General features: G+C 46.2%; 8 protein-coding genes and 2 long non-coding RNA genes across 23 annotated transcripts in view; 5 read left to right on the forward strand and 5 right to left on the reverse strand.

Annotated features, from left to right (window-relative positions):
• Window positions 1–1,334: 1,334 nt before the first annotated feature.
• TRIT1 (tRNA isopentenyltransferase 1) lies at window positions 1,335–23,706 on the reverse strand. The gene is given in 12 exon segments (XM_083511615.1): window positions 1,335–1,746; window positions 3,776–3,902; window positions 6,278–6,387; window positions 7,962–8,039; window positions 8,576–8,688; window positions 9,054–9,165; window positions 9,625–9,767; window positions 12,342–12,496; window positions 14,351–14,447; window positions 16,195–16,337; window positions 23,169–23,313; window positions 23,315–23,706. Coding segments are annotated over 12 exon segments (1,608 nt in total). The 5' UTR covers window positions 23,524–23,706; the 3' UTR covers window positions 1,335–1,570.
• A 5,066-nt stretch (window positions 23,707–28,772) lies between these two features.
• LOC310710696 lies at window positions 28,773–32,344 on the forward strand. The gene is made up of 2 exons (XR_014528188.1): window positions 28,773–31,484; window positions 31,740–32,344. It is a non-coding gene; the product is annotated as an uncharacterized lncRNA (long non-coding RNA).
• MYCL (MYCL proto-oncogene, bHLH transcription factor) lies at window positions 31,807–39,538 on the reverse strand. Its single transcript, XM_083511668.1, has 2 exons — window positions 38,839–39,538; window positions 31,807–32,987 (listed from the first exon to the last, which is right to left on the reverse strand). The coding sequence occupies exons 1-2, from the start codon at window positions 39,311–39,313 to the stop codon at window positions 32,398–32,400; spliced, it is 1,065 nt and encodes a 354-aa protein (XP_083367794.1). The 5' UTR covers window positions 39,314–39,538; the 3' UTR covers window positions 31,807–32,397.
• Window positions 39,539–44,715: 5,177 nt separating this feature from the next.
• THRAP3 (thyroid hormone receptor associated protein 3) lies at window positions 44,716–86,453 on the forward strand. 9 transcript variants are annotated; one of them, XM_083511588.1, is made up of 14 exons: window positions 44,716–44,982; window positions 55,960–56,053; window positions 60,066–60,137; window positions 64,281–64,442; window positions 67,610–68,497; window positions 72,012–72,764; window positions 75,071–75,243; window positions 76,832–76,937; window positions 78,188–78,272; window positions 80,855–81,036; window positions 83,570–83,762; window positions 84,568–84,732; window positions 85,068–85,092; window positions 85,433–86,453. In XM_083511588.1, exons 4-14 carry the CDS (start codon window positions 64,306–64,308, stop codon window positions 85,456–85,458), a joined length of 2,733 nt encoding a protein of 910 aa, XP_083367714.1. In that variant the 5' UTR covers window positions 44,716–44,982; window positions 55,960–56,053; window positions 60,066–60,137; window positions 64,281–64,305; the 3' UTR covers window positions 85,459–86,453. The 9 variants fall into 9 exon arrangements, with proteins under 9 accessions (XP_083367714.1, XP_083367709.1, XP_083367712.1 ...); XM_083511589.1 differs by having other exon boundaries at window positions 44,884–44,941; XM_083511583.1 differs by having other exon boundaries at window positions 85,068–86,453.
• Window positions 86,454–93,484: 7,031 nt separating this feature from the next.
• Window positions 93,485–119,841, forward strand: LOC310710632 (CD2-associated protein-like). 2 transcript variants are annotated; one of them, XM_083511612.1, is made up of 18 exons: window positions 93,485–93,660; window positions 96,544–96,701; window positions 102,535–102,595; window positions 104,821–104,945; window positions 105,853–105,943; window positions 106,262–106,350; window positions 108,660–108,732; window positions 109,441–109,541; window positions 111,257–111,355; window positions 111,907–111,943; window positions 112,478–112,552; window positions 113,834–113,951; window positions 115,507–115,577; window positions 116,147–116,262; window positions 117,084–117,143; window positions 117,742–117,893; window positions 118,346–118,409; window positions 118,762–119,841. In XM_083511612.1, the coding sequence occupies exons 1-18, from the start codon at window positions 93,657–93,659 to the stop codon at window positions 118,915–118,917; spliced, it is 1,650 nt and encodes a 549-aa protein (XP_083367738.1). In that variant the 5' UTR covers window positions 93,485–93,656; the 3' UTR covers window positions 118,918–119,841. The 2 variants fall into 2 exon arrangements, 1 of the variants encoding a protein (XP_083367738.1); XR_014528166.1 differs by having other exon boundaries at window positions 93,547–93,660; window positions 117,742–117,898; window positions 118,762–118,820.
• On the reverse strand, window positions 118,993–120,563 carry LOC310710717. The gene is made up of 2 exons (XR_014528213.1): window positions 120,479–120,563; window positions 118,993–120,206 (listed from the first exon to the last, which is right to left on the reverse strand). It is a non-coding gene; the product is annotated as an uncharacterized lncRNA (long non-coding RNA).
• Window positions 120,564–120,898: 335 nt separating this feature from the next.
• IQCC (IQ motif containing C) lies at window positions 120,899–124,252 on the forward strand. Its single transcript, XM_083511687.1, has 5 exons — window positions 120,899–121,063; window positions 121,860–122,003; window positions 122,181–122,505; window positions 122,762–122,880; window positions 123,290–124,252. The coding sequence occupies exons 1-5, from the start codon at window positions 120,914–120,916 to the stop codon at window positions 123,326–123,328; spliced, it is 777 nt and encodes a 258-aa protein (XP_083367813.1). The 5' UTR covers window positions 120,899–120,913; the 3' UTR covers window positions 123,329–124,252.
• On the reverse strand, window positions 123,852–130,225 carry TMEM234 (transmembrane protein 234; the record flags this gene model as incomplete). Of its 4 annotated transcripts, none has more annotated exons than XR_014528178.1 (6): window positions 123,852–125,308; window positions 125,346–125,804; window positions 126,017–126,109; window positions 126,849–126,915; window positions 128,191–128,342; window positions 129,964–130,225. XR_014528178.1 is itself a non-coding variant. In XM_083511694.1 (6 exons), 6 exons carry the CDS (start codon window positions 129,735–129,737, stop codon window positions 125,728–125,730), a joined length of 591 nt encoding a protein of 196 aa, XP_083367820.1. In that variant the 3' UTR covers window positions 123,852–125,727. The 4 variants fall into 4 exon arrangements, 3 of the variants coding, with proteins under 3 accessions (XP_083367820.1, XP_083367819.1, XP_083367821.1); XM_083511694.1 differs by lacking the exon at window positions 129,964–130,225 and adding exons at window positions 129,386–129,492; window positions 129,643–129,742 and having other exon boundaries at window positions 123,852–125,804; XM_083511693.1 differs by having other exon boundaries at window positions 123,852–125,804.
• On the forward strand, window positions 130,091–136,541 carry EIF3I (eukaryotic translation initiation factor 3 subunit I). The gene is made up of 11 exons (XM_083511674.1): window positions 130,091–130,226; window positions 130,929–131,021; window positions 131,352–131,439; window positions 132,120–132,185; window positions 132,605–132,754; window positions 132,849–132,976; window positions 133,669–133,779; window positions 134,540–134,629; window positions 135,744–135,817; window positions 136,004–136,096; window positions 136,210–136,541. The coding sequence occupies exons 1-11, from the start codon at window positions 130,224–130,226 to the stop codon at window positions 136,289–136,291; spliced, it is 978 nt and encodes a 325-aa protein (XP_083367800.1). The 5' UTR covers window positions 130,091–130,223; the 3' UTR covers window positions 136,292–136,541.
• A 1,094-nt stretch (window positions 136,542–137,635) lies between these two features.
• Window positions 137,636–139,679, reverse strand: part of LOC310710633 (myotubularin-related protein 9-like) — a 16,075-nt gene continuing 14,031 nt past the window's right edge. For both annotated transcript variants that reach the window (XM_083511614.1, XM_083511613.1), the window contains 2 exons: window positions 138,725–138,870; window positions 137,636–138,003 (listed from right to left, as the gene is read on the reverse strand). In XM_083511614.1, coding sequence (XP_083367740.1) covers window positions 137,912–138,003; window positions 138,725–138,870 — 238 coding nt within the window. In that variant the 3' untranslated portion in view covers window positions 137,636–137,911. The remainder of the gene's footprint in view (window positions 138,004–138,724; window positions 138,871–139,679) is intronic.

A 139,679-nucleotide genomic window follows, 5' to 3' on the forward strand; every position in this document is an offset into this window, starting at 1 on the left:
CCTGCTTGTCAGTCACAGTAGAAAACGTGGGCTAGATGGGCCACAGGTGAAAGGAAGCTTCCTCTACTCCAAGACTTTTGGGTGCCTAAGGCAGGGAGCTCAAATGCTCCTGTTAACTCACAACGGGGACATTTGCACAGTTATGGCACTTCTCTCTTAAGGGCACCCCGAATCTACCCCCTCTCTGGGCCAGGCCTGGCCTGGGCACAGAGTCAGCTCTGGTCTTTGGTCTGGGCACAAACAGGCTTCCTATTTCACACAGCTTTGTCCTGCTGCGGCACAGCTGCTTGCCTAAACTACTCTCACCAGGCCACTGTGCCAGCCTTGACACAGCACTGCTCTGCAAAGCAACGGGCTCCCTCCATCCCCACAGACCTACAACTCTCTCCCTCCCTCCCAGTCCCCAGGTGGAAGCCTCTTTGAAACAAAGCCTGCTCCCAAGAGGGCAGTTCTCCATTTTCGACCCCATCAAGCATTTCTCCAGCAGCCACAGGAAGGCCTAAACCTTTCAAAGCAGTGATCTCCAAAGTGGGCAGTACTGCCCCCTGGGTGGGGGATTCCCTGGGGGGGGGCACTAAGAGGCAAAGGGGCGGCAGGGGGGTGCTGGAGGTGGGAATGACTATCAGAATTTGAAAAGCCAGTATCACTGGATCAAGTTCATTGCTTTTGTTGAATTAATTAAACCAAAGAGATTTAATTGGGTTTTGAATAAATGTGCAATTAACTGTTGCTGTTTTGAATTTTATTGTGTGATTATCTTCCTTAGTGGGTTGTGTAAACTGCTGCCCTGAATAATGCTTTTTATAGGGTAGGGGCGTAGGGGACGCGGGTGGCGCTGTGGTCTAAATCACCGAGCCTAGGGCTTGCCCATTGGAAGGTCAGCGGTTCGAATCCCCACGACAGGGTGAGCTCCCATTGCTCGGTCCCTGCTCCTGCCAACCTAGCAGTTCGAAAGCACGTCAAAGTGCAAGTAGATAAATAGGTACCGCTCCGGCAGGAAGGTAAATGGCGTTTCTGTGAAGTGCTCTGGTTCACCAGAAGCAGCTTAGTCATGCTGGCCACATGACCCAGAAAAACTGGGTGCTGGAGTCAAGCTACATCTGGAGGGAGAACAGGTTAGCAGCAACCCCCAGGTTACTGGGGAACCTTGCCTTATGGTGGCATTTCCCTGTTAAAAACAGATGGAACAAAATCTGAGAAGGTGAAGCAGCTTAAAACGCTCAGGGATGTTTTGCAGCAGACCGTTTCCTTGCATGTCTTCTTCCTCTATTCCCCAAGAGAATGCTCAGTGGATCTTTACAGACACGCTGGTCCAATAATAAAAAGTCACTGTATTGGAATGTTTAAAAATATAGCCTTTATCTTTTTAAATTAAAAAAAAATAGTCAGGAGGTAGAGCAGCACGCTGGCATTCATGCCTGAATCAACTCGATTATTTGCATAAAATGGAACCGTCCATCTCTGGAGAAAGGCGACTCAGCATTTTTTAGATGAGAGATCCTTGGTGAGGGTAGAATGCTGCCTCCCGGGCCAGCGTTCCCACCAACAACCTTCCTCCCAAAGATGGAGTCTACATTTCACAGGCTTCCACGCTCCCGTCCTTCTCCTCCTCTCTCTTGTTCCCACCAGTCATGGCACTTTCTTCATGGTGCTTTGTGGAAAGGGGATCTGAGGTCAGGTGTCGCTGCTGCTGCTGCTGTTGCTGCTTCTTCTGGTGAAAACGATGGCCTTTGGATTTCATGTGCTCTGCCAACACAGGTTAACAGGAGATCATTTTGGAAACAAAACCATGAACAGTGCTGCTTTTATATAAGATTGCAAAAATAAGAATACAATACTGTTTATTATAAACACACACTCGTTCTGCACACTGAATGTGTTTTGTACCTTTCAGGGTGGAAACTACAGATAAACCGGTGTGGTCTGAGAGTCTCTTATCCAAATCCTCCAAGCAAAGTGCTAACCAGAAGTTCCACCCTATATTTCAATTCTATTCTAAATCTATGATTGTGTGGATATACTGGGCACTGTACAGTAAAGGTCAATCACGATTTTGGCCTGGTCTACACATCTGCCACAGGTAGGTCTGAGATAACAGAGGAATCCTGAGCTAACAGTCCCACTGCAGGAATCGTATTTTTGAATGCTCTCCAACCTAAAACACACACACACAAACACAAAACTCCTTGCAAGAAGGAAACTGACACAGAACAAAGAGGCCTGGGGTCCTAGTCTGTCTTTACTTGCAGGAAAGTTTTTTGTTTTTGTTTTTGTTTAACATGGGGCAGCATTCAAGAATGGCATTCTCTACCTGAAGAGTTAGGTGATTCTTTAGAGAGTCACTTCAGACTGCAGAGGCCGCCTTTTTTTAAAAAAAAAAAATGTTCCAAGTAATATTCCATCATGTAATAAGCATCTAGTAAAAACAAGGGGCCATTAAGGACAGCATTGCATACTCAATCTGGCAATCTGATACAGTAAATGCCAGGATTCCACCACTTCCACCTACTGCCTCAGGCAGGCATAGGCAAACTCAGCCCTCCAGATGCTTTGAAACTACAATTCCCATCATTCCTGACCACTGGTCCTATTAACTAGGGGTGATGGGAGTTGTAGTCCCAAAACATCTGGAGGGCCGAGTTTGCCTATGCCTGGCCTCAGGGTTTATCAGCTCTAGGCTGGCCTATGAAGAGGCATGGAAATAAGGTACTAGACTCCTAGGCTGGTAGAGGAAATTGTAAAACAGCAGGTGGGGAGGACATTTCCAGATGGTTTTCACTTTTGGAAATGATCCCTGCAAATAAAGGTAGAAATGTTCTAACACAGCCAGTTCTCATCTCATGAGCCAAGTTTTCTTCTTGTAGGGAGGCATGTGTGTATATACATATATTTAAAACTTTCTAAGAGAGTTCTTTAAGAGAACCATGATTTGAAGTGATAGATGCCATCATATCACTACCAAGCCAGTTGGATGCATGTGAAGACCACAACAGACTCCCATTTAAAAATAAATCTTTCAGACGTTACCTGCAAAACAAGCCTTTGGCTTCTTTGTTTCTGCTGCACTAAAAAAAACCTTTCAACTCTTCCCGCTGCATTCATAAAGGACTGAATTACAGACAGCCTTCCAGATGTTTTAGACTACCACTCCCATCAGCCCCATTATCACATAGCCCCGCTGGCTGAGGCTGATGGGAGTCGTAGTCCAAAACGCCTGGAGAAGGCCAAGCTCAGACAAGAAAATCCAAGCGCATCCCTTTCACCTTCAATGGCCAGCTTCCTGCTGTTTTAAGCAAGTGGAAGTAGCTTCTCCCTGAAGAAATGCTAATTTCTCTCCCCACACCCCCATTTAATACAGAAGCAGATCACTCCTGCCTTGCATGTGATTGCTGGGTTCAAGATCCCTTTGCCCAAGGAGGCAACTGCTTTTACAGCTACAGTAGTGGAAAGTTTGGGGGGCGAGGGGGAGATGGGAGAGGAGGATAAAATGACAGATGGCGGCTCCTGGAAGGGTTTATGATTCTCCCCACCCCCTTGTAAATTGGCTCCTTTTATAAGAATGCTGTAAACAGCCCTCCAGGAGCTGATCACTCTGGCAGGCAGGAAGAGGTTGAGGAAATTTTGGGGGCAGGGGGCAGGGGGCGGGGAGCAGGGCTTTGTTCCAGGGAACTGGGAGAGCTTTGTTCCTTTTGCTCCCTCCCCATTCCCACCCCATCCCCCGGCCACGATTTCCACCTCCCCCCACCCAAAACCTCCTGCAAGCGCAATCCTTTACCTTTCCACTCTCTGTCCCCGATGATGACTCTGCTGCACAGCTCACACATGTGCCGCCTCCGCTTGCCCTCCTGGGCTTCCCCTGCCTCGTCTGCCATCGTGATGGGCTCGGCTGGTGGCTGCCGCCCCTTGCGAGGAAATGACATTTTGGACCAGTGGTTGCCAACCGTCCCCTCAGACTCATCCCCAGCTGCCCCCTACCCTGCCCTTTAAAAAGCATTGCTCAGAATAGTGGTTAGTACGACCCACTAAAGGAAGGAAACCACACGGTAAAATACAAAACAGGAACCATTTAATGGTGCATTTCTTCAAAACCGAATCAAAAGCATTTAGTTTAATTAATTTAACAGAATTAATGGACTTGGTCCCGTGATACTAGCTTTTCAAAGCCTAATAGTCATTTACACCCCTTGCCTCTTAGCACCCTGTCTAGGGAATCCCACAACCCCCCAGGAGGTGGTGCCATCTACTTTGGGAACCACTGGCTTAGAAGAATGGTCCAGCAAAAGAAAAGGGTGACAGAGGGGCTGCCCCTCCCTTCCTTAAAAGGCAAGCGGGCCCCTGGCCTCAGAACTTAAGCAAGCCAGGCCTCTTCTCACCCTGTGAAGCTTCCCCACAACTCAGTCCCAGATATGGGAAGAGATGGTCAATGGCACTCATTACATGTGAACTAAACTGGACTCTGCAGGAGCTCAAGAGGCCTCACTCTCTTCTTCAACAAAATACCAGGCTGGATATGTGTGGAGAGAGAGCGAGAGAGGAACCCCTGAAGGAACTCAAGATGCCACAGGTTTCTTTTGCCAACCTGGTGCCTTCCAGATGTTTCAGACTACAACTTCCAGTGCTGTCTGGGGCTGATGAAAGCTGCAGTGGAAAACAACCCGAAGGCACCAGCTTGGTGAAGGCTACATTGCACACATGCCCTGTGCAGTCCCTGTGGGTAACCCAGGACCAAGGGGTGATGCCTGCCCCTGGTAATCCTATCTTTTGCCTGTAGCCTGTTTATTTTCCCCATAGAACAGAATGGAGCCAGAAGCTGGCTGCTCTCTGCACTGCCTCCCTGCAGCCCCAGCCTGAATGGTATTTCTTGGTCACATTAAGGTGTGACAACCCCTGGACAACTGCTTTCAATTTATTTGCAAATGTATGTACCCTCACATAAAATGGGCAAATGCATGTTTCAAGTCACATAATAAACTGCCTTATGCAGAGTCAGACCATTGGTCAACCAGCTCAAAATCGTCTAGACTGGCAGTCACTCTTCAGGATTTCAGACAGGGGTCTCTAGAAGTGCCACTAGGAATTGAACCCAGCACCCGGGACCTTGTGCGAGACATGCTGTTGAACTGAATGGAAACAGTAGCCAGAGTGCTACCAAAGTCAGCATAAAGTGGAAGTGGACGATTGCCACAGTCACAAAAGAGGAAACTTCTTGAAAATGAGAGAACTGGTAAAAAGGAAGTTGAAACGGAAGGCCAAAAAGGTCAAATCTCTGCAGAACACTTGGGGGTGATTAAAAAAAATACAATCAGAGCTCATCTAGGATGCATCTGCGAGCTGCAGGTTCTCAGCCTGGAAAAGTCCATACTGTAGAGGTGAAGGAGGAAGCCAGACAGAATGTCAGCAGCTAGTTATTTTCTTTCTTTGCTTAGCAGAAATAAGGTTTTCAGCAGCAGCAAGGGGACATTTGGAGGGGAGAGCACTTGGGTCTGTCCACATCAGCACATGTAGCCCCCTCCATGGACAGAATGAAAAACACCTCAGCAAAGGCTCCTGAGAAAACTTAGCAGTTTGCATGAGGTAAGAGGACAGCCCCTTTACTAGATCTGTCCATGGTTAAAACATAGGCAGCAGAGAATAAGAATAAATGGGCAGTTCTCAAAGAGGTAGGAGAGGTGAGGTCCCTCCAAGGGGGCTTGGGCTCTTTAATTTCTTCATTAATGATCTATAGAGTTAGGGGTGAGGGGTGAGGTGGCCAACTCTGTGGATGACACCAAATGATTCCGGAGGCAAAAAAACAGGTTGCAAAGAATTCCCAAAGGCTCTCTCCAAACTGGGCATTGAAATGGCAGCTGCAGTTCACTGTAACTCAGAATTGTAGATTTGCAAGGCACCCAACAAGTCATCTAGCCCAACCCCCTGCCATGTAAACTGATCCATAATCATGAGATGAGGCACTTCTGGCTGCCTTGAGGCTTCTGTGGGTTCCTGCAGGTCCTCCTCAGCTGCATGGAGGTTCTCCACAAAGCTCCAAGCCCCACTCTTAAGAGATGGCTTCCCCAGAGTTTGGGTCAGGCAAGGTCCTGCAAAAAGGCATCTCTCTCGTCCTCTGGCCTTAGAGTGCAACTGCCAGTCAGAGCAGACAAGACTAGGCTACAGAAACCAGGGAGCTGACTCAGCATAAAGGTGGCTTCCACTTTCCTAGCATTGAGTCTCTGTTGATTTGAAAATGGGTCCTCCACTTTTTTATATGCTGTTTCTAGCTCCCCTGCCTAGCAGGTACCTGGACAAAGCTCTCCACGATCTGCACGGCAGGTTCCAGCACTTTCTCCTCCCACTGAGAGAGATCCGAGACTTCCAAGCCATAAACAGGGGGCACGTTTGGGCCGGGCCCTAGAGAGACCAAGGTAAGAAATCGGGGGGTGGGTGGGGGGAAGGCAGCAGTGAGGGTCAGCAGCCTGCCCACCCCAATTGCCAGTCTGGCAGAGGTCCATTTGCTCCCACCCCGCCTGGCATAAAAGCAGAAGGCTGAGCAACAGAGAGGACAACTTCACATTATTCCTTTAAGGGACCTTCATAAGTTCAAAGAAAGGAGAGTGGTCAAGCATCTTTTGGAAGGGGGGAAACCACCACATGGGTACCAAGGGCCCCACCCACCACTGAAGTCTGGCCCTTGGAATGTTGCCCAGAAAAGAAAAGGATCCCCCAGCACCCCAATTTAAAGAAAGGTGCAAACCATTGTGCCTTCTTCCATGAGATCTAGAAACGTGTTCTTTTCAAAACAACTTCTGTTGTTGGCATTCCAAATCCTGCATTAAATTTGTACCATGGGGCCTGCAGTCTCAAATCCCCGCCTGAGAAATCCAGGGGTGTGGCAGCCCACCCCGCTCCCCACTTCCTACCTCCACCTCCTACAGGATGCCTCCAGCCAAAAACTCCTCCTGGTTTCCCCCCTCCAGCTCCTGCCCTTCTGAGGTCCAACTGCCAGCTGGCTGGGCAAGCTCAGTGGCACCAGATGAGACAAAAGGCTTCCCTAGTGCCAAAACCTAAGCAGGTGATGCCTCTTAATGCCCTGACCACAAAAACCACCAGCCCAGGGAGCACCTGTCGGCTTTTTGGCTGGAGAGGGAGCGTGGGCAGCGCTGCACCTGTGCCGGGAAAAGACTGGGCCATCGACCCAAAGCCTCTTCTTGTTCCTCCTCCCTTCTTGGGTTTCTTGAGGGCTCCTCCCCACCCCTGCCCCCCTCACCCTGCCTCGCAAAACTCCCAAGAACCTTTCAACAAGTGCTCGGCTCCCAGCTGTCAATCTTGGCTCTCCTCCAAGCCTGGAGCAAAGGGAGGGAAGTCCGGTTGGCTCCCAGCCAGAGGAGGCTGTGCAGCTAGCCAGGAAGGAGCCAATCGGATCAGGAAGGGCAGCTGTCTCACAACCCCCCCCCCCGTATTTCACTCCAGGATGATTCAATGGCAGGGGGACACAGTGTGTGTGTGGGGGGGTGTCTACATAGGATCCCAACACATTTCTCTCTCTCTGCCTGGCCGGTGACTGACAGGGAACAAGTTGCTTCACAATTCATACTCTGCTTACAGTTCACGGGCCTAGGTATGGCCTCAGGCCCAGCCTGCATAGGGAGAGACAGGGAAGTGGATTAGATCAAAGGCGGGGCTGGAATCAGAAAGGAAAGCCATGCCTTCTTGAGTAGGTTGTGGGTGAGGGCTACGTCACTTTAAGAAGAAGGCACTCTGCACATGCTCAAAGGAACAGAAGATTTTCACAAAACTGAGCACTGGCAGTTTTTGAGGTGAGGGCGGAGGAATCCGGGTGAGCAATGGCCCCAATGAAGACCCCAAGAGAAGAGGGGGAAATGCAAAGACTTCAAGGAGGCAGAAATAGGAAATAGAGGGAGGGGAGGACAGCCGGCAGAGAGCAAAACGGCAGGAGAGAATGGAGGTAGGAAAGAAGGACTTACGTCTCAGGAAGCGGTTCCGGACCCATTTGTTCTGCTTCCGGGCGTACCTTTTGGTCACTATCTTCAGGGCCTGGATTCCTAAAATCATAAACAGAGGAGAGGTCACAGAGGACAAGGACCCTGGGCAGGGAGCAAGCCTGAGAAAGGGGACGTGCTCACATACTGCAATAACTGATGCCCCAAGGGGGCAAAGGACAAATCCCTCTCAGCAAGACTGGGGAGGAGAAAACACCAAAAGAACCACCCTCTCGCAAAGAGTCTGAAACTGCAAAGCAGCGTTTACACTGCAAATTCAAACCAGCTTCACACCAGCCCAGCTGCCAGCCACTTCCCTCAAAGAATCTTGCCCATGCCACACAGCTGCTGGGAATGCTTTTCTAGAGGTTCAATTATTCTTCTCTAATTTTTCTCTGTGTTAGCTACACTGACCTAGATGGGCCAAGGGCCTGACCTGGTATAAAACAGTTCCCTACAGATGCAAAGTAGGGTTTTCAAAAGCAGAGGAACGTTTGTTCCATCCGCAATACATAAATCCAAAATGTATGGCCGTGAAACCCAAAACTCGCTGGCCAAATGTTGAAAAACATTGCACATCCCTTTCCTGCCAGCCCCACCTTGGTTCAGGAGCTGCTGGCTCATCTCCTCTGAGCACTTGCCCTCTGCAATCAGGAACTGGTGGAATTCCTTGAAGCCGATGGACTGGAAAATGCCGTGCTGATAATCCTGGCTGAGGCAGAAGAAGGGGGGAAAGCAGGCAGGTCAGCCTGTTCTCCAACTGCAAAACACCACAAGCCCCTCTGTGCACTGGGGGCTGAGATCCAGGCTGGCCAGTCCGTCAGGGGACAGGCACATCCGTTCCAGCCATTATGAGCCACGCACAGGGTGCATTTCAGATCAAGTTGCAGCACTTCAGAAGAAGAAAACCGCTGCATGGGTGCTTGGTGCACTCTGCCATTCCACTCCCCCCCACCCCCCGGCATCCTGCAACCACACAGAGTCCCAGCCTCTGACCTCTATCCCCATCCTGGGTGGATGAATGCCAGGACAGGAAGTGGCAAGACAGGCTGTAGGGGGAGATGGGAAGAAACTCACCTGTTCTCATCTACCCTCTCCTGGTTATATCGCTGGTGGAAGTTCCGGAGCTCTCCCAGCAGCCCAGCCTCCAGCATCGCATCCACCCGCTGGTCCAGCCGTTCTTCTAGAACTGATGAGCACCCAGGAGGTTAAGGATGCAGCCACGCAAAGGCACGCCCACCCCATGGAACAGGTTGGGAAATATCGCTCTGGATGCCACAGGCAAAATCAGGTCACCCATGGCACCAGGCCACATCATCCACCTGATCTCAGAGGGTGAGAGGGAAGCAGCATTGCTATTTCCTCCATTCGTTCTCTGGAATAATCTGGTTGGTTTGGAATTTACTGGGGGCTGGGGAAGTGGCCCACCTCTCCAACCCCTGAAATGGACCAGGTAATTTTTTTAAAAAGCACACTATGCAAAAGCCTGGAATATTCACATTTTGCATGCAGATTAAGTGGGCCTTGTGAAAGGATCAGAAAAGCAACATTTTCACCACTGCCCAGGGGGTGGAGGACAGGTGTAGGCAAAGCAGGAAGAAATACTCAGTCAAAGGGCTGTGGCCTTTAGTCCCTCCCTCTTTTTTACCTGCCTGCTCTGCATGTAGCCAGAGGATGCAAGGGTTGGGGTACTTCAGGGGGCCGCTCAGCGGCCCTCCCCCTTCTTCCTGCTGCTGCTGCTGCAGTAGCTCGCTGTGGGGGATGCCCGTTTTTTCAAACACTTGCAAACTCCTGCAGGCGAGAAAGACAGGCAGGCAGGTTGAGTGGGCAGAAGAGCATTTGGCTTCCCTCCCTCAAGCTTCATGCCCGGTGGGAGACAGGCATGGCTGACTTAGACAGGACCGCCATGAGGCAGAGATCCCCACCCCCATCCCTCTGGCACAAGTGAGATGCTTTGGAACGTGCAAAAATTTATCTTTAGAGCATTCCTTTCCTGATGGCCACAGCCAATCTTGACAATTGCTAGGACAAACCAGGTCTGGAGAAACCTGCAGGCCTTTGCGGGTTGTGGGACTCCAACTCCCATCAGCCCCAGCTAGCATGGCCACTGAACAGGGATGATGGGAACTGCAGGCAGCAACAACTGGGGGACACAAATTCCCCACCTGCTGGCTTAATGTGGGAGCCCAGGGGGGAACTCTGAGGCCCTTGCAGATGTTGCTGGCATGCAGCTTCCATCTGCTCTGACCAGTGACCATGCTAGCCAGGGATGACAGGAGCTGAAGTCCAGCCACACCTGGAGGGCATCAAGTGCTCAACAGCTGGCAAGGAGGAAGCTAGCTGAGCAGGCCACTGCTCCTTTGCTGGAGAAGGGCAGGCAGCACCTTTCAGCTGAGGAGCAGCTCAGCTCCATTCTCCTTCTGGGCTCACACGACTGCCTTCCTCTCAGACAGGCAGCACAGTACACAAGTCAGGGGGTTGCTTTTTGGAGCTGTAGCAATGGAGAGCACTGCTACCCCTGAAGGCAGCTTGGTGGACAAGTGTTCATGCAACAGGACTCACATAAAACAAACAGGTATTACCATGAACAGCAAGACCGCCAAGGAAGGCAGTCCAACGTGACACAAGCCCCAAGGAGCCCACACAAAAACTGCTGCCAGAGGCCAGCAGGCCAGTAACATGATATCTCAATCAGCCGGATGTTGCTGCCTCCCCCCACCCCCAACGTAGGGAGCAGAGCAGCCAGCCAGCTTTTTGTGAAGTCATCAGAGATGCCTTTAATGGCTACGGTGAAATTCCCAGCATTTGTGTCGACGTTGATATTAGCTCCTAGTTCCCAGCTGGGCAAAAAGCTAAGTGCTGTGCCCAGACACGAAGATGAGTGAAGCATCTTGCCTTTAATAATAATAATAATAATAATTAAATTACATACTGTCCTTCATCTGAAGATCTCAGGATGGCTCACAAGACAGGCTGCACAGCCTCCTGATGGTGGGTGTTGTGGGTGTGTGATGTTTGGGGTGAGCAACGTCTTCCCCACGTTCCCTGATCCTAAAGTGTGGCCTATTGCACAAGACAGAGAGAGTGTGTGCTCTGGCATCTCACAGGGGACAGTCTCCAGGGGGTGGCCTAGCCCTAACTTGGGGTAGTTCAAGGCTCATTTGGGATATGCATGTAAACTTCCGTTCCTTACTCAGGCTGTTGTAATAAAAAAGGAACTGGGAACAAAGAAGTGTCACTCCGGCCTCATGCATAAAACAGCCCCAGTCCTTGATTCTGTGCTCAGCTTGTAAGGCAAGAAGAAGGCGGCTCCACCCCGCTCTACAAAACTCTCAGGAGAAAATCATCCCCAGCAACCAGCCAGCCAGCCAAGAAGTCCCGGGGCTATGCAGGACGGCTCTGGCTCAGCCCCATCCCAGACACACCCCTGATCCATGTGAACGGGGTGGGTGTCTCTCTGCCTGGCTCCCAGGCAGGGCACGGCAGGGCAGGTCTGGCTAAGGCAGCAAGCTGAGGCTCGTCGCTGCCCCATTTCCCACAGAGCTGCGGCACGCAGTCCAGCCGGAAAGGTGGCTTTCTCTCTTGCTGAAGTGAAAAGCATCAGCCAACACCAGCAGAAGAGCAGAGCAGCTGGCAGGGGGGCGCGGGAAGGGGTGTGTGTGTGTGCAGCGGCTGCTTTGCAGTGCATGAAACAAGAAGGCAGGAGGGGAGGGGAAGCAGTTCACCTCCAGGGCAGCCTGCTTGAAGCCCTGGAGGGAGGAGGCTCTGCAACCGGGGAAGGAAGAACTGACTGTAAAAAAAGAAAGAGCATTCGCTGTAGGCCAGGCAGGAAGAGTGCAGAACCCCACAGCTGGCTTTGTGGTCACGGCTGTGCAGGCAGGGAGAGCAGAGCTGGGATTCCCACTTAGGCTCAACCCCAGAGCCTGTAAAGGAGAGGAGACATGTAAGGCAGAGTGTGCAACTCTCTGGTTTTTTTGCAGACACCAGACACCAAGGGATTAACACAAAGCATATAATTGCTGCGGGCTTGCATGGCGTAGTGAATAAGATATGGGATTAAAATGGCTATTAATAGCAACAAGGAAACAGAGCCTCCGTGCTCAGAGGCAGTGTACCTGGGAATAAGAGAAGCTGGGGGGAAGCATCAGTGGAGGGCAAGGGCTTCCCAGAGGCCTTTGACTGACCAGTTTGGGGAACAGAATGCTAAACGGACCTTTGGGTATCATCCAGCAGGCCTTTCCTGATGCTACATTCTTACAGAAAGCTGTGCCCGTTAGTCACCCTTTTGCACTGACCACAGGTGACCAAGTGAAGGGGGTAACAAAGTCTACCTGGCAACTGTGGCTACCAGCTGGAGAAACAGACCTGGCCATCTTGCGCTTATCATGGGGGTGCAGTTTGGCTGCCATTCTGGGGTCCACCTGGCTCAGTCGGCGATGGAGCTCTTCGCCATCCAGTTTCTCCAGCTCCATTTTCCGATCCATAGTCCCCTCTGTGGAGCCTGAACTCCTGGCCACCTCCTGCAAGATTATAAACCATGTTCACCAAAGCTTCTGAACGTCACTACAGAACCAGGTAACCTGCAGCTTGCAAGGGGGTGCCCTCCCACTCTTGGCAAGGCGGGCCGGGAGGGGGCAGCTGACCCAAAACGAAAGGGCCCTTCCTTACGCCCACCTCAGGGATTAGCAGGCTGTCCTGCTGAAGGGCCAATGGCTGGGCAAAAGGGGCCCCCAGAGCTAGTTGCAGCGGTGAGAGAATTTCACCAGCATGGGATGGTTTCCAAGGTTGCTCCTTCTGTGCTTTCCCCCCCTAAAAAAATATGTTTAGGGGTATTCTCATTTTACTACTCATACTGAAATACTGCCCCTCAATGAGACCAAACTTAGATTCACAAAATGTTTAGGGATATGCATACCCCTGAGTCCCCCCCAGAAAAAAAGCACTGGTCCTACTCAGGACTGACCCAGTGAAGTTAACGGACACAACTAACTCAAGCTGATTGTTAGCATATAGAGTTAGCTTGTTAACTTGAGTGAAATGAATCCTTACTTGGAGCACATCTTTATAACTGAAAGGCATTCAGGAGGAGACTTGGTATGAAAAAAGAATGCTTAGTTTATTCAAGGAAGTACTATAGAATTCTTTCCTAACTAACTAGGGAGAAACAAATAAGCCCTACTTGCTCCTTTGTTCTCAGAAAATACATCCAAGATGACCTCATGCCTCAAGGTCCAGAGGAAGTGTGAGCAGGAGGAGGAAGTTGTAAACAGGATACAACCTAAGATTATCAGTCTAAACTTTAAAGGACAGAGAGGTCAACACAGAGGTTAAAGGTACAGGGATAGTCTGGGAATCTGGAGGTCTCATGCTCTATCTGTTTAAATACCATGCAAACATCTTTCTGCAAGCTAAGTTGCACCCAACATGAATTTCATTAGGACCATAAGACGCTGCCTTATACTGAGTCAGACCTTTAGTCCATCTAGCTCAGTACCGACTACCCTGACTGGCAGTGGTTCTCCAGGATTTCGGGCAGGAGTCTCTCCCAACCCTACTGGAGGTGCTCAGGATTGAACCTGGGACCTTCTGCTTGCAAGGCAGATTCTCTACCACTGAGCTATGGCCCTTCCCCAATGGGTCTGCTCTGAGTAGGACTTAACTGAATACCACTCATGGCCTTGCAAATCTCTCTAAATACATGGAGCTGTCAAAAATGTCTATGCGACTTGGAAGCTTGCATCCTCTTCTTGTGACAGAAGTTGAGCAACAGGCTCACAAAGGAGCTTAACATCAGCAATCAGAAAGTATTATGAACAGCTGAATGAATAATGAACATTTGATTGGCTCACAAACAAATGAACAAAACACTTCTTTAAGATAGGAGAATCTGGGGTAAAACTTGCATTGGAGGAGAATAAACTGCAGTATCAGTATTTTGATATTCTGCAGTCACAAAATTCTGCAAGAAAATGGAGAGATTTTGCAAATAATTCTGTAACTGCGGATTTTATAGGACCTGGGGGCATGTTACGAAAGTAAAACTGAAAGGGTCAAAACTCCTATCAAGAGGCCACAGCATGCTGCTGACAGAATGCCCTGCAAGAAGGTGCTTGTGGAATAAATAGCTCAAGCAAGTAAGCCAAATATCTGAGAGCAAAAGGACACTTGATGAAAATCCTCTCTAGTCCCAAATGTGCTGCTCAGCGAGGCCCCAAGAGTGGACCAGAAGCCCTTCTATAAAGTGATAATTTTACTGAGCACACTTCCATCCGTACTATCCGACACCCCTCATCTTATTGAAAAAGCCCCTGCTGCTGTTGCTGAGCGTGGCATCAGCCCCTGAACCCAGGGCCAGCAGAAGATGCCACAGATACCTTGGTGTCAATCAGAATCTTCCAGAGCAGGGACTCGATGTAATAGTTGGTCCCTCCAACCACAATGGGGATCTTCTTGCAAGCGAAGATGTCTTCAATGTAGGCCATTGAGGATTACAAGCGAGAATGGCAAGGAACAACCCCAGGAAAAACAAGTGCTGCATTTAACAAGGAAAAAAGGCAGCCCTGAGGACAATTGGGCAATTTGCCTTGCCCTCAAGGGCCGCCCTGGGAGCAGAGGCTATGAGCTACGCTGTATCTCTGAGCTGCAGGCATTGAACATTCCTTGCAACAGAGCATGGCAGATTCCTGACAACTAAAGTCACACTTTGTCTCTTGAGCCCTCTCCTCATCACACAGGCCAGTGAGCCTCTCTATTCTCCCCGCGTTCAGTACAGCTGCCTTCGTCGTCCTCAGCTGCTCATGGTACTTGCTGGCACCCTTGTGCCAGCCTCTGCATCTCTAAAAATGATGGTGCTTTTGCATGAGCCTAAGAATATAAGAAGAGCCCTGTGGGATCAGGTCAATGGCCCACCTAGTCCTGTATCCTGCTCTCATGGTGGCCAATCAGATGCCCCAATGGGAAGTACCCAAAGCAGGACCTGAGCACAAGAGCCCTCTCCCCTCCTGTGTTTTCCCAACAAGTGGTATTCGGAACAGTGCAGGCAGAGCAGAGTCTGTACCATCAGCAAGACTGGGACAAGAACAGCAGGCAGTTGAAGCTGGAAGTGCACAGCACAACTGTGTGCTCTCAGATTTCCATTTATTTTAAAATCACCAATCTGACTGCAGTCTACTGTAAGTTCTAAATCTACTTCCATCCATTATTTCTTTCAAACAGACCACCCTAGCTTACTTTATATACTCTTAATTTCCTCTGTTATCTCCAAGATTTCCTGCCAAAGAGTTCTAACCTTGGAGCAGGTCCAAAATACATGTATAATACCTGCTCCCATATTTCACAATCTTCCACAATTATGGTCTTGTAAACTCTACTTCTTCAGGAAAGCAGGTACAGGATATCACCTGAAGGGCATTTCGTGGCCATTTTCCTTCAATGTGATTGAGATAACTTTTTTTTTTTTTTTTGCATTCTTCTTATATAACCAGGTCCATTCCTTCTTAGTAACTGAATCATTCTTGCCATCCTTCTTCAAATTTAAAGTCAGTCTGGTCTAGATTTAATAATATTTCATGCCATCCGACTGAGATTCCTCTACTACTAAAGGCATGCATTAAATGCTTCTGTCATTTTCCAAACTTCTTTTTTAAGTGCTTAATTAGTGTTTCTTAATTAGTGTTATTTTTTATTTGTATTAGAATATGCAGATTTCATCTCCCAGAACTTCCTGGTCATGTAATTTTGGCATTCTCTCTCCATAATTTCTCAGCTGGTCTAGACCAGAAACAAAGCATGACTCATGATCTCTTGGTATTGCATTATAAAAGATCAAGGTCAGTGGTGACTTAGCGTGACTTAGTTCACTTTTCAATTTGTACCAGACAGTATATACTGATGTTAGATCTTTCTACAACCTCCTTCCTACTAGATCCTGCTTCCGGCCACAAATGGTTCATCAAAGGCATTTCTGCCTCCTCTGCTGACTTCCCTGATTCACAGAATCCTAACAAGAATCCACCAGGAAGGGCACAGACTATTTGCTGCCCATCTCAGCTGGAAATGAGCATTTTCCAGCTTTTTCCTTTTCGTTCTCTTACATCCATTATCAGCCCCTCACCATCTCATCATTCCCCAATTCCGCTTGCCTGCTCAAAGGCAGATGATACTGCCTAGTGGCTGTCCTGTCCTACACCCCAGAAAGACACTCTCCCTGTGAAAGGATATGAGGGCCGTGGCCTTGTTGCGGAAGTCTATCACGGTGTAGTTGGTGACCAAGGGGTCCACAAAGCTGATCATGTGATGCCTGCACAGCCGCTGCTCCTGAGGAGAGGCTTTGTTAGTGATGATGTCCAGGCCTTGATACACCTGAGAGAGGGAGATAAAGAGACAGGCAGACTTTCACACTCACTTTGGGCTTAGTTTTATAGATAAAATAAGATCCCCCCATTTTGTTTTATACTGGTTTCAATGCATATGTCTGCTTGCTTATTGTAAGCTGCTTTTGTTTGGAAAGAAAAGAAAAAAGAAGTGACTAGTAAGTTAAAAAAAGTAATTACCGTACTTTTCGGTGTATAAGACTATGTTATTTTTATTCAAAAATCATGTTCAAAATATACATGGGTAGTGCATTGTGGGGACGTGGGATTGGTTGCTGCCGTGAGTTGGAGATTGTTATTGGTGGCTGTGGCAAGGGCTGGTGTTGATTGGCTGTCGCTACAGCAATTGGATGGGTGATTTGCTCTGCCCCCCCAAAAAAGGCTCTATAAAAAAGCTCAGCAATTCTGGGGAATCTCCCGCCCATTTTCTTAATTTTAAATTCCCCAGAATAGGGGGGGGGTGTTATACATGGGGGCATGTTACACAGTTCTCACAGAAGGGGCAGTCAGCTGCTGTTTGGGCCATCCCACTGCAGAGCTGCAGGTCACCCAGGGCTGAAGGCTCCCCAATACAAAACATCCATTTCACAGGAAACTAGCATGTCAGGAAGAAGGAAGCGAGCCAAGCCAGCACCCTGACTTGCTGTGTCTCTGTGGGCAGGTGCGTGGAGTTGGAGGTCAATGGATGGGGAGGTGTGTGTTGCAGGGGGGGGGGTAACCTGCATGTACCTACAGAGGAGCATTTCTTCATGTGAAATCTGAAGTGGGAAAGCCCAGATGCAGGTTGTGAACCAGACTTCATGTGTGAGTAAGACTTTGGGGTCTTTGGGCTGGTTCCTGATGCTCCTGGACAGGAAGGACTGTGGTCCACTGGAAGGAAGGAAGGAAGGAAGGAAGGAAGGAAGGAAGGAAAGAAGGAAGGAAGGAAGGGCTGGGTTCCTAGGGAAGCACAGCACACACTTACAGAAGGTGGCAGCAGGTCACTTGCCTATACCTCTAAAATAAAATAATAATAAGTGATAGGCAATGGACCTCCCAACAGCTGCAAGCCTTAATAGCAATGTTGCATCTTCACTGTTGGAGGCAGTATCTCTCTGTATACCAGCTGCTGGGAGTCAGAAGTGTGGAAAGCACAGCTGCAGTCATCTAGCTGGCCACCATGCAAACAGGATGCTGGACTAGAGGAGCTCCCTTTGCCTTGATCCAGCAGCCAGGAACTTCTTGTGTTCTTATGCCCAAGACCCTTGAGAGCTACTGGCAGTCAGAGAAGATGACACTGGGCCGTAAAATGGGGAAAACGGTCCGGAGGCACCTGGAGTGGCAAGAAAGGAAGGCAAAGTGGCAGGAAGTGCCAAGAGAAAAATCATCACCTATGGTCTAATCCTGGGGTGAGCAACCCCTGGGTCCCTCCAGATGTTGTTGGACTCCAACTCCCATCATCGCTGGCCATGGGGCACACTGGCTGGGGTCTGAGCTGTTTGCAAGCAGGCAGGGAAGCTCTGCAGGCTGAGAAACCAGAGAGGAAGAAAGAACCAAGCTTGTTTTCTGCTGCTCCAGAGGGTAGGCCCTGAACCCACGGATTCAAATCACAAGAAAGGAGATCCCTTCCTAAGCATTAAGAACTTTCCGACAGTAAGCGCTGTCCAGCAACGGAACTGACTCCCTCAGAAGTTGGTGGACGATCCTTCACTGGAGGGTTGGATGGCCATCTGTCAGGGATGCTTTTGTTGTGAATCCTGTACTGTAGGAGGTTTGACTCACTAGAAACTATGAAATGCTTGAAGCCACATTTCCTCTGTCAAATCTTTGTCTGCGGGGGTCTCTTGACATCACAAGTGGGGGATGCACCAACACTGGAGACAATCATAGCACAAGCTGCAAGACTTGGCACTGCTGCTCACGATGAGTTTACATGTGCCCTAATGACCCAGTGCTTCAACACAGCACAGCTTGCCCGGGTCAGCCTGCTCTGCTTAAGACCCAAAGTTCACCGTTCGGGCAACACGGCTCTCCTTTTCTCCCTCTGACCATGTGAAAACAGCATCTTCTTGGGTGCTTGGTGGGGCAGACCCAGAAAAAGAGGCATGTGGCCCTTGTGTTCGATCTGGAGTTGAGTCTGCAGACAGAGCCACAAGCCACACAGAGAGCAGGCAGGTACCCCAAACCCACAATTGTTTTTACAATCTCTTTCTGGTGCAATTAACTGAGACCTGGTATTCTCCCCTACAATGTCTGAGGGTGTGCCCTAGAAATAGTCGCAAGCCTCAGAACACAGCAAACACAAACATGGCGATCCTGAGCATGTAGAGTCCCTCACCATTAAGGAACCACAACTAAGTTGTGCTTATCTGAGCTTGGGAGTGCCATTGTGGGTCAGGGTCTGTCAGAGAGCTTGGTGTCGTACCTACTCTCACTGTGGTGATCAAACAGGTACAGTGAGCAGGGAGAGGAACGGAGGAAGGCAAAGGCAAGCAGGAAGGCACCTCTGGGCAGCCAGGCACAGCAGAGCAAAGAAAGGGAGAGCCACTTCAGACAGCCCCTTTCGGAAAAGGCTTTACATTCTCGCAGCAGATTAGAGGCCCTTATAATAGAACCTAATAAGGCAGGCTTACTTTTAAGCTGCTATTTGTGCATGTCATCAGGGCAAGCCAGTAGGCATTTCGTGCCCAAGGCAGCCGGGAGTTTGAGCTCCCAAACATCAGCAATAAGAGGACAATGTGGGAGGGGGAGGAATGATGCTGGAGATGTAGGGGGTGGGGGATAAATGCCATTCAGTTTGCATTTGAAGCTGAATCCAGCAAATTTTCACTTTCCGAAACAACACAAGAACCAAAATGCAGCCCTCCATCAAAATTTGCTCTTATCCCAATTTTGCAATGTAGTTCACTACAGAATGTTTACAAAAATGCATGTAGTGCACGCATTTACTAGGGGAAAGTGCATAAAAATGGATATATCCGTGGGAAAAAATGCACTGCATTAGGTTTTGTGTTTATTCCAAGAAATCCACACTAAAATACCCAAGACTTTCACAAATTGCTGCAGCAATGTGGAGAACTGAATTCATGACTGGAATAAGAGAAATTGAGAGGACCAACATTGACAGAACCTTCCATCTCTATTGAAGAGACAGTTTTATTATGCTCGTTCTGGATCCAGACTATGTCCAAGATTGGCACAACTCTGTGTACATTTTGAGCTCCCCCCTTTTATCAGCTAAAACACAGTTGTTAACCAGAATTTAGTCTGAAGAAGAATGAGTTCAGCTACAAGAGACTCCCTAGGACAGAAGGGAGGAAACTGCATGAGATTTAAGTAGCCCCCAGTTATGGAGCACTGGGCACCGCACTGGGGCAGCCCCATCGTGTTCATAGAGCTTGCAATTTATGTTAGGCAAGTAAAACAGGGGAGGGGAAAGGGATTCATTGATAAGTTACAAAAGATTTTGGGGAACAGCTGCTCCTGTTTCATCACTGTTGTTGTGTTCGTGACCCCTTCCCTCCCCATCTACCCTGGCTGAAAGAGAAGTTGGCAAGGACAAGCCAGCCAGCTCTCTGCCACACCCACCAAGGCAGTTCTTCCAAAGAGCGCCATTGTCCCACCGACAGGCCTTTGCCCCAGCATTCATTCTCACCAACACAGATCTCTTTAGTGCTATAGTCCCTGATACCGGCCTTGCACAAAAGGCTCTGGTGCCACTGGCAGGGCACAACGGGCAGCATCTGCCAGGGCTGCTCTGAGAGGTCCCCGGAGAAAAATGCAAGTCAGGAGGAGCCTCCACAGGAAACCCAGCCAAGCACATGATGTGCAAAGGGTGCCTGTCCATTCATAATGTGGGTGTCAAAGATGAGAACAGGATGAGGCCTCCTTTGTGTGGGGCAGGCTTGTGCTCTGCTGCGTAACTTCGAGGCTCCTGGGGCAGATATGGCTAGCGCACAGGATGGTTTCTGCAATTTACAGGACGTGAACACATTTTCAGAGCAAAACAAAGTAAATCAGAGGAAGAAAACTTAAAGCAGATTTAGCTCTCTTCTCTTTGGGTTAAACCACAGAGCCTAGGACTTGCCGATCAGAAGGTCGGCGGTTCGAATCCCCACGACGGGGTGAGCTCCCATTGCTCAGTCCCTGTTCCTGCCAACCTAGCAGTTCGAAAGCACGTCAAAGTGCAAGTAGATAAATAGGTACCGCTCTGGCGGGAAGGTAAACGGCGTTTCTGTGCGCTGCTCTGGTTCGCCAGAAGCGGCTTTGTCATGCTGGCCACATGACTCGGAAGCTGTACGCCGGCTCCCTCGGCCAATAAAGCAAGATGAGCGCTGCAGCCCCAGAGTCGGTCACGACTGGACCTAATGGTTAGGGGCCCCTTTCCCTTTCCTGACCTATCCTGGCTTTGCTTCTCTTCCACTACCACCTGCCTCTCTGCCATTGCATGACCCTCTTCTAACAAACTATGAGCCAATTTTTTTCAAGAGGTGTACATGTGTCATGTTTCCTTTTCCTTGTGCCCAATTTCCATTTTTTGCCATTAAAAACCGCAGCATCATTAAAAATTGACCAATAGTGACTGTGTTTTTGTTATTTGTGTGGAGTGAGTGAGGACTTTCTTTATCATTTTCTGCATCATCTGTAAAGAAAACTCAACAGCAAGTTTGGCGGGCACAGGGGGAGTATAAGGGTCATGGAGGGTTTTTTTTGTGTGTGTGCAGATGAGAGCATAGGGAGTTGGAAGACAATAGAATAGTGATGGGGCAGAGTTAGTGTGCTGAGCCTTACTGCCCCCCACCCATGTTTACTCTGCCCTAAGGTTCATGGTTACAGTCTCTATATCAGTGGACAAAAACTGTCTAACGGAAATTATAAATTAGCAGAGAGATCAACTTTGACATTTTCAAGTTTGCAGATATGCAAATTTCACCTGACCATGTTACCAGATGCTCCAGCTTATAGACGACATCATGTACAAGGTAGGGATGGAGAACCTTCCCCCTGACCCCATTATTGACAGACATACCGTATTTTTCGCCCTATAGGACGCACCGTCCCATAAGACGCACCTAGGTTTTTTGGGGGGAAATAAAGGGGAAAAAATTATTTTCCCCCAGGCGCGGGGCTGGGGCAGCCCGAGCTTCCCCCGACCCCAGCCCCCAAACAGGCAGCTCTCTGCAAGCCGTGGGAGCCCAGCGGTGGCTCCCGCTGCTTGAGAAGAGGTCCACGAAGCCTGGACGCGCTGAGATCAGCGCGCGCAGGCTTCAGGATGCCTGCAACTCTCCCCAAGCAGCGGGAGCGTTCCCGCTGCTTGAGGAGAGATCCGCGAAGCCTGCACGCGCTGAGATCAGCGCTCGCAGGCTTCGGGATGCCGGCAACTCTCCCCAAGCAGCGGGAACGTTCCCGCTGCTTGAGGAGAGATCCGCGAAGCCTGCACGCGCTGAGATCAGCGCTCGCAGGCTTCGGGATGCCGGCAACTCTCCCCAAGCAGCGGGAGCGTTCCCGCTGCTTGAGGAGAGATCCGCGAAGCCTGCACACGCTGAGATCAGCGCGCGCAGGCTTCAGGATGCCTGCAACTCTTCCCAAGCAGCGGGAGCGTTCCCGCTGCTTGCCGAGAGGTCCGCGAAGCCTGGAGAGCGAGAGGGGTCGGTGCGCACCTACCGCTCTCGCTCTCCAGGCTTCAGCGAAAGCCTGCATTTGCCCCATAAGACGCACCCACATTTCCCCTTCATTTTTGGAGGGGAAAAAGTGCGTCTTATAGGGCGAAAAATACGGTAAATGTAAAAGGAGAAGGCAAAACTATGGAAGTGCAAAGAACTGAAGAAGAGTTTACTGTCTTAGTCCACTCTTGCACAAATCCACAGCCCAGCCCTAAGGCTCACCAGCTGGTATGTCAAAAGCCAGAGTAAAGAGGTGTGTCTTCAGCATCCTTTGGAAGCTGTATAATGAAGGTGCCAGACCTCTGGTTGATTGGAAGTGGCTCTTAATCAACACAGTCAGTCTAACTTTTGTAGGAAGGTAGTTTCAAAGTCACTGAGCAGCCACTGAGAAGGATCTTTCCCCACCAAACAAGACTGGGAGAAGGGCCTCCCGCAAAAATCTCAGAGCCCGGGCAAGTTTGTGCCCTGTTGGCATGTGATACTGGGGGCAAAGGTCACCAGTGCCCCAAATTCCCTACTTTGACAACTCTTTACCTCTTCAGCCCAACTTAATCTGCAGGTGATGCTTGGCATTAGGAGCCAGTGCAGGCCTTCATATTCCATGCATGCTCAGAAGCACTCTCTCCATTACTATACAATGGTACCTCGGGTTAAGTACTTAATTCGTTCAGGAGGTCCGTTCTTAACCTGAAACTGTTCTTAACCTGAAGAACCACTTTAGCTAATGGGGCCTCCTGCTGCTGCTGCGCCGCAGGAGCACGATTTCTGTTCTTATCCTGAAGCAAAGTTCTTAACCTGAAGCACTATTTCTGGGTTAGCGGAGTCTGTAACCTGAAGTGTATGTAACCTCAGGTACCGCTGTACATGACTGGCAGATAGATAGATAAATTAGAATTTATCTATCACTCTATCTATCTATCTGTCATAGCATCCCTTCATCCAAGGATCGCAATGCTGCTGACCCAGGGTTGAGTCCTGGCACAGAAAAGAGGTTCCGAGGCTAAGCCCTGCCTCCCCTCTTCCCTTGCCACCAGAGGCGCTTCCTTCTTGTTGGCCCTGGGCTGGCCCGGCTGTCGCGAGCAATGAGCTCTGCACGCGCTTGCTGATCCCCTCGCCTCCCAATTAGTACCAGGCAGGGACGGGGTCTCCTTCCCTCTGTTGCCTCCCTCCCTCCCTACCTGCATGGAGTCGGCGCTGATGATCTCCCCGCCGAGGCGGCGGCCCAGCTGCAGCGCCAGGCGGGATTTGCCGGTGCCCGTCGCGCCCAGGATCACCACCAGGGGCAGCGGCCGCGCGGCAGACGCCATTGTTGCTGGCGGGCGGGCGAGCGAGGCGGGCGGCTAACTCGCCATGCGCTGCAAGGCCTCGGCCGCTTTGCGGTAGCCGGAGGAGGAAGAAGCAGGCCGCGAGGAGGCGGGGCCGCGGCCGAGGGGGCCGGGACGCCCGCCTGCCGGGCTCCAACCAGCTGCTGCCTGTGCCTTCGCCGTGCCCGCCTCCCTCGCGGCAAGCCGGCCCAGCGCGTGCAGAGAGCATCCGTGGCCATCGCCGCTGGTCCTGCCGAGGGGAGCAGGAAGATCTGGAGGGCCGCGCATGTGCGTCGCCCTCCGTAAAGCAGCAAAAACGGGCCCTCCTTTTGTCAAAATAATAATAATACTCTGCACATTCCCAGCGGCCAGGGCGCCGCTTCTCTGATAGCCTGCAGCAGCACAAGCGTCTTCTTGTGTGGTCGAGGCTAACGGGCTGTTTATTTCAAGATTTCCACAACTTGGGTCTCAAGACTACAATTCCCATAATCCCTGACCACAGGCCCTGCTATGTGAGGATGGTAGGACTTGCAGTCCAAAAACAGCTGGAGATACAAGTTTGCAAAACCCTTGTTTATTGCATTTTTAAAATCCCACCTTTTTCTCAGAGGAGGCAGTAAATGAAGCCAAGGGTGCTGGGGGGTGAAGAGAGCTCTTGTACTTGGGTCCTGCCTGCGGGCTTCCCATTGAGCTCTGTGAGAACAGGATGCTGGCCTTTGGCTTGATCCAGCCCGCTGTTCTGATGTACTTAGGCTCAAGGTGATGCACATAGTTCCACTGCCCCAAGGTCACCCAAGGAGCCTCATGGCTGAGTGGGGATTTGAACCCTGATCTCCCAAGTCCTAGCCTGACACGCTAACCATCAATCCACACCGGCTCTCCTCTCAGATGCATTAATGGGGGGGGGGAGAGAGAGAAGCTAACACCCTTTGCAAAGGAAGGATTCACTGTGAACACAGTATCCTGCTCTGAGCAGGGGGTGGGCTGGGTGAGCTTCAGGACACCCTTAAACTCTTTATCATTGTCTACAGATGGTACTGGTTGCCAGTTGGCTATTTGTAACATAGAATGGCACCTCCTGTTGAACAATGGCTTCAGTTGCATGGACTCCATTTGTCTGTTCCGATGAGCAAGCAAATCTGGGCTCAGTGCAACTGTGCCATGGACAGGCATGCAGAGGTGAAGCTGGAACAAATCGCAGGATAGGGAACCTTACCAATATTGTCTAAATAATGTGCCTGTTAAGGCTGTGGCCCTTAAAACCTGTGATTTCCCAGCATTTTGGCACTTGAGTGGATATGAAAAGCTCATAACAATATGCTAAGCCAGGGATGAGGAACCTGTGGCCCTCCGGGGGTCACTGAAGTCCCATCAATCCCAGCCAACATGGCCAATAGCTAGGAATGAGGTGTCATCCAAAAACATCTGGAGGGTCACAGCTTTGATGTGCAGGGTTTCCCAAACTTGGGTCTCCAGCTGTTTTGGGGACTACAACTCCCATCATCCCTAGCTAGCAGGACCAGTGGTCATGGATGATAGGAATTGTAGCCCAAAGAGCTGGAGACTCAAGTTTGGGAAACCTTGATAGTGGTTAAGAGTCTTGAACTGTGATCGGGGGGGGGGGGGCAGAGTTTGGATCCCCACTCAGCCATGCAGCTTGTTGCGTGATATTGGAACAGTCACTCACTTTCAGCCTAACCTACCTCACAGGTTTGTTGTAAGGATAAAATGGGGACTGGGAGAAATCATGTATACCACCTTGAGTTCCTTGGAGGAAAGGTGAGATATCAGTAAATCAAATAAATCAATGATAAAAAAGGCTTCCCATCCCTGCAAAAGGTTCTTTTTAATCACATCTGTCTATGATGAGGGCTGATGGGGATTATAGCCACATGCAAGGTGATGAAAATGAAGGTTGAGGGAGGGAATATTACCATAGCAACCATACTGGAAGGTGGGGGATCTAACATTGGTAACTGGGTGGGAAGCAGCAGCTCTGCAGAAGCATAAAGAGATGAACTTGTGACCAAAGACAGGGAAAAAGGAATTGTTACTGTAGCAACAGAGTCAGGAAGAAAAAAAGGATAGGGAGACAGTTGCCAGGGTGATGGAGGCTATCGTCAGGGTAACAGAAGGGGTTCTGTGATTTTCTGCCATGACAACAGAGGGAGGAGGCGACTGCTCTTCTCCTAGCAACACACATCTCTTGCCATGGCAACAGAGGGAGAGCAAGGATCCCTTTTCAAAAGCAGAAGAGCTCATTGGCAGAGATGGGATTAGAGCAGCCTCAGCCAAACTGACACAATAATTTACTAACCCAGGCACGAACCCACCTCCCCGTCACCCTTTATGCAAGGCGATATGAAAAATGCATGAAGTTTTACTCACCCATGTGTCCAAAATAAATAACACTGCTGTCTGAAAATAAGTAACAATGCTTTCTGAAAAATCATTCAAGATGTTAGAGGAAGACTTTGAACCAGGCTTTCTTTGTTTATGTGTATATGCCTACACATGCAGTATGTTTGGGGTAGTATTATAAGGAAGATCTGTGCTAGATTTTTAAAAATGGGCTTCTGGTCTGGTTACACTTTGAAGTCAAAACAAAAGAGGTTCAAAGAATACCTTGTAGAGCATAGGTTTGGCACACAAAAGTTCCCAGGTTCAATCCTCACTGGTGTGTCCAGTTAAACTTTAGGAAGGCAGGTACCTGGACTGAGAAAATGGACTATATCTCATTGGTAGGCTACCTGTTTTGCATGCAGAAGACCCCAACTTCAGTACCCAACATCTCCAGGTAGGGTTGAGAATGTCCCTTCTGAAACTCTGGAGATTGCTACTAGTCAGTGTTGACCAAGGACAGGAAGCCTGCAGCCTTCCAGAGTTTATCAACCATCCCCAACATCCTTGAAACATCTGGATGGCCACTGTGTAGACAACACTGAACTCAATGGCCCAGCTTGGTATAAGCCAGCTTTCAGTGCCCAGACCTGGCTCCAGGTTTTGGGAGGCCCTTGGGAAGGATCCCTCTACTGCCCCTCGCCATTGTGGCATCTGCCGCATACATGCTTTTAATCTGCTTGCTAGAATCAATGAGCGAACAAGTATTGGCAGCTCCTCTTCCTCACCATCACTCCTGTTTGCTTGTGCATCCCTTCTGGGTTAAAGCAAGCAAGAGGCAGGTGAAAAAGCTGGTTACAATGGCAAAGGGCAGTGTTGGGTGTCTAACCATGTCTGACACTTTTAACACTACCCTGCCTCTTCCCCAGAGCTTAGGAAGCTGACAGTCAGAAGGGTCAACACCTGACTAGATCACCTACCAAGGGCTGATCAATGTAAAGCCATTTTCTCCCTCCCTGCCACAGAGGTGTCTTCTTCTAACATCCAACACTACCACCCTGTCATGTGAAGACTGCTAGGTAGGATCCTAGCAGGGCTACCCATCTATAGTTTCCTCCCTTTGGAATTATGATGCTTTTTTGGTTACGAGTAGAGGTGTGGTTTTATTTCATCAGTTTGGCAGCCTTAAGTGCTCCACTTTGGCATGTAAAGGCAGGAAGAAACCCTGCAAATAAAGCTCCACTTTAAGAGACTTCATTTCATGAGAATCCTGTTGCTCTCTTCTTCCTATAAGGAAGTTGAAAACCGACACAAGCCCATGAAAAAAGAGAGCTGGATGTTTAAGGTTCTTTTGCTCCGTGATACATGTGGTTTACATGCAGAAGGTCTCAGGTTCAGTTCCCAGCATGTTCAGTTTATGAGCTGCTAACCAGAGCCAGCAACATAGTGTTCAGTTGGCCAGCCTAACTTGGTGCAAGGCATCTTTGTACTTCATAGGTCCCAAGGTGCAATTCATGCTACTGAGATAAGTTATAGTTAGCAGTCACTATGCAACATATTAGCATGAACATTTATTGTGCCATTGAAAAATGAATTGTCAGTCTTCATTAATAAGACAATATTTCATTTTGTTTCGGACCTTGATCCAAATTCCAGCTCTGCCACTGGGAGGCTCAGGTAAATCACAACCTCCTACCCAATACACCATCTGTAAAATGGGAATATCAGTAATCTACCTCATACTGAGAGCAAACAGAATTGTAAAGCACTTATTAATAAGTCTGTTTCATCAGCGGTGCCTATTTTTAGAAGCCACAGAGCTACTGAAGTCCTGAGGCACCTGACCTACATACCTGATTTTGCAATGGGACTCAGACATGCCCCAGCCTCTCCTTAATCCCGATAAAAGAGAAACCTTTTCCCATCTGCTTGTGGAGGATTCATGCTTTGATTTTCCTAAAGTGCTTAGTCATCGTCTACTGCAAGGGTAGGCAATGTTTTCATGCCGAGGGCCACCTTCCCTCAGGATTGAGGGCCAAATGCCAGGAGAGGGCAGGGGTGTAGTTTAATGAGCCAGGCATGGAGGGGTGTAGTTAATGCTACTCCTACTCAGAGTAGAGCCACTGAAGATAATGAACATGACTCAGATCCATTTATTTCAATGGATCTACTCTACAGAGGAGGGGCACAGGTGGCGCTGTGGGGTAAACCACAGAGCCTAGGACTTGCCGATCGGAAGGTTGGCGGTTCGAATCCCTGTGACGGGGTGAGCTCCCGTTGCTCGGTCCCTGCTCCTGCCCACCTAGCAGTTCGAAAGCACGTCAAAGTGCAAGTAGATAAATCGGAACCGCTCCGGCGGGAAGGTAAACGGCGTTTCCGTGCGCTACTCTGGTTCGCCAGAAGTGGCGTAGTCATGCTGGCCACATGACCCGGAAGCTGTCTGCGGACAAACGCCGGCTCCCTCAGCCCATAGAGCGAGATGAGCGCCGCAACCACAGAGTCGGTCACGACTGGACCTAATGGTCAGGGGTCCCTTTACCTTTACTCTACAGAGGACTTAGTGGGATACAGCCCAAAGACCCTTTCATCCTGGCACCTCAGATTGGAGTGCTCAATCCTAGACAGGTCCATTCTCAAATTACATATGCAGAGAGGATTTTCCTTTAGTACAACACACTGATATAGCTGCTGTTCTAGAAGTGCGACCCGTTCAGCTTGTTCTAAAACTTCTCAGAATGAGGGGAAGAAAACTTGCTTCTTGATGCATTGTGTTGAGATATGAGTAAAACCCAAATGTTCTTAGGCCCATTTGCCTTGTTTAAAAACACCCCCTCAAGTAAAAGTCCTCTTATATGATTCCGGGTCACCTGGTTAGCCAACCTCTACTGCTTTCTGTCTGGACACAATGGTTTTAGGATATCAGCAACGTTAAATGTGCCCAGAGAATATCAACAAAGATGGTGAGAGGCCTGGAGACAGTCCTGTGAGGAAATGTTGAAGAAAGTGGGTAGGTGAAGTCTGAAGTAAAGATGTGACAGGAGAGCCTTTCAAAACTGTGAAGGTGGCTGTCATATAGGAACAAATTGTCACCATATGTTGGTTCCAATGATAGGACCTGAACTGGTAGAGAAATACTTCCTAATGGTGCAAGTGGATTCTCCGTGAAAGAGCCTGCCTCTGTTAGGGATGGGTTTTTCTTTTTTATTAGAAGTTGTTGAGCTAAGCAGAACCAGGATGGCTCTGACAGAATCAGAGCTGAAAGCATCCCAAAGTTCATCTAGCCCAACCTGCTACAGAGGCAGGAAGTCTGTTTTGCCAGGATTCCTGAGGGGCTCTGCTGATACATTGCCTCCACTTCTGATGGCTCCCAGTGGCAGGCAGACACAGAAAGGAACGCTTGCTGCAGAGAACTGAATCCAACTCTAAGGGGGCCAAAAGATTTAGGGTGCATTAATTCCTACAAAAATATCTTTCAGCTACACTGCTGAATATGGAAATGTGCAGCCAATAAGAGGGAAATGAAAGCAGGGGCAGGACTTTCAGACAGGTGAGAAGGTGGGCTCAGTGCTTCAGAGAGGGTCTGGTCCATCTCCCAGCAGAGGAAAGATGATGTGCAAATACAGTTAATCACCTCAAATACACAGCTTTTTACATTTTCTACTACTGCTGCTGAAATATTGTCTTCCATTTATGTCTTTTTCTTATCCCAGGATCATCATAAGCCTACAGAATACTGTAAAATCCCCCCAGGTCCTATATAAACATAAAAGAATCTCCACACATCAAGAGCAGCAGAGAAAGAATTCCTGCCTACACTCTCTTATTAGCTGCATGTGGATGGGTTGATTCAGCTGCAGGCTATGACAGCTCTCCTACTACTTCTTCATTTCCCATGCTCTTCCTTCGGAGCACATGCCAGAACCATGCTCCCCTGGTTCTCTTTTTCCAGGATATTGTCCAAACTTTCTCCTCTTCCCCTCCTCTACATAACTAAACGAACATGCATTCAACTAAATTACAAACACGAAGACTGATTTATCTTTGCAGATAAGGGTCTCACATATATCCCTTGGCTCAAAAAGGGAGGGGGAAAAAGCAGACCCAGCCTGTCCTTTTTGAGATTCCATTTATTTAAGAAGTGCGAGGTAACAAAGAAAGTGCTAAGTCTGACCACCCAGCATTGAGGCTCCAGCGGGCCAGTCAAAGAACGCCTGAAGGAGTCCCCAATGCATTGTGGGAGACCAGTCTGCGCCCACCAAACTGTGTGCAAGCCAAGATAAAGGGTCATCCATCACCTCCAGCTCTGGCCTCTCCCTACCCAAGAGACAAAGGAGGATGGGTGGGAGGGATCTGCATAAAAGGGAAGGAGGGAGAGGGGGGTAAAAGCCCCAGCCAGCTCAACAAAAGCTGTTAAGGACCTGGCAAAACCAGAGCAAAAAACACATCACCACATTATCATTGCTTTCTTTCTCTTTATGCATGGGACTGAGGTGCTCCCTTTCCTGGGGGCACACAGTGGAACCTAGCTGTGAGTAAACATCAATTAACAACGCCACACTGCACATTTCCCCCAAAATATATTCATGCAGCCCTTTTATTTCCAGAGAAAGGGAAGGTGGAGGGGGAAAGGCTTCTCTTAGTCTTAAGAATCAGTAGGACACCTTCAGTAGGAAACTTCTCTATAGGGGGCAGTTGAAATTACAATGTTCCCATCTAGGGACTCCCTTACCCACCCACTCTACCAAAACACCCTTAAGATGTCTAATAGTCTCATTATTGGTGCTTGAAACTTGGGACCAGACCCCTGACTTAGGAAATCATTTTCTAGTCAAAACAGAAGTATTTTTTTCCTGCTGAATCTCAGTTTGAACGATCTCATCTACAAAAGCAGTACTGAGAGCCCTCTACCCACTGTTTTATCTTTGAAAAGCTGGGAGGAAAGAAAGAACAAGTATTTTACAAAATAATTTCTAAAAAAAGTATAAAAATAGTATATCTTAAAAAAAGCCATCCAGTATAAAGAATCAGGCAGTCACAACAATGGATTCTAGGATATACAAAACCAAAGACAAGAAGCTGCATTGCCCAAGTGGAAAAATAAGTATGAGGTAAATGAAATCCAAGGTGATCTCAGTGCATTTCCAGTGAAGGAACAGTTGTGGGGGGGGGAGGGGGGAGAATGTCTTAAATGCACACATAAAGCCTCTAACAGTTCTTGAGAGAAGGTTCTGCACCCCTCCATCTCAGAAAGAGGAATTACCCCAAGGGGCAGATTCAAGGTTGACACAGCAAGACAGCATCATCACTGGACACAACTGATTAGAAGTTCACCTGAATTAATCCCATTGAAATCAATCCACTTTGGGGTCTATTATGCTGATGCCATTAAGGGCGGAATCACACCATACATTTTAAAGCACATGTTTTCACCCAAAGAATCCTGGGAACTTTAGTTTGTTGAGGGTGCTGGGAATTCTGGCTCTGTGAGAAACTACAGATGCCAGGATTCTTTGGGGATTGGGTGGGGGAAGTCATGTGCTTTAAGTGCATGGTGTAGATCTGCCCAATATTTTTTTCCACCTCAAGTGTGAAAGGCACTGATCTTAGCCTGAGGGGTTATCTAGCTGTAGATCTCAAGCAAAAGCCAGATTTAAGCTGTCTTCAAGTGTCAGCTGTGAAATAACTTCACATAATGTGACATTCTCCACCTGGTACCCTCCAGATGTTTTGGGCTACAACTCCCATAAGCCCTAGCCAGGACATCAGAGGTGGCGACATTTAAAAATTCACCCATAATAAATTCCAAGAAGGGAAGAGAGCTTTCAATCCTAAACAACATTGGAAAATAGGGTGGGGAGGGATGTGAGGGCGATCTGGCTGCGACATCTGTCACCCCATTGATCGCCAGGGTTGATTCGGCTGATCTGGCTGGCTAGGCGGGTGTCCCCTTCCTCCCTCACCGCTCCATGTGCGTCCCTCCCGAAGCTGCGCGCTCGGTGGAGGAGGACGGCCATCCCAGATGGAGGGAGTGTACCGTTCTTCGGTCGGGGGTGTACGATAGCTGCGCTCCCCTGCTAGAACCTCCAAACAAGCTCAGGAAAATAGGGCGGGGAGTGTGCTTGGGGGTGGGAAAAAGTCTATTGCGTAGGACCATTGTAAAAAAAGAAACAAATTGCACAAGATATCTGTCTTCTTAAATGCCAGTGGCAAGAAGCAGAGCCTGGGGAGAAAAGAGGGTATGTAGAACTATCCATAGCCAGTGTTTACAATCCAACTTTGACTGGGGGAAACAGAAGAAGCCTCTTGAGGACAACTGAAGGGTCCATCTTTGCCCCAGCTTTAGAAATGTTGACTCAGGCCCCTCTGTCAGAAAGTACTGTGAAGCATTCCACAAGATGCTTTTCCAGAGAAACACTCAGGCTTCTGGTGATCCCAGCCAGAATGGAGGCTCATTCAGCCTGTGAAGAAGTCAGCATTTTGCTGTAGAAGCTGAAGTCTGAGTAGCTAAACCCTGCTCAACCATACTGCCCTGATCATCATCACTCCTGCACAACTTAGGAGATTCTCCAGCACCCATAACTGGCTAAGAGAGAAGACCAGCGTGGAAAATAGTGTATGGAATGCAAGCCCCCATTTGTGTGCACCAGCTGCATTGCATCCTGGGATCTGCAAGTCAACAAACCAATTTGTTTTTGTTTGGTCCCCCCCCCCCCACAAAAAAGTGCAGAGATCAGGCTGGCAAGCAGTTTGGAGTTCCTGGCAGCTAATGTGCACTCTTGAGGTACGAAATCCGTTTCAACAGCTGAAGCTGATGCAATTTTAGCAGCTTCTTCTCAGCAACCATCTGCTGCTCTGCTTTGAGTAGTGACTGCAGATACTCTGACGCTTTGCTCAACACCACCACTTTGGGGGTTTTGGGGCAGGTGGCGAGACCAGGGACCTGGTCCCTCAGTGCCAGGAAACGCGAGCGCAGGTCGTTCCGCCGCTTGCGCTCCAAGTAGTTGTGGTTTTTCCGCTTGGTCACGTCTTCACTGTCCGAACTGGGAGCGCTCCCGGATTTCAGGAGGAAAGGTTCAAGAGAGGAAGGCTCTGCCACTTGCCTCAGGGACTGTGCACCACCATCCTCCTCCTCCTCCTCCTCTTCCTCTTGACTGCTTTTCTCCAAGGCAGCGGTGCAGGAACAAGCCTCGGGTGGTGAGCGGGCTGCGTAATTGTGCTGCTGCTGGTGGATGGATATGTGGAAACGTTTCATGCAAGGGTCCAAGGGGTCAGCCCGCACAGTGATGGTCACCGGCTTCCTCACACCCAGCGACTGCCTCTTCTCAACCGTCACCACGTCAATTTCTTCCCCTTCTGTGTACAAACAAGAGGGAACAAGCCATTAAACCTTGGCAAACCTTCAGGCAGTTTCACACAAGTTAGCACACCAGGGTGGGTTTCATGCAGCCAACCAGGTGCCCCCCAGATGTTTTGTACCAGGGCTCCCATCAGCCTCAGCCAGCTTAGCCAATGGACAGGGATGATGGGAAGTGTAGCCGACTTTTTTATCACCCCACTTTTTTACCACCATGAAAATCAAGGCAGCATACATACATTCAAGCTGTACTGAGGTTACAAGGCAACATCAAGTGGAACTGGATTCCTCAAAGGGTCTGGGACTGATTCCCAGTTCCTTATTCTAAACAGAACTGCATGAGGTGTCTAACGAAGGAACCAACCTTTCTATGCCATTGCAAGATGTAACAAGGTAGTGGTCCAAGCATTTTGAGGGGAGCAGGTGTTCAGGAACATAAAACCATACAGCTCCATTTGAAGTACAGTAGTAAGAATCTGGGAAGCAGTAACCAACATCAGCTGCATCACAGAAGGAGCAGCACATTTGGGGCAAGTCATCACCTTCCCAGACCTGAGCTATCAAAGGCTTCCTAAAGATTTCAACTGAAGCCTCTCTACTTTTCCTCCTTCCTGAATCCCAAATGGAGAACTTGCACACACACAGGGTGGTGACAAAGGTTGCTCAAATATCAGTGGAGAATGATGAAGAAGAGATGGGGACCTGCACCAAATGTTGTGGACGGGGGAGGGGGAGGGGACTGAAAACAAAAGGGCAAGGCAAAGCCCCACCTTTCTTTTAATCCCTGGCTCCAGGGATGCTATGAAATCTGTTTCTGCAGAATCAGCAAGGAGCCCGTCTACTGATGTCTTACTATTGAGCACTGAGGCCAACTGGGGACAGGTGGGTCTCTTCATCTCTTTTGGTTCCTGAAGCTACCACACACAGCAGAGGCTGAAGTAGGAAAGGACTAGGAAGATGCACAAGCCAGGGGGTGAAGTGCAGGGCAAAGGGGTTATTTAAGATGCACCTGCTGAGCCAGGTTCCTTCTGCACCTAAGCCATATATAGAGATGAAAACTAACTGATGATCAAGTTCACTTGTTTTCTTTTCCCCTCCTTGTTTTCATTTATCTTTTTGCCTAAAGAGCAGAATAAGTATGCTTTTAAATTAACGGTGAAGCTACACAACTCAGAAACTGGTAAACAGAGCTCTAAACACCACATCAAAATCCACCAAGTAGTGCTCATTTTCGTATGAAGAACACCCAAGATGAAAGATAAGTCATTAGCTCATGGCCAACCAGAAGGTTTTCACTTTTTTCTTTTTTTAAAAGGCAAACTGAAAAGTCCTTCCCAATCTACTACTAGAGCATCCTAATGTACTTATTGCCCACTCCATAAAGTGTTGGGCATGGTTCCAGATTCAAATCTCACCCTGTAAGCTGCTTTATTTTGAGGGCAAAGACTAGATTCTTAACCTTTAGCATTTACTGAAAGGATGAGCGGTCTGATCTACCTTCTCTCAAGCAGTCTGACTTGGTGCTATTGCAAAGTCCTGAGCAAATGTAATTCCTGCAGGAATCCTGTGGTACTGGGAGCTTCATTCTGGGGAGGGATGAACATTTCTGTCCCCAAGGGTCTGTTAACAATTGCAATGGAATGGAGGTTTTTTGTCTTTGTGTCCCTGGAGGGGAGGGGGTGGCTTTCCCAAAGGCAATTGTAAGGGACAAAAGGCCAGGCCATCATCAAGGCATTCCTATGCTCCCCATCCCCAATTAAAAAGACTGGGGGCAATAGTCACCATTGGCCTGGAACAAAGTTTACTGCTAAAGCTCTATCTCTCCCCCAACCTCCACCCCCCAAGGCTCTTTCATTGCCCATTGGAATTGTAAATGAAGCAGGGAATGGGGAGAGATGGCCTTTGCCCCTACAGCTTCACACTTCAGGAGGGATTTGCTACTTTTCAGAAGTAGTAAATCCTGTTCAAAGGATTCCATTCCCCTGCACAAACAACCTCCCCAACATACACAGTGGGCAGCCCTCCCCACTTAGCCAGAGATGCACAGAAAGGATCTCGGCACCTCCCCATCCAGTATACAGGAAGGGGGTGGGAAGAGAAGGTCCTTTAAAGGCCTTTGCACAGAAGGCTTGAGTGACTTTCAAAAGATTCAAGTTATACAGCCTTCAGACAAAGTGGTCAGAGTTTTTTAAAGAAAGAAGTTTAAGGGGAAAGGTTATCACAGTAGAAAACAAAGAGATCGGTTCTGAACTCACAAAGCGAAGTCCCGCTAGTCTGCATGAGCAAGAAATCAGCCATCTGGTTTACTGCAGCAACAGCTTTCAGAGGAAAGCTTCTCCCTATCTGTGTTGGCTGGAATTAAGTTCTGCTGAGGACAATGGAACTTGTATGCCTAAGACAGCCTGTGACAGGTTGCACATAGACAATGTTTCCTAGAAACTGACCAAGGGCCCTTGTGGAGAAAACTACAGGAGGCACATTTTTCACAGAAATACACAATGAAAATGATTTCAAGTTACACAGAAGGTGGCGTCGTGCCTACTTAAGAGTTGGAGTCATTCAAAGCATGTCTCCAGCATTTCACATGTCACCTACTAAGGGTCCTCTTGCTTGCTCTCAGGAACAAGGTACATAGACAGTCTTCTGCAGGACGCATGTCTAAAAGCCATTCTTACAAGGTTCTGTGACAGCTCGCTACCATGAGGCCCGCAGGAGAGTGCAAGATACTCTTGTCCTCCTTTTTCAAAAGCTTAAGCACCATCATATGCAGAAGAAAACCACCTCATGTCACAAATGGGGAAGGGTCAAAATTTTTAACTCTTCAGAAACATGGGTGGAAGGAATTCACTGCTTCTATCAAGTCAGCTCATGATAGCCAGCACTGATGCAGAAGCGCCAAGTTGCTCACACACACAGCCACACCCAAGATTGAGAGTGCAGAAGCGTATTGTGCTTGTGTGATGTCACACATGCAACGTTGTCGTCTGCAGAAGCCAGCCACTGAAGCTGAGATGTGCAACTGACCTCCTTCCAACCAATAATGAGACACATTGACCCCCTAGAATTGGCATGCCTGCACTGATGGGAGTTGTAGTCCAAAAGACCTGGCGAGCACGAGGCTAGGGAAGAATGGCATAGCGGAACTCAGCAGTGTTATTTTACCTCATCTCTGTGCCAGAGGTTCCAAGCCATTAAAGCCCATGGCAAATGGAGAATCACAGCCAGACAATGGTAGCAGCAGAGCATACAGTGGGCACTCCAGCTTGCTCCGTCTGCTTAATTCTATGGACAGGGAAAGGTCTCCTGCAGCAGGCTCAGTTTCAGCAGGGCTTGTGCCCCACACCCTCCCAGCCCTCCACATAAGTTCTCATCCACAGTGCACACTATCTGGTGCCCCCAATTGCATTGTTTAAGCCTTGTTTCTGCCTCCATTAATTTATAAATAAAGAACACAGGCCAGCTATGCCCCCACTTTGCCTTCCCCCCACTTGCTTTGAATTTTTAAGTGGTCTCCTTCTAAAACTTGCATTGGGCAAACAATCAGCACTTTCCCATTAATAAAAAAAAATGTGACTCCGTGAGAACAACCTTCTCCAAGCATCCTGGCAATCAGCCAATAGCAGTGCTTGAAACACTGCTGTTACCTACCCTCCATCTCTCATTGGCATAGTGAGCTATTGAGAGTGCACACACACAAACACTTGCATCTGTTGCTTTTTGTCCCAGGAATCATGTGACTGGCTGAAAAGAACAGCATCTGAAGGAGGAGCCTAGATGCTGATGGGGGTGAAAAGTCCAGGTCAGCAAGGGCAAGCACAATTAAATAAATCAATAACATTCCCCGCCCCTTCTGCTAATTGAGATTAAGACCTGCTTCTCCTAATGTAATTAAATCTTATACCCAATTTGTTTCTCAACCCAAGCCCTATTCAGGCTCTATAGTGAGTCATATAAGCAGCCACTGCTTACCCAGTGACTCAGCCCTACAAGGATTAACAACAAGGCCAGAGTATTAGAAAGTGTGCCCATTTCAAGGCTATGTCAGTTTTTCAAGGGATAACACATGCCACAAGTTTATTTATACCAATGTTAACCCTGAACACAATATTCATGTGGTGTTCTAGTTGGGGCTGTTGGGAGTTGCAGTCCAAACAACCTGAAGCAGGTGAGAGTTTGCAAGGGGGACGGACCAGGTTGGCAAAGGTTGCTAGAGGCTCACAAAGAAGTTTGCCCCCTAAATATGTTGGTGTGTACAGAAAGTCCTGGTATTATTCTGTGGTGTGCCTACAAATGAGGACTGGATGTGCAAGCGAGGTACATCAATCCAAACAGAATGAAAGCATTTTTAAAAACTTAAGATTTAAAAGCATTGAGATCAGATTAGCCAAACAAATTGGGCTGGGGGAGAAGGAAGAGGTTGTGAAATTTCCTTCCTTAGAGACTTGAAAAGACAGAGGCAGGCTTCTAGCTGTGAGTAGTTCAATCCTGCATAGGAAGCTACCTTATACTGTACCAAGTCAGTATTGTCTAGATTCTATACTGACTTGCAACAGCTTACTAGGATTTGAAAGGATGATTCTCAGTTCTACTTGGAGATGCCAGAGATCGAATTTCAAACCTTCTCCATACAAAGGTGATGCTCTACCAAAGAATTACGGTTCTTCCCCATTGATGTTGACTCCTGCATTGCAAGGGGTTGATGACTCTTTGGATTCAAAGACAGAAAGGTGGTCTTTATGATCCCATTCACACACACACACTGCCCTTGCATGCCTCCATCAGAGGATAGCTGAACAGCAACTCATGTGCCAATAATCAAATGGGAATGACTTTGCTTCCCCAACCTTGGGCCCTCCAGATGTTTTGGACTACAACTCCCACCAGCACCAGCCAGTGGAGATGCTGTTTTGGACTGATCTAGGTTACCAAACTCAGCAAAGTAGTGGTTACATGTCAACTGATGCACTTATAAGCATAGATGAGGGCACTTATGCAACAAAACTTTTATAACATGCATAATATGGCTGGTTCCCCTTGGCTGCAGAACCTGACCTGAGACTGCATTCAACATTTTGTGGGAGGAGGGGGGTTTGCAAGACCATTCTTGTATTTCCCAGGTCAAATCCTTCCACAGCCTTTGTCCATCACAGGTCCACTGTGGCAACCCTCCAGACTCCACAAGCATAAGCAGCCTGCAACACCAACCAAGCCAAACTTTTTCAATAAACACAGGTTTTATAGACAGCGTTTACAACCTGAACCAGGAAACTCTGGAGAAGCCCGCCCTGCTGAAATGCAACCTCTCAAAGAAAAGCTCTGTATCTTGGGTCCCCCCACCCAACCTCCTGGAGTGGGGGAGGGAGTTGTGCAAGTGGCGCCTTTTCTTCTCTTTTCGGTCCTGCGGCAGGCACCCCCCTCCCCCGCCGCCTGTGCTAAAGGGTGCTAAATTGGGAGAGGTTGGAGGAGGAAGCAAGACAGATGGGTTGGGCTCACCACGTTATGCAAGTCCCAGCAGCAGCCTTGGGAAGCTGGGCCGGGACGACAATGCACACTTCCCCCTGAAAGTAGAACCTCTGGTGAAGAAGTGGGGCGGGAGGGGGGCAGAGTAAATGCAAGAGCTCGGAGAATTTTGCAATAAAAGATCCCTCCAAGGGGACTGCAGAATTCTGCACGGAGACCTGGGAAGACAGGGGGCGCAGTCCAAGGGGCGCCACGGGAAATTAAGAGCGAGAGGAGCCTTTTGTCCCGGGAGAGAAACTTTCGGCGCCCAGCCAGAGCTGCAGGACTGGGTGCCCCTGGGGGGTACCGTGCGGTCCGCCGCCCCGCTCCCCGGCCCGGAGGCAGCCTTACCCGATTCGCTTTGGCTCTCGGAGCCGGAGGAGGGCGGGAGCTTGCAGTCGGCGGGCCAGGCGAAGACGGCGCCGGGGGCCACGCACAGCCCGCCTAGCGCGGCGTCGTGCTGTGCTTGGGCGGCGGTGGGGGCGGCGGCGGCTGGCGGGCCCTGGGCGGGCGGCTTGGCGGTCAGCTTCTCGCCCATGGCTTTCTCCAGGCGCTCGCGGGCCGAGAAGCCGCTCCACATGCAGTCGCGGAGGACGAATGCGCTCAGGTTGCCCAGCAGCCGGCCGGGCTCCAGCAGGTAGTCGGCGGCAGCGTCCTCGGCGGGGCCCGGCGCCAGCGGCGAGGCCGGCGGACTGGGCAGCAGCTCGAACTTCTTCCAGATGTCCTCGCTGGGCGCGCTCGAGCGGTGGAAGTCGTCGCCGGGCGACTCTTGGTGGTCGTAGAAGTAGGGCGGCGCCGGCGGCGCCTGAGGCAGGTCGAGCTCCATGGCTTGCTCGCGTCCCACCTGCGACGGGAGCTCACCTGAGCGCAGCGCGCGGTAGGGCGCGCTCCTCCGCCTGGAAAAGTGCAAGCGCCGGGCTCTTTCAACTAAGAAGGCGGTGCCGCCGCCTGGTTTGGTAGCTTAGCCTTTCTGTGCTCGCTCGCCCGCTCCGCTGCCGAAAGCGCGGCTTTTCCCGCTTCCCCGCCCCCCCAACGCGACCCAGTCGGGATCGAGGCGCATTGTTCGCTCGCTCCCTTATATCGCGTCTGGCGCCTCGAGCCCCGCCCGTGCCACAAGCCGAACCAATTAGGAGCGCTGGATTTGCACAAGGGGGCGGGGGCAGACAGCGGCTCGCTCCGCGGGAGCTGCTCGCGTTGGCCCACCTTGCTGCGAAGAGAGCGGGCGAGCCCAGCTGGAGGTGCAGAGCTGCTGCTGTTGGAGCACAAGTGCCAGGGCTTCTAGACAGGTGTTTATTGTGAAATCGGCGCTCTGCGTGCAGACAAAAAAGAAGAAAAGTGCAATGCCCATACACATACCTGGCATCAAAATACCAGCCTGTTTAATCCATATTTATCCTTTCTGGTAAAAAGCCTTTGGGCTAAAACAAACCTGTTGCTATCCTAGTGGCTCCTTTGCAATAGCTCAACAAAGTATTTGCAAAGTATACCCCATTCTTGGGGGAAAGCAGTAGCTCAGTGGTAGAGCATCTTCTTTACATGCAAAAGATCCCAGGTTCAATCCCTGACATCTCCAGGTAGGGCTGGGAGAAATTCCCTTCCTGAAATTCTGCAGAGCTGCTACCAGTCAGTGTGGAAGATGCTGAACAAGATGGACCAGTAAAAGACAGCTTCACTCATTCCTATTGGGAGCAGTTTAGGCATAACCAGGTGACTCTCTGCACATACTCAGTGGTACTGTTATTTACATGTTCCAGGACAGAAATTAAGGGACGCAGGTGGCACTGTGGGTTAAACCACAGAGCCTAGGACTTGCCGATCAGAAGGTCGGCGGTTCAAATCCCTGTGACGGGGTGAGCTCCCGTTGCTCGGTCCCAGCTCCTGCCAACCTAGCAGTTCGAAAGCACGTCAAAGTGCAAGTAGATAAATAGGTACCACTCCAGCGGGAACGTAAACACCATTTCCGTGCGTTGTTCTGCTTTGCCAGAAGCGGCTTAGTCATGATGCTGGCCACATGACCGGGAAGCTGTACTCCGGCTCCCTCGGCCAATAAAGCGAGATGAGCGCCGCAACCCCAGAGTCGGCCACAACTGGACCTAATGATCAAGGGTCCCTTTACCTTTACCTTGGGACAGAAATTAAGCTCTAGTATTCATATTACTCTATGACCAAAGCTACCACACCAGGATGGCTGCTAAATCCATTGCATGCTCAGCGCAGGCAGATCAGGAAAAACAACACCACCAGAAAGTACACAAGTTGTGTAAAGAAAGCATACATGCCCACCAATTAGGGACTGTGTCGCTTATGCCACACATGGATGGAGGGAGCCAACCAACCAACCAACAGAGGCTCCATGTCTTTCAAGTCACCACACCTACAACAGACAAGAAACACAGAACTACGCAGCAACCATCAGCACAGCCAAAGGAGCCCTGTGGTGTTGTCTGTTAAAGCAGCCATCAACAACTTGGGGAAGTTACTGGTTCATGTGATACCATGTAGTTTGCAAAACAGCCACATAAATATATACAGGAGGCTGCCAATTCAATTATTCCTTCCTTCCTTCCTTCCTTCCTTCCTTCCTTCCTTCCTTTCTTTCCCACAAGCCATCATTAATTGAAAAGGGGATAGTCAGTTAGGTTGTGCATACACTAAAACAAGGATGCAGACATACTCCCAGGAGCACTGGTTCAAATACTGCCAGGGGAAATTAGAGCAGGTGAGGCAGAGAGTGGTGCTTCTCCTAAGGTTCCTGATGTAGCATTCCCATTGGTCTGGCTGCTTCTGGAGGCTCCAGGCTATGCCAGTCTGACTGGTCAGTTGCCTGCCAATCAGGTCCTGGCCCTACCCCCAGGTAGTTGCCCCTCTCTACCTGATTGGCACCACTGCTCCTTCCTGTGACCTTACAAGCATATAACTGGGCTGCACTAGGATCATGGAGAAATACTCAACCATTATTTAATACCATGGTATGCATAATAAGAATAGGAATCATAAGACACCCATGTTTCTAAACTTAACCGTAACTTGGTAAGGCATGATTTTGATTCTATTCACCTGCACAAACTTCCTCCAACAGCATCTTAGACTTGAAACAAACTGCAGGCAGTGCCGAATCCCATCCCACCCCAAGGCGGGTGTTTGCTTTCATCTTATTACAGTATTTTGCTTTTCTTTTTAGCATACTGTTTGATAAAAGGTTCTGAGTAACTTAAAAGCTCACTCACAACCCAGGGAGTCATGGTCTTAAATGTGAGATAGTATTCTTAATGTTCCTGTTGTTGTTCCTGTTGTTGTTCCTGTTCCTGTTGTTGTTGTTGCTGTTGTTGTTGTTGTTGTGTGTTTTAAAAAACAGCAACAGCGTAACCTGAGTTGTTTAATGAATCTATAGCTTTATTTGTTTGCAGAGAGCATAGAGGATCTTGGCTATTTAATGAACATTCATCCTGATTTGTTTGTGAGGAAATTAGATTAAGTTGCATTGAGCAAGTGTTATCCCAAACTTTCCAGCGCATTTCCCCACCACTTTCTTTATCATAAAAAGCCCAGTTTTAAAGTAAAGCAGGTTTGTTTCGCAGGAGCTCCAGATCAGCTTTAATTGTACTACATGCATTGTGGGTATGTGATTAAATCTCACCCCAAAATAACAATAGTTTTGATTTGGTTTGATTAGCACTAGCATGTCAATGGATGCCAATGAATTGTTTAGGGTGCTGAAGTTTAACTCACTGTTCAATGCTACCATCGTCTGGTGACTTGATGGCATTGCACTGGGAAAATTTTCTACATTGGAAGCTTCAAACTCAAAGGGGATGGGGGAGCCAAACTCCTTGCAAAGCAGTTGCTAGTAATAGGCTGCACTCAATTGTTTTTGCTGCCCAGAATGGCACTGTAGGCTAGCTTCTAAAATGCCTTTTGCTATACTGCTCCAATGTGTTGCCAAAATGAGAGTCAGCGTGCTGCAGCATTTAGGGCACTGGACCAGGACCTTCATGGATCCTCATAATTTTTACAAGCACTCCCTCCCCAAGCCACCATCAAACGGAAGCTGGCATTGATTCTACTGTTGTTTACCTTAGTGTTCCATCCTTTCTCTATTGAGCTTAGCATGGCATACACAAGTATGTGGGCTACCTTACTTTATCCTCATAATAAATTGTGAAGTAGGCTGCACTCAGGCACTGACTAGCTCAATGTCACCTAGTGAAGTTTATAGCAGATCAAGGATGTGAAGTCCCAACATGGTGACCACTAACAGTGCAATTTGCAGTCTCACTATTCTGTTTATTTAAAATGTGTATAGACTCCTTTTTGAACAAATTGTTTCCAAAAGTGGTTTCCAAAAATATACACAAATCATTGTATAGTTTGAAAACCAGTTTAAACAGATTTACTGTACAAAATGTTATTAAAATCAGCATGAACTAATATGACTAACTTGATTCTAATAAACTGGGTTATTCTATGTGCTGATACTTTGCAGTTCATATATCTATATTTATATAGATTTATATATTTGTAAAACATCAAGCGGTGGAGGGAAAAATATGTACTTCATGTATGCCAGACTGCTATAAAATATGGGTGTTCTATCATATGCCTCATTATTTGTGTAATCAGTAAAATCACACCAGAATGCATAAAAATAAAATTTTTTTATTTTCTTTTGGCCTCTTGTAACTTTTAATTTTTATGTCAGTTTTTCCAATAATGTTGTTTGTCAGATTGCATTATACCATTGGTCCATAGTTAATTGTAATGATTCCCACATCCTGGCAATAGTTGTTGTTGCAGCAGTTAACAGATGTGTTGAGTTCTTTTACAATACAATACAATACAATACATACTGTATTGTGATGACATGAGTTAAGTAGAGCCAGTCCTGGGGTCATGAGGACCGTCTGCCTTGTAATTGTAATTAAAGATATTTCTGTAATCAATTTTTTTTGTACATACATTTTCCCAGAACTTTTCAATTTTTGGACACTCCACCACATTTGCTGATATGTCCTTATAGCGGGATATCCTCTCCAACACATGGGAGAACTCATCGGGTTTATATAGCCTAGGCTTCTAGGTATTAGGTTCCAGCTCTGTGCAATTTTAAGTAGTCTTTCTCTGGTCATTGCTGCTATGGATTTGTGTGGCACTTTTGTCCACATTTTTGTCCATGCCTCTTTTTAGAGCCACTATAGTGTAGTGCTTATGAGTGCTGACCTAAGAAGAAGAAGAGGAAAAGAGTTCTGACCTAAGGTCTGGGATAACAGGGTTCATAAACCCCACACAGTCATGAAGCTCACTGGATGACTTCAGGCCAGTCACTGTCTCTCAGCCTAACCTACTACACAGGGTTGTTGTGAGGATAAAATGTGGAGGGAGAGCACCATTACACTACCTTGAACAACATGGAGGAAAAGTTGGTAAACTGTATAAATGTAATAAATAAGACAAACTTGAAAGAACAAATGGAGTGAATCTGGCTCACTCAGCCTACCCATGAGGGAACACATTATTATTTACCCAGGCTTTGTTTTTTGGGAAGGCAGGTAGATAAAGGATGAACACAGCAAAGGCCACAGACATGAGTTTAGCAGGAAGGGCTTTGAAATGTACATATTTTGGGGTGACCTTATTGCCCTTTCTTACCTACTTTAATGCTGTTGTTTATTACTCTGAGGCACTTGAGGGTTAGTGTGGTATAATGCTTATACAGTATCAGACTAGGACCTGGGAGAGACCAAGCTTCAAATCCCCATTAGGCCATGAAGCTCTCTGGCTGGCTTTGGGCCTAGCCTACCTCACAGGGTGGTAATGGGGGTTAAATGAGGAGGTGAACCATGCATGCTACATTAGAGCTCCTTTGAGAAAAAGGTGGGATATAAATGCAAGGAATCATAAGAATAAAAAAATCAAATTAAGCAACCAAGCATGATACGGAAAGACTGCCCTCATATAAATCCTCCTCTTGGCCCCTCGTAAAATGCCACTTTTTTCGAAGCCCGCACAGGGCGCCTCACTATATTTTACAGAAGACAACATCCTGCGCCAGCATTTCGAGAGCGTATCACCCTAAAGTCTTTCTCGCCAACGTTGGGAGTTGTAGTCCCCCCTCGGCGATACTTCTATGCCAACTAGTCTAGCTGGGGCTGAAAAAGACTCCACCTCCCGTCAGGCCTAAGAGTGGCTCCTGCGGACGTAGAGAGCGCGAGCGGGAAAAGGGGGAGGAGAGAGAGCGCGAGAGTCGGCGGGGCGGAAGATAGTCGATGACGGGCTCCTGCAGAGGCATGCCGGTTCTTGTAGTATATGACGTGAAAGGTGTCCGCGGTACAAATAGGCCAGGGTGGGCGGAAGAACTACATCTCCCAGCGGCTTCAATTAGTTCGCTCCTGGCTGGTAGTGCTGCGCGCGCAGGACGTCTGGGCCTGCTGCTACTGCTGCGGTGGTGAGCTGTGAGGTAGGCAAAGGCGGGCGAGAGAAGAAGGCCGCGTCTGAACGGTGAGGAGGAGGCCGCGGCCTGCGGATTGTTGTTGTTTTTGGTTTCCCCTCCCTTAAGATCGAAAAAGATGGCGAAGGATTATGTTTCTACCTCACATACCCCAGGCAGGGGGGGTGCTGAGGTGGAGCTGGGGGGGGGGAGGAGCGAGTGGGGGAGGGGTATCGCGTGCCCTGGGAGGAGGTCGGTTCGCGAGTAGGCCAAGGGGTAAATGGAGGGGGCCGTTATTTCTGATAGCAGAGCTGAATCGGGGCTTTTTTAAAAATCGCCCCCGAAAACCAGACGGGGTTTTGGCAAATCCACCTAGAAGTGTTGGCGGGAGAGGTACCGGGAAGGCGGCCTCTGGTCCTGTCCTCTCCTTTAGCGATTGAATGGATGCCGACATATTTTTTTTTTAAAAGAAGTCTGCGCGCGATCGGGTGAGGGGGCCGCTTCCCCTCTTGAGTCAGGTGCCACGGCACCCAACCCCCCCTTGCGTGCAGTGTTTATTATCTGTCCATTCCGTCTTCCCCATCGGCATTCTGCTTTTCTTTCTCTAAAAGGGAGCTGCAAATTAATTCACAATTAGATACGAATTAGCTTGTGTCTACATAGTGTGAGGAGTGGTCCTCTAGATCAATGTTTCCCAACCTTGGGTTCTCCAGCTGTTTTTGGGCTACAACACCCATCATACCTAGCTAGCAAGACCAGTGGTGTGGGGGGGAGGGAATTGTAACCCGAAAACAGCTGGAGAACCCAAGGTTGGGAAACACTGATCTAGATGATGACGATTAATTCCTAGCTCTTTGTAGCTGCAGCTCCCACTCCACGTGGCCTTGTAGTCCAAGGACACTGCAGGACTGCAGCTTACCTACCCCTGCCAGTAGGACTTTACAGGACCCAAAAAGAGAAGAGAATGTTGTAGTTAAATCTGGTTTCAGTAGGGCATGGAAATTAGGGGCTTTCTGTTCTAAAAACTCCCTTGGGTAGGTCACTTGTGCAGACTGTTGAGCAGGCTTTGGTTCTGCTACACACCAGCTGTTAGGTGGTACAGCTGAAGTCTGCTTTCATTTACCAATGTAATATTAGGAGTGCACTTCAATGATGCTCCTAATTGTGCATTGACAGCTGCATCTCTGTCTTCCTCACATCGTAGGTCCTAGTAAGTGGGCATGATTTGGGAAAAGTGGCCTAGCAAATGAAAGTTTAGACCCTGGTTGGCCAGATTTAGCCTGTGGGCCAGAGGTTTCCCACCCCTGGCATAGTTCATAAAACAATTTATTTACTACTTTTACTTCTGAGAATAGAACTCAAACCATTGGGATCATATTACATGAAAAGGGTTTTAGGTTAAACATTAGGAAGAGCTTTCTTACAGTGCAAGTTGATACAAGGCATTTTGAACCACAGAGGTCACGTAAATATTGGGTGACAATACTAGCCCCTAAACTGTGGCCCTAATGCATAAGAGAATGCAATTTTTCCAGAACAAATTTAACACCATCATCTGGTCAGACCACTTACCAAGGCACCTCAATCTTGATTGAATATCAGTCAATAAACCCTTATTCAATCCTCTACCACACCTAGGCACTGATTCAGGGCACAAAAGTCTCACCTAAAAGATGAAAAAGAGAAACAGCTGGATGCCTTTTTGTGTATTGATGATCCCTCAAGAGAAATCTCTGCAGACCTCTTCCAGCAGTTTTATGTTAAACAGCGTTAGGGGCAGGGAGGGGAATAGAATTGTGTAGACCCTTGGAGTGTAATAACTAAGGGGCTGAGCCACAGTTCCCCAGCAGAACTGTCTGGAATTAGCCATCCAAATAGGAGAACCACCACTATGTGGTATCTCAAGCACACTGTTCAGATATATTATCCTGATGGTCAATGACATCAAAATCACCTGAGAGATCCAAGAGAATCAACAGGGTTTTGAACCCTTTGGTTTTCAGAAAAAGCCATCCTACAAATTGCTCAAGGCAGTTTCTGTCCTAAAACCTTGCCTGTAGCCTGATTTAAATGGATATAGAGAAACACTTTTATCGAAGCACTTTACTCAGGACATGTCAACCAGCCTATAATTGTTGACATTTTCTAGATGCATGCTAGGTTTCTTTATGACCAGTATTATAACTTCTGATGTGGAAGTTAGAAACACCCTGCCTCCCCTGTCATCTAAGACTAAGACTGATTCCAAGGAGTCCTCACACTCCACCCTTGGAGATGGATTAATGCCATTGAATGCCTAAAGTTACATAAAATACAGATACGTAAAATTTCCAGAAATTTTGAAGCCATGGAGAGGGAGACAGGTTTTTTGGGGGGTGATTGTTTGGGGGGGGGGAGAAACAACTTTTCTGGGGGAAATGCAATTTTTTGTTTTGTTTCCAGTGCTCCATATTGAAAATCACTATTGAAAACCATTATTATAACTAGTCCATATTGAAAACCAATATTATAGTAAAACAAATTATTATTCAGAAAATAACAGTTAAGCAGACATAAAGCATTCATTTCCATTAAAAGAGCTGAGAAAAGGGGAGGGGGAACAAAACTCATTAAATTACATGCAGTGTTCATTGTCCCATGTTCTAAATTATTGCTATCGGTTCCTCTTTCTTTATCTTAAAAGTTTATTTCCAATGTATGTTTAAATGTAGTAGTTGAAATGAGATATTTAAATAAGAAAAAAGAATACAATGACGTGAATAATTATATTCAAACAAATTCGGTTATCTGATAGTCAGAGATTTAATCTTAAATCCCTTGTGATGGTCAGATCTTGTTTATAGAGATGTGAAGGCCCAGAAAATGAAATGTTTTCTTTTAGAATGATGAACAAAATGTTTTAAGACAGTGTTCATAAATTTAGTCTCCCAAAATGATTTCTAAAGCTCTGTTAACAGAAAGACTGCTATGTAAGGCTTTGTACAGTATCAAATCATTACAGTTCCTATACACTGAGGACAAGCAGGTCCTGAGCTGTACATAGAGTACAATTCTAAAAAGCAAGAGTAAGATACATTTTTGCCTCTTGGGAGGCACTGTCATTGTTAAAAGAGAATAAAGGATTCAGTTCATTCTTTGCTTGTAGCTTTCTTGTTGGATCTGTTTCTGTCCTCTTGACTAAGCCTCAAAGGACTGTGAGCAGGAAAAAGTACAGAGCAACATAATTTTGTTGCCATCCAATTCAGACTGCTGCAAATCAATTGGATCAAAGATTCAAAGGGATAAATGTAAGTGATAGTACTGCTTCTTCATTTGACTAGATTACAAAACAAGCAGCATTCTTAGGGTTTGATATTTGAAAGGTACCTTCAAAGGTTACAGAGAGCAGAATTATATTTATGTATTTGGCCAAGTAATGCAGTCTGGGATTCTGCACATCCCTCCTGCAGCACGGTGACCAGATCTTTCCAGTTTGTTTCAATCTGGGCATACCTTCAGTTTTAAGAGGCCCATGATAAAGACAGTAGGTACAAAGGTGACTCTCCGAGGATACTATGCAGCTGAGTTTTGAAAGATTATGATCCTTATCTTCAAGTGTGAATTATTAAAACTTTTATTAAACTGACATCCTATATTAAATTCAGAACAAAGAAGCAGGCCAGTTTTAATTTAATAAGAAATGCAATTCTCAGCCAATTTTTTACTTATGCAAGGGACACTTAAAAAAAATATTACCTGTTATCACCAGCATGTGATTTAAGTCACCATCATCACAGTTTGTATTTGCCCATTACACAAAAACTATTTTAGTACTAGTTCTGGCTCATTTAACAAGATAGTCTAGTATAACAATTGCTGTGATTAAAGGTAGCAGCATCAGTGAATTACTGAAAATTGTTCCCCAAAAGGTCTGCCACATTTTTCTTCTTAATTTTTAAAAAATGTCTTCAAGACTGTCTAGACATCTTTTTTTAAAGGATTTGTAAAGCATTAACATGTGAGCTTGCAACTAATGTAGAATTCTAAATACATAGCATAGTAGTCTTTATATGCTGGAGTTGCAATTGTGTGTATTGGTCAGCTTGTCTTTGGATCAGCTGCCATTACACCACAAACTTAATTCTTTTCTTGTGTAAAAATACATTAACATTCTGATGTCCCATAGGCATTACTGGAACTGTTACAGAACTGCAAACCTAATCCAAAAAACTGTTATTTCTTAAGGTGGCTCATTGCCATTTTCAGAAGTGATTGTTTTTCATTGTGGTGGGAAGTAGAGAGAGACACAGTTCTGTTTGGCTGTGACAGAGAAAATGAGTGTGATGTAAGAGTTAACTGGCACCAGTGCAAAAAGCTGAGACCCCATCGCAGCCTAGGTCTCATATCATACTCAAAACAGTGTGCTTCTTCTGATTGGTTGAATGATTTACTATTTTAAGTTTTGGGTGTCTCTTTGCTATAAAGCACTCAGTTTCAAAATTCCTCCTTGGTGTGTCATATCTTGGGCACAAATTTTGTTTTCCAGTGATGGACTGAATTTACAGTTCTAATTCTTTCCTTCTTGCCAGCATGTGTAATGTGTCCTTTAAGGAGTTTGAGAACAAATGCTCTTTCCTGCTGATTTGGCAAGGTCTCCTCCCCATATTTCAAAAGTGTCTGTTAAGTACACTTGGTTATCTGGATAATTCATAGTGAACTATATGTAGTAGATATAATCAGGAGAAAGAAGAGTGTCTTCAGTCTTTTGTACTGTGGCTGTTCTTAATTATTTTGTGGAACCGAAATAGAGATGAGAGTGTTCTGTTGCTCCCAAGCAGCTGAATACAGTGGAACTCCAGTTTTCGAATGCAATCCGTTCCAGAAGTCTGTTTGACTTCCGAAATGTTCGAAATCCAGGGTTTTACTTCCGGGTTTTCGGAGTTCAGCTTCCGAAATGTTCGGCAGCCGAGACTTTCGAAAACCAAGGTTTAACTGTACATAATCAGTGACCATCAGCATGTCATTCCATATGTTAATTATGTGCCAAGTAAAGTACTATCTTTTGTGTGTCCTGTATCTGACAATCTATTCCATTAGATAACCCCGAGTTCTATATGAGAGGAAGAACAAACCTACCTTCCCTTCCACACTATGCATATTTGTAAAGGTAAAGGGACCCCTGAGCATTAGGTCCAGTCATGGCCGACTCTGGGGTTGCAGCGCTCATCTCGCTTTATTGGCCGAGGGAGCCGGCGTACAGCTTCTGGGTCATGTGGCCAGCATGACCAAGCCGCTTCTGGCGAACCAGAGCAGTGCACGGAAATGCCGTTTACCTTCCCGCCAGAGCAGTGCCTATTTATTTACTTGCACTTTGACGTGCTTTCGAACTGCTAGGTTGGCAGGAGCAGGGACTGAGCAACGGGAGCTCACCCCATTGCGGGGATTCAAACCATCGACCTTCTGATCGGCAAGTCCTAGGCTCTGTGGTTTAGACCACAGCGCCACCCGCGTCCCTAATGATATTGGTAGTTACATTTTAAATCACTTTTCTAGTGATTTTGTAACATCTTTCACAGTTTCTACATTCTGGGTTTATTGAGCTATACATCATGACTCCAATATCTCCCAGTGTGGAGGAATCTTTTTGGAAATCTACTAAATCACAGTATCTTCAGCAAACTTGACCTCCTCACTTCTCAAGGCCTTGTAGATCCAGGGATAGAGAGGTAACTTCAATTTTGCTTGTTTGCTTCTGTACACATATCTGACCTCAGGTTTGAGGGTTAGAAACCTTGGATTGGTTCTAAACTGCATTTTGAGGAACACAGGAAGTTACTGATCAGACATCCATTCACTTACCTTTTGTTCTTTCTCTGCTTTCTGTGATAGTAACTTCTGAAGTCCTTACTAAAGCACAAGTCCTATCTGAGCTGCATGGCCCTCTATCTTTTCTCTATCCTATCGTTTCTGGCAGTGGGCCATGTTGCTAAGCCTGTGGTCCTCAAGTTTTTAAGAGTTCTGGGATTGCTGTCTCTGTTTTGGGCTGATAGGTCTCATTTGAAAGTATTTTTAGGCACAGGTTTTCATGGCTACAAGTAATACAGGACTTCATTGCTTCTGTGGTCCTATCAATGTGCATTGCCCATTGTACAGTATCCTGGGATAGGGCTTCTCAGTGGTGGCACCTTGACTCCCTGACCCTGATTTGCATTCAATACAGTGGTACCTCCGGTTGCAGACAGGATCCGTTCCGGAGCTCAGGTTGGATCCTGAGATTTCCGCAACCGGAGGGACCGCTTCTGCTCATGGCGGAGTAGAGCGCTTCTGCGCATGTGTGCGAGGCGAAACCCGGAAATATACTTTCGGGTTTGCCGCGTACATATCCCGAAGGATATGTAACCAGAGGTGAACGTAAGTAGAGGTACGACTGTATAGCATTAAGCAGATTGTTCTGTCAGCATAAGGATTTCTGCATGCACAGTGAACAGTCTTCTCCTCTCGTCCTCTTGTGCTCCCCTAAATCTGTTCTAAGGCTTCCCCATGCTCTTCAGAGAAGATTTGGAGGCACATGCAGGGTTCCTTAAGACAATTGTTCACCCAAGCTTTTGGGAGATCAGTGCCTGGTGCTAGACTACTTGATCTGATTTATCTGCTGCTTTATTATTAATGCATTTTAAACTCTTGCTTTTAATGTATATTGCTGTTTTGTTGTTGGTCTTTAAATAGAATAAATAATAATAATTAGATACTCAGAAATGTGGATTATATAAATACAGGTGTTGTATGTTTGAGTTTAATTGCAATATTTTATTTTGCCAAGCAAAGTGTTCAAAATATTTGCAAGGGAGAAACAGTGACATAGGCAAAGTCAGCCACCTCATTAGTCCATACTTGGACCTATGCTTATTGTTTAATTAAAATGAACCAAAATGGGTTACTTCTAATCTAGTGTTTAAGAGCAGGCGTTAACAGTAAATCTGGTCTGAAAATTCTGAACTCTATCCCATAAAATGAAAGCAGATGAGAAGTTGGCAGCAAGTTATCTACATGGCAAGATTAATCTCTCTTCACCAAATTGAGGTGGAAGGATTAAATCTATAGCAAGATTCTAAGTACAGTGGTGCCTCGCAAGACGAAATTAATTCGTTCCGCGAGTTTTTTCGTCTAGCGAATTTTTCGTCTTGCGAAGCACGGTGTCGGGAAAGTTTTGGAAAAGCTTCAAAAATCACCAAAGTCTTCAAAAACCTCAAAAAAGGCTACCACACCGCGTTCTATGAGTTGCTCCTCAAAGTCAAGTCGCAACTGTATTAACGGTGTTAAGAAAAAGGAAACAAACTTGCAAGACGTTTTCGTCTTGCGAAGCAAGCCCATAGGGAAATTCGTCTTGCGAAGCAGCTCAAAAAACGCAAAACCCTTTCATCTAGCGAGTTTTTCGTCTTGCGAGGCATTCGTCTTGCGGGGCACCACTGTAATACTGAATCCTGTTTTGGCTCTCTCCCTTTGCTGGGATTTGAGCAAGTCTGTTCTTTCTTTCCTTTTTAAGGACAGCTTGCCAAATGTAGCACATATGGTATTGTTAGGCCTTGGTTTACCTCTGAGAGGAGCTGTAGCTGGGATCCAATTCAGGTGCAGGTGGGTAAAAATCAGAAAAGCAATAGATATGGTCACTTGGCAGGCTGGGAGTCTGGCAGTGCATCAAGCAGATGAGGATCAAAGGGTTAGCAGTAGGAGGTAGATCCAGGAAGAAGGCTGAGTTCCAAGACAGCAATAGGTTGAAGGGGCAGGTGTAGTGTCAAAAGCAGGTTGTGGTAGCAATCCAATCTTAACACTCAAAGGCTACCTAAGAACTAAGAATGCTGGTCACACAGTAAGGTGCTGGACACCATGGTTTGAAACCCTTGACATCTTACACCTATCCTTAAAGCATGACGTGATTCTGGACTCCTTTGGAAGTAAGGGCAAGATATAAATTTATATAAATTTAGATGATGTATATCTGAGGTTATGTCCTGCTCTCCTTATAAGGCTAGAACCTCAAAAGAGCAGTGTGTGTGCTTGTCTCTCTTGGAGAAAAAATTGCCCTTAGGCTAAAATGAAAGATGTGTGTCTGTTATATAATCCAAATAAGAGATTTGATAGTTTAATTTGTTCATGCGCATAACAGGTTCACATGCTTCAGTTCATACATTCAGATGAAAAAGATATTGCAGTATTGTGGCTTCTAGAAGTACTAAGTTCTCACTGTGCTGCTTTTTTCTTTTCTGGGGAGGTGTTTCCCTCTGTGTGCGTGTAGTACTTCTGCATAGTGTTCAAAACTCCCATTGTGCTAGGCACATTTTGTGACAAGGAATTTCATTAGCGTGAGCAGTTTCTGAGCTCTGAGCGTAGCACTGTGCCTAAGAGTTCAGATTAAAACTGCAGAGTAGAAGGAAAGGAGGACCTTTTTCTGCCTCCCTACTTCCAGCTACTCTCTGAAGACTGGAGAAGAGACTCCCTTAAGAATATTACAGGGTGGGCAGAGGAAGGACCAGACCATGTGAAAAATGAACATAATACTTTAGCTGCAGTTCATTCATTTTTAGCTTTGTATTGTTATAAAAAAGCACACCTAGACATTCCATTGTTGCGCCCATAACCTAGGTTTAAGGTGCCATTTAGCTCCTAGCTTTCATATCTCAGTTTCTAGCACTGCTTCTCCATAACTTGGGTTTAACTCTAGCACACTGCTCCCTCTTGCTTGTTTCTTGCTGGTTCTGTTTTGGCTCCAGTCTTAACAGCATGGCGGTACTGATTTCAGTATTAGAGAGGATAATGTGATTGCTTGGCTAATAAGAGCAATGGTCCACAATTGTTAGTTTGGCAACTGCTGTTTGTATGGCTCCAGCAATGACTACGTGTCCCTGGAGACACAACAGACAGAGTCCCTTTCCCTAAGTTGCTGGTGCATCAGAGCGTACGTGGAGTGGGTCTTTTTCTCTTTTAAAGAAAACAAACTTTTATTGAAGAAATAAAATTTCTTCTATAGATATATTTTTGTACATTTTAATGATAGATGTCTTTCTAACACCATACCCATCAGTTTTCAACTAGATGCTTATGCTCCTCAGTAGTATACCGTAATTAAAAACCACTGGTTATGCATGCCATGATACAGTGGTACCTCCGGTTGCGAATGGGATTTGTTCCGGAGGTCCGGCCGCAACCGGAGGACAGCTTATGCACATGCACGTGGCGCGGTTTAGTGCTGCTGCACATGCGTGAGCAGCGAAACCTGGAAAAATACTTCCGGGTTTGCCGCTTTCCCAACCCGGAGTTTACGTTACCCGAGGGTAACACAAGCTGAGGGGTCACTGTATTTATTTAAATTTTGTTTCGTAATTGTTCATTAATTATCTTGAAATCTTATATTTTATTATATAATCCTTTTTGATGTTGTGAACTACTTTGAGCAGAGTTTACCATGGAAAAGCAGCATACAAATAAACTCAATGATTATATATAGCTGCCCAGAAATTATGATATTAATGATTTCTATTTGGTCCCTTGTAAACATCTGCAAGGACACTAAAAAAGAGTGGTTTCACAAAGCAGAAGAAATTGCTCTGGCCCATAAATTGAAAATTATAATACAGCAGAGTTGTTATTTGAATATATGTGTGCTGAGTCACATACAAAATTGACCGAATCCACATGTTCCGCCTTTTCTTGTTCTGAATAGGAATTTAGAATTCATTGAGAAATACAACAGATTCATCTGGTGCTTTTCTTGGAAAAAGAATGGAAGAAGCTTAAATGGAAGGATTTTTTTAAAGGATGGGAAATCATGGGAAATGCAACAGGAAATTGGATTGTAAGATACCGAACTAGGTGCAAATGAATACATAATATGAAAATAATTATGGATGCATCAGAGTGAAGAGATTCTTGTGTGCACAAAGATGAAAACATTCACAGTATTGTTTAACATGGAGGAATGTTTCTTGAAGTTATTGGAGGCAAAGCTGATATGTTTGACTAGAGAAAAAAAGCATGGTTGATATTTATTAATAATAGAAAACCCCTTTTGGACTTTTTGTGTGGAAAGGAAAATGAATGAATTTGAGACATTTGTGTCTAAAAATTGGAAAAAATATTGCTTAGCAGAAAGTAGAACAGTTGGATGTCATCCTAGAGTGAATATTTTGAATAATTTCTTTTATGTAAATGAGGCCAGAAAAGCAGAAGTCCATTTTATTTATTTAGTTTTCCTTTTTCTTCTGTTCTTTACTTCTTTTTAACGTCTTTTTTCTCTCTTCCCCCATTTGTTTTCCCTGGTGTCCTCTGCTCTAGGCCATTATGGGGGCCTAGGATTGCACAAATATGAAGGTGATAGGTGAGAGACTGGGAGAAGAAAGGAAAGCTTCTGGGTGAGAGCTGGGAGGGTCCACCACTTTCTGCATCAGACAAAGGTTAAGAGCTTCCTTTGAGAGAGAACTCTAGGTTTTCTTTCCTTTTCCTTTTCCTTTTCCTTTTTCCTTTTTCCTTTTCATTTAAATTAGTCCCCCCCCCCTCTTATTGTATTATGAAAATGCTTTAATAAAATATTATGCAAAAGAGAGAGAGAGAGAAATACAGCAGACTCCTATCTGGTTAGGACAGACTTCAAAGGCAATAGGCCTCTCCTGGGGAGAGGCCATAGCATACAGTGGTACCTCTGGATGTGAACGGGATCTGTTCTGGAGCCGTCTGCGGGTCGCGATTCGCCATATCTGTGCATGCGTGTGATGTCATTTTGAGCATCTGCGCATGCGCGAGTGGCGATACCCAGAAGTAACGGAACACGGTTGTCGCAGAGTGCAATCCGAAAACACTCAACCCGAAGCTACTTTAACCCAAGGTATGACTGTATAGCCCAAAGCTAGTGGCTAAGGGTTAATCGCTGCTTAATTATGGCAAGGTGTGAAGATAATAAATGGTCTGTTTTTAGGTGCAATACAATTAAAACATCCTTTGAGATTGCATACTGTGTCCTCAGTGCTTTGAGATTGAGATGGAACAGGTGGTGACTTCTTGTTTTTAAAAAATTGCAGGTGGATTGATAGGACTGACTACATTGAGGAGTGCTCACTTTACTGCCACACCTGCTGGTGAGGGACTTCTGGGCTTTGTTGTGTTGAACAAAAGGTATGTTTTCCTCTCCAGCTTAAAAAATAGCATAAAAAATGAAGCCTTACTTGCCTTTGGTTTGCAGTCGTGGCAGTAGGAAAGCAAAGCAAACAACTTCCAATTGCAGAGTCCCAGGTTTCCCTCCCCAAACACTTCAGAAGTGTAAAATACAAAGCAACATATCCTTTTATATCTGTGTTATTGATAACTTTACACTACAGCATGCAAGTGATTTGATTTGCGGACAAAAAGAGCCTGGTGTAAAATCTTTCTATGCACAGAGCAACTTTTTGCGGGAAAGTGGAACTTGTGGACTGCACCTGATTAACAGTGGAAAATGAGTGGCTCAGGGATTAAGATGATTTGAGGGTCACAGTATGTGCAAAAACTGCTTTTGTTTCCAACACCTGATATTTCTTATGGCTTATTTTGAATCATGGAACATAGTTAAAACAGGGAATCATATTTTTCTAATCAGTATATAATTTTTCAATATGTATGTTTTAATTTAATCAGTGCCTTTAGTCTGGAAGTACGCAGGGGTACACACACCCCTAAACATTTTGTGAATTGTAACAGGAGAAGAAACTAAAGTTTTAAACATTTTTCGTTTCTTTAGCACAGTGAATCGTCAGTTCCGTTGCTACTCCCGATGGCGGCCTCATTTCCTGTCATGGTGTTTCCTAAGTCTCAGACGGAATGAGAGTACAGTCATACCTCGGGTTACAGACGCTTCAGGTTGCGTTTTTTTGGGTTACGGACGTGCCGAAACCCAGAAGTACCGGAACGGGTTACTTCTGGGTTTCGGCGGTAGCGCATGCGCAGAAGCGCTGAATCGCAACCCATGCGTGTGCAGACGTGGCTCTGCAGGTTGCGAATGTGCCTCCTGCACGGATCACGTTCACAACCCGAGTGTCCACTGTACTCCTAAATTTTGTTTTAGAAAAAAAGCACTGCATTTAATTATACCTTGCTGAGGTCTTCAACTGACTGCCATTTTTGGAGTTGAGATAGTGTTCTCATGGTACATCTAGAGAGGTGACCCTGCACTTGGCTTGCCCATGTACATCATCTACAGCTACAGGCAATGACCAATTTGCATGGGGGTAACGTTCCAGGAACCCCCCCCCCCAATACATACATTGACAGGGCCTGTATAAGCCTGTTCTGCCCCGTTCTACGTCAGCATGATGAACGAATGTGCAGTCACACACATATTGGACGTGCCTAAAACAGTTGCTGCCTGCATTTGGTTTGCCAGTACCTTTCCGCTAAGCACCTGCTCTTTGTGTATGCCATGCTATGGTTTTCCTCTTGTGAATTGATTGCAGGCAACGGGGGTTGCCTAGCAGGCAAGGCAGTTCTGGTCCTTTCTAACTGGGGCACACTTTTTCCAATCTGCTTTGTTCTGATTTCATTGTGCTCCCAAGCAGAAGTTAAGCCTCTCTAGCAAACAAAACAAAACAACAAAACTCTGTCTATTGGTAGTTTATGAAGGTATGGTAGTTAGCTCTTTGTTTCATAATAAAAATAAAGTTGTTGGATCATAAGTATTATTAAGTTTCATCCATGAAAGGTGTCTTGCATTCACATTTTCTTCCCAACTCCAGAAAACAAGTGTAACAGTCTGCAGCACAGATTTTTTAAGCATTTGAGACCATTATAGTTTTGCACCCTTCATTTTTAAGACCAGTGCTTCTCTGCAGAAATTTTGTTCTTCAGCTCCCATTCTTGGTTAATCATTAGCATTTAAGAGCAATTTCAGTCAAGCTAAAGCAACAGCAATTGAAAAAAATCAGCATTTGATAAGCTTACTTCTGTTATCAGCATAACAGCAAACCCCAAGATTAGTTAACTTCAGGAAGTGCATGGACAGAACGTTTCCTATTCCCATCTCTTCTCTGCAGTGGACCCCCCCCCCAAATGCCTTGTTGTGGGGGGCCCCCTCTTGAACAGTGTAGGATGGTTACAGATAGGTAGCCATGTTGGTCTGCCATAGTCAAATTAAAAAAGTTCCTTCCAGTAGCACCTTAAAGACCAACTAAGTTAGTTCTTGGTATGAGCTTTCGTGTGCATGCACACTTCTTCAGATGGGTTGGGGGGATTTGTCTAAGGATTCAAACCAATGAGTTTTGTGGCAACTTAGACTGGTTCATGAAATTGTGGTTGCCTTCTAAGGTGACAAGGCTCTTTATTGTTTTTGCTGCAACAAACTAGCACAGCTTACCCCCCCCCCTGGAAATTTCTGCTGACAGATTTATGTGGCAGTTAAAGCTTTATTTGTCTTGGCATATATGATTGTTGAGCACAGCAATTCTAGACAGAGACTCCAGCTTCTGCGATCAATGTGTGGGTAGCAGGAAGAGGAACGAGAGCAGTGGCTCATTCGAAGGCATGGGTGGGAAATCTTTCTGGCCCAGCAGGTCATAATCCCTTCCCACCCCCACAGGCCAACTTTGATAGGTAGATTGTCCTGCTAACCTCTCAAAAGTCCCTTGCATAACACTGGTTGTCAGGCACTTGGGAACCAAAGTGCAAGGAGCTTTGCCAGCCCTTTGCTTGGCAAAGCCTGGAGCACAAAGCTGTTTTCTGCAGACACCAGCTGCATAGTTGAGTTCCACATGGGGATCTCACTCATGCGCCCAATCCTGCCATGTCTCTTCCTGCTACACACCTGACCACACAAATGATGTCAGGTGTGGGGCAGGTGGACACTGTTTGCTAAGCCTGGATTGGCCCATGGGCCAGAGGTTCCTTACCCCGTGCTAGGGTTTGGTGGACCTTATGCAGGATATGGGTACAGATGGTACCTATTCACATATTTGTTTTATACTTTCTGTCTACCTTTCTCTTTTTTAACTTAAATGCCTCTCAAAACATTATTTATTTACTTTTAATTACCGTATTTTTTGCTCTATAAGACTCACTTTTTCCCTCCTAAAAAGTAAGGGGAAATGTGTGTATCTTATGGAGCGATTTCAGGCTGTGAAGCTATCCCAGAAGCCAGAATAGCAAGAGAGATCGCTGCTTTCGCTGTGCAGCGATCCCTCTTGTTGTTCTGGCTTCTGAGATTCAGAATTTTTTTTTTTTCTTGTTTTCCTCCTCCAAAAACTAGGTGCGTCTCATGGTCTGGTGCTTCTTATAGAGCGAAAAATACGGTACATATGGTATGCAACAATTACACAAGATGAAAATAAAAATAAAACACAACAACAGCGAACACTCAGAGAACTTCTCCAAGCACACTAACAAAGTTATGTCAGAGTGTATATTCCAAAACCATTACAATTTTAACAGACAAAAAATGATGCATAGCAACATATTGCTTGGATGGTTGACAACAAAGAAATAAATATTTTGATTGACAGGAGTTCATATGAAGGTGGGAGGAAAGAACAAATAATAATAATTTAAATATATTAAAATAATTTAAATAGTACTGCCTTATGTCTCATTATTTGTATAAGCTATAAAGCCACCCCAGACAGCATAAAAATTTTCGTGTTACTTTTTGAAAATCTTTTTAAAGCTGTGAGGACATAGCAGGAACATGATAACCTATTTCTAGTGCTTGCTTGTGAGGCTGACAATGCAAGCTGACTTTTCCCCTGCCCTTCATCCAGAAGAGCTCTCCAGCAGCTTGCAGTTTAATAAAAACATTCACAGTCTTTGCCCTCAGGTTTGTTTGTTTGTTTGTCAGTCAGAAAGCCATATGATGATACTAGGAGACCGACCAGTAGACAACTAACTGAATGTTTTCACAGCCATAGTCTCTGTAAATTTTGCTGGTTGTCTCTCCTTGCAGGGACTGGAGAAGTGTGAGATTACTACTGAGGTGTGTTCAAGTTTGGTAGGCTTATACATGGACACAGTTACTTGAGAAAACAAAGTGGTTTGTGCTAGAGTAACAGATTTGAGGAAGGCTTAATTAGAGTAGCGCTGCCTTTACACCTTTCTTCAAGGTAGAATGGTTATTGTGGGTGTTCTCATGTGAGCAGTTGCAATATTAACAATTACTTTTATTTTGCAGAATTTTTTTATTTCAAGTGGAAGGAGACAGTGCCAGGCAACCATCAAGTTGTGACAAAGCAGTCCAAGTAAGGTAGGTTGCCCACAGGGCTTGAGTGTGTATGTTGCATAACCTTTATGCAAATTTATTTAAAATATTTATAGACCACTTTCTGACCAGGCAGGGTAGAACACAGTTTTTAAAAACATGCCAAAAAAAGCCAGTGGATTGTATCCTGCATTAGTCATACTCCAAGTAGACCCATTGAAATTAATGGACCTGATTTAGTCATGCCCATTAATTTCAGTGATCCAAGTAATGTTGGATACAACTTCTATCTTAAATACCGTGTAACACTAATTCTTGTTATGGACTCAGTCCATGGCAAATCAGCAAATGGGTTTCATCATAGGGCTGCATCCTTAGAAGTTTTTAAGTACAGTGGTACCCCGCAAGACGAACGCCTCGCAAGACGGAAAACCCGCTAGACGAAAGGGTTTTCCGTTTTGGAGGCGCTTCGCAAAACGAATTTCCCTATGGGCTTGCTTCGCAAGACGACAGCCCATAGGGAAATCTCAGGGACAGCGGGGAAGCGCAGCGCGTCTTCCCCACTGTCCTCGGACCTCCTCCGAAGCCTGGCGGCGGGGCGGGGACACCTCCTCCCGCCGCCGCCGGGCTTCGGAAGGCTCCTCCGAAGCCGGGCGGTGGGGCGGGAACACCTCCACCCGCCGCCGGGCTTCGGAACGGTGCTCCGAAGCCGGGCGGGGGGGAGGGAACACCTCCCGCCGCCGCCCGGCTTCGGAACGGTGCTCCGAAGCCGGGCGGGGGGGAGGGAACACCTGCCGCCGCCGCCCGGCTTCGGAACGGTGCTCTGAAGCCGGGTGGGGGGGAGGGAACACCTTCTGAAGGCGGGCGGGGGGCGAAAGTCTTTGCTCCCCCCTGCCTGCCTGCCTGTCCCGGAGGGCTTTTGAAGGTGGGGGGGGGGGAGCAAAGACTTTCGCCCCCCGCCCGCCTTCAGAAGAGGTCCAGGACCTCTTCTGAAGGCGGGCGGGGGATGAAAGTCTTTGTCCCCCCTGCCTGCCTTCCCAGGGGCTTTTAAATCGCCCCGGAAGTCCTCCGCTGTCCCGGGGCGATTTTAAAATGCCGCCCGCCAGCATTTTAAGATCGCCCGGACAGCGGAGAAGTCCTCTGCTGTCCCGGGGTTTTTTAAAATGCTGGGGGTGGGAAGAAAAGCCCTTGCCCCCCCCCCAGCCTTCAGAAGAGGTCCGGGGACAGACTGTCCCTGGACCTGGTCTGAAGGCGGTTTCCCTAGGAACGCATTAATTGATTTTCAATGCATTCCTATGGGAAACCGTGCATCGCAAGACGAAAAACTCGCAAGACAAAGAGACTTGCGGAACGAATTAATTTCGTCTTGCCAGGCACCACTGTAGAGGCTGAATGGCCAGCTGTCAGGGATTCCATGGTAGTGGATATCTTGCATCAGCAGGGCATCGGACTAAACCATTTTATGTTCTTCCAATTCTGATTCTTTGACTTCTTTGTTTATTTTTTACATTGTGTGAGTTCATTATACGTGCTCAACTATATTTAGGGCCTTGTTTTTTTAAAGTTCCTATTACTGCTGGTAGAGTCACATCCCTCTGAAAATTGTTTTAAAGGTCTTATTTCCATAAAAAGTGCTCATTCTTTTTTGGCAAAGAATGAGATGTACATTACATTTAAGAGATTCTTCATGTTTATTTTACTGTTTTGTACAATTCTGAAAACATTTCTAGAAAAATATATTTTTTAAAAGTAGAGAGCTGTGGGTCAGAATTTGTTGAAATGCAGCAGTTAATTGACAGCCAACTGTTTAGAAAAACTCCATATGTTTAGGAATTTCCATGCTCATGATTTCCTATATAATCTTAATAAATTGGGTATTATGCTGTGTTCTGTTGCTCTTTGTTGTGCCTGCATTATTGAATTCTCCTTGCGGGGAGGGGGGCGATAGCAATGAGGGCTGTCATTATGTGTGTTTGTACAGGCATACCTCCACTGGTGTAAACATAACTTTTATATGCACTTGAAAACAAAAAAAAATTGGTGTGACTTGCTTTATTGCAATATTCGCTTTATTGTGATGGTCTGGAACGAAACCTGCAATATCTCCAAGGTATACCTGGACTTTAAAATTTTACCACTACACCCCTGTTTTTATTGGGGGGGACATGTGGCCCTTCAGATGTTGCGGGACTGCAGTCATTTACCAATGATGCCTGGGACTGTTGTGAGTTGAAGTCCAATAACATCTGGAAGGCTGCAAATGTTCCCTTTTCCTGATTTATATGTACAAATCTAAGTAGCATCATGCATGAGAGGTATGCATCTGTAAAAGTTGTAGATTTTTCTGGCACATTTCAAGGAAGAACTAAACTGTGTGTGTGTGTGTGTGTGTGTGTGTGTGTGTGTGTGTATGAATGAGAGAATGAATGAACAGGCTCCAAAGAACACATATTTCAGTGGCACGTGTGTGTGTGTGTGTGTGTGTGCGCGCACGCCGCTCGCTCGCTCGCTCGCACATGCCACTGAAATATGTGCTCTTTGGAGCCTGTTCTGATTGTCATCTCTTTTTTTATCTCTTCCAACATTTATATCCTGTTGGGTACATGTCAGCAGAGGCTGAAATCTTTAAAATCTAATCTAGGGCTTCTTGAATGCTCAGAACACAGCTGACTCTGAAATAGGAGCACTTCTGCTGGAGTGGGAGGAGGGTGAAGTGTTAACCCTTGAGACCACACTGTCTGGAACTCAATTGTGTTGTTGCTTCACTCTATTTAATTGCTTGGAATGTGTATAGGAGAGTGTGTGGCAGAAACAACAACTGAATTTGTCCTTAGTTTCTAAGAAGCAAAAGTATTCCCAGTTAAGGGGTGACTGATGAATGAAGTCAAAACCTACTTTGCTGAACAGAACTTGAGCTTCAGTTTGCTCTTTGTACAGTGAAAGTGATGGGCCAGGCCAGGTGTTAGCTTATGGAGTTAGGTCTACTAAACAGTCCTGGCAGAAGTAGAGGGAGGATTTCAGGTCCTCACTCAGGATTACTTGAGGTATGCCACTTTACCCGTTACATTTCAAAAATGGCTTGGGAATGAAAGGGAGCACTCACTCTTTTTATTGCTACCCTGAATTAGAACTGTGCTGGGTTGAGGGTGAAACGAGTCTTGTACCAAGAGCTGTTTTGTGGATTATGTTAAAGTTGCCAATTTTGAAAGCAAAAATTCCAAATATGATTTATGGAAAACGTTTGCAGAAATAAACAGATTCGTAGTAAGTTGCTTTTTATAGGGTTTCTGCAAGTGTTTTATGTTTGTAGTACTTTATAAAACCAATTAAAAAGATAATGCTTTTTTCTATTTTGAATTAGGATATTTTGAGTGGCATTGAATAAAGTTGCTTCTCATTTGTATTGGTATTTGATGTTTTCTCTTTAAAATTGTGTGTTTTTCTGTCACGTGCTGGGTTTTTCCCTGGGTGTAAAACTGGACACACACAAAATCGTCATTGAGAAACCACCTAATCATTCTCTGCTTTGTTACAACTGCGTCATGCTGATGGTTGATTTGCCCCTGCTTTTTTCTATAATCGTGGGATTTCCGTTTGAGATAATTTTGCTACAGTTCTTCCTGTTAAAATTATTAATTGATTATTCAAAGCTGTTGAGTGCTATAGAGAAACTTCTTTTCCATCACCAACATTTGAACCCTTGAAATATTTGGAAGGGTTCCTGATTTATTTTGGCTGCAACAAGAGTCCCTAGTGGCTGCTTGATAGTAACAAGTGTATAACTTGGTTTACCAGCGGCAGGGCTTTTCAAAGAGTCGGCACCTCATCCATGGGAGATAGTATGTAAGTGTTCTTTTGTCTTAAGTGCGTTAGTTGGTGACTGTTAGGACTCCATTCTCACCACATAAAGGAATAGTTACAGGAACCTGGACATGTATAGTCTTTGTGATTAGTAGACTTAAATCAAAAGCAGGATTGGAATTGTTGAATAAAAGGGTGTCTAAACTAGTCCAGAGACTTCTCAAGTTTTCTGGTGTTCTTTTTAGAGCTAACTTGCAAAGGCTGTTGGATATATGTTATTTGCTTTGCAAAGAGAATTTTGCTATTCTTGGACATCTTCAAACAACCAAGGAAAGAATCTGGAAATTGATTCATTTGTTGTTTTTATTTTTCCCTCTATGTTGACAGAATTAAGTGAAAGGAGTGAGAAAAAATGTCAAAAACAAATAAATCCAAATCGGGGTCCCGTTCCTCTCGTTCAAGATCTGGTTCTCGATCCCGGTCCCGGTCTTTCTCAAAATCTCGGTCCCGATCCCGGTCTGTTTCTCGATCAAGAAAACGCAGGCTCAGGTAAGTGCCATTGCTTGCTTCTGATGGTGTTGTGTTCCTTTCTTTTTACCTGAGGGGAGCCCTGCACAAATGGGAATTCTCCTGCGGAAAGCTTTTGCTAGATTCCAATTTATTCTACCATCTTAAGTTACTTCCTTTGTCTGCCAACCAGTTCTATTTTTATAACCTTACCATCCAAATAGCTCTTGCTCGGCCATGAAGTGGGTAGCTTTTTTAACCCAGTGTTCTCTGTGTTTTGGTTGTACTAGGCCCTTTTGAGTTGTTGTTTTTGAAGTTGGTTATTGTCAAACGTTCTGAGCAACTGGCCAGTTGCCTCTGGAATTATTCTGACTTTGAGAAATGCCTAAAATTGCAGAGGGAGCAGAACAGAGGGGGTGTATCTTTACCTGTTCTTCAGCAATCATAGTAAAGTCTGTGCCCAAGATTTTACATTTGGATTTCTATTCTATCTCTTTAAATGTCCTTGTGATTAGATTTGTAATTGCAAGAACTTTGTCTCTAAGGAAAAGTTACTGATCTTAACTCACTGCTCAGGATATATATCTAAGAATGATGCAGCAGAGAGCTATATTGCAGAGAAAGATTGATGAAGATTTTCCCTATTGAAAGTTAGGAAAGGGTACCAATTCTGTGCTTTTCCAGTTGGTTATTTAAACCTGGACTGTTAACAAGAACAACATTCTGAATAATTTCTGGGATCTGTTTATTGGCACATCCTGCAGAACCAAACCCCACTTGCCTGTTCATTGTGTTGCTTTACTTTTCAGAAGATTTTGAGTCTCTAGTTAGATTTTGTTTATATCAGCCATTTATTTTGTTACCTTTTAAAAATAATGGTAAAAGGCTCGCAGATTTTCTGTAACTGTTGGGACAGAAGCATAAGTGGCTGTTAATAATTAGTGTGTTTGGTTTCTGAGAAAGATACAGAAAGGGAACAGTAAAATGCAACAGGGGGTGGAGAAAAGGACAATGCCAGAAAGAGGAGAGGAGCCAAAGCACAAACGATCTCCTTACAGAGGGTAAAAGCATTAGGAAGGGCTTACCAGTAGGCTGGGAATGTCCGGCTTCATTGAGGGGAGCTCTGCCAATGGAGAATGAGCCCAGCATGCAAAATGTCGCTGGTTACAGACAGCTTTTGGAGAAACTTTGATTATGCATATGACTTGGCTGGAGAAGTAAAATGGAAGAGGCTGGGGAATGCAAATCTAGGAAAAGTATAGAAAACTCACTGAGGTAGGTTTCCTGCCTTACGCAGGCTTCATTTCTTAGGGATAATAGGCTTGCTGGTCAGAATCTTGTTGTGGTAGAGGGAAGCAGCTTGGGCAGCTGGTTGCGTTTGGTGTCTCGACTGCAGAGAATGTGGCTTGTATTACATTTGTGTCTTTCTCCAGGGAATTCCCCTTCTCTGCCTCAGCTCTAGTCATAATCTATTTAGTTCTTTGTAGGAGTCGTTCCACCCCAGTAGCTCTATTTTCTGTAGTGGCTTTGAACCCATGCAGTTACTCAGCTGCAAGCTTTGGGGAGAAATAACTTGCATGTTCTCCCCCCGCCCCCCAGCTGCACAACCTCAGCTGCATTTCATGTGCTGTGTCTTTTCAAATGATTTCTCATGAACAGCCTCCACAGATCTTTGAAGGGAAACTTTTCATTTTCCATGCCTCTTAAAATGGCAAAATGGATTTTGGAAGGATCAGGCAACAGGTCCCTCAGCTGTTAATTGATAACAAAATGCAGTAGCTGTCTAGGGACTGGCTCCTACGTGGGCTGTGGAACACCTCATAATTAGCTCATTTTCACTGTCTGCACCAGGCTGTGTGCATGTCTATTCCTTCTTAACGTTGCTGAAACTGTTTGCGAATGAGACAGAATCCAAGGTAAGCTGCTCTGTTTTTTTCTTAATAGTAAAAGAGGCTGGATTCATGGAAGAAACAAGACAGCAACTTCTCTTTGTGTAGAAATTGTACCAGACCTTGCTTTTCCTGCAGACCTTGCTTTTCTGTTTTTAAACCTGTTTTCATTTGACTGTGTAGCTCCTCACCAGCACAACTTCTTGTTACATAATCCTTGCCTAATCTCAGATTAGTCATCCATTGGGGCTATTCTGGTTTGTGGTTCTTCGGGGCTTCAGTTGCAGTTTTGTTCCCTGCTCGGTCATCTCCCCACCCCAATCCTTCAGTTGGGAGATGCAGCATCTGGCCTTCTTTTTCCTGCAAAGCACTTGCTATTTCAAGTCTCACTCTAGCATTCATGGGCAGCTGCACCCCATTTGTAAGCACCAGTGGGATTTATTAGTAGCTTTGTATCAGTTGTTACATGAAGTGAATAGACTGCAAGAGTAGTGACCAAGCCAACATCACTCTCTGAACTTCATGGCTAAGTGGGGACTTAAACCTGGATCTGTCTGATCCTAGTCTGACACACTATAACCCAAACAAAGGGAACTTAATCCTGAAATTGTATCTTCCACATCATGCCCCTCATACTAGATACGTCTATTTAATGTGGTGTATTAAATATAAAAATATACTCAGTCACATAATATTGCTTTAAACATCCACAAACACAAAAGACTTGAACCTAAAAAAGATCTGTTTGTTTGAGTAGTGTGCCCTGATGGCAGAAAGTTGCTGGCCATTTAACTCCCTTATAGCAAGACAGAATAATGTCTGATACTCCATTTCTTGTTCAATTTTTCTGTCACGTGTGGGGGAAGAGAGCTTTATGTTGCCTTTTAAAAACAAAAACAAATCATCCATCAAGTGGAATCTTGGTGGGTTATAGTAGATAAAACAAAGGTTACAAATAACGGTTTCCTCTTTACCCAATTGGGTACATTTGCCCCATGCTGCAAATTGAGCTCTGGAAGGTGGGTGCTCTGAGGATGGCCTTCTGAGGGAGAAAATGCTGCTTCCTCTGTGTCTGAAGTGGTTTTGTAGGAAAACGCTCATCCTAGCAATAGCAACTTTGTCCCATCTGCATTGCCCTGCATTGCTGAGGGTTGTTTTTAAGGAAGGAGTGCATACTTATCATTATGAGATAGAAGCTGGAGATGAGCTAAAGGAAAACCTATGCATCATTATGAAAACAGGTTAATGTCTTTGTATTGCAATCAGAATGCTGTAGTACTGTGTGTAGCAATTTCCAAATACATTTTTCTTTTTCCTCAGTTCTAGGTCCCGTTCGAGATCATACTCTCCATCTCATAACAGGGAGAGGAACCACCAGCGGGTCTACCAGAACCGGGATTTCCGAGGGCATAACAGAGGTTATCGGAGACCCTATTATTTCCGTGGAAGGAACAGAGGGTTCTACCCATGGGGTCAATATAACCGAGGTGGCTATGGAAATTACAGGTCCAACTGGCAAAACTACCGCCAAGCCTATAGCCCTCGTAGGGGACGCTCACGTTCTCGGTCACCCAAGAGGAGATCTCCATCCCCAAGATCTAGAAGCCATTCAAGAAATTCTGACAAGTCCTCATCTGATAGGTCAAGGAGGTCTTCATCATCTCGATCCTCCTCTAATCACAGCAGAGGCGAGTCCTCCAAACGTCGGTCATTGAAGGAGAAGAAGTCTTCTTCCAAGGATACCCGGGGGTCTCAGGGTGCTGGAGACAACCAAGGGGATGACACCAAGGAACAGCCCTTCTCAGGAGGAACTGCACAGGATGCCAAATCCTCAGAGGGATCGAAATCTTGGCAAGAAGTGGGTGCTTATGGCACAGGTTCAGCATCAAGGGCCTCTGCTGTGACAGAGTTGAGTCCAAAAGAGCGAAGCCCAGCACTAAAGAGCCCTCTCCAGTCAGTTGTCGTGAGGCGCCGTTCACCTAGGCCAAGCCCACTTCAGAAGCCCAGTCCTACATCTTCCAACCCTTCACAGCTGGGCTCGACTCTGCAGAGCAGCAGCTCCTTCCAGGCAGGCTCACATCAGTTTGAGCATAATTTAGCAGGCCTGAGCCCAACAAGGAAAAGTCCTGTGTGCAAAAGCCCCACAACAATCAGTTCCATTTATGGGACATCTCAGAAGGAGGAAATGGGGATAGCCTTCTCCAAAAGGCAAGTTGTCTTCATTCCTAAAATTGATTGTTTGATTGATGTTATTCTGACTTTCAGCTGACTGTTAGATTGGCACAATTAGGCTAAGTAATGTAAAAAGTTTAGTCTCAGGTAGTCAGAAGTTGCAAAAATCTGTTGTGAAAATAATAAAAAGCAGACTTACGTAATAGTGGTAAAAGTATTGTTTTTATTAAGTATTGTATTAATTGCTGTGGTATGTGAGATACTATTATTAACACTATTTTTCAATCTCTGATTTTTTAATGGAGAATTACTCAAGGTGGCATACAAGATAAAAATAGTCATGTGGGGTTTTTGTACAATTTCTTAGAGCTTCAGAGAAGATTTAAGATGGCTATTTGATTTATAATGTACTAAACTAAACAAAACAAAAAGTAAACCATGCCATGCTAATGTATTTGCTACATACATATCTGAAGAGATCTTTTAGTAGCCAAAGGTAGTTGAACTGAAATATTTTATTGTGGGAGGAATTAAATAAATATACTTGGTGCATTTTAATGTTGTATTTGACCTAGTGCATAGCTTTACTTGGCAATTATTATTAATTGAATTTTTTAAAGATTAATTTTACCATACCTGAAGTGGTGTGTGTAAGAATATGCACTTCCAAGAGATAGTTAACTGAAAAGTGAATTACAACTTCGATTTTGAATTTTACTAGTAAGGTGTCCATTCCACAATTTGGCTTCTGTTTATACATTGGGCTAAATTATACAACTTATTAAACCATAGTTTACTGTTACATGCATGAGCTGTTGTATGCCACGCCCTCCCCTCTGAGGTGTGGGGAGAAGGTGATTGGAAGTATCCAGTTCCAGTTTTAAACTAACAAAAAATCCTGATTATGTCTAAACTCTGGTAGTTCTTGTTAGTCTAACTATGGTTAGATCTTAAGGCACCGTTTGGTCTTGGATTGCTTGAACCAATCTAGGTTCCTAGAGTTTGATATAATGGAGAGTTTTGATTAGTTTAAATCTGTAAGTGGAATCTTTCAACATGAAATTGGTATACAAGTCTGTAGATTGTACAAATAACCTAAACCAAGGATTGGACAGCCTGTGGCCCTCCATGTGATGTTCAACTCCCATCAACCCCAGCTGTCATGGTGGGTGGTTAGGATTGATGGAAGTTGTAGTTCCATAGACTCTTCAAGACCTCAAGTTGTGCTGCCTTGTGGTTTAGCATTGCTTCCATACTGGCCCATTAAATTACTAGTTCATTTATGAAACAACATATGTCTGAAAATGGGAAATTTTCTCTGGAAAAAATATGACATTGGGAAACTTTATATAATTATTCACCCCAGTTCAGTGCAGCATGTATATATATATATTTTAAATGTTTCAAACACAAAAATAAACCAGCAAAAGTAATTTCATGTTAAAAACCTTGGCAATCAAAGAAATTCAAAGTGCACAGTTGAGTAGCTTGGTAGACATTCCTGAAGAGGATAATTCATCATATAGATGTGTCACCTCCCTGAAAAGTGTTTGCCCCCTGGCAGATCTTGCATTCTGAACAGAAGGAACACAAGAGTTGCAGCCAGTACAAGAAAGAATTGACCTTTCCATTTTGCATGTAACTGGTTTCTAGTCTGCAAGTAGGAAGCAAGTAGGAATTATCTCCCCAGAAAGCATGCATACACCTCTAGGAATTTGTCTTACTTTTACTGTACTTGGTGTACATCACTAGTGGTCACTTGTGTAAATAACTTATGGCTACTAACCATGGTAGCCAAAACTGCAGACTCTGTTTTGGATGACCAGAGGATAGGTGCTATTGGGGTTGGAACTCATTATCATGAGGAAATTTCTGTTAAACAGTAGGAGTTAGACCTTCACTCTGCATGGCAGTTATTGTTTTCTAACAGAAATGAAACTGCTGCTTTAAAATTGCAGTAGTACCTATGGCATAGAGCTTGGTAGCTTTTGTAATGACAGTTGCCCCTTTATATACCAAATTCATTTTTATCTAACATGCAGAATCAGATCTAGCTCTGAGATTGTGTTAAGTATTATTACACGGCTGCCTAATATGCTCATTTTAAAAGGATGGTCGCCGCTTATTTCTCTCGGTGTACAGCAGGTGTAAAACCCTTGGATTTTTCCCAAGGGAGTCACAAGCTGGTTTATGGTAAATAATCCAGCACAGTTACATACAAAAGCATTTTAAAAAAGCATTAATCAACCTTTTCAGTAAAAAAGAAAGTAAGTTATTTTTAAGTTCTCCCGGTGTGTTCGAGAGGCAGTTTGTAGAACTGAGATTTGTGCATAGGTTTTGCTGTTATGTAGAACAGGTGTTTCCTAAACCCTTTTTAGAAGGAGTGGGGGAGAAAATTGTCTCAAATTTCTTGGCACTGGCTTCAGATTTTCAGGAGTCAGCATTAGATGTGTAGGTGTCAAGTCTTGTAAAATATAGTACTTAAAAAACCCAAAAAGCAGATTACCAGGCACCGCAAGTGTAAAAATTTAGGAGCAGAGGCCCCACTTTTGGAAATATATGAGAAGACTGTTAAAGAATAGGAACAATGTTTGTCATCCCCTGGAATCTGCTGGTGGACTCAGCTTCCAGCAGATACAGAAAACAGCTGTCATAGAGCCAGTTTTTGCATCTAGTAAAACTTATCCAGCACAAAGATAGTTGTTAGTAAATGTTCTTTGGGCAGGAACATTACTTGAATCTTTGCAAATACATTCCCCCCAGGGAGTCACACGCACCAGTTAGTACAAGGAGCATTGTTTTGAGGCTTTGATTGTTTTTAGTTGTTTAGTTGATCTCAGCAGCTATACATACATCTGTTTAAGAAGCGATTGTATTGTTCTCAGATGCTCCACAATGATTTTTCCATTCTCAATTTTGTTACCTCATCAACCAATGTATAGTTTTGAAATTCACCTCCAGTTGTAATTAGAAAATAGAAACTTGCCCATATAGTTTAGATATATGTCAATCATCATCCTGTCAGTTTTAGTTGGGGATTGACCATCTTTATAATATTGCTGAGTATTCGTGTTCCTCCCAACCAATTAAGCATTTCCCCCCCGTTAACCTTTTTGCTTTTATTTGTGTTTTGAATTGTCTATAGCTTCCATAGGAGACTTTCCTCCAAAAATTTGAAGTAGCTTTTGAGGCTTTTATTTCCACTGTGTATTACTTAAAAAGCACAGCAATCCAAGGTGAAAATGTTGATGGGTTAATTCTCCACAAACAGGTTTGTAAGTGAATGCACAGGTTGGGTAAGATCTTTTACGTATTTCCTGCCTTCTAGCTATGGCAAGTAGGTTCTTAAATACGATTTTAATGGTTTTACTAAGCTTTGTGTGTCAAGGTTCTGTCACCTGTAGTGAATAGGTGTACTAATTTTAAAGCATTAAGAGTTAGAAAAAAGCTAAATAAAGCTTTGTATCAGTAACACAGGGATCGTCTGCTTTATCAGAACTTTCTAAGAGCTCCTGAATTGACTGTCTCTCTCACTTTATTTTTTAAATAGGTATTTGGAAGAGCAAAAAGCTGAGAATGGGAAAGACAAAGAGCAGAAACTGTCGAACATGGAAAAAGAAAAAATGAAAGAGAAGGGAATTTTCTCTGACCTGGGATTAGCAGATGGTAAAACAAAAACAGATCCGTATGCCTCCAAAGCTGATACAGAAAAGTTGTATCGTGGAAGTCAGTCCCCAAAGCGCTATAAGCTCCGAGATGATTTTGAAAAGAAAATAGCAGAGTTCCACAAGGAGAGCCACTATGGCAAAGAGGAGGCAGATGAGCCCGAGAAGAAGGTTAAAGGCAAAGGGCGAAAGGAATCCAATTTTGATGAGGATGAGGATGATGAGCCGAAGTTTCTGTCCAAGACGTTGTCTGCTTCCAATAAAAACCAGGAGGAAGATCGATCAGGCAAATGGGAAGGCCTAGTATTTTTGCCTGGAGCCAAAGAGAAGCAGAGGAAAGCTGAGGAGGTGGAGGAGGAGTCCTATGCTGAGCAGACCAAGAAGGAAGAGAGGCAGGTTGCCAAGAGAGCAGAAGCTGGGCACAGAGGCTTTGTTCCAGAGAAGAATTTCCGAGTTACCACTTACAAAGCCAGCCAGGAAAAGAATGCTACATCTCCTCCTCCACGAAAGACTTCAGAGGGCAGAGAGAAGCTGGGCACACGGGGAGAGGGCCTGGCCACTGGCAAGTCTTCCTTTTCCATCACTCGTGAGACCCAAGTCAACCTCCGAATGGATTCTTTTGATGAGGATCTTGCACGGTGAGAGGCGCAGTGTGTCTGCCCCACAGTTGGAATAAAGGCTTAGGGGAAAGTTAAATGGGAATATTGCTCTGTACTGTGTACAGCAATTCTCCAAAGAGAGTAAGCAAGCAGCCTAGTCTGCTCACTGGTTTTTATTATTTGGAACATATGGGTGGATAACAGAGCCCAGAGACTCTCTTTTTTAATGTCAATGTGTCAGAGTTTCTCACTTGCCATGGCTGCAAATGAGTGAGCATCATGCTGGTGTATGCTTCCCATTAGGTCCAAGCCGAAGAGCATGGTTTGCTCCTCCCTAGCAATCCACAGTCAGTAAGCCAACAACAAATGATGTCTTAAGGTTGGCAAGCAATCATGACTCCTTAGGGAACAACAAACCACAATCCTGGGTCAGATGTAACAGGAAGCCAAAGCTTCATGGTTTGTTTCTCCTTCTCAAGCTAACAGAGAAGCAAGGCGGGAGGCATCTGGCAGCATGTACCAGCACACTGCTTATTCACAATAAACCACAATATGCCAGAAACACCAGTTTATCATTATGCAAATGCAGCTATTGCCTAATCCCAATTTTTTTTGGCAGTGGAGTGACAGGGAGAACCAGAGCATATGTCTCTGTAAAGGACCAAAAAGAAGAGCAGATCACAAAAAGCTTGCAAAAATGGGGTGCTAGTCAAGGGGTGATATTCAGCTGCATTTTACTCAGAATAGACCCATTGAACATTAAGTTACGTCCATGCATTTCAGTGGGTCTGCTTTGAGTCAAACTTAGTTGAATACCACCCTAGCTTTCAGGTAGAACAAGCCATATAACTACTACTACTACAAATTTTATTATTTGCACCCATCCACTCTGCACCTCCCTTCTGTTCTGAGCAGATGGGAGGGTGGATGTCCAGTCCTGACATCCATTGAAATGTGGCCATATTTAAAGACATGTGCTCAGTGCAGGAGAGGCTGAGCCTGTGAAACACAAACTTGAGCAAGAACAGCTAACAGTCTCTTGTGTATTGTGTTTTTTTCAAAGGATATTTGCTGAGAGCTTTCATGGGTACCATAGGAGGTACGGATTAGCACACTGGCATGTGTGGACACCATGTTACCAACCCTTGCCCTAATTAATAAATTAATAAAGTCCAAGGGTCACCTGGAGCAAGCGAGCCCAATCTACAGCAGAAAACAGCTCACCACCTTCCCAAGCCCTAAATACACTTTTGAAGCTTGAGCAAAAGACATCCGAAAGGATACTTTGTTGAGCAAAAGACATCCGAAAGGACACTTTGTTGGGCACAACTTCATGGTGCACATAATCACTCCTGCTGATAGCCATGGTAGTCCCAATGCCTGTAGAGAAATAATGCAGGGATGGACAGAGGAACATATGTGAACCTGCAAATAAAACCTTGGAATAGAGAGTTGTGTCCAACTTAGTTATACTCCGAGTAGACCCATTTGAAATTAATAGCCCTAAATTATGTCTAGTGTTTTCAGTGCATCTGCTCTTGAGTAAAACATTGCTCCTAAATTGATCATGAAGTGCCTTCAGTGACAAGTCTTTGAATTGAACATGTTGCTCCCAGGCCAACTGTATGTTCACCGGCCTCCTACAAATGAATTCACACAATCTTGTCCCCCATAATCCAGAGAGTTGGTGCGCTGCAAAAAAGGAAAAGATGCTTGACAATCATTGAAGTGAAACACAGCTAATAAGCTTGCATAGCTAGACAATGGTGTATTTTATTCCTCATACTGATGGCTGTTGCTATTGATTTACTTCACTTTTATACAAAGGCAAGTGTCTTGTGGCATTGTAGAGACTAACAATTTTTTTGCTGATAGGAGCTTCTGTGGACTGAACTCTGTCCATCCAGACCAAGGTGTACATTATCTGCTTCACCTCAAGAGTTCCTTGGGCCACCACCCTCTTTCTTTCTTAGCTACTCAGCTGTCACGATACAGTGGAACCTCAGTTGTTGAATGTAATCTGTTCTGGAAGACCATTTGACATCTGAAACGTTCGACAACCGAGGCACAATGGGCGGCCGGCAAAATCCATTGAAAAAATGGAGAAATGTGCCTCAGAAGCCGTTCAACTTCCGAGGCATGTTTGAAAACGGAAGCATTCTCTTCTGGGTTGTCGGCATTTGAAAGCCGAAACGTTCGACTTCCGAAGTGTTTGACAACCAAGGTTCCACTGTACCTTCTTGTTTTGTTCACTATGCCAGACAAACAAAACCACCTCTCTGGAAGTAGTTGCTTTTGGAGATCATAACAATTAATGAGCATATCTTTGTGTGTTTCCCTACCAGCCCAAGCGGAATTTTGGCACAGGAGCGCAAACTGTGTCGTGATCTGGTGCACAGCAACAAAAAGGAGCAGGAGTTTCGCTCCATTTTCCATCACATCCAGTCCGCCCAGTCTCAGCGGAGTCCCTCGGAGCTCTTTGCTCAGCATATTGTGACCATTGTTCACCATGTGAAAGGTGAGTTGCATTTGAGACTGGTGTTAGTTTATTTATTGCTTTAAAACATTTCCATCCCACCCTTTATCGTACAGAATGATCCCAGAGTGGGTTACAACTGCCAATAAAATACTGAACAAACAGTGAAATGCAGATCACGGAACAAATTCTAAAAATATAAAACTTTTGCCAAAAGTTTTGCCAAAAGTTACTCCTGGAGCTGTCCTCTTGCTGTAGATCTATAGAAGGAAGGAGAAGACACTATGCAACCCTGCTTGTTTCGCTGGAGCTCTCTCTTCCCTCCCCCCGCCCCCTGATGAAGCTTATTCATTCTTGATTAGTACTTCATCTTGCAGTTGGAAGGTTTTCCAGTTGGGAAGAGTGAGAAATCTATTTTAAAAATTCTTGTCCCCGTTTCACCTCTTTATTTTCATTTTGGTCCTTCTGAGCTCTTCTGGTTTATGTGGGCTAAGTGGCTAATTGGCAGCCCCCTTCGTTTTCTCTCTCCCCTGGTTATACTACCGATAGGGGCATGGTAAAAGTTTTATCTACAGCTTTACTCATAAGGGAAAGAAAAGTTTTAAAGTAAGAGTTCACAACTGAATGCCCAAATTCTTTCTTTGGGTTTTTACGTACAATGCTTCAGCTGTGCTTGAAAATATGTGATTGGAAACTTCAAGTGGCACCAACGGTACCAGTGTATGTGGAAAAAATAGACATTCTTCCCTGACAAGTTCTCTGTTGGAGAAGTTGAGCTTAATTAACAGTATGGAGTTTCTCAGCAAAAAGGGCAGCATGTGCTGTGTGCATTCCTATCCATTTAGTGTCCATCTCTTCTCCCAAGCAGTCTGATTTACTGAATATCTAAGAGCAGGATGGATATTTGAGATGGGGATAAAGTACTAAGGTACTCTTCTGATATTCTGTAGACTCCTAGTCACCTGATACTTCCCCTCCCTCCAAAAAAATTAGATGGATACCCAGCCAGGGAAGATGACAATAAAAAGACTGTTTCTCGACTTTGAACATTGGACTATGGTATAAAAAATTGTGGAAGATTGCAATAGCAGAAAAAATAACCCATCTAATCCACATGTGGAAGAGAAAAGAAAAATCTGATTCCTTTCACGATATTTGGCAAAACATTATTACTTGCACAAGTTGGACTATCATGAATATGGTCCCTCTCCAGCCAATCTTCAGATTTGGAAATCAGGATCAGTTGACACTATGGTTGCAGTAAGACTGTCACTGTAGGTTTTCCAGTACAAAAAGATAAAGGAAAGTATGTATGTTAACAATCTGATCAAGCTTATAATGCTTTGCTGATCTTCATATGATGCCAGCCTTGTATTGGATCTTACATTTGAGACTTCCCTGGTGTTTTAATTATTCTTATATGAGTAAAAGCAATTTCTTTCAAAAGTCTGCACTGCTTAACCTGCAGACAGATGGATCCGTCTCCTTCCCTCTTTTCTCCTGCCCTTCACCTTTATGTTGTTTGCTTCCTGAATCTGTTTCAGACCCTCCTGCAGAAGCCACTTTTATATTGTCCTAAAGTATAGATGCAATGTTAATGATGTGATATTTCCTCACTGCATATCAACAGAGCATCATTTTGGGTCTTCGGGAATGACATTGAATGAGCGCTTTACAAAGTACCTAAAACGAGCGGAGCAAGAGTCTGCTAAGAACAAAAGCCCTGAAATCCACAGGTGGGTGCACCTTTGCATGTAATAAAGGCATGGTTTTGGGAGAAAATGTGCACCCTTACCACAAAGAGTCCTCAAATGAATAGGCTTTGGCATAACTCACCAGCACGAAAGCAGGCAGACTACTAGACAAATCAGACTACTATCTGCCAAGTGTAGAATTTTGACATGTACTTTTAAAATCCCGATTTAAGAGACTTTTTGAATCGTAGCCATTAAGCAGCATAAATGCTTGCATTTAGCTACTAGGCATTTGCTTGCTTATCATAAGCAAGTGCTTCTCATCCAAGGCAAACTCTGCCTTGCCCTGCCACTGTCTTGGGTGCCTATCCAGGAGAGAAAAAAGGACTTTGATTCAAGCTTATCGAATCCACAACAAGAATAAAGTACGGAAATCAATAATTTGCTCCTCACGGTGAGGCAAGGATGTTAGAGACCCAGTCCTTACAACTGAAACTCTTAAGCAGCCATTTTTCTGGCCTTCAGCAGGTGATGCCCACATAATTCAGCCATACTTTCTGATGGCTAGAAGCTTCCTTTTCAAAAAGGAAGCTGAGAGTGGAGACTGAATTCTGAACCTTTTATCCATTGGAGGTTCATTCATTAGAGTGAATAGAGCACTGGCTAACCAACCTCAGTCTGCTCTCAGCCAGCTCCAACCTGCCTGTCTTCCTCTCATTTACAGCTAGTCCAGGGGGTTGCCCTGCCTGTCAGCATCCTCCTCCTAAGTCGCTGTGTTGCCCCTTGCAGAACACAGTAGGGAGGTGGATGAGGACAAAGTTGGAATAAATTGTCTCTCCCTGTCATTGGCTCTGGCTCTACCTACTGTTTTGTCTCCCTGCCTTCTGCCCTCCTGGTCCCAAGGGACACCAGCCATCACTGTTGCTATCAGAGTCTGCACGAATAAGTATGGCTTTCAGAGCAAGAAAGAGATAAACAACTCTTCGTTGTATCCATAACTCTTTAAGGTGCCTTAAGGTCCTATATTGTTTATCTTTGAACAAGTCTCTGTCGTAGCTGAGGCTTACCAGCATCAACTTGCCCAAGGCCACTAGGGAGTCTCGTGATGGAACAGGAGATTGAATGTTCTATCCACAAGTCAATTCAGCCCTGAAGTTTTATGTCTGTCATGTGCCATCCCTTACACTATAGAACTAAGGCCTAATTTATACATTCCCTGAATGGCAGAAGGGAAGGGGGGGCATTCCTTGACCTTTTCTTAATCATGCATGCTCTCTTTTTTTCTTTTTTAGGAGGATAGACATTTCTCCCAGTTCCTTTAGAAAACATGGATTCTCGCAAGAGGAAATCAAAAGTTCCAAAGAATCCAGCTACAAGGTGACCTGTTGCTTTGATCTGTAGTGAAACAAAATGTGTGCACTTTGGGCATGAACTTGTTTTTTATAATAAAAAAGTGATATTTTTGTTTAACTTGCTCTCTACTTAAGTTTGTGTTTTTCTTTCAAGGATGGGCATAATTCTAAAAATGAACTACAAAGGGTTAATTTTTATTAAAAAAAATGTATCAACAACCTTTGTGAAGTGGTTAGAAATATGGTAAATGACCCCAAAGTCAATTGAGGTTGAGCTTGAGACAAAAAAAATGGAATTTTGGAAACAAGTGACCTTGATGATGGAAGACTTTTTGTGATATTTTGCTGCTTGTAAGTATGATTAAATCACTTGTATTACCCGTGATATTTCCAACCATGTTTTCAAAAAGACGTGCATGTCAGGAAGAGAGGAAAGTAAATCAAATCCATATCTGAACCAAGCACACAGATATTTTTTCTGCTAATGTGTTTTCTGTTGACTGCCGCTAGTTTATTTTAAAATGCTGCTCAGAATTAAAAACACTCTCTTGGGGGTCTTTAAAACTGTTACAGGCAGCGAAACAATTATATGCCCCTAAGTTTAAAGGAAAAAATGACCATCTTGAGTTGAAGCATTGTCTGTTCACTTTCATACACGTTTGTCTTAATGGTTTTTAGCAATGCTGTTGAAGGGTTTGCTTTCATGTCATACCTGTGTTCTCAGTTTCTCCAAACACACTTGTCGCGTTTGAAAGATACTCGACTGCTGGATTTGATCTCTCTCTACCACACCATCCGACAGTGAACATGCTTGTGTATGTGAATAGACACATACTTCAGGTTTACAAACAGTCAGGAGCTCCTGAGACGACCTCTTTATGAAATGGAACTACACAAATGGCTACAACAACTGATCTAGGTTCTGCTGATGAATGACATTTGATGATGAAACGAGTTTCCATTCTGGCAATGACAGATCGGCTTTGTTTTATGAGTTGAAAAGAGTTCTCCTTCACTTATGGAAGGCAAAAGAACAAATACAGCTCCCACATTCAGCCATGCCAGCTTCTTTATTTTAATCAAAAAGTAGGCTAGAAGCTTGTGTAAGTAAAGTACTTAATAGAGAGCTGCTACCCATTCTTTTTGAGTTAAGGCGAAACTGATGCTCCCACTTTTCCCTGCCCTAGTTATTCCAAAGACTTGTGCTGGACTGAAAGTTACCAAGTTGAAACAAGAAGCTCCACTGATTGACTGTTTCAATAAAAATCAAAGAGACCTGTAACAATTCAGAAATGACTTTGATCCTACTGCTGTTGACTGAAGATTTTCGTTTGCCTGTAGAATTTAATCTTCTCACCACTTTCTCCTGTTCTTAGCCATTTCTTCCCAGATGTGCCACTTAAAGTATCCTAAATAAGGACAGGGATGATGAAATAGTGGGATGAGACATACCTGTGTCTTTTTTGTGTTTTGTTCATGGGAATCTCATTCCGTAAAGTGATCTCCAAGGATATCTTAACTTTTCCAACTACAGCTCCAAGCACACTGTTGATGCTGAATAAATGTTTGCTGTTTATAAGTATTGCTCAGAATAAGTAATATAGATACATTTATCTTGCACAACGTGTTCTGCTGTCAAAGTTCAAGTTCCCCCAAAATTCAGGAGCTTCTCGGCAATGGAGACAGGGGTGGGTGTGTGGAGACTGGATTGTAGCTGAATGGTAGAAGCAGGGAGTTCTGTTTTGCAGGGGGTGGGAGTGTGCAGTGAGCACAGCAGTGCAGAACACCTAAGTTCTAACTCTTGTCCCCTAGAAGCCAGGCCAAGCTTGGCTCCATTTGGTTGCTGAGTCTTCAGCAGCAGGTGTATGTTCAAATCTTTTTTCTGCCATCGTAAGTGTGAGAAACACGATGCCTTGTTTTTGTGCTTACGGTGCACAACTCTGAATTTGAGAGGTTATGCTGATTGAGAGCAAACTATGCAGCAGCCCCTTCAAGGCTCATTATGGATCTCTCAACAGCCAGTGGTGATTGAAGGGGGGAGCACACTCAGGAAGCCTGCCTCCCCAAATAACTCCTTCATTGGTTCTCTGGAATGTAGAGAATTGGCTCTATTACGATACTGGAGCTTAGACAGTCTGCACATTTCTTCACTTTCCATAACTGCAGCCAACGTCTCCTGCAGTGAGAGGAGGGGGCGTCCCTTTCCAGGCACAGGGAAGGAATTCTGTTGTTCAGTCAATTCCCTGTAGAGCACAAGAATCTGTCAGAAGAGGAGAACACAGTTCTTAACTTTGGCATATATAGATCATTGCCCCTTGAGCCTGTTCTTTTTCCTTTGGACATCAAAGGGTCTTGGCTTTGGCACCCAGTTTTGCTCCCTTGATTTGATTAATAATTACTTACGTTTGGCATAGAGAGAAGTGGATGCAGAAAGATTGAAATCTTTTGCGTGGATCTTGTGAAGTCATTCAGTCTGTGTATTAGCACCAGCATAACTTCCCTTGCTTGAGTATTTTTCAGTCCTGAGCAAGGTAAAAAGGGATGTAGTTGTGAAGGAATTGCTTAAGGCTCAGGTGTCAAGTCTTTCCCCTGTTTTTCTCTTTGCAGGCCGAAAGCAAATACAAAGAGGACCCAGTTGACCTGCGCCTTGACATTGAACGGCGTAAAAAACATAAGGAGAAAGATAAGCGAGGCAAGTCGAGGGAATCGGTGGACTCCAGACCCTCAAGTCATTCACGGGAGAGATCAACGGAGAAAACAGAGAGGTCTCATAAAGGGTCCAAAAAGAAGTATGTAGGAGGAGAACATTCTCCACTTCTTCCTTCTTTCCTTCCCTTTTTATTTTAGATGCCACACAGAAGAGTGATAGTGAGCTGACATAATGAAATCCCACATGGAAGAAACTAGCAGGGAAACATTTTCAGCCCAAGGGCTGCATTTCCTCAAGAGGAACCTCCCCAGGAAGTGCATGCCAGTGTGGGTGGGGCAGTGGATGCTCAGTAGGATACGTTCCAGAGGTTTCTACAGTCCCATGTGCAGTTATCCAGCCTTGCATCCAAGCAAGTAAGAGGTGCTACCACAGTTCAAGGAGACATCCCAACCAGGCGCAAACACTGAAGGAAGGTGCAGAGCAGAACCAGTACGGGGTGTGGCCTTGTGAAAGTCCCAAGGGCCAGATAGAGAACCCTGGAGTTTCCCCTTCAGCCCCTGAGCCTGAGGTCCTTCCCCTCACTGGGCTAGTTGATGATACTTCCTAGGATGCAGCAGGTGTCAGTGTGGGGCTGTCCTGTTACATAGCACAGGCTTCTGGGGATGTGAAAAGTGCTGTTTTTACATCCAGGCTTGTTAGGCCTCAGCTGTTGGGTCCAGCCACCCCCCTCATGTGCATTGCCTGTGGGATGTACACTGTACCATAAGGTCTGCAATAAGTAGGCAAGCTGTTCCAAAAGGGATGCTTGTCCGTCATCACTGATCTTCTCATTGAGCAGTTGCTAATAAGCCTCCAAGGAACCAACCCTACATTTTCCCAGAACACAGTTTGTAGGGTTACTTATTGAAAGGACACAGGCAGGCTAATCTAAGTGCATTTCAAGTCAATGTCTTTTACACTTATTTATTTGTTTATAAAAATATTTAAGTACCATTAATTCATTTTTTAAAGTTATAAATGTACATTTGTGATTGTTAGCTTAGCCTTTCCCCCTAGATGTCAAACGCAACTTCGCTTTTTCAAGCTAAGAGGAGTGGGTGTAAGAGAGAGGAGAGCTCTCTGGATCATTGGATGGGGCATGCTAGCATTGCTCAATGCTTTCCTGCCTGCATTTCTGAAACTTCCATTTTTGCAGCAAATAGCTGTGTGTTTGGGCCACTTTGGGCTGAATGAGGCACTATGCTGCCCAAGCTTAATAACAGCGTGTGTGATGTGCACCTCTGTTGCTGAATTGCACTGGAGCCCTAGAAAACAAGAAGCCACTCTAGATAAAGAAGGGGAGACTGTACGCTTGCTTTCATTTTTGGTCTGGAATCTCCTGACACAGAGACCCAAATTAATGATTCTCTTCAGTCACTGGAGACAGCAGGTTACAAGCAGGGTGGTTGCGGAGGCAGGGAAATCCCTGCCTTTGGTCTAGGAGAGGGTAGGGAGTATGGTAGTCTCCTATTTGTATATAGAAGCATTGTCCAACAGGTCGATCAGGATCGACTTGTAGATCATGTGATTGTTTCTCGTCGATCTCTGTATATTTCTCTCTCTTTCCAGAAACAGCCCTTTCTCTGAGGAGCCAGCGTGCAGGGCTTCTCTCTCTCTCTCTCTCTCTCTCTCTCTCTCTCTCTCTCCCTCTCTCTCAGAAGGAGGAGAAGGAGAAGCAAGCGGGCGGAGGTGTACGCAGATGTAGAGGCTGGGCAAGAGCGAGAAGCCCTGTGCACTGGCTCCTCATGAGAAAGGGCTGGCTTGGGTCGAGAGAGAGAGAGATGGTGCTGGACATTCCAGGATCCAGCCCTTGAGGAGAGGACTGCCTTGTCCTCCCTCCCCGCTGACGAGCTCTCTCTCACTGAGCGCGGCAAGGCTTACTCCCGAGTAAACACACAAGGGAGTGGGGGCCCTTCCTGGCTGCTGCCATCCCACTCACGCAGGGAGGGGTGTGGTGTGTGTGTATGTATGTGCAGCCCTGCGCCCTGGCTCATCAAAGAGAGAAAGGTCTGGTTTAGGTTTACTCGAAAGGAAGGGGTAGGTTGGATCCAGGGGAAAGGGCTTCTACAGGTTCCATCCAGTTCTTAAGGTGGTGCTTGAAGGCTGTCAACTCTGCAGTTGAGTTTACCCAATTTATGTTTCAAACTATGGGGGAAATCACTGTGGCTGACATGTGCCCCTGACTCATTTGAAAAACAGCAAGAGTCTGGGGTACTTTAAAGACGATCTCTTGTGAACAACAATCCATGCATCATGTTCTGATTATGTAGAACCCTGTCCTCAATGTTATTTTCTTATGTTATTACAATTATACAAATTATGTATTTTTTAAAAAATATTGATTTATGATGAACTTTTCAGGTTTTATGGAAGGGACTATCATTTGTTACTATTTTTATCATAAGCCCAGCCTAGTATAATATGTTTAAGTTGAAGAACGACAATGGGAGAGTGTGGTGGATCACTGCCAGTTTTTGATATTGGATGGTAGATCTCAGTACCTTTGGTTGGACATGCCTGGTATATATCATGTGGTGAAGTTGCGGGGAGAGGTGGAGGAATGACTGACATTGAGGCAGTAGAGATGTGCCCTCCCCTGACATTCATATCTCTCTCTCTTTGCCTTGACTTAGGAAGCACCGGCGTGTGCGGGAGCGATCTAGGTCAAGCTCCTCGTCATCACAGTCTTCCCGCTCCTACAAAGCAGAGGAGTACCCCGAGGAGACTGAAGAGCGAGAGGAGGCTGCCCCTGGCTTTGACAAATCCCGCCTTGGGACCAAGGAATTTACGGGCCCAACTGATAGGGGCAGAGCCCGAGGAACCTTTGTAAGTTGTCCTTTTGGAGGGTGTGTGCCCTGGGCCCTTGTTCCAGGGTGATAAGTCAAAATAGTTTTGAATTGTGGCAGAGCTGGAGTGTGGACAGGCACCTCCCAGCTTTTGAAAGGGGTTCAGTGTTAGGTGTTGGCAGCTACCCAGTGTAAGGGAGTTGTTCTTGCTTATAAAATTTGTCTCACCTCTTCCACATATTTACTGAGTACAACTTCAGGGTCTTTTTCAGAAGAAGTTTCCTATTTGTGGTGAAAGGGCAAACTTTTTTTTTTAACAATATGATATGATATACCAAAAGCAACAAAACCATAACATTATAGTGCGCATCAGTTGCTCAAGGAAGTGTAAGGAGCCACACCCAGGGGCTCACATCCAGACCCAAAAATCAGTCAGAATCTGAAGGACAATTTAACCAAGAAGGGGCCTAGCTAATAGGTTGAGCCAAAAGGGTTGGGTTTGTTTTTGTAAATGGGAGTATTATAGCACCTCTTCCCAGCTATGTAATGCAAAAAGGGATCTCAAGTGCCTACAGATTTGTCATGTTTACTTAGCCCTCAAAATAGTGCTATTGGGTCAGTTTTTTCCTGGAAAGACAGTAGCCCACACCTTGAATACAGAAGTGTGATGAGTGTTTCTAGTGATGGGCAATTTCCATTCTATCTGTTGCTAAGAGATAAACGATCAGGTCTGTGTGTGTAGTGCTCCAGAAATCATGACAGGCCATCCCAGGCCCAGCCAGATCCCCTTTCTTTCTGTTGCTCGCTTTTTGACGTTCCCTGTCTTCCTCTGCTCCTGATGACAGCAGCAGTTCCGGGCCAGGGGTCGTGGCTGGGGAAGAGGGACCTTCTCTGGCAACAGCAACAACAACAACAGCAGTGGCGGCAGCAGCAGCACCGACTTCCAGAAGCGGAGCAGGGAGGAGGAGTGGGACCCCGAGTACACCCCCAAGAGCAAGAAGTACTACTTGGTATGTGCCCTGGGGGTGAGGTGGGCATGTGGCTGTGAGCTGCCTGCACAGAAGTTGTCCCTTCCACCAGGTGACAGTCCCCAAGTTGGTCTTGCCGTCATTGTCTCCTCAGCCCTGCAGCATTACTGGAGGGCTTACTTGGAAAATGCAGAGGCTGGGGGGGGGCATATTCCAGGGTATTTATCCTCCCCTGCCTGTGTGGGAAATGTAGCAGCGGCCACTGGGGAAAGGAGAGGGGGTGGACAGAGGTGGGGCCTTCTGGTGGGCTGTTGAGGAGCTCTGCATTTGTTGACTGACAAATACCTTTTCTTCTTCTTCTTCTTTTCCCTTTGCAGCATGATGACCGTGAGGGCGAAGGGGGTGAGAAATGGGTGAACAGAGGCCGGGGAAGGGGCATCTTCCCCAGAGGGAGGGGCCGTTTCCTGTACCGAAAATCGAGCACCAGCCCCAAATGGGCCCATGACAAGTTTAGTGGTGAGGAGGGAGAGATTGAGGATGATGAGAGCGGGGCTGAGAACAGAGAGGACAAAGAGGCCCTTCAGTCGGTGGCGGAGTAGCAGTCTCGACAAGTGGAAAGAGGGTCCTGAGACCCTGAAGCAGCAACAGCTGTTGGAGGGGGGACTCTTGTCAGTCTGGACTGTAATTTGATCCTTATTGACTAGTTGAATGTTCTTTTATTTTCTCTTTTTTAATTTTTCAGTGATCTCATGGAGGACAGTGGAGTGAGTTCTGCCCAATACTATTGGCAATCAGTTTTTGCGCGCTCGCTCTTTTTAATGTGATGATACATGTGGGAAATTAATTCCCTGCTCTTTGTTTTCCCCCTTTCTTCCTGTTTGTGGATATTCTTTTTTAGAAATCCTTTATTTTAAGCGTTTGCATATATATACATATAAAAACAACACCCCTTAAAATGGTTAACTTCAGAAAGGCGTTTGTGGTTCTTATATATAGAAGAAAAATGCATGTGAATAAACATCTGACTAGAAACTGTTGGGACCAAACTCTGTGGTGTTCTTAATTTAAAGGAACTTTCCCTCTGCTTGAATTTGGAGTCGTTTCTCTTTAAAGAATCGCCTTTTGTTTTTTCCCTTTTTGTGCTGAAATTCTAAAGTGTAGCATGGCACAGTTGAGGGGAAAGGACCCAAGCTCTCCCCACCACAACCACCAAAATGCAAAACTGCTCTTGGCTAATGTTAGCAGCATCTTGGTCTGTTCACTCTAGATTTCTTGCATACCCTCTTTGCCTCCAATTGTGAATCTGAACACTATTTTTGGGGTCACATAGTTTTCTAAGAAACTTGTGAATATACTAGGTTTTAAAAAAGAAAACCAGACATATAGCATGAGAAATGAGGATTTTTTCCAGTATTTTTATTAATCTTTTTATAAAGCAATTTTGACTCACTTCTGTGATGGCCATGGGTAAGTTGCTGACAGTTGGTTTTGTGATTCTCTTCAGCTTTAAATCCGCAGCACTCGAGAAACATGTCGGGCAGGTGATGTGCTCACTCTCCCAAGCCAGCTACAGAGACTGTAGTTGCCCTATTGAGAAATCTGTCCCCCTGGAAATGAGACTTTGCAGTGCTTCTCTTTGTTCCCCTTTTCCTCTCTGTGCTATAAATAGAGCTCATTTTGTGGGACTGGTGCAGTTCTTGCTTAGCAAAGCCTGCAAGCTTTTGTTTTGACTCCTTGTTCAAATAAAATTACATTGAAATGGACCATGCAGACCTTTTTTTATTGCTGCTTTTATTGAGCTTCCACCCCACCCCCAAAATAGGGTTGCAACATAACCTTACATCAAACAGGGCCAACATGATAGTGTTGGGCAAAACAAAGAAAAAAAAGTTGTTCAAAGCTCCTGAAGGGTAGCAGAAAAATGCTCAACTTGCCACCCTTGATCCCAGTAGCCGTATGTTTAACATTGCAAAGAAGGGTGTGCATCCACAGAACATCTGTAGGGCTCACCCTACCTGGTTGCCCAAGATTCCCAAATGAGTGGAAGAGCCTCCATCCTTTTCTCACCCAAAATGCCTTGCTGATGTGGCCTTGTAAAGCACTTTCTTCCATCTCACATACTCCTGGAATCCCAGGTGGGGGGGTTGTCTCCTATAGAAAAGAGAGAAAGTGGGGGAGCAAAGTATTAGAACTGGAGGCTGCATTTGGGTTCTACAGATGCCAGTGTAGAAGCCACTGCAATGTGAAGGAGAGAGTGTGACCAGGCAGTGCATAAACAAAAATGCCTGTAGGCTTTCTAGATACTGTAATTGGCTTTGATCTTTTGTCAGCCCATCAGCTCACATAAGGCAAATGTTAAGGATGGGTCCATGTGCGTACTTGGGAGTTTTCTTGCTTTGTGGAATATTTCCTTTCTGTGAAACACACCTCTGCACACACAAAAACCCTGAATGACCTGGTCTATAAATTATGCAAATTAAGAAAAAAGCCTTTTGTTTGGGAGGAGGGTGCACTTAAGAGAGAACTGTTCAAAAGACTTGAGCGGCGTATTAGGTAGGTGCAAAGTTTAAACCCTTCGGGAAACGGTGGGGAATATTGGCGAGCCCTGTTCTTTCCAGCAGCTATGCTTTTTCCCTCTTCCAAGTTTTTAATTAAAACACCAGCCAACCTGCCCTGTTGCCTGAGGCCATAATTAGAAGTGAATATAAAAATGTGCTGGCAGTTCTCAGAGCTCCTGTGCTGGGGCACTGTGGCGCCTGCTGGGCAAGGCAGGTGCTGCCAAGGAGTCTTCTGGCTCAGATCTTTTAGATACTTCATTGCACTTCCATTCATTCTTCCTCTCTTTCCTCTGAGTGAGGGCTTACCCTGGACCCTTTAGGTTGCTGCACAACAAACAGGGATTATGAACATTTCTGTCCAAACAACAAGTCTTCTGCACCACAGAGGCTCTGGATTGTGTCATGTTGAGGGCAACTTAACACATTTAAGAAGTGGAAACAGCAATTCTGCAAAAACACAGCTGGTCCCCTGATTTTCTCTGCATGGTGAAGAGAAGATTTCTATCCCCTTCACATGTTACAGGGTCTGTACTGTGTTCCCAACACATGAAGTGACTAAAAAAACCACCAGCCTGCGAGTTGTGCTTTATGGGTCTCTGGGTCTTGAAATTTCTTAAATGGCACCATTCCCAGGCTGGACCTTGGATGGCAACCAATCAGTTGAGATTTGGGTTTACCCTGTCCTGCCTTTAAAAATTCAAAGTAGGGACAGTCCAAAGTTCAAAATGACATGCTTTAGTGGCTTTAAGGCAGCAGGGTGGTTTTTTAAAAAAAACAACGCTAGAATGGTATTCTTGACCCAGCCCATCTGACCCTGGTAGAAAATGATTAGCATTGGGCTTTTCTGGATCTGTTGAATGATCGCTGCAGACCCTACAAAGAGCTGCTAGAACACCTTTTTGCAGGCCACCCCAATGGTGGATAATTTTGGTCAACCAATAATACTGAGTGTGGCAAAGGTGGAATATGTATTTGAGATTAGAACTAGTACCTTGAACTGTGCTTGACAGCAATTCTACAGAAAACCAGCCTCAGATGCCAGAGCATTTGAGTCATGTTCTAATCAAAAATCCATATTGGGGCAATATCATTTATTATTTTGAGTTCTCCAAAACTTTACACCAGACTAAATAGGTAGCTAGTTGGTCCTTTGTGTGTCTCAGGTGGGTGGGGTTCAGAAACCACGATGCAGTAACACTTTAATTACAGTCAGTCAGATTATCACAAGGTTGTGAGCAAGCTTTAGTGTAGAATTCTCCAGCAGCTTGGAGTAAAGTGCACAGGAAAGTGCGGGCAGGAGCTCAACATGATGTAAAAGTCCCTAAAACCTACAGTGTGTAAGCGTCTTTAAGATGGAATGCAGGAGGAGCTGTTCAGGCATAATTAGATCATTAAAATGGGGGAGCAACTTTCCTTGCTGCTTTGTGGCATTAGTCCCGTGGGGATCTCATACCAAGCAAGACTGATCCATTATTCCTGTACAACACCTCTGGTAGCCTATCTTGAGACTTTTAATTCGGACTTTGGGGCACAACATACCAAACATCTCCCTTTCCCCTTTAACATCTAACCCGAAAAGGACTTCCAAGAACCAGTAATGCTTGTTCTTGGCTTTGACATTTGGGTCCTGCTATAAAGGTATTACTCTCAAGGTGGCTCAGTTTTTTTACAAAGTCCTTATGATTTGAGGCGCAAAAGGACTGCTTAGATGTAAGAAGGGTGTGGAAGCCTTGTTCTAATGCAGGCTTCCTCAACCTTGGCCCTCCAGATGTTTTTGGCCTACTACCATGATCCCTAGCTAGCAGGACCAGTGGTCAGGGATGCTGGGAATTGTAGTCTCAAAACATCTGGAGGGCCGAGGTTGAGGAAGCCTGTTCTAAGGGTTGAGTTTTCTGGGTGGGACTCTCCCAGGTCTAGGAAACTGGAGCAAAACCTATTCCCTCATCTGTCTCTAAAGGAAACTTTCTTTGGGACTGTCCTTCCGTAAATCCCCTGGCCAGGAAGCTAGAAGTTACCTACCTTGAGCAAAAGATCCTCTGCAGCCTGGTTTCCATCAAATGTGTTGCACTAATGGGTCAGCTGGTTGCCCATTAAATGTTAGGTGCTTATTTTATGGCACTGTAAATTACCAGAGAACAAACAGGTACTTCTGCTTGTGTGGGGTCAGGCAAAGTTGGGATGACATCATCTCAATAAAAAAGCCTAATTTGTGGGTGGTTGGCTGCGGGGGTGGGGATGGGGAGGCAAAATGTTCACATACAGAGTTGCATTCATGTCAACTAACTGTGCATTTAGGTTCCGTGGCGCCAAAGAGATAAAATAGATCTAAGTGTACTGGGGCAATACCTTTGTTAGGTCAATCCAAATGGAATAAAACAGTGTGCAAGCTTTTGAGTTCCCTGGAACTCTTTATAAGCCTGGATGCTTAAAGGGAAGCAGGTGTGTGTGTTGGTATTTTAAGAATTAATGTGTTAGGAGCTAGCAAACATTCAAATGAGGTGTTTTCAGTTGCTTGCTAGTTTCACGTTTCACTCCAGCCTCTTGAGTCTAGAAAGAGCAAGTTCATAATGGCCTAAATGAGGGGGATGCGTCTTCCCAGGAGGCTGTGGTGCAGAATGAAACCGGAAAACACCTAGAAGTGAATGTCACTGGCTCCTCCCCTACTCAATCTTAAAACTCACCAGGTGTAGAGATGTTGTTCATGGTTTATTTGATTTGTCACCTAATACAAAATCTCTCTATGTGAGTTACACAATTAAAAAGCAGCCACCAACAACAAATTAACAATATCCAAACACACAGAGAGAAACAGCAATTATTATCATAATGCCTCAGAAGTCTGGGAGAAGAGGTACCTCTTAACCTGGTGCTGAAAAGCTGTTAATGTTGGCTTCAGGCAGGACTGACTGGAGAGAGTATTCCGCAGACAGGAAGCCAGCACTGAAAAGGCCTCCCTTTTTGCTACTCTCTGAAGCTCTATTAGAGAGACCACCAGAGAAAGGCCTCAGGTGATGACCACACTGTGCAGGTATGTTTAAGTCAATAGCCTTTTTCTCTTTCCCCTTCAGGTCCCGTCCCCCCCCCCCCCGACATCAACACCACTACTTAACATGACTTTAGGGGTATATGTCAATGTTAAAAAGGAAAGAGGAAGCTATAGTCAATAAATCCAACGTGGCTGTCCTGTAGTCCTCCAGATGTTGCTGGACTGCAACTTCCACCATCCACATCTGCTAGCCATACGGACTGGGGATGATGGGTGTTGTAGTCCAAGACATCTGGAGGACATCAAGCTGGGTTAGGATAGCCCAAGTGAACAAGACACAATTCACCTGGTGCCTAAAAGCTAACAATGAATGTGCAAGGCAGGTCTCCCTTAGGAGGCAGCCCTGTTGTGATGATGCAACTCTAGGAAAGGCTCTCCGGTTATCATTCGCTACCCAGCTGACCACCTATTGTTAGGTTTGGTTCTGTGAAACCTCCATTGCCCCATTAGCTTGATTTGTGATCTAAAACAGCTTTCCCCAACCTGGTGTCCTCCAGGTGTTTTGGACTACAACTTCATTCTGAATGCCTATAATTGTGCTTGGCTGCCTTGGGGCTGGACACTAGATTTTATATACTGGTACGCCTCAGACAGGGTTCTTGTAAGAAGTTAGATTCAGGTGCCAATTGGAAAGACATTATCAGAATTGTTGCATCTTAATTATGCTAAGTTATTGGACTATTTGAATAAAGCATTCCAGTGTCAATCAAGACGCATTTGTTGGGAGCAGGGGGAGGGCATCAAGAAAATTCAACAGCCACAAACAGAGAGGTAACTGAATGCATTGAGGAAATGACATCTTACTGTTATTTTCTTGCATCCTCGGGCCAAGTGTGTGTCATTATCTGCCGTCCCAAGACAAGTTCAGTAACCCAATCTGTCACCCAAGTCCTTGGGAAGTGACAGGCCTGGATGAATTCCTCCTGTCCATTATGTTTCGGGCAGGATGTGAACTATTCCAGTCTTGGTCATCTGCAGTGCCGTCACCCAACTTCTATGGACACTGTTTGGGGTCTGAGTAATAAAAGCAGGCTGAGTTTCTGTGTGGGTGTGCCCTGGGAGCTCTTTATGACTTTTTTCGTGTCCCATAGATACTCCAGCCAGTTGTTGATGCAAAGAGGGGCTCAAGTGAGGCAGGGACACCAGGCATAAACAGAATTAACTGTCACTTTCTGCTAACTGGAAGAGGATTTTCCCCCAATTGCAGGTATTCAAAAGATCTTGGCCTTCCAGTATTTTGAGTTCTTCAAAGCATCTTTGCTGGAACTGCAAAGGAACCCATAATCATACTATTTAAGGGGTGTTTTTCATCCCAGCTTCACCACCATCTTTGTGTGTAGGTATGGCCTCTAAGCGTATTTTCCAGAGGAAATATGTAAATTGAGAAGTGAAACGTCTGAGACTCCTTGTGTGGGAAGCAACCTGAGGCAGATTGGGAATTCATTACTGTACAGAGGCAGTCCTCTTCATGAACGCATCCTCTATTTGAAGGGCTGTCTAGTTTCAAGATTTAAAAAAATAATCAGAGAGGAGCACAGGGGCCTTGAGGTTGTGCACATCTCACAGTAAGCAGCACCTGGGCAGCAAACTGAGCAGTGGGGGGAACTATGGTGCAACAACAGTGGAATAGACTGTATTTCTATTTAACTTATAGCAATTGTTTCTAAATATGTATCTATGCATATAAGTTAGCATATGCAAATTTGACGCCAGAAAAGGTCCTCTCTTGTCCTTTTTTGTGTGATGTGTTCCTCCTTTTTTTTTTTTTTTGCCAATGCCTGAGTGGCTTTTCCTGAGGGGTGCTGTGCCGCTTGTGAGTGTGTGCAGGGCTGAAATTGGTCTTCAGCGCAGCAATTTCTTCCAGACTTCAGACCAATCAGCTGCTAAAGTTTACTAAACTGTCAGGAGGAGATTCACAAAGCAAAAGTAGCCATTTTGGAACCTAAGAAACCCCCCAAGATCTCTGTGAGGGATGCTTCCAGATCGGTGTTTGATGGTGGATCCTCAAACAAGCAAGTTTTTTTTGTAGTGCCCACATGACATAATCAACATCAAAATCCTGTATCTTCTTCCCCTCATGATCTGGTTAACCTCTCTTTACATTTCCAGGGAAAATTCAGCAAAGAAGTAAAAAACACTTGCCAGCTACTTGTTTGTGATATCTCAATAACCCATCTGCCAATTAACCTGCCACACCTGGACCAGAAGCATCCAAGCATCAAGTATCAGAAATAGGGAGCAAACTTTCAGTTGCCCAGTAATCAGGCTGGTGGTTAACCAGAGCAGGGGGGGGGGGGGAGGTTTGTTGCTAAAGCTAGACCATCTGCACTGATGCCAGTCTTCAAATGGTGTGTGGGTAAAAGCAGCAGCAGCACTTTCAAAGACCACCTTTTCATCTGTTCTGTGCAGGATTCAGGTTACACCAAGGGATAATGGAATATCAAAACACACAGCAGCAGATTCACCCCTTTAAAAAAATAAAAAATAGAATCCAGAAGTTCTCTAGATCTGTCTCCAGCAGGAAGTGAAACACCCAGGTTCCTTGTGAAAGATAACAACAGCGAATAAAAATGTGGTGTTTTTGCACTGCTGGAAATCGGTACAGAAGAAAGGAACTCTGACCATGCACAGAGGGCCTATTGAGTAACCACACCCAGCTCCTGAACAGCTGCCAGGTCAAAGGGTGTGACTTCAAGTTGGAACAGAGCTCCAGGGCCTCTTTTTATTTTTAGATACGGCAAATGCTCTGACGGTATTGAGCCATACTGTACAACAATATTGATACAGCCATTTAATGCTTCCCTGTCAGGCCTTTGCTCTCCTCTGAGTGACATTTAGAGTGTAAGCTGCTCAAGTCAGGGGTTTGTCCTTTTAGTTAGGGTATCTTGCCAAGGAGTGGCTCTATATAAATAGTAAGTTACAATGGCAGAGATGCCAGTTTTCATACATCCATTTTACCCTGAGGATGGGAAAGATGGTGTGCCTAAGTAAGGCTGCTTCCCCCACTCAGGTGCAACCACCCACACTTCAGGCCTGCACATCAATGCTTACCCCCCTCTCCATCACAGGTAGGCTCTGCCCATCTATTTGGGGCAAGCAAACCCCCTGGCCTGGCCTACCTGCCCGGTAGCAGCCTGGAGCCCTCCCTGCTCCTTCCTGGGCTCTCTCAGGAACCCGCCTCGCCTGTTTGCCTAGTCTGGGCTTGTCCCTCCCTTCCGTGTGTGGCAGGCTTGTCCTGACGGGCCTTCCCTCCCAGCTTCAAAAAGGGAGTGCCTGGCTTCCTTCTCCCACTTTTCCCAGGAAGGCACAGCTGGCTGGATCTATGCGGAGGGAGGCAGCCGGAAAGTGAGGAAGGAGCTGCCATGGGTAGGTTTCAGGGGCCACCTACAGGGAATGGGGCTGGAGCTGGAATGATTTCTTTATTGCCTGGGCTTTCCAGATGACAAATCTCACAGGTGCTGCCAGCTGCGCCGGCCGCCACGTCTTACACAGCTGTGTGATGGCATACAGTTCTGTAGGATCACATTTCCTGCGAACACTACAATTGATACATAACACTGAATTGGCTCACTGCTTCAGTGCTCTGGCAAGTCAATGATTTAAAGGGCATTATTTTTGTAAAATAGGTTTGTTTAATGTGAGTCAAAGGGGAACGGCTATAATGTATATGTGTTGTGGCTGGGATTTAGATTTTTTTTTTAGCATTTTGAGTGTCTGAGGATTATGAGGGTGGCAGTCCGTTCCAGAGCAAACAGTGTGGGCACAGGGTGCCCACTGCCAGGCCCACTTCAGTGGAGCTTACCTCCGACTCCACCCCAGTGGGGGTCCCACCTTTTCCACTGAAGTGATGAAACTGAACTTGCTGGTGGAGGGTTCTGTGTGTGCCTGCATGCTTGGCATCCCAGGGAAACATGAGAATCCCTGCACCCTCAGGTAACTGCTAGGACAGAGCAAAAAGAAAAGTAAATCAGGCTTAATTGTTACTGATGTAACTGTTATTAAGGCATAATTAATAAAAGGGTCCCTGCCCCCATTTTTACTGATGGTTCACCTTGGCCACAGTCTCTGTCAGAGCATCACTGGACCCCTCTGCCTCCATCCAGGGCCCAGCCAGGTCTCCCTCTGAACTTTTGCCTGGCTAAAGAGCTTGGCTTGGCCTTCAGTGTATGTTCAGTGCTTGAAATTAACAGGGAGAGGCAGAGAGGGTCTGGCCAGCCCCTTTTTCCTCATTCAGGCTTCTGGTTTTAGCAGGGTACTGTGTGAGATTCGGCTACCATTGGGAGGAGTCGGAGCTTATCCACTTACCTTTCCTCCGCTCTTTCCAGACACAGTCTGCGCTTTAAAGCTCCATGTCCAAGCACCCCACTTTTTTGCTTTCCTCACAAAAACCCACTCTTTAAAGCTCAGTTGGAGCAAACAGCAATATGTGGAAAACCAAAACTGATGTTTGATCTGATTGTGCCCTAGAGAGCAGGTTATTGTGGGGGCAAGTCCAGGTCAAAAATGAAGAAACCATGCTTGGGCAAGGAGCTTTTAAGCATGGACCTGTGCCTAGAAAAAATGGGGCAAAAGGTTAATGTGGATAAGCCCCCAGAGAGTAGGGCTTGTGGATTTGGTGAAGGCTGCTCTCTGTCCTGCCTTACTGCACCCCCAGGAGAAAGAACTTAGGATGTACCATCTGGTTCCTTGGATCCACTTAAGGTTGCTTTGGGGACCAGCTGGAAGTTGATGCACTGGTCACTGGCTGGCCATTGCTGCTTTATGGAAGGGGCCCCAGCCTCACAACCCTGTGAAGAAGCTGCTTCTGGGGCAAGGGAAGTAAATACCAGTCACCTGTTTGGAAAAGGTTAGGCCAACTAGGTGGCCTTCAGATATTTTGGGCCACAGGTCCCATCAGCCCCAGCTGGCTGTTGCCATCCATAACTGCTTCTTGTGAATGGTTTCCTGCCCCATTCCAGGTGCTTATACAATAATCTCAGCAATATTAAATTATCACCAATTATAACAGTTATCCTTGTTTAACATACACTTAAGCTCTAATTATCACAGACCACTTTTTTTTTTACATTGCACTGCCATTCAACTCCCACTTCATGGTTTGTATCCAACATTAGGCCACATTTGCACCATACATTTAAAGCAATATGGTAACACCTTAAACAGTCATGGCTCCCTTCAAAGAACACTTGGTGCTGTGGTCTGTTATGTGTGTTGAGTGCAATTCCAGGCGTTATTAAACAATCAACCCCCCTTCCCAGGGAACTCTGGGAATTGTAACTCTGTGAGAGAGATATGGGTCTCCACCTCCATAACAAGCTACAGCTCCCAAGATTCTTTCGAGGAAGCCATGAAGTTTTAAAAGTGGTATCATAGTGGAGATTGTGGAGGCTTTTGAGCAGAGGCTGGATGGACATCTGTCATGCATGCTTTAGTTTAGATTCCTTCATTGCAGGGGGTTGGACTGGATGACCCTTGGGGACGCTTCCAACTCTACAATTCCAACTGTACAATGTACGATGTGAATGTGGCCTTAGACTGCAGTGCCAGATTTAAGGTGGTGCAATCAGTTTCCCTGCAGAGGGTGCTGATCTGAGGGGGTGCAAAATAGTGCGCTTGAGAGTATGCAGAGAATGGAAGGTAAGAGGTGTGAGGGTGCTTCAACAAACTTGAATCATTGTGAAAATAAGTGTGAAATATTATTTGGGTGAGGCACCAAAGTTTGTCCTCGCTCAGGGCGCCATATTGCCAAAGTCAGCTTCTGCAGAATATTACTCTTTTGGGGTGGGATTTAATCACCAAGCAACTGCAATTTTAGGTTGCACAACTGCAGCTGATTGGGAAGTTTTGTGCAATGATCCTGCTTCTCCCAAAAGATCAGACTTTTGCAATAAGTAAAGTGATAGGTAAATGCACTGGAAGGTGTGGACTAGCGACTCTTTGGTGCAGGCTGTGTACACACTAGACTTTTAAAGCACATTCTTTTCCTCAAAGGACTCGGGGCTCTGAAGTTTAGCCCTCATAGAATTACAATTCCCAGCAACCCTTAATAAACTACAGTGCTCAGAATTCTTTGAGGGGGAAACTTCCTTTAATGGCTCAGTGTGTGCGTAGCTGCAATGTTGCCTAACCTCCCTGAGGGCCAGTTGGAAGGAATGCTCTACAGAAAGGTCATCTGGGAGTGCCCATAGCTGAGTGAGGCTTTTGGGGAAAACCTTCTTCCTGCTTCTCTCTCCCCTCCTCCTCCTCCAGAGGTCTTGGTCTTGGTGGACTTTGACGGGCAGCTGGGTGATGAGCTGAAGATCACTGCCGGCGACATCATCCAGAAGGTGCAACCAGGCCCTGAAGAGGGATGGCTGCAAGGGGAGCTGGAGGGCCGGGTGGGGCTCTTCCCTCGCCAGTTTGTGCAGGTGAGCATTTACACCCCTTCCCACTCCAGGCATAGGCATGTCTCCTCGGAAGTAGCTTAGTCCCAGGTAAGTGTGTGTCTAGGGTGTGTTAAGTGTGCTCTTGAGAAGCATGAGGAACAAGTGGAGACAGACTTGCGTGTTTGCAAACATGCCTGTCGCACCTGTCTCAGAAGGGCCATTGGCTCAGTGGGTAGGACATTGACCTTGCATGCAGAGGTCCCAGGTTCAATCTCTGGAATCTCCAAGTAGGGCTGGGAACATCCACTGTTTGAAACAACTGCCATTCAGTGTAGACAGTACTGAGGTAGATGGACCTATAGTCTGACTTAGAACAAAGCAGCTTCCTATTAGGGAGCAACAATCGGGTATGATTACTGAGTGACCTGTCAGCAGGGAAACTGGGATTTGCCATGGCTTAAACGCATGAAAGGGACATGGGTGGCACTGTGGGTTAAACCACAGAGCCTAGGGCTTGCTGATCAGAAGGTCGACAGTTCGAATCCCCGCAACAGGGTGAGCTCCCATTGCTCGATCCCTGCTCCTGCCAACCTAGCAGTTCTAAAGCATGCAGTGCAAGTAGATAAATAGGTACTACTCTGGCGGGAAGGTAAACGGCATTTCCATGCGCTGCTCTGGTTCGCCAGAAGCGGCTTTGTCATGCTGGCCACATGACCCAGAAGCTGTACGCTGGCTCCCTCAGCCAGTAAAATGAGATGAGTGCCGCAACCCCAGAGTTGTCGGCAAATGGACCTAACTGTCAGGGGTCCCTTTACCTTTAAATGCATGAAAAGGCCTTTCGTTAGCCCTGGGACCTGTGCCCAGTGCCATTATCCAGCAATGAACATGAGATTCCCTCACTGGGAAAGAGTGCCTCTGAGCATGTGACATGCGCCATATACCTCTTACCCCTGAGCTCCTACAGAGTGACCACACACACACACACACACACACGGATGTGTCTGTCTCCCGACCCTCAGCACCTGCCACCTTATGTGCCTGCCTCACTCTGCCCAATGGCGGGACCAGCTCTCTGGCGGCCAGATGCAAAAGCAGACAGGCACCTCCTGCATCTTTTTTGGCAGGTGTGACTTGCATGGCAGATTTCCTCTTCTTTACAACTATTAAAGGTGCAAGAATACCAAAGAGCGAGAGACAGAGTGTCTCCATTTTCAAACAAATTTATTTGGAATTTGGGAGAGGTCAGAGAAAAGGCTTTTCAAACCCAAATTGAGCCCTTCTGGCACTGGGCATTATAGCAGTGAAGCAGTTCTCTAGCAACAGTGTCCCAAGGAACAACCCCAAGGCACAGAACGCCATGACCTTGCTGAAGCTAAGCAGGTCTGGTTCTGGTCAGTACCCAGACTGAAAACTGTGTGGAACCAAACATATGCCGCCTTGAGTTCCATGAAGGAGGAATGGGGGGCGGGGTGGATATAAATGTAAGAAAACGAATACTGTAAAGTGTCCGGGTGAATAGTCATGTAGAACAGGGAACCTACACCTTGCATGACAAGCTGCCCTCTTCTATAATAACAATTAAAGGTGTAGGAGCCCCTTTTTCCTTTCCACCCGAGGCCTGGTCCTCCAGACTTTTCCTCCCTCTTCAGCTTTGTTCTATTCCTGCAAAATAACAAACTGGGTATTTGCCTCTTGCTGGAGTTCATGGCCAAATAATGCAAATTATTTCCCCAGCTAATTTGCACCCCTGAGGACAATTTGTTTAAAGGGAAGCTGCATGGAGCTGGGTAAGATGTGCTTTGTTCCCCCAGTTTCACCTTGTAAGGGCTGCAACACACCCATGTCTGTCACCTGCCTCCTGCCAATGTTTGCCTGGCCTTGCGGCTGCTCAAACAAGACAGCTGGGCTGGCTGCAAAGGAGAAGGCTGTGTGGAAATGGGCAGCTGTGCAAGGCCCCTGACTCAATGCACATGTTGTGTGTCACTGTGCACAGACTGCCCCACATCTGAGCCAGACATGTGCGGAGCCAAACAGAACACCCTTGTCCAAATAGCCAGTGGGATCACTGGTTGGTTCTTTACTAGGCTGTGTTACGAGATAAATAGCAGGGCTTTGGCCATCAGGTGCCCAAGGGGGGCTCCAGGCTGCAGCTCTTTTGTAGGAGGCATTCAAGCCAGTGTGGCATCGTGGTTAGAATATTGGACTAAGACCTGGGTGACCAGGGTTCAAATCCCCTCCCTTGGTCATGAAGCTCACTGGGTGATCCAGGGCCAGATGAAGTCTATCATCTTAACCTACCTCACAGGGTTGTTGTGGGGATTACCGTAAATGAGGAGGGGGAGAGCTATGTACTCCTTGAGCTCCTGAGAGGAAAAGGTGGGATATAAATGCAATAAAATAAATAAATAAATAAATAAATAAGCAAGCAAGCACTTTAGGTTTACATAATTAAAAGTGGATCAACAGGCTCTGTTGCCCTAATGCAGGCATAGGCAAACTCTAGCCCTCCAGATGTTTGGGACTACAATTCCCATCACCCCTAGCTAACAGGACCAGTGGTCAGGGATGGTGGGAATTGTAGTCCCAACCATCTGGAGGGCCGGAGTTTGCCTATGCCTGCTAGTACAAACAAATCCCCCTTTTAAAAAGACTCAGACTTTTCCATTGCACCTGAGGGCAATCAGCTATCTTAGGTGGTGTGTGCAGGCCAGGCTGCAGGGTGCACACAATTCTGCCCTCCAACATCTCACCACTGCTCACTCCCCCAAGCTGCCTGGGTGGCATTGCATCACATGATCAGAACAAAACACACACAGAGAGAGGCAGTGCCTGCTGCAGTGCATGTCCTGGGCTGACTGCCTCCTTGGCTGGGAATGATGCCAATGGTAATGCATGGGAGAAATTCAACCAGGCAAGAGGGTCAACCAGCGCAAGCAGCTAGCAACAAGACAGCATGCCAGGGAAGAGGTTGACTATTGCTGCTCTCCTGTCCTGCAGGATCTGCCACTCGAGGCAGGTGCCTCCCTCTACCCTATGACAGAGCCAGCCCTAAACAGAATGCATGTGCAGAGTCTTATGCACCATGGATTGTACTGCATGTGGGCCACAATGGAGGCCCACCTTGAATGCAGGCCTAGGTGACCTCAACATCTTCCCCTGGCTGCACATCTCTGAACATACAGAATGTCAGCACAGGGTTAAGGCCACTTGCACTAAGTCTCCCTGCCCCCCACCTGTTGCTGAACATAGACAGCTCTTGGGGCAGGGTCTGCACCTGCCATTCCAGTTCCTGATTTCCTCGAAAAAGCTCCAGTTCCTTGTAGGTTGCCAGGCAAAGGTGTCTGAAAAACATCCTCCCCCCAGTGCATCACTCCTGGCAGACAGAAGGTCTGTCCTGTCACAATCGGCTAGAGTCCTCCTTTGTGGCAGGAGGGTGAACAGGGTGCCCCAGTCCGCACCCATTATTCTGTGAAATAATATAAAGCACCAGTGAAAAGCAGGCACATACACACACACACACCCTGGCAAGGAGCACCTTTGCCTCACATGCCATAAAAGTGACACTCCTTCCCCTTTCACCAAGTCCCGCCTGCTTGTTGCTCCAATTGTTCTCAGGGCCTTTCCCACTTTATCAGGAGTTCCCCCCACTTCTGATAAAGGGGACCCCTTCCCTTTCTGAAAAACGGGAGCTAGTTGTTTCTGCAGTGGCAGGTTCCCCACAGTTCCATGGGCAAGTTGCCAGGTGACGTTATCAGCTCTTAGCTCTGTGTGTTTCTTTGCTGGAATGGAACCCAATAAACAAGCCTTGCAGGCAGGGTACGAAGAGGCATGAGAAGAAAAACACATGAAAGCAGGCATCGGCTTTTGACTTCAATACCTGCGTACAATTGCCCTAATTCTAGGGTAAAAGAGCTTTTCAAACAACCACTTGTCCTCCCAACAGCCCCCTGAGGCAGGCCCATTTTACAAATGACAAACTGAGGCTGAGAGGCAGGGACCTACCTGAACGTGCTCAGTTAAGTTCATGGCTGAAGAGGTGGGATTTGAACCCATGTTAAATCCAGCATCTTCAGAAGGCCATATAAAGACCCATCAGGAAAGTATCTGCCTTAATGTTGTTGTTTTAAAAAAGCATGCATTATAGCCCATCTCCAAAGAACTCTGGGAATTGTGGTTTATGGAGGTGTTGAGGGTTCTGTGGGACTACAGGTTTGCTGCCACGTGGAACTACAATTCCCAAGGTTCCTTGAGGGGGGAGGAGCCAGAAGGGTCGTTCCATTCTGCTTTGTAGCATAGACAGGTGACAAGGTGTGTGCTGAAGCACTTGAAGCCACGCCCACAAGCCGCCCCCTATATAGCTGAGGTAGGTGCCTGCTTTCCCCAGCGTCCTCTCCAGAATGGCTGTTTTGACCCAGAACCCTTATCTTTTCCGCAAGGTAAAGGGGGAGAGGCCTCTTCCGATTTTTGAGTTCTGGATGTTTATCTTTTCCAGGGGGCAGTTCCTTTGCAGGCTGCACTCCCACCTGTTCAGTGGAGCAGGCCAGCCAGCCATTCCAGTGGTGATGCTCGTTTGCTTTGTCTCTTGAGAGCAGGGAATAGAAGCAGGAGACTCCTGGCTTTTCTTCCCAACTTTGGTTCACCTCTAGTGAATTTGGGGCTAGTACTGAAGGCCCTTCACAGTTAAGAGCCAGGTTCCTTGAGGGGCTACCTGGTCCCTTCACTACCCAGGAAGTCACTGTGTTCTATGGGAGAGGTGGGTCTTCCTTAAAGGCCCCCAAACATCAGATACCACTGCTCCACAGTGGCTTAGAGCAGGGTGGCTTCCTCTGTTCCGTGGAACAGCATCCCAGCTGAGAGATGAGAGGGACTTGATAGCTGCATTGAAGGGAATTTGGCCCTCATAAGTTTTCCCAGCTGGATGCAAAGGTGTTCATTTTAAACCTCTTGACATTTGGAAGGGAGATGTTCTGCTTGCAAGGCAGACACTCTTCTGCAAACAGAATGTCTTGGGCTCAGTCCCCAGTGGCATCTCCTCCAGGGAGGGCTAGGAGAGACTCCTGCCAGCCTCTGCTGCCAGTCAGTGCAGACAGTGCTGAGCTGGATGGGCAAATGGTCTGACTCTGTATAAGGCAGCTTCCTATGTTGCTGTCGGTTTTTTGTACTGTTTATATATGTTTTATGGTATGTCTGTTCCTTACCTCAACGCACATGTAAAAGGGGATTCCTCAATTAATAAAGAGTTTCCCTTTGACTTATGTTGTATAACCTGTGAATAGCAAGTTGTGTGTTTAGATCCTCTTTCTAAATTATGTGCTTGAATCAATTGGAGAAGAAGCATGAAAACATGACTACAACAGGAAGTCTCAAATTGCTAGCTTTGTGCAAACTGGATGTGGTGATTTAACGTCACCATTAGCTGCGATACCTGCTTGGCAGGGGTTGGACTAGATGACCATTGGGATCCCTTCTAACTCTATGACTCTATGCATTCTCTGACAGCCAACAAGTTGTTGGGAATGGGTGGAGGGAGACAGGAGTGCAGTCTGGACACAGAAGCCCTGTCCACATATAAAGTGACATGCATCACATACTGTAATTTGTTGACATTGAATTGCATATGGCATTTTATTGCTCATTTGCTCTGTTTGGAGAGATTCTTCATGATCCCTTTTTGTTTTAACCACCCTGAACAATTTAGTGTCATCAGCAAACTTGGCAACCTTAAGCTGGTTGTTTTGAGTCCTGGCTCTGTGTAAGAAACAAGATGCCGGAGGGAGACCCTGCCCTCCCATCCCTCCAGGCTGTTCTCTCCTCCTGCTGTCTGACCATTTCATTGTTCCTAGTCACAGGCACCTTTTTCTTCCCCTTGCCTCAGGAAATCCCAGTGAGCCTCCGAGCTGATGGCACCCAGCGATACCCCCGATCCATTCGCAGTGGTGAGTGTATTTTTTTGTTGGGGGGGGGTTACTTTAGGCCAGTGCTGAAGCTTCAAACTAAGGACAACTGGGGAGGGACTATCTTTAAAAGGAACGTAAAAAACTTTTGCCCATGACTTTCCCCTCTTTTTTATAAAAAAAGCAAAGTTCTATTTAATCGAGTGCTGGTGGGGAGTAGGCAAGTGTAAGGTGGCATTTGTGGCCTTTAGGAAATCCAAGACCTTGCTGGAGGTTCTATTTATGTTTCGGCACAGTACCTGTGGGGCTTGGCATTTTCTCAAAACGGTATGGGTCTCTTTCCATCAGTGCTGCAGCTAAGGCAGTTCAGAGTTTGAACCAGTGGCTCTGTGGAGCATGGCCAAAGTGGTGCCACCTTATTTCACAGCTGTGAGAATGTTATCTCCTGGACTGCTATATGCTAATCTTCTGCATGTCCAATAATCAGCTACTCTTGGGTGGAATTTCACCAAATAAGCTAAACATAGGTTTTATTGGTGTTACTGACCAAGGGTTAAACTGCCGCTTTTATTTTGAAAGGGGGGGGGGACACACAACTGCACTCCCTTTATTATGCACAACAAAAAGGCCACAAAGTAGTGAGCAAACTTTTGAGTAAGCAAAGGTGTTGGTGATGGGGAGAGTGGAAAATGGTTTAGTACTGAGGCCAAAATGGCTGCATAGGATAGAGGTCATCAAAAATTCAGTTTTTTGCTGTATGGTCTTGAACGGAGCATGGGTATGATAGCTATGATGACCATCTTGAACAGCACAGAAGTTCTCGCTACACGGCTGAGAAGGCTGGGTGTCACACTTCAGTGATGAAACACATACTTAAGAGTCCTCTTCTCTCTCTCCTGCCTGCCCGCATTTCATTCCTTGCTTTTCAAAAGCTTCTACATTCCTGAGATGTTGGAACAAATGGCAAAATTGTTTGCCATCGTTGATTTTTTAAAACAGAAAAAACAAACATTTTAAGCACATGCAGTTTGAATTTGGGTTTGCTTTTGCTGCACTGATGCGCAACACATCGATTTTGGAACGAGCACTGTTTTTTGCAGGAAAGGATGGTATATATTCAGATTTAACATGTGCATCTGAAACCGTGTATGTGCCCTGACTGTAAAAGGATGGACGGCTGCAGGGATCAGTGCCAGTTGGGGCCTGAAGCCTGGGGCATGGCCATGACAGGCCAGTGGCAAGTTCAGCTCTTGGCTTGCTTCATTTAAATCAGCTTTCCCCAAACTGATGCCCTCCAGGTGTTTCAGCAGGACAGATGATGGGAGTTGCGGTCCAAAACGGCCAGAGGCCAACAGGTTGTGGAAGGCTGCTCTTGATTAATCCTACTGGGCTGTGAGAGCAAAGGGATCTGTCAAAATTTATCGAACTTCTTTTCTGCATTCTTTGTTCCTAGAGTGCTTCCAGATGGGATGCATTTGTGAGATTGTCCTTGCTCAGGCACACAGGTTTTTGGCAATGTAACCAGGCTATGTTGTTGACATCACAGATACAGTTTATCACTCCCCCCCATTTAATCTGGATTTACAATTTTCATGGAAAACTTTCTTGCCATCGTGATATTAAGAGAACACCTGCTCCCAAGAACGCATTCCGACTCTTTAAACCTACATATTTCTTTTACAAGATTTATTGACAGCTTAACCCACAGCTTTCCAGACTTTTCATGTTGGTGACACACTTTTTAGACATGCATCATTTCACAACACAATTAATTCAGTTTTACTAGCAAACCGGAGGTTAAACTAGCGCCCCTTTCCAGTCCCAGGAGGAGTGCAGGGAGCCAACACACTAATGTGTCCCAACATAGTTTGGAAATCTCTGGCTTAACCAGAAAACAGTAATAATCTCTCAGCGCTTGACGTAAAATAGTATAAAATAATCATAAGAAAATAAGATCAATGGGCTTTAAAAACAAGTAGAAATAATAAACATTATATAAAATCAAGCAGTGTTTAAGAGCAAATATGCACAATATACACTATGTCTGGGTAGGCTTGCTTAAATAAAGCTTTTAGCAGGTGTCAAAATCAGTATAATGCAATCACCTGTTTTATATTACTGTCCTGCCACTATTCTCCAAGGCAAGTTTTATTCATGGGAAAAGAAGAATCCCCCTCTGGTGCCCATCTGGAATTTAGCTATGTGGTCATGTTCTCTGTTCTCCTTGTCTTATTGCTTCCTGCCTTCCACATTTATCCTTTCTGTAGTCCATGCTGTGAACAAGCTGCCAGCTGTGAAGGAGCGCTGGTGCCGGGTCACCTTCTCTTACACCCCAGCAAAGGACGATGAGCTGGAGTTGTGCCCCGGAGAAGTGGTGCAGATCTTGGAGGAGGTGAGGTAGGGGAGCAAGTATGTGGTAGAAGGATGGGGAAGTGCTGTTGGAGGCTTAGGGTGCTTCCAGGTGAAAATTCCATGTGGGTGCCCTGCTTCTCATTCATGCAAGGGTTTTTGGGGTGGATGTTTTTGCAGCATCCACAGGGCACCAATGCCATCAAAAGGTATTCTCCCTCCACCCCCAGTTTATGACAAATCTGTCATTTCCTGTCTAATTGTTAAAAAAAAAATTGGTTGCCAACAACCCATTTATAATATTTGGCTCCTGCCTGGGAGAGATCTTCTGCTGTCTGCTATTATCACAGGCCATCTTCTTCTGATCCCACTGGCCTTAATCAAAAGTGTATCAAAATGAAGGGGAATAATAGTAGGCTACAAGTTGGATTTCTCCTTTTCTCTCCTTGTCCCCCTACCCAATGAAGTGCCAGCTTATACCATATGCACCAAAGCAGCCTCCAAATAGAAAGGTACTTCATCTGGTGAAGGTACTATAGAGGCAGTCTTACTCCTTTGGCAGTTGTGTGTCTCCAGTCCCCACCCCCAGATTATGATGCCCTAAAAATGAGAGTTGTGAAATTTGGGAGGCTCCCTCGAACTGCAAGTGGGGAAAGTGTTGCAGTTGCACTTGGGTCCTGCTCACGAGCTTCCCTTCCCGTTGGGGCACCATGAGGGCACCATAAGCCTGCATTGTAGCCTTCATCTTGTGTCTCCATCAAATCTCTGGGTGCATCCAGGGAGGTAGGAGGTGGTTAGGGGGGCACCCGATGTATTTGGACAGGGACCCTGGGACTCTTTGCCTGACTCTTTGCCACTTCTCTTCTGTGGGCCGGTGGTGCGTTGTGCAACAGGAAGGCGGAGGCCCTTCCAGAATGACAACGGCTGTTTTTTGTCCTCTTCCTCTGCAGATTGAAGACGGCTGGTGGTTGGGCAAGAAGAACGGGAAGTTGGGAGCCTTCCCATCCAACTTTGTACAAGAGCTAAACGGCTTGCCTTCAGGTGGGGGGAGCACAGGGCCTGGGGTGGGCATGTTGTGGAGGTGGGTGGGGATGGGGGCGCCGGTGCCTCTGCAGCCTCTGTGACATAAATGTTGGGAGTGGCGCAGAGCTGAGGGGGAATAATCTGAATTGAATGCGCGTGCTTCCATTTGGTTGGGGCTTCCATGCAATCCAGGAAGCACTCCCCCCTCACATCTTTTAGGAGGCTCAAGATCTGGTTAAGGTCTGTAGAGAGGGAGGGAGAAGGGGTAGAGAGGCAGGGCCTGACTGGAAGTGCTAACCTGACCCCACCCTTCCTCCCTCAACTGTCAACTTCCAGAGATGGTTTTTGCAGATCCCAAAGTCGGAGCGGGGAAGCAGCGCCCCAAAATGACCAATGAGACCTTCGTCCTCAGTGAGCCGGAGAAGGTGAGCGGAAGGAAGGTGCTTCCGTGGCATTGGGACCAGAAGGGCTTCAGGTGCCCTCCTTCACAGAGGACGGGACTGTGTTTCGAGGGCTCCTCTATTTGAAAGACCCTCTGGTCTGTTTGAACCAGGGATGGGAGTGGGTATTGATGTTGTCTTAAAAATAATAATTCAAAATTAAAACAAAACATATCATCCTTATTCCCCCCCCCCATTTTTCTCCCTCCCTCCCCCCACCCTCCCACACAAAACTCACAACCCCCACCCCCCAGCTTCCCTCAGTTCCAGTCTTTGGTTTCTCTGAGAATGCTGTTTTCTGCATATAGATCTTCAAACTATTTAGCTGATTATTATCAATGAAAAGTTTGTGAATGTTTATTCAAAGCCAGCCAAGGAGTCCAGTTCACTTTGTTGCATCTTCAAATACATTGTAAAGGGTTCCCATTCATCTTTAAAGTCACAGTTATCCTTGTCCCGTAGCTTATATGTCAGTTTTGCCAGTTCTAAATAGTCCATCAATTTTTCTTGCCATGATTCTTTAGTTGGGCTTTTTTCAGTCTTCCATCCTTGTGCTATTAGAACTCTTGCGGCCGTTGTCGCATACTTGAAGATATTTTTCAGCTTTTTTGGCAGATCTTTCCATACAATCCCTAACAAAAATGCTTCAGGTTTTTAAACAAATGTTAAATGGATGTTGTCTATCGACAGTTAGTACTTTGACAGCAAGGCTGAGCTGGCACACTGTCTGGATCACACAACATGCTCAGCAAGACCTTAGGCTTAGTGGGTCTAGGCCACTGCTTTGCTCCTTTTTGCTGCCGCGCCCTGACACTATGGTTTGTCTTAGCACAGGATGTCAACCAGACCATAGATCACCAGGTCCCAGCCTTCCCCACAATGATTCCCCCCCTAACATTTATACACTGCTTGATTATAAAAAAACAAAACTCAAAGTGGTTTACAATAAAAAGTAAAGCAATAAAACTGCCAGTGAGGAAAATTAACAATTTAAGACTTTTGGAAAGTTAAACTAGCAATAGACTCACACCAGCTATTTATTATTATTATTACTATTATTGTGAGATGTGTTGCATTTCTATTTAAATTAAAGTCATTCTAAATATTAGCATATGCAAATCAGTGTCCTGGTTTTTGTTCTTCTTCCTTTGAGGCTGCATAAGTAGTTGTCTTCCCCCTGCAGCTCTCTGGCGCTGCTTCTACACAGGACATCTCCCGTGGGACAGCTGTGCTTTGTTCATTGATTTTTTTATGGAGTATCTGCATGACACCATGAGCAAAACATCTCTCTCTCATGTTTTCCCTGCTCAGCTTCTGTTGTTGTTTTCCCACGGAGCATTTTTTTAAAAAGCACACTGGAAAACGGCCATGCAGTTTCCCCAGGTGTGCACAACCCATCACATGGCTATGCAACAGCCATTTTTGGTAACTACAGCCTGCATATATTATTCCAGCACAGAGTGTGGCCAATTTACGACCTGCCATTTATTGCTGAACTTCAATTCCCAGCTGACTGCGGTCCATGCTGGCTGGGGCTGATGGGAGCTAGAGTCCAACGGTATCCGAAGGGCTGAAGGGGAAGCTCTAACCATTTCCTTTTCTATGGTCCTCTCTCTGTCTATCACCCCTTCAAATAGCATTGCCTTTTTAGCTGTTTATCTTCCCACCCCACCTCCATTGTTAAAGGGGCAATCATGATCAGTGATGCAGCAAGGTGGGGAAAGGAAATATTTAACACTGCACACACACTGTGATTCCAATGAAAATGATCCTGTCCCCACATTTGGGGCTGGGGAAAAGGGAAACATTTTCTGTCCTGCTACAGAATGTTTCCTGGATTAAAAAGGTCTGGAAGCAGTTTTGCTATTTTACTTGCAACTTAAAGCAAAACAGCAATGACTGAGTGCTACAGAATTGTCCACATCTGGAAACACCCTTGGATAATGTCCTCTGTTTAAATCCAGGGATCAGTATCTCTATTTTTTGGGAGGTGGGAAGCAATGAAATACCTTTTACATTGACCCAAGTACCGTAAGTTCTTAAGCCAGTTTTCTCTTCAGAAAACAACCACCGGGTCAAGATTACTGCTCTCTGCTAGAGAGAAGGGCATCATTTGCTGGCTGGGACTGATGGGAATTGTAGTTCAAAACATCTGCTGGGCAACAGGTTGAGGAAGCAACTGCTGGTGTTTCTTTAGCAGTGGTCAGGTGCTGCACAGAGCTTGTGTTTTTGTGTCAACAGCCTTCTTTCTTATTTCCGCACCCCTTTCTGTTGCTTCCTGGATCCTGCTCCAGGTAGAGAACACCCTGGAGAAGCCTACCCCTCCTCGGATGCAGGCGAGTCCCAAAGTCCAGGCTCCGCAGACCAGTGAGTTGTGACCAAGATAGACTTCTGCTACCTCAGAGCTGCCTTTGTTGGGGGGGGGGGGCACTGGGGCCTTCCTGCGGTTTTCAGAGAGGAAAATGAGGCAGGGAATGCCTATTTTTCCATTTCAGTCTGGAATGGGGTTGTTGCAGGGGAGGAAAAAGGTGGCGTAGGGGGCCAAGCTATATTAGGGTGTGTGAGGCCCCAGGTGGGAGCCTAGAGTGAAGTGATGGTTGCAAACATCTGGAAGGGAGGGATAGGGTATGGGGAGGTTGACCTGATGCCCTTTTGTGTGGGAAAGCTGCTGTGGGTGTGTGGATGCTGTGGAGGGCTTCATTTCAGTGGACAAGTCAGCCCTCTTTAACTCAGTGCTGTCTAGATGTTTTGGACTACGACCCCTTTCAGCCCCAAGCAGCTGATGGGAGTTGTAGCTCAAAGCTGCCATGTTGGTTGGAGCTGATGGAAGTTGTGGTCCAAAGTGGCCATGTTGGTTGGGGCTGATGGGAGTTGTGGTCCAAAGTGGCCATGTTGGTTGGGGCTGATGGGAGTTGTGGTCCAAAGTGGCCATGTTGGTTGGGGCTGATGGGAGTTTGGTCCAAAACATCTGGAAGGGTACCCAGCTGGGAATGGTTGCCTTCAGAGCACTCAGACCAGAGCAAGAGAAATATCTGAATCCAATCCAGGGGTGTTTGTGCTTTCCTCCACCTGCAGGTGACGCTCCTGTCTATTGCCGAGCCATGTTTGATTACGAACCAGAGCATGAAGATGAGCTCCTCCTCCGGAAAGGCGATTTGGTCCTTTTGTTGAGCAAGGTGGGAGTCCTGGGGAAAGTTGGGGTGGGGAACTTCCCCGATGATATGAGGGCCACCCACAAAGCGCCCTGGCCCCATCTCTGCTCGGAGCTAAAAGGGCACAGTGTTTTCAGCTCTTAAGAGCTGCTTTGCTGCTTGATCAGACCAGAGACCCATCTAGCCCCATCCTCATGTTGGCACCCTAGATGCCTTTGGGGAAGCCAGCAAGCAGGCCCTGAGTGTGGGAGCCACTTACTCTCCCTACTTGGGCTCCCCAGGAACTGGCACTGAGGAGCAGACCTTATCTTAAGGGTGGGTGGAAGAAGCTGGCACTCTGGAAGCAACCCTCTCTGTCCTCCAGTTAACTGTTCTAAATCTTAAATACCCAAACAACAGCTATTTCATAGGTGTTCTAGGGGGTGTTAGTGACCACTGATACTATATTTGGAACTTCTTCCCCAAAACTGGCAATTTGGGGGCATGACCTGATTTAATGAAATTTATACACCGCTTGATTGGGGGCAAGAGAACCCTCAAAGCGGTTTGCAAAGAAGACAACACACACAAAAATGACCTTAGTGAGATTAACAGCAATAATTTAAGACATTCGAAAGGTTAAAATAACAAAAGACTCATGTCAACTTCTTAATGTTTCTGCGTAGGCTTGTCTAAACCAAAAAAGTTTTTAGTAGGCACCGGAAAAAGTAGTGCTACCTCCTGCTGGGTGATCCAGTGAGGGATCCCCACACACACCTGTGTTAGGAGGGGGAGAAAAACACCTTATCTTGCTCCTGCCCTTGACTTCCAAAAGCATGCAGCAGGTGGAGGAGGGTGAGAGGGGCAGAACGTTTGCCTTGCATAATGAAAATGTGATTGTTATTTTTGTTTGCTGATCAGAAGATAAGAGCTGTAGCCATTTTCTTTCTCTTGGGTTAGAACAACTCCTGAGAGCCTGGCTGGGAATACGGGTAGGGGAAGACTTCATGAGGAAGTTTGAATCAGCAGAGTCATAATATGAGAGAGAGGTTTGCAGGTGGAAGAGGTGTATTTTGGTTTCTGCACATGTATTACTAGCACAAAAATGGAATCCAAATAAGGTACCAACAAAAGAAGAATGGCATATTAAAGTGTTAGAATATGTGGAGTTAGCAGGGATGACCACTAGAATAAGAAATCAAAATGATGAAAAATATAAGGAGGACTGGATATCTTTTATTGAATATATGAAAAAGTATTGCAAACAAACAATTAACCTAGTAGGATGGTTAGATTTTCAGCAGTGTAAGAAAAAACTAATGTGTATATAAGTAGTTGCGATAGATGGAGTGAACCAAGAAAACACGAGAAAAAGAGGAGACAAAAGGAACCATGTGAGGAGAGGAGGTCAATGGAGGAATTCCTTAATGGTTTTCTGTTTATTTTTCGATATCCTAAAATTGTTATTTCTTTTCTATTTCAGAGTTTTCTTTTTTGTGTCCTTTGCATTATTTCAGTTCACTTACTTGATGTGGAATTGTATCAAAAACACAAATAAAAATATTATTTTTTAAAAAAACAATTATCAATTAGAAGAGTTAATAATGATTCAAGATTTTCAAAAGGTGAAAACAACAGTAGGCTAAGGACAGATTACAACAATTTTTGGTGCAACTGAACTGAATGATTCTTCTTGATTAAATTCATTGTTGGAAAATAATTCTGTGTGCATATCCTTCCTTTCCTCTTCCTTGTTGCAGGAGACAGCGGATATGGGTTGGTGGGAAGGCGAGTGCCGTGGCCGGAAGGGGCTTTTCCCGGACAACTTTGTCATGCCTCTGGCCCAGGTGGAGCCTGAGGTAAGGAACTGGGTGGCCCCTGACCTCCCTTGCATCAGGAGGAATCGGCAGGGCGGAGGGGAGATGCTGACTGCTCCACACAACACTGAAGCACTTTCACAGGCTTGGAATGGCTGAAGAGCCACAAGGGAGGACTGCAAGAGCCTCCTCATCCAGCCAGCTTCTCCCTACCCTGGTGTCCTCCAGACAATTTGGACTACAGCTCCCATCAGCCACAGCTGGCATAGGCGGGCACCAGGTTGGGGAAGGCTGTCCTGACAACCAGCCTAAGCTGCCACATGCAGTTGCTGGCAGAATCTGCAGGCTGCCGTGTGCCTTTGCTCAGCATCCACCTGGGCACTGTAAGGTTCACTCCCATCCTGCAGGTTCCCTTGTCTTGTTCTCTCTCCTCTGAGCCTCTGATCTCCTTGACTTCTCCTGCCTCTGAACTTGTGCAGGAGTGAAACCCAAGCCTGGCTTGCCTTAAGGTGCTGAGGCTGCTCTTTCTTTTTGGGTGACTCATCACCAGCGCCTTCCTTCCCCGTCAAGCTGCTCTTTTCTCTCTTCTACAGATAAAAGCCAAGGTACCAGAGCGGAGGAAGGACTCCGGTAAGTCACAAGCTCCCACTTGGCTCAGGCAGGGGATTTTGTAGCTCAAGGGGGTTGCCGTCACTGCCCATTGGATCTGTGGCTCTCTTTATTTATTTATTTTAATGTCCGGGTGCAAGCAGGGGCCGAGGGGGAGTCAGTCGGGGAGAGGATCATAGCTCTGTGGCAGAGCACAATGTAGAGAAGGTCCCAAGTTCAATGGTCGCATCTCCAGGGAGGGCTGGAAATGCCCCTTGCCTGACCACCTGGAGAGAGGCGCTGCTGCCAGTCAATGTGTAGAGGACCCAGGAAGCTGTCCCTTCTTCTTTCCCCATCCTCCCTGATGCCTGGTTGTGGATCTTGTGGCCCTCCAGATGTTGTTGGCCTCAACTCCTATCATCACCCCTGAACTTTGGCCAGGCTGGCTGGCTGGGAGTTGGCAGCTCATCTGCTGGGACACAGGTTCCCCTGGCCTTGTTCTTCTTTTCCTCCTCACTTCTCATATCACCTATCTTACAGTACTTTCCTTTTTTTTTTTTTTTTTTTGAAAAATAGAAAAAGCTCCCAAGCCAGGGAAGAAGGTCCTCCAAGGTGGCAAGGTGGAGACGAAACATCCTGGAGACCACAAAGGTGAGGAGGCAGCTGCTGGCTGACCTTTTGCAGAGGGCCAGGGTGCCTGTGTGGAGCATGTGCAGCCCTGGCTTTGCACAGCAACAGCCGAGACAAAGGCAGAGGTGTGCAGATCTTCCTCTTCCTGTTGTGGTTTGGTGCTTGCTTGTGTTCTGAGCAGAACAATCATGTTTCTTGCAAAGTGGAGCAGAAGAGTTCCCTTTGAGAAGGCAGTCCCCCATTTCGCAGGGTTGTCTGGCCCAAGTCTGGTTTAAAGATACAGGGGTTAAGTACTTAATTCGTTCTGGAGGTCCGTTCTTAACCTGATACTGTTCTTAACCTGAAGCACCACTTTAGCTAATGGGGCCTCCCGCTGCTGCCGCGCCGCCGGAGCATGATTTCTGTTCTTATCCTGAAGCAAAGTTCTTAACCTGCGGTCATATTTCTGGGTTAGCAGAGTCTGTAACCTGAAGCGTATGTAACCTGAAGCGTATGTAACCCAAGGTACCACTGTAAAGAACAGAGCAGGGTAATCCCTGTGGAACCATTCAAACTTGAATGCACAGCTGAATTGCAAGTGCTGCCTCACATCCTTACTGCTATTCAGAGCCTCCAACTTCAAAGTGCAATTCAAACCCCACCCCCCACCCCGCCAAATAGCATGTGTGCAATTGCAAAATGCATGGACAGTCTCTTGCCTCTTTGGAAGGAACACAGATCTGCCTCTCTGCTAGGCATTTACCCCTCTGCTTTGGCAATCTTGCAGCAGAAAGAGCTGCAATTGCTTACTTTGCAAAATGTCAAGAGCCTTTTCCCTTTTCACCTGCTCTCTGCTGGACAGCTGATAGGTGGGAATATTGGCTGTGGACCATATTCTGCCTACAGGTCAAGGGTCTTCCTTCCCTCTGTATAAATATTCATGCTGCTGGGGGAAAGGTATCAGATGTAGATTATTGACATTTAAGCTAGAATTGGATGCAGCCCTCCATCTTCCCTGTTCTGCTTTTAGAACAGGCCCTTTCCATGCCTTCTTTTTTGCCGGCAGGATGCTGAAGCAAGACTTGGGCTCAGGCATGATGCTGTACTGATCTCTACCCCCCCCCCCGGTGTACCCTGGGCTCCTTTGGGAGAAAGAGCAGGATACAAACAGAAATAATAATTTTAAAATTAATAATAAAATCATCATGACCTTCTTTGCATGGTTCTGCTGAGGATATAATGAGCAAAAGATTATTGAAATGCTTCCTTAGGAGATATATTGCAATAACTGTGTGTCCTAAGTCATTCATTCATGTCTTGCAGACTCAAAGGAACAAAAGAAAATGGAAAGCCCTAGGCTGACTCCTCTTCCGGTCAAGAAGGCAGCTCCCCCTCCTCCTGTGCCGGCTAAGACCAAACCAGCCCCCAACCTTCCCCACAAGTAAGACATGATGAGTCTTGGAAAGAGTGTGCACACATCCTCTTTCCTGGGATCGGCCAGCACTTGATATGATCTCATTTTGAGTCATTGGACATGGACCCATAACCAGAAAAGCAAGTAAGAGGCAGGTAGAATTTGCCACCTGAGGCTGGAAAGAAAGACATCTGGTTTAGCAGAGTGTGGAGTTTACAGGCAACCTCAAGCATTGGCATGTCTTCTGGTGCCCTGCCAGGCCTAGATCTTTGGGGGATATGCCCTCCTAAGTGGGGTTCACAATGCTGGTAGGAGGGAAGACTGGGAGCAATTTTTAAATCCTTAGCTATTTGCTTTCTGGCACAGCAGGTGCTTTGCACGTAGGAGGAGGCCCCGGCTCCAGTATCTAGCCAAAAATATCAGGTAGTGCTTGAGGGAAAGGCCTCACTCTGCCCCAGACCTGGAGAGTGCTGCCAGTCAGATGGATCAGGCCACTCTGGTAGATTTCTTCACTAAATACAACATTGTAATGTTGAGGCAACTTTGATTGGTCAAAGCAATAGCAGCTGCCAGGGAACTCACAAAAGTGGAGTCCACAAGCATATATAGAAGCATTCACTCTGTATATGTGTAGAAATTAAGTCGCAATCTCAGAGGAGAGGCATGCCTGTATTATCAGAGCTGAAGAATAGGGTGCCTACTACTCTCTATCAGACTAGCTCAAGGCCAAACACTCTTGACACATTCTTAATACAGCCTGAATAAGCAATTTCTCCCAACAATATCCTTTCACAGTTTTTACATCTCTTCGCATGTAGGCTGCCTATCAAATCATATACTATAATTTCCACTACACAGCTATCCTAAGCCTAGTGTTTTCCAGATGCTTTGTGCTACAACTGCAACTCCCATTGGCCTCAGTCAGTACCAAGCTGGCAAAGGCTGGTATAAGACAGCTCTGTGTCTTATGGATTCCGATACAGATTTTGTGATAGTTGGAGGGAAGTGATAAATTCATGTGTTACCTGGATTCATCCCTTCACCCCCCCTCCTGACCCACCTCCACTTTCTTTTAACCAATTAGATGCAGTTAGCTGGCTTGGGTCTGGGGTGAATTTGCTGGGTGTACCTGCTTTGTTTCTGTGGCTTTAGTAGTCAGCAACTCTTCATTCATTCATTCATTCATTCATTTTTATTTATATGCTGCTTTTCCACACACAAAAGGCATGCTCAAAGTGGCTTACAACAAAGAAAATAGGAATGCATTACAAAATTAAACAGCCAAAAACCAATTTCATAATAACATAGTAAAACAGCACAGTAGAAAATAACAGCATTTCAGCACTATAAATATAACAAGACTACATAAACAACATCCAGAATCCAATAGCAAAAATATCCACAGAGCTTTTATAGTTTCACCTTGGTCCTAGAAACACCAATCCCATAATGTGGCTCACAGTCCTTCTGCAGCAACAGGTTCTTCTGGGGTTTCCAAAGGCCAAGAGTGTGGGAAGCTGGAAACACTCCTCCCATGATTTCTCTCTGTCTGTCTCTCTCTCTGCACATGATGATGATCCAGATCCTTAGGCATTCCAGTTCCCAGCACAGCAACCCCTGTGGGAAAAGGAAAATGCAAGGAGAAAATAGCAGGTAGGTGCCGGCCCTTTAATTCCTTCTCCCACAGTCCAGTGTCCTCCCCTTTTGTAGGGGCTAATGACTTCTGTTTTGAGCCTTTATCTTGACAAAAAAAATCACTGAGGATGCGCAACCTCACTGTGAACCGAGCATCCGTTCTGATCAATTTGTGCAGTGGTGATATGACCACCCCATGTTGCCCGTATCCCACACTTCTTAGGGTGTCTCCCCATCATTTTTCTTACTATTCCGCCCCAACAAAAAATCCATGTGATGGGCAGGGCAGTGAGCGCGCAGGAGGGAGGGTGTTGCAAAAGAGCCCAAATCCAGCTTAATTGCACAACCTCAGTTTGCTGGTATATGATTAAACCATTCCCTGGAGCTCTTGTTTTCCTCTCCTTCTCCAGAGTCATGGAGAAGCAGCTTGGGGTCTGGCAGGGCATTGCAAACTCCAGCCCATGCCGTCTCTTCCCGGGCTTGCTTTGGGAATGACGGATCTCCCTCTGGCCAGTATTGCACTCCCTGGCTGAGGTTCTGGGGTAGCTGTGCTTGCTCCCCAATAGCGCCACTTTTCTCCATTCTAGAGATCAACACTTTTGATGCCGTCCTTGTTCCCAGTGCCAAACTGAGCCACCCAACAGCCAGCCGCCCTAAAGTACCAGGGAAGAGGCCACCCAGCCAGCTGATGACCAGCTCACTGGTGAGTTGTTGCCACTCCCTGCCCACCCCCAGCCAACTGTTCTCAAGGAAGGAGGAAGAGAGCTGTTAAAGGGATGGGATCTTGTGCCTTTTTAAACAGCGGCTTCAGAGTAGAGGAAGCAAAGCATGTGCTCTATGTGCAGCTTCCCTCGTGCTCGATCCGGAAGCTGCAGTTAGTGCAGAATGCTGCAGCATGATTGCTGTCAGGAGTGAGACCTCATCCACATACAGCACCTGTGCTCAGAGATCAGCACTGGTCACTGATTTGCTAGCGGGCCATGTTCTAGGTGTTGTTATTGGTATATAATGCCCTGAACAGCTTGGGACACGTTTACCTGTGAGATTGCCTTACCCCATATACGCCTGTTTCGATCTGCAGAACTGGTACTGTCACAGGTGCCATGTGATGCCTGCTCTGCATTTGTAAAAAAATCAAACTTTTAGTGTGGCTGCACCCACACTTTAGAACCCCTTGCCTATTGATATCAGACAGGTCCCTTCGCTGCACTCTTTTCGGCAACTGCTAAAAACATTTTTTGTTTAGGAAGCCCTATCCAGATGTGCAGGATGTTGGTGTGTGTTGCAATCTGTTTTTAGTTTATTGCTTTTTTAATGTTCTACATAGTTGCTTCTAATTGTTTTAACTGATAATTATATTGTTTTATTTTGTTCATAAACCACTTTGTGGTTTTTCACAATTGAGTGGTGTATAAATTTTGTGAAATATAAATTAAAACAAGCATATTTAAATACAAATTAAAACATGGCTAGTCTTGATGATGGCTGGCACCAAATCTCTCTCTCTCTTATTGGCTGTTGCAGGACGAGATGGGATCAACCCAGCCCTCGAGCTCCACAGAGAAAGCTAAAGGCCCTGAACTGGTGAGTTGTGTGAGGTAGCAACACAATAGGCTTAAACTGGTTTGAACAGTCATGCGGTCCATGGTTTCCTCCTCCTTTCTGGGTACCATTTTCAGGATCTTAGCCCAGAAAAGAGAAGACCGAAAGGTGACATGATTGCCATCTTCAAGTATCTGAAGGGCTGTCAAATGGAGGATGGACAAGCTTGTTTTCTGCTGCTCCAGAGGGGAGGACCCAAACCAATGGATTCAAATTATAAGAAAGAAAATTATGATGAAACATTAGGAAGAACCTTTTTAGAGTAAGAGCTGTTCAACGGCAGAACAGACTCCCTCAGAAGGTGGTGGACTCTCCTTCCTTGGAGGTTTTTAAACAGAGGTCGGATGGCCATCTGTTGGGGATTCTTTAGCTGAGATTCCTACGTTGCAGGGGGTTGGACTGGCTGACTCTTGGGGTCCCTTCCAATTCTACAATTCTAAGATTCTCTGATTGGTGGACTTCAGCCCTCCATTGCCTGCCTTTGTTTTACTATGGGGGTTGGGAGCCTTGGGCCATGGAGGAATTGAAGCATCAGTCCCTTCCAACCCTCTCTGTCCTGTATCTGTCTCTCCCCTGGCAGTTGAAGGAGCAGTCCAGTTACACCAGAGAAGAGCCTACAGCTGTAACCTGTGAGGCGTCACAAACAGAGGAACAGCCAGCATCTCTGGATGATCTCAAGGCAGAGCTCCGGTCTCTGAGGACCATGATGGACCTGATGCGTGCACAGCATCGGTGAGGTGGGCCAGCGGTGGGCAGGTTCCTCTTCTCTTCCAGGCAGAGATTCCAGAAGCTCTGGAGAAACCTCTCCTGCCCACAACAGTGGACAAGCACAAAGCAATGTCACAAGTCATGCATTCGGCTTGGTGGTGTCATTGTTCATCTGCTCAGGGCCTTCCTGAAAGAAGCCTTCCTGGTGCTTTTCAGCTGTCTTGATCTCCAACTCCTATCAGCCCCAGCCTGCACAACTGTACTCCCACCAACCTTAGCATTGTGCAGCTGGGGCTGGCTGGGGCTGATGGGAGCTGTAGTTCACAACACCAGGCTGGGGAAGGCTGGCTGTAGTTAACTTGTTAGTGTGTGTTTGTACATTTCTTGAGGATTCTCCCACAACAATGGGGTGGAGGAGAGCTGGTCCTCTGTCCCGTCCCCCGTCCCCCAATTCACATCTCTCCTTCTTCTTGCAGGAAAGACATGGAGGATCTGAAGGTGGAGTTGGGACGCGAGCAGACCAAGCGGGCCGCCTTACAGGTAGGAAATGGCTTTGGAGGGAGAAAGAATTGCTGTTGGGATACATAACCAAAGCCAAGCAGGGCTGACCTTGCCATAGTTACAATGGGGCAGCTGCCTCAGGCCGCAGATTTTGGAGGTCATGAAAGGCTGAAAACTGTTGTTTAATTTATTGGGGGGGGGGTGTTACATCCAGGAAGAGATAATTGTGGGGTTTTCTGCCTTGGGTGTCAAAATAAACTTGACCAGCCGTGACTGGGGGAAGAACAGCCATTTTGCTCCACTGCCACAGGCTCCACAATGTCTTGCTGTTCCTGTGCTTGGATTTTGGGAGCTGTGCATGGCTTACTTTTGTTTGTTCCTTCCTTTGCAGGCAGAAATTGAGTGGCTGAAGCAGACGGTGCCTGTACCTGGGTCACTGGACAGTAAGCGCCACGCACCTGGAAGTGGAACCATAGAGCTGGCAGGCCCTGGCATCCCATCCTCACATACTCCCAACACTCCCTCCGCAATCTCTACCAAGGACTGAATGAGCTGCACTGCTGCAGCTTCTCTCTTGGCTTATCACTATTGAACTCTTAGCTGAATCTGTACCTTTTTAGTGTGTGTGTGGGGGGGGGAAGGATACCCCTCTGCTCCACAGCCTGTGGCCTTCCCCATCTCAGCCACATCCAGAGAACCATATTGATGCGTGACTAGCAGTGCCTGGCGCCACCCATTTGTACTTTCCTCCTGCGTGCTTCAGGCGGCTGCTCTGTGGCTGAGGACACCTGGCTCACTGGGATGGTCCAGCAGCAGTTACTATGGCAATGGTGCAGTGGGTGTTTGTCAAGTGAAACCAAAGGTGATCAGCACACCTTTCTTTCCTGCCCCCATACCCTCCTGCATCCCCCTCCATATTGGCCCACAAACATCAACTATGGATTCAGTTCATTTTTTACCCTCTGAAGCCAGGCCACGGCTAACTGGGCTGGCTTGTGGCACATGAAATTTGGCTTGTCTGTCATAGCTTCTCCAGCCAATGGGCTAAAATGCTTCAGCCACCCAAGAGTTCTTACAGATCAAGTGACGGCTTTCATTGAATGGTGCTAAACTGTTTTGGAAGCAGTTGGTTTTCTTTGCAATGTGGGCAAACATTTTCAGTCTCCCTTCAGAAGCAGTCATATAGCTTGCCATAGGCTGCACCAACTTTCTCCAACCCTAGTGCCTTCCTGTTGCCATGGACTACATCAGCCTCTGCCCAGGTTGTCCTCTTCTTAATATGTCCCAGTGGGGAGCAGTAGGTAAACTGCCCAGTCTCTTTTTCAATTGCCCCAAGACAGGCAGAGAAGCATGTCTGAAGAAATCTGACTCTCTCATGGACAGTTCCTTATACAGTAGATGAAAATACTCAAAACTCTTTATGCATAACTTTTTAACATTTAATTTAAAATAAAAATATTTTTCTATGCAATTGGTTGGTTTTCCCGTGGGTGTGGGGGGAGTATGTATAGATGTTTGGATCTGGGTGATGAATCTCCTGCAAAAAACCCTCTCTTCTGTGAATATGGCTACAAGCCATGATGGCTATGCTCTACCTCCACAGCCAGAGGTAGCAATACTTCTGAATACCAGCTCCTGGAAGCCACAGGAGGCAACAGTGCTCAAATCCTGTTTGCTGGTTTTCCCCAGACACCTGGTTGGTCACTGAGAAGAGGATGCTGGACTAGATGGGGCATAAAGATCCAGCAGGCTCATCTTATGTTCTTATGTAACAGAGATTTAATCATACAGTGTGAGGGGCAGCCTGCAAGTGTTCCAGAATAGAATTCTAAGCACCTGGAAGAGAAAAAGGGCAACAATAAAGTGCAAGAAACCATGGGATGAATCAGCACAGAATCAGAAGAATGAACAGAGCGACTAGGCCTATAGCGGGGGCACCAAGGCCAAGTGATAGGAAGCCTGATCATAAAAGACATGAAGCTTATAAAGTATTCTAGAGTTAATAGCTAACCTTGCTTTTTAATTGCATGAAAGCTTTGAAAGAAGGAAAAGTCAAGTGAGCAAGAGAGGAGGAGTAGCAGGCCTATTACTGGGTCCTGGGTGTTTACCATCCTCGGGGCTTGTTCCATGGCTAGAAAGCGCAAACCCAAGCGACTTTCCACTTGTCCCGGTGCTTTCCGCAAGAAAACCTGCTCTTTAGCGCTGAATTGGAGCAAAGGGAGCAAGGGGGGGGGCGGGGGCGGGACCCAAGTGATGTTTGCTGATTCAGCGCTAAAGAGAGGGTTTCCGCGGGGGGAGGGGAGGGAACGGGTGGACAAGACATCTTTGGTGCGCCTGGAGAACAGCAGTCAGTTACAGGACCCAGAAGATTGGGCCAGTGTTGGGGAGGCCAGGTGAGAGTAAGCGGCAAACCGGCTGAAGCCCAGCTCTAAGGAATCGGAGAGAAACACATCCCCTTTGCAACGTGGGCAGCCTAAAGAACAAAGAGCGCGCCTAGGCAGCGCCACCTCGCGACTGCTCGTGGGAACTGCAAGAATAAGAACATGTGGTTTCGCTTGTCGCGCGTCGGAGACGTCATCGGGAAGCGCGGTTGCCTGGGCAGGCAGCCAAAGCCGAAGAAGATGACGGAGAGCGAGGAAGAGCAGCAGGAGCTAGTGCTGAGGAGGAGGAGGAAGGTGCTGGTGACGCTGCAGGTACCGGAACCAGGATGGTGGGTGGCACCGGTTGGCATGGTGGACCTGTCACTCAAGGCAGACCTGGGGCTGCTCGTCCTCATGGTTTGGCTTCCTATCGCGGCATCATCCCCCTGAGGACCCTGAAAAGGAGCAGCAGCCCTGGGAGGGCGGGAGGCTTGGTGTGGGTGCAAAGCAGGCGAAAGGAGCTTCTGCATGCAAAACTGGGAGCTTCTGCATGCAAAACAGATACTCTCCCTTCCCAACATGGCCTGTTTTGCGTAAATACACGTTTCACCCATCCCACCCCTTTCCTCAGTGATTCCCTTGCAGCAAATAAACTGCTCTGCTTAAAACATTTTTTGCTGCTGCTGCTGTTTTTAAATGGAAATGGTGGCTTCTGTTAAAGAATGCCCAGAGGGAAAAGTTCCCAAAAGTGGTGGTGGTAGCATGTAATATATAAATATGCACACATACATATGCCTTTTGCTCCTCTTTCTTTCCTTTCCTGCCTCCAGCATCTCCTCTTTTGGGATTGGGGTCAGGAGCAGAGTATACTAGGACTGCCAACTTCCTAACTGGCCTTTCTCCTGCATCTTCCACAGCAGCCTGGCAAAGGTGGAGATAGAAAAAGCATCACTGTATAATTCCTGCTTGTTGGGTTGCTTTTTAAAGCACAAGACCAGGAAGTGGGGGGGGGGGGGAGTCATGGCAGCCCTAGAAGACTGGCCTGTGTTATATCCAGGCTTGGGCTCATGGCCTCTAATTCCTTCCTAATTTGTGACTGTTATTTTTTTATGATTCATTTACTTCCTAGGCTCATGTCAGGGGTTACCTGGTCAGGAAGAGATTTCAAAGCTTAAAGGGAGAATATGAGAGCATCGTCAAGGAGATTGAAGGGGATCTGGATTGGCTGAAGTGGAACAGGCATTCCATGCCAGTGCCAGTGTTTCTTCCAAAGGTACAGTTGCTGGTTCTTTCTGCTCTTGGTAGAAGCTGGCAGTGCTTTCACTGGCTTTTAATTGCACCAGAAGGAAAGAGAAGAGGAAAATGAGAACTGACTTCAGTAAATGCGAGGGTGCTGCTTACTGTTGCAGCCTTGTACTGAAAATGGTGCTTTTCTTCCTCTGTCTTATAGTCTGTCCAGAAACCAATAAAAGTCAGGGAATTAAGTGTCCAAGAGCCAGGAGCCAACAAGAACAAGTTGCATGAAAAGGAGACAGAGCTTTGTTGTCAAGAGCTAATCTCTGAAAAAGACCCTGATTGCAAGATGCAGCTTCCTAGCATCCTTCCAGGTGAGGTGATGGTAGTAACTGAAGCTGAGGAGGAGTGTCTTGTGGGCAGGCCCTCTGGGAATGCCTGCAGCCTGCCAGGAGACAGTGAGGAAGGCCAGCACCACAACAGCATGTCGTCCGAATGGAGCAGCGTGATCCTTGACATGGAGTCTCCAAGGCTGAGCCAAGGTAAGGCATGTGGAACAATTTGAGACTCCAAGCTCCCACCCACTGTCTTCCTTTGCTTTGCAGTAGTTACTGTTTTTCTCTGTTCTTCAGCATCATCACCCAACATAGTGCTTTTTGCTTATGCTAAAAAGGCAGGTCCCTGCCCCAATAAACTTACCTGGTAGTGGGGGGGGGGGACAGGGAAGAGGAGCCAACAGGAGGGGAATGGCAAGGGGGAGCCAGACTAAGAGTAGTTTCTTGACCTTTTGTTGTACAGAGCTTCATTTCCAAAAAGTACCAGAGATGCCCCAAGCTGTGCCTGACCTCCAGCACTACCGAAAGCACCTGGCCATGGAGCTGCTGTGGCTGCAACAAGCGATTGCCAGCCGTAAGAACGTAAGAGCTAGTTCTCAAGGAGCCATGGGGTGCCTTCTGTGCATGGGGAGGAGACGCTAGGAGAGCAGGTGCTGCGGTGTGGAGCTGTGACTTCTTGTTCACACCTTTGTAAGATGATGCCTACAGCACCCTCCCACCATTGAGAAAAGAGCTGGTGGGTCTGGGATGATTCTTCAGCTTTTGCCTCTTTTAAATTCAGTGGGTGGGTGCTCAGCCACAAATAGCTAAAATTGTCAGAGGCAGTATCCACTGGAGTCTAAAGGTATGCTGGTGCTTATTAGTGTTTAATATTCATTTCAGAACCAACAGTGCACTAGGTGCTGTACAAAGGACAAGACTTCATCCACAACTCATTTCCTTATTTCTCCCTTTTCTCGCTCTGTTTTCTCCCTCTCTCCCTTCTTCATAGTATTTGATCCTGAAACAGAAGTTGGGGAGCCCAGAGTGACTGCCGACTTGGAGGTCTCCAGCCTATGTTCCCAGTCACACAGAAACAGATGTAGCTGTTCTTACCAGCTATCAGGGGGAAGAAAGCATTGGGAGAGCAGCTCCCACCATAACTTCAGGGAAGGGCTTGTGGTTCCCTGGAGCTGGCTACTTTGCACGGTCCCAGCTTTCATGCTTGTGAAAGCAAGTGAAGATTCTCTTCTGATTTTTCATGTCACAGCTTTGCCTGTTGTGGGTGTGTCTCTTAGAGCAGGGTTCATTGTGGAAGGGGGCTGAGGGGCTTTATGGGGGTCGGAAGACATTGTTCCAGTGCGAGTCAGGCTGGCAAGTCCTGTCTTAACATAATCATTTTTCTCAATTCTTGTTCAGACTATAACCATTTTTGCTTTCAATTTGATAATGCCCCTGGGTCTCTTTCCTTTTCAGTGAGATAGCTGGAAGAGGTGAGCCAGGCAACCTCTCTCCAGTTTCCCACTGTATAGTATACATAAAAGTAGGTTTTAAAGTACAGGGTGTTTTTTCCCCTCCAGGACCTTGTTTAATATTCCTTCAAGAATGCAACTTTCTTTCCATCATTGAATCCCTACTTCTCATCCAGCATTTTGGACCCACTTCTTTGACACAAGAATGATGAGCATTTATTAGTGAGGGCTGATTTTACCTTCATTTTATTGCTACTTAAGTTTGCATACAATATTTTATTGCCACATTTTCACATAAGGAGCCATTTTTGTGAAACCTCCCTATACACAGTAGTCACATGAGAATTTGCCCCTTTACAGCCCTCCTCTATGATAATGTTTTACACAAACTATTTATTCCTTGAGTGATATTGAGGCAGTGATGTCGCCACATGCAAACCACCACACTCAGTGGAATAAAGGTGAAATGGAGACATGTGTCTTCAGCCAGTTATCTTCTTAAATCTTTGCTTTCTTGTTCCTTCTGTACTTTGCTACATTAGCAGTATATATACAAGGACAATCTACACACATGGGATGGGTTTCTGAAGGCTTGGAGAGTGGGGAGTGCTATTTTTTAAAAATAGAAAAATGAAGACCAGACATGTTCAGTGGCCACAGAATACTGATTTGGGGGGAGGGGTACTGTTGATGGGAAACTGGGTGGGATAAATGATGGTGGAGTATCTTGCACTCCACACTGCAACACTCACCACCACCCCTCCTCTCCCCCCTCCTCTTCCCTGATCTTAAACTGTATACAACACTGATGTCTCATATCAAATGTAACCAATCTGTAGAAAAGACTTTACAACTGGAAAAAGAAGCAATGCACACACTTATGTAAAACAAGAAAATCTTTATTTATAAAAAAAACCCCAACAACCACTGCAACACTCTGTTGCAAGTCTCACATGTGTACAACTAATTACTCTTTCTTGAGTTCATTGAAAACACCAGGGAGTTTCCAAAGAAGAGGGTATAGCTGTCCACACATGAAACTTTGCAATTGCAGCCAACATAAGATTTATGCTTTGCCCAGAGTCATTAGGGGTTTATTTCATTTATTTTTATTTAGTGCTGGAACTCAAGATGGCCTAGAAGCCTGTGCTGTCATTCCAGTAGCTTGGGTGGGTACGGAGCTTGGTTGCACAGTGACAGGGAAAAGCCACTCTGCACATACTCAAATGCAGTATTGTTTTTATTTGTTTACAATCATTTACACATCACCTGTCCAGGTAACAACTTTCTATGGTGGCTTATACTATGATTAAGAAGCAATTAAAATAAGCATCAAAGAGTAAATCTACAGAAAAAAATCTAGGCATTAGCCTAGACCAGACTTTCCCAACACATTGTCCTCCAGCCTAGTCTTTCTGCATGCCCTTCTGATCTTAACTAATTAGGGCCAGAGAGCAGGGCTGCCAAAGCCAATTTCAGTGCTTAGGCAACTCCACATAGGCCTAAGCAGTCCTTCAGATGATGCTGTTTGGGGCTTTACAGTTCAGCACTTCCATTGTCTTCCTCCTCTGTCCTCCCTCAGAGCTCTGTGTGCACTAGCAGGAATTCCTGCACTTTTAGTTCACCTTTGCAGAAAATTGCTCTCTTGAGCACTTTGAACAAACCCTGCCCAAGTTGAAAATGCTCCTTATTGCACCACTAATGTGAAGGCACCCCCAGAACTCTCAAGGGTTCTGCTGTGGACAGGCTGGCAGGAGCATCCCAATGCCAAGTTATTCCACCCAGGGCCCGCCGCCAACCAGTGGGGCTAGAGGTTAAGGAAGACAATGCTTTCCCTTCAGGCCTTGACAGCTCTAAGCTTGTGCGGAGTCCACTGGGTGCCTCCAAAAATGCTGTGTATGTGTCCTACAAGCAGAGCCAGCATTAGCATGAAGAACTGTTGCCTTCCACAAATTCTGTCCTTCTTCCAATACGGTTGTCATGACTTCTCATGTACAGACCCAGCTATGCAGAGTGCAACTCCCAAAGCTGTCAGTAACATTCCCAGTGCTGCCCCTAAAGGAAAAAAAATGGAAAAATAAGCAAAAGCTCTGAAAGTGCTCCCTGTTGCTATCCACTTCAATGAAACTTGTTCATGGAAGAGAGGTGCATATGGCATTCATTTATATGCACATCTTGTTGGCTCTCTATGAAGAAGGGCACAGTTGTAAGAAGGGCACAGCTGGAGCGGACACGGTTAGCATCTGCTCAGGAAAAGAGAGACCTACTTGCACCGCCAATGTCTTCTCCAAGAACCTTCCCTGTTGCTAATGTGAACATCAGAGCCAGAGAGTTACAAAGTGGTACAGCCAAGGTCAGGTCTGAAATGGAAGAGGGAAAGAGTTACCATTGAAACATTTGATCTAATCAAACAAATATGAAATGGCTCTGTGATGGGAACAATCCATCCTCAAGCAGGAAAGTGCCTGCAGGGAAGATACTTCCAGACTGACCTATGATAGTGCAGTCCCTTGAGTAAGTGAAGGAGATTGCAGAGATGGGGGGCTTAATAAAGCAACAGGTTTTAGGGTTTTTACACTTACCAGATTTACTATAAAAAAAGTAAATCCAGGTTATATGCATGAAAAATGTGCTGGTGTTTGTGCCAGAAATGTGATGTGGACACTGCAAAAAAACCTGCATGTGGGAGGAGCCCCAATCCCACAATAAACACAGAAAAGCCACGGTGACTCTGGCTCTGTCTACACATGAAGCAGAATGAAGTGGTAGAATGTGCAGGTGACAGAGTGAATGATACCACTTCAGGCTGTAGGTGAGGGGTGTTGTTTTTGAATGCTCCCCTTGTGAAAAGCATTCTGTCAGTAAACAAACAAAAAATTGAGCAGGTTCTAAGCAAGCTCACTTCTTGTTGAGTTGGCTCTCTTTACAGGTTTGTTAGTGTTTTTACACAGGGGAGCATTCAAAAATGGCACCCCCCCCCCACTCGCAGTATGTTCTATTTGAAACTGGGCCACAAAACAGTAATCAAGACTTGGAAGTGTCTGCATCTCTTCCCCAAATATCACTCACATCCTCTCTAAGCAGTAATTAAGGACCAACCTGTAGATGCTAAAGTAAGATAGTAGACAAAAGAGCCACACTGGTTGAGCACAAATGGCACCACGTACTGCAAAAATGAAAAATAACAGCATGGTCAGACCTCCAGGATTACTGGATTTGAAATGACAATGAGCTGCAATGAGATCCTGAAAAGACCTTGGCTGCTAATACCTCATTTCAGGCTACTGCAGTGTTCTTCATACATGGTTCCCCAGCTGTTGCTGACCTACAGTTCTGCAGCCCACTTCATAAATAGTGAGGGCTGATGGGAGTTGTAGTCTAACTTCTGGGGAACCAAGACCGAAGAACAATGGTCTACTGTAATGTGTTGTAATTGGGGCTATTTTTGTTAATAGCTGCAACTGATTCAAAATATGGCAAATACAATTTTAACTGGAATGAGTCACTGGGAACAAAGTACGGTATATCAATTCTGAAAGTTCTTCACTGGCTACCAGTTCCTTACCAGCCCAATGCAAGGTGCTAGTTTCAACCTTTAAAGCCCTTTACAGCTTAGGACAGGCATCCCCAACCTTCGGCCCTTCAGATGTTTTGGACTACAATTCTCATCATCCCTGACCACTGGTCCTGTTAGCTAGGGATCATGGGAGTTGTAGGCCAAAACACCTGGAGGGCTGCAGGCTAAGGATGAATGGCTTAGGATCTAGGCATCCTAAGAACTACCTACTCTCATGTCACCTCCAAAAGCAAGTAGCATCCCACCCAGTAGTTCTCTGCAGTGTTCCCCCACATCAGAAACCTGACAGGTGGTAACAACAGTGAGCTTTTTCATCTGTGGTGCCTCAGCTGTGAAGCACCCTCCCTTGCTTCATGTTTACTTTACTATCTTATGTACCAAGTTAAAACATTTTTACTCTCAGGCATTTAAAGATCTGATGTTTTAAATTTTTGTGTTGCTAAAAAATTTGTCTACTTTGTTGTTTTATGATTGCAATGTTTTAGTAATCTTTTGAACCACCATCTATTTTACTATACATGCATTTACTGTAGTTTATTGTACCGTGTTTTAAATTGTACCTTGAATTGCCTTATGATACCATTTTATGAAAGGCAACATACAAATCTCTTGAATAAATAAGTACATTTTATTTCTGCTTGAGTCCAAGGCTGTTGCTGTGGGAAAAGCCCTCTTGGGCTATTGATGCTGTGAATCCCTCCATCATAGGCTTAGGTTGTATATACGTGTAAAGAGACCAGGCATCATAGACACCAGAGTCTCCGCAGTGCCTCATTTCCAAAATGAAACATGAACCCTGGGTAAGCACCTGGACCCCCTGGGAATCTAACACCACTTAGAGATTGGAGTGGTGTGCAACAATACCTTATAATTGAGGCAAAGGAATTTAATTTCTGCCAGCAGCTGTAGAGTTCTGCTCTCTCTCTTCACTCGCTCCAGACCCTCAGTTCCTCTTTTCAAAAATGGATTGGTTCCTCCCCAAAGAACTGCCACCAAGACCAAAGCAGCAACTTCACCTGCAACAACACAGCACTCTAATCCCTACAGTCTAAGAATTGTTTTCAAGAATTTTTCAATGCATGAGTTAGGGAATGATTCAAGGTTCAGCGTCTAACAGTTCCCCAGCACCAACACCTTTTGACGTGGTACCAGAGCCCCCACACCCGTAAGACTTCCAGCAGCATAAACTACAGCATCAATATTTGAGGTGATGGGAAGCCCTAGATCAGTGTTTCCCAAACTTTTTTGGGCAACGGCACACCTGTTTACTGAAAAAAATCTCGCGGCACACCACCATTAAAGCCCCGCCCCGTGACGTCAGCGCGCAGCGTCACGCCGGGAGGGACGCACGAAAGTGAAAGTTTTTTTCCTCCCCCTTGCCGGGGAACCTCCAAGCTTTGGGGGTGGGAGGAGGCAGCAGAGCGAGGGACTGAGGGACGGCGGCAACTGAGGCGGCGGCGGCTGTTGTGGTGGTGGTGGCGATAGCGGGCGGAGGAGGGGGCGGCGGCGGGGCTTGAGGAGCCGTCGCCGGGAGTTGCTGCTGCTGTTGTTGCTGCTGCTGCCCGGACATGCCGGCCTCCTCCTCCTCCGCTGTCTCGCGCTCCTCCCTTTTGCACGCGCTGCCCCGCCGCTCGGCACCACCACCGCGGAGCCGCCCCCGGCTCGACGCGGATCCTCGCCGCCGCCGCCTCTCACCGCCCGACTCGCCCGCCTCCCTCCCACGGCACACCAGCCAATGTCTCACGGCACAGTAGTGTGCCGCGGAACACCGGTTGGGAAACACTGCCCTAGATCAAAGGTGGTGAACCTGTGGTCCTCCAGATGTCCCTGAACTAGTTCCCATCACTGCAGACCACCAACCCTGCTGGCTGGCGCTGATGGGAATTAGGAGTCTGCAGGGCTGCAGGTTCCCCATCTCCACTTGAGAGCAGGGGAGGGGGGGAGAAAAAGAGAAACTGATGCTGAACTTAGTGTGGACCCCTCGTTTTCTGGTAACAAATCGCAGACACTTCCCCCTCCCCGCCTCAAAACTTGTTTCCCAGTCTTTGTAAATAATAACCCTTTGATGACGGAAGAGATTTCAAAATCAGTTTCAAAGCAGGCAGGGCGAGCCTGTGACCATCCTGATTGGCCATGCAGGCTACGGCTGGCGGGCACAACGGCGGCCTGCAAATAAATAGATCGAAGACCATTGCAAGTCTTCGCCTTACTCAGAAGGAATCCCTCCCCTCCCTCCCGATTAAGAGGGCCTCGTTCCCAGGTCACCGTCCCCCCACCCGGCCTTTATTTCTGTGGCACCGGAAATAACTTCCTCACCCGGCGACACCATGGCGACAGACCGGACCACAGTCGAGCAAGAGGCTAGTGAGACGCGCAGCATGGTTTTCCGGTACAAAACGGAAGTCGGCCATTGACAATGTCTTTGGCAGAAGACGGGGCGTCGCTCTCTCTTCCTAGCTCTGTGGTCGGCCAACTCCTGGCCCTGGGAGGTTCCCCGCCCTCCCCAGTGGCTCAGGCGCTTGTGACGTCCCTCCAGTGAACTGTGCAGTATCTATATTTCCGACCTGCTAGAGAAGGCGCGCGCGAGGGGGGAACCATAGAGGAGAGAGCGCTAGAACGGATTGTTATTCTTTTCACCGCATAGATAGAACGAGACTAGGATCTTTGTTCCCCTTCTGCGTGTGTGTGTTTGTGATCTTCTTCCGTGACGCACCCTCCCTGCATACGGGGAATACTCAAACGGAAACCAAGCTTTGGATGCACTTCTCTCTCCTTTTCCTATCTCTATAATTCCGCTGTCGGGCTTTTCCTTCCGGTTTGATGCCGGAAGTGGATCCTCTTGCCTTTTTCGCTCGTGGCGCCGTTCCTGTTCCCGGTGGCGTCTCTTCACCGCAGCCATGGTAAGACTCCCTTTCTCCCCCGCCGCCCTCCGGATTTATCGAATTAGGTTTCTTAATTGACCCGGGCATTGTTTTGCTGCCTGTGCGCTTTACCTGTAGGCCTGTATAGGCCGCACTGGGGGTTGTTTTCATGCTTGTTTCTTTCGAGCCCCGCGCAGAAACGAGACGCGTGTCCGTGGGCGCGCACGACACTTTCAGAAGCCGCCACACCCCAAATCCAGGCTGCCTCCTTGTCTTGTTGATATTCTCCCCCCTACGCACAAACGCCGACACCCCCTTTTATCCAAAACCCCGCCCCTTTCCTTGCTCGGTAGGTTTAAAAAGTAGTAATGGCCGAACTCTGTTTCTTCTACAAGCCAGAGACGAGGGAGACAGAGCGCCTTGCGATGTTGTTAAGACGACAGTTTTCTCCTTCCTTCCCTCCCCGCCCTCACCCCCTTCGCTTGCCTAACCGAAATGGCCTTATTCGAGAGAACTTTATATTGCAGACCCTGTGCTTGGAGACTTAAGTTGATTGTAGTTATTTGTGGTTTTAGTGACTAATGTTCAGCTCAGCAACTAAGCTGAGGAGCCACCTTATTTTTATGATTTGAAAGTTGTTTTAAACTTCTTTTAATGTTGTAACCCACCCTGAGACCTTAGGTTGAAGGGTGGGTAATTAATAATAAGGAATACGTGATTTAATAATACATTTCTTCACAGAAACCCATATTGTTGCAAGGCCATGAGAGATCAATTACTCAGATCAAATATAACAGGGAAGGAGACTTGTTATTCACAGTAGCCAAAGATCCGGTATGTTTTCCTTGAACTGTTCTTTTCTACACCTTTCTCACAGTTGCATCTTCTTGCTGCCTTAAAAAAGTATACATTGTTGCCTGTTTAGCATATTATTTTCTCTTGTCCTTTTGAAGGCAAATATTTTGTTGTTTTGTAGTTAACCATATAAACAGTTCTCCCAGTACTTCCCCCTCACCAAAATTCAGTGCAAACTTGTTTGCTTCTCACAAGCCATTAAGTAGTCAATAAATTGTCCAAAATCAAGTAGACTAGAGGATGGTAATTTTGTTCTTGTCTTTCTGTTTTGGGTTCATTTTCATAATATGATTATTCTTCTTTTATCAGATTGTTAATGTTTGGTACTCTGTCAACGGGGAGAGACTCGGCACATACAGCGGGCATACTGGTGCAGTCTGGTGTGTGGATGCTGACTGTATCCTTTGATTTTAGAAATCAGTGTATTTGTGACCCTTTTTCAAGTATTGAGATACTTTTGAGAGACTTTGCAGCTGGAGTGAGCATTTCAGAGAGTAGTGGAGGCATAGCCAATATGGTGTCCTCTGGATATTTCTGTATTCCCAGCTCCCTATATCCTTGACCATTGATTGGCCATTCTGGCTGGAGCTGATGGGAGCTGAGTCCAGCAACATGGGCACTTCATTGGCTACTCCTGGAGTAGTGGCTGGGTCTTACATTAATGCTGATGTTACTTTTGACCACTAATAGCTGCCTGTACCACCAAAGAGACAAGGGTCATAGTGCTTGACTTTCACAGACAATTACCTAATTCATCAGATGCATGAGTTTGAGTAAGAGGCTAATGATTTAGTACAAATACAAATATGACTTTGAACATATTAGCAGATGGTAAGAATAACCCTAAGAACACCTACTTTTTAAAGAATACAGATTGGTTAAAAGAAACTCCCTGGATTCTTAGATTCATATGAAAGATGTTAAGGTTTTGCCCCAGACACCTGACAGCAAAAGGTTGGATGACCCATGTTTTGGAATTCATTCAGTATGGATACTTGAAGCTGTGTAGTAAGTCATATCCACCTCTTTCTGTAAGTTGTACATAATTGCATTGGGGTTCCTTGACTGCTCCTATAGGGGACACGAGGCACGTGCTGACAGGCTCTGCAGACAACAGCTGCCGGCTCTGGGACTGTGAGACAGGTAGAACCTCAAACAAAATCTTTTGTGGAGTAATGGGAGCACTGTGTGCAGTGAGGCAGGGTGGAAGATGGCTGAGGCTGATGGGAGTTGTAGTCCAGAACATCTGATGGGTGCCAGGTTGGGAAAGGCTTGATTAAAAACCTATCAACCTGAGACTGACTTGGGAGAAGGTTCCACTGGAATTCATTTGGTCTTGCCTTTGGGTAAACGTGTGGGATTGAACTCTAAGCTTGGCAGGCGCTTATTTGGCAATAAGAGGTGGGCTGCAGCTCACTGGGTTTGCATCAGTAAGATACCAGCATCCAGCCCTCAGCATCTCTGGTTCAAAAGCCTCTGGTAGCAGAGCTGACAGACCTGGTATGCAGAGATTTTCACACCTTCCTTCAAGCTCTTTTTATGTGTGATGTCTTTTGCCTTAGGGAAGCAGCTTGCTCTGGTCAAGACCAACTCAGCCGTGCGTACCTGCGGCTTCGACTTTGGAGGGAATATCATCATGTTTTCCACAGACAAACAAATGGGCTACCAGTGTTTTGTGAGCTTCTTTGACCTCCGTGACTCCAGCCAGATTGGTGAGGTCACCAGGTGGAGGGCTCAGGGTTGGGATGGGTGGCTGCCTCCCTTGCCCTTTGGCATCTCTCTCACCCGTTTTTGCATTGTCTACAGAGGACAACGAGCCATACATGAAGATCCCCTGTAGTGATTCCAAAATCACCAGCGCTGTTTGGGGTCCCCTTGGGGAATACATCATTGCGGGACATGAGAATGGGGAGTTGAACCAGTTCAGCGCAAAGGTTAGTGTGGGTTGGAACTGTGAGCCGCAGCTGATAACCCAGTGACAAACCACATCCAGCCACTTGGATGAGGATTCTTTTTTGTCCAATGTGCTTTGCAGTCCTGTTGAATTATGTTCATTTTCCCCTGACTCTTTTTTTTTTTTTAAAGAGGAACTTGGATGAGTTGTTGTTTTTAAGTTTAATGTTTTGTATTATTTTTCTCTCTTTTATTGTGTAAGCTGTTTTGGATGGGCTTTGCTCAGAAAAGCAGCCAAAAATGCTTTAAAATAAATATTGTTTACCATTATAACCACCTTCTGAGGTAAATTAGATAGAAAGGGAATGATTATCTGAAGGCCATCCCATGAGCTTCAGTTAGGGGTCACTAATTCTAACAGTTACCATAGTAATTCTGTTCTGTAAGATTGGTGCTAATGACAACTGCTATAACTGTAGTAGCTAACAATGTGAGCTGGTTGACATCTTTTACCTGAGCCCTTCCCTGTCTGCAGTATGGTGATGGTAATACTGTCCCATCTTACAAGATTGTTGTATGAATTATTGAGCCATATGTGAAATGCATTGAACACTGTAAATATGTTCTATTAGTGTTACTGTTGTTGTTATATTCAGAACTTGAGAAAGATGTGGTTTCTCCCTCCATTGGTCTGGAGGCGCTCAGTTTCCTTCACCTCTCTTTCCTCTCTTAGTCAGGAGAGGTCCTCATGAACGTCAAGGAGCACACCAAACAGATCAATGACATTCAGACCTCTCGAGACATGACCATGTTCATCACTGCCTCCAAGGATAACACTGCCAAGGTGAGTCCTGCATCTTTCCCTGATTTGCCCTCTTAAGTGTGAAATTTGGGATTGGTGAGCGATTGTCTTGGCACTGTGTGCGAAACCCATTAGTAGCCACTGAGAGGTAAAAAGTTCACCTCGAAAGGAAGCTTCTCATACTCCCCATCCATGTTTTAGTTCACTAGGAAGTGCTGGAATAGAAGGCTTTTATGAATAGGTTCCACTTCCACTGTTGGAGGCAGTACACCTCTGACACCCCGTTGCTAAGAATCACAGGTGGAGGGAGTACTCTGGTGCCTGAGTCCTGCTTGCAGGCTTCCCATTTGGGCATCTGGTTGGCCACTGAACTAGATGCGCCATTGGCCTGATCCAGCTGCCAGGCTCTTATGTTTGATATGGCACAAGAGCTGCTTGCACCAAATATCAGTTTCCTGGTTTGGAATTGGTGGCACAGCCTGGGACTCCTGTCTCAGCTGGCCAAAGGACTGAAGATTGCTTAAAACAGTGTAATAAATCAGCGCATGTCATAATGCACCATCATGCAGAAGAAGCCCTCCTTGACTTCTGAGGCCACTGCGACGGGCTACCTGCTGCCGTTGCTATTAGGTGATCTCCGCAGTGACTGAGAAGTCTGCTTTGTGTGCTCGGCTGGTTAGACATGATGCTGTGGCATTCCCAGGGCGGGCAACTGGGACCTTTCCCAGGACTCTGATGCTTTGTGTCTTTAAGAGATGCTTGTGCTAAGAATGCTCCTGCCAATTCACTTCTTCCTCTGCAGCTGTTTGACTGCACGACGCTTGACCACCTGAAGACGTTCCGGACAGAGCGGCCAGTGAACTCCGCAGCCCTCTCCCCCATCTTTGATCATGTATGTTGGTGGGCCAGATGGGGCACCTCTCCCTTGTCCTGGGGCATCCCCACCCGTCCTCATATCTAGACATTCATAGAGTCCCAGAGGCTTGTGGAGGATCTTCCCCATGTGACACAGAGATGCGAGACACTGTTACCTTTTGAATATATACTGTTGGTTATGCATTGCCTCCTTTGCCAGCTCCACCTGGCTTCAGTAGGATTGTGTAGGTGTGATGTGAGAATACACTGAGAGGTGGAGGGGCAAGACTCAAGAGTGAAAGAGCAAGCAGGGAGCATTGGCTAGGCTTCCCTATTTCCCTACCCCTTGGAGACACTCAGGTGGGCCAGAGCGTAGAGTATTGATTATCATCCCTGTTGTCTGGTTGCTGGGAGAGTTCCTAGAATTCAGGTGGGCACTGGAACATCAGTATATTATTTATTTATGTATTTAAGTATTTATTTATTATTAAACTTATTGGTCGCTTTTTAAAAAACCAAAGTTACCCACAGTGACTTACAACAATAAATAACACATACATTAAAACCAGCAACAGGAAAAAACTGAAACACATTCATATTTTTTAAAAAGGCCTATTTTTAAAATGCCCCACCCACTGAAGGAGGTCACAGATAATTAAAAGCCAAGGGCCTGGTGGAAGAGACTTGTTTTTTCTCTGGCACCTGATGGTATGTAGTGATTGGGGGGTGGGGAGCATTCCACAAGCAGGGAGCCAGCACTGAAAAAGGCCTCTTGCATGTTGCCACCCTCCAGACTTCCTGCGGTAGGGCCCCATGGAGAAGGGCCTCCGATGATGATTGTAAGGTCTAGGTCAGCTCATATGGGGAGAGGTGGTCCTTGAGGTATTGGGGTCCTAAGACACACAAGACTCTAGCACTAGCTGCAATTTCTGAAGCACCTTCAAAAGCAGCCCCATGTACAATGTATTGCAGTAATCTAATCTAGAGGTTACCAGACTGTAGACAGAAGCTAGGCTATCCTTGGTCAGTATGTTTTGCTGTGTGGTAGAAAGCGAAGACATCATGTATTTGAGTCCTTGGTCCATTAACACATTACAAAGGAGTGTGTGACTGAGGTGTTCTCTCCCCACCCCCCATTCCCTCTTTGGCAGGTGGTGTTGGGTGGTGGACAGGAGGCCATGGATGTGACGACCACTTCCACCAGGATTGGCAAGTTTGAGGCCAGGTGAGCAAATTATGGCTTCTCCTATTCCTGCAAGAGGGTGATGGGGGCGATGCAGTCAATTCCCCAAGCAACCAGTAGGCAATGGTTAATGGTTACCTCTTCAGTGAGGTATGTTGAAGATATTCTCATCATCAAAATCTGGGCTCTGCTGCTTGTATCTCACTGCCTTTTCCTTTGTGGTTCTAGGTTCTTCCACCTGGGTGTTGAGGAAGAGTTTGGGAGAGTCAAGGGCCACTTTGGCCCTATTAACAGTGTCGCTTTCCACCCTGATGGAAAGAGGTAAGGGTGTCCATCTCCCTGCGTTCTAAGTGGGTGTGCATCTCACCAGGGTCAAATCTGGAACTCCTGGAATTGAATCTATAACTTTGTTTCTGCTTTGTTTTTGCTTTCAGTTACAGCAGCGGTGGAGAGGACGGCTATGTTCGCATCCATTATTTTGATCCCCAGTACTTTGAATTTGAGTTTGAAGTTTGAACCAGCCCCATCCTCCTCCCCTTTCTACAGTTGCCTTCTGGATCTCTGTCTGTTTCTAAGGAGGTTTAGTGGAGATGCACAGACTGAAGCAGAGAACAGTGCACTATAACTGCTGCTGTGTTCTGGGGAAATGCGAGAATGTCCAGCTTCTTGTCTGTTCTTGGGAACAGCTGCTTCCTGCCATGCTTGGCATATTTATAAAAGTTATACAGAAGGAAATAATAAATCCTCACTCTTGTTTCCAGCTACAGTAGGAGTGTGTTTGAATTTCTTAGCTGCTTATTTCTTTGTTACTCTTTTAACACTTGGTCATTTTTATGCAGATTTGTTGAAGGGAAATAGTTTACATGGGCCTTAGAATTTAGCCTTAGGGTTTGGGTGGCCTTGCTGCAGAATTTTCCTTCCTTTCTCAAGATGCACATAACTCCCAGGGCATTTGTAGTAGTAGTAATGGTACTGACTGGATTTCTTACCCATCCTTCACCACAAGGTCCCGCAGCAAGTTACAACCGTAAAAAAACAGAATATTAAAATCAGTCAGAACATCTTACAATCATGGAGGAGAGGGCTGTCAATGGTGAGCATACCAGCCATACCTATGCTGTACCTTCACAGCTGGAGGCAGCAATACTTCTGAACAGGAGTTGGAAATGGCAGGATAGGAGAGTGCTCTTGTGCTCATGTTCTGCTTGCTCATTCCCCATAGGCATCTGGTTGGCCATGGTGAGAACAGGATCCCAGACTAGATGGGCCATTGGCCTGAGCCAGCAGGCCTTACAATCAGAAGAATAGGACAGGTACTGTACTAAAAAGACACATCTCAGGTGTCCAAAAACCAGAATAAAAGGCATTCTCTTGTTGGACCAAGTGGCCTAGCAAATGCCTTGCATGCAGAAGGGCCAAGGTTCAATTCCCTATGGCATTTCCTGGTTTAAAAAAAGGGCCCTTGGCAGGAAGGTGAGGGAAGCTCTTGCTCTGCTGGAGACTTGCTCCCAGTTGAAGCAGACCAAGCTTTCCCCAAACTGATGTTTTGGACTCACAACTCTCATTAGCCTCAACCAGCATGGCTGTGCTCCCTAGGGCAGAGGGGAATCACGAGTCTGGAAAAGCACTTGGAAGGGAAAGCTAGGGGAGATGGCCCTGGGCTGGATGGCCTGATTCTGTAGAAGGACATATTTGACTAAGTTGTGATTCTGGGGAAAACTTTGTAGTTTCAGTTTTTAAGATCATATTCTGGAGGAAACCCCACCAAACTCTTTGCCCACTTGCCAAACTTACCCTAAGCACAGGATTATTTCCTTGATGAGAAGCCTGGATAATTGGACTACACAAAGATCTGGCAACTTGTGTAGTCCAACATGAAGTGTCTTTTAATTGTCAGACTTTAGTGACCAGCTCTGTACCCAGTGGGGAAATTCTCCTATTTACAAATCTCTCACACACAAGGGCTGGGTTCACAACATGGTTAGTGACCAGCACCATTTACTCTCCTTGATAGCTCTGTGCTTGCTGGTTTCCAGCACAGCAGAAACCAGGCTGTGGCTGATCTTTTCCTACCCAGTTCTTTGGTTTCTGCTTTTGAAATGGCTTGTGCTGCAGTCTGCTTTAGTGCCATCCCACTCAGTCTTCCTGTGTGGACTTCACTATTTTCTGAATTTCTGCCCATGCGTCATCTAGATGGTGGGATGAGCGGACCCAGCGGAGGAATAAGCCTGTAGGAAATTGTTAGATTAATATCTATATCCCCATATACAGCAGGTAGTACTTAAAGATATTTCCTCTTCTACTCCCCTTCGACTCTGGGCTCTTGCTTTGATTGGGATGGTAGCAGTATTACCATAACAGTAATAGTCTGGAAGAGGAATATCGAGTAAAATGCCGCAGCTGAAGGAATAGGAAAGGTATTTGGATATCCCAAATGGGCATGTTGTAGCATAATCCGAATTAGTCAGTGAAAGTATGCAATAAAAGGTTAAACTGACAATTTGATTGCACCACAATTGCAAAGGACTAAAATGAAATGTTCTTTGAAACCCCAATGTATAAGAGAAATGGCTAAAGTTAATTAAAGTTTCTTTAAAAGGACCCCCCCCCAAGTTGTCCACACAAAAAATGTTTTTTTTTAAAAAAAAAAAGTTTCAGGTCCTCAAGAAGACTGAAAAATTGCCCTCACTGGGTTCCTGCTAGTGCAATGGGCCTTCCCCTACTCCCTCTATGCTTCAAAACAAGTTGGGGGAAGGAGAGAGGAGGTTTTTCCGTCATGTAACCAGAAATGCTTGTGCTGATGAAACATTTGTTTTAGTGCTATATTGAATTCCTCTCATAATTCTGTCCTGATATGGTGGGGGGCTTGGGTTTGGTTACAGACCACAGAGTCCAAATAAAGCAAGTTGATGTCCCTATTTTGAGAGAGAATGGGCTTATCTATCCTACCTTGCCAGAGCAGCAAACTCTGCGGCTCCACAGATGGCCAGATAACCAAGGGGTTGTGTGCATAGAGCGGATTCAGGAACTCCTCCCCTTTGCTGTTCAGCCAGGGCCAGAGTGAGTGCGTCTTCTCCTTCACTTCACAGAGCTTCCTGCAGGGGGAGATGGTGACATTTTAGTCCCTCTTGCGGGGTAGGTCTAAGCTAGAACAGTCTTCACCAACCTCTGGAAGAAACCTTGTTGGTAAAGGCTATGCTAGAATGTGGAGAAGTGCTTAATAATATAATACACAGGTGCTGCACATGTTGAACTACCCTGCAGTTTGGGGATAGGAGCGGAACCCTGGAGGGAGGGTCTGGCTGGCTGGGAGAGTCTGAACCAGAAACTTGAGCACTCCTGTTTGGGCAGGGAGGGAGACCTTGTGGTTCCCACCAACAGCCAATGTGGCCAGTGATAGAGAATGAAAGACGGCCGCGAGTTCCCCAATCCTATCCTGAGATCTACAATGACGATGAATCCTGAGATCTTGACAATAGAGAGGGCTGATGTGAGCAACTGCAATCGGATGTGCGTAAGCTGTTTTGTACTTCTAGCTTTTGGGTGCCCCTCCCATCTTGTGGCTGCATCTCTGTTTCACCACATGGGGGTTGCATCCGTAAGAACGAGTAACCAGGAAAGCACGGTGGCAATTTCTCACCTGATGGTGACATTTCCCTGTGAAAGTAGATTGTGTGTGTGTGTGTGTGTTTTCTCTTTGCCTGTCGCTCTCTCCTATACACATAAAAATGTAAGGGTGTCACCACACAGTCTCCATTAGAGGATTTGTAGTGCCACACTACAAACTTGGTTTTGCATGAGGCCAGGATGGGAGAGGGGAGCAAAAGAATAGGCAGGTTTAAAAATGGTGGTTTTAAACAACAGCAGAGGTTTGAATAAAGCAGGGGTGGTGGGACACAGGAGC

Source organism: Podarcis liolepis, assembly GCF_965112155.1.
Source record: "Podarcis liolepis genome assembly, chromosome: 7".
Classification (NCBI taxonomy): domain Eukaryota; kingdom Metazoa; phylum Chordata; class Lepidosauria; order Squamata; family Lacertidae; genus Podarcis; species Podarcis liolepis.

Coding starts and splice junctions, on each gene's coding strand:
- LOC310710632 (XM_083511612.1), top strand. Junction 104,946..105,852: donor TGGTGCAGATCTTGGAGGAG/GTGAGGTAGGGG, acceptor CTTCCTCTGCAG/ATTGAAGACGGCTGGTGGTT. Junction 117,894..118,345: donor CTGATGCGTGCACAGCATCG/GTGAGGTGGGCC, acceptor TTCTTCTTGCAG/GAAAGACATGGAGGATCTGA.
- EIF3I (XM_083511674.1), top strand. Junction 132,977..133,668: donor TGAACCAGTTCAGCGCAAAG/GTTAGTGTGGGT, acceptor TTCCTCTCTTAG/TCAGGAGAGGTCCTCATGAA. Junction 135,818..136,003: donor ATTGGCAAGTTTGAGGCCAG/GTGAGCAAATTA, acceptor TTGTGGTTCTAG/GTTCTTCCACCTGGGTGTTG.
- MYCL (XM_083511668.1), bottom strand. CDS start 39,313: ATGGAGCTCGACCTGCCTCAGGCGCCGCCGGCGCCGCCCTACTTCTAC. Junction 32,988..38,838: donor CGAGAGCCAAAGCGAATCGG/GTAAGGCTGCCT, acceptor GTTTGTACACAG/AAGGGGAAGAAATTGACGTG.
- IQCC (XM_083511687.1), top strand. CDS start 120,914: ATGTGGTTTCGCTTGTCGCGCGTCGGAGACGTCATCGGGAAGCGCGGT. Junction 122,506..122,761: donor GTCTCCAAGGCTGAGCCAAG/GTAAGGCATGTG, acceptor TTTGTTGTACAG/AGCTTCATTTCCAAAAAGTA. Junction 122,881..123,289: donor CGATTGCCAGCCGTAAGAAC/GTAAGAGCTAGT, acceptor CCTTCTTCATAG/TATTTGATCCTGAAACAGAA.
- THRAP3 (XM_083511583.1), top strand. CDS start 64,306: ATGTCAAAAACAAATAAATCCAAATCGGGGTCCCGTTCCTCTCGTTCA. Junction 64,443..67,609: donor TCAAGAAAACGCAGGCTCAG/GTAAGTGCCATT, acceptor CTTTTTCCTCAG/TTCTAGGTCCCGTTCGAGAT. Junction 81,037..83,569: donor CATAAAGGGTCCAAAAAGAA/GTATGTAGGAGG, acceptor GCCTTGACTTAG/GAAGCACCGGCGTGTGCGGG.